This window comes from Dermacentor andersoni, chromosome 5 (assembly GCF_023375885.2).
Source record: "Dermacentor andersoni chromosome 5, qqDerAnde1_hic_scaffold, whole genome shotgun sequence".
Taxonomy (NCBI): Eukaryota; Metazoa; Arthropoda; class Arachnida; order Ixodida; family Ixodidae; genus Dermacentor; species Dermacentor andersoni.
In genome coordinates, this window is record NC_092818.1 from 48961769 (window position 1) to 49105947 (window position 144179).

General features: G+C 46.0%; 1 protein-coding gene across 1 annotated transcript; it reads left to right on the forward strand.

The window, feature by feature from the left end:
- The first annotated feature begins 10134 nt into the window (after nt 1–10134).
- On the forward strand, nt 10135–95918 carry LOC126530359 (kinesin-like protein KIF28). The gene is made up of 25 exons (XM_055070255.2): nt 10135–10305; nt 10950–11082; nt 13352–13431; nt 25199–25313; nt 25532–25643; nt 26499–26606; nt 28964–29094; nt 30946–31016; nt 49359–49419; nt 64448–64603; nt 64997–65121; nt 66358–66518; nt 68148–68279; nt 68627–68781; nt 68964–69140; nt 69535–69551; nt 70740–70874; nt 70970–71053; nt 71136–71198; nt 71959–72105; nt 79628–79753; nt 80553–80726; nt 84454–84534; nt 91317–91446; nt 93374–95918. Exons 1-25 carry the CDS (start codon nt 10135–10137, stop codon nt 93424–93426), a joined length of 2898 nt encoding a protein of 965 aa, XP_054926230.2. The 3' UTR covers nt 93427–95918.
- Nucleotides 95919–144179: the final 48261 nt, after the last annotated feature.

A 144179-nucleotide genomic window follows, 5' to 3' on the forward strand; every position in this document is an offset into this window, starting at 1 on the left:
GAGCCATCCTGGCCACCTAAGGTGATGGCACGGTGAGGGGGTCGTGGTACGACTTCAGGCGGCTTACGGGAACCGTCTCGCGGCCACGGCGGCGATTGTCCGAAGATGGCGTAACCAGTTTGACCCCATAGCTCACAGGCGATGTACACTCTGCGATCCGATACGAAACCCGATATTTTGAAGGAAGCTTTGGGTTAAGGCCTGGATATTCGAAGGGCAGCTGAAGTCAGACCTGAGAGTCCACGGCGAAGGGTTGTGTATGGCTGAACGTTGTCGTGGCGATATTTTTGGATGCCTTGGTTATCCGAAGTGGTTGAGAGAGCCAGCTGACGGCACTCTTCAGCATGGCGAGCAACTTCGGAAAGAGGGGTGAATTCAGAGGCATCCGGATGATATGGTCGTATGGTGTCGAGGGTAGAGGATGGTTCACGCTCATAAAGAAGAAAAAATGGTAAGAAGCCCATGGTAGCTTGAGTGGCGGTATTATACGCGTACGTCACAAAAGGGAGGACGTCGTCCCAGTAAGAACGATCAGGCACAACATACACTGTGAGCAAGTCACCAAGAGTGCGGTTGAATTCTTGCGTTAGATCGTTAGTCTGTGGGTGATACGTCGTAGTGGTGCGATGAATAGTGCTGCACGCGGCTAGTAACTCATTAATAACTTCGGCAAGAATACACATCCCGGTCACTGAGCAGTTCTCGTGTTGCGCCAGGCCGTAAGATGAACTTCCGTAAGATGAATGCGGCAACGTCGCGAGCAGCTGCCGAAGCAAGTGCAGCAGTTCCGGCGTATTTTGTTAGATGGTTTACTGAGACACATATCTAACGATTTCCGTTAGCAATGCAGGGAAGATGCCATTAAAGGTCAATGCCAACCCGGTCAAAAGGACGTGCAGGACATGGTAAACGTTGCAGAGGGCCCGTCGTATGAAAAGATGTGTTGTGTCGCTGACGGGCTGCACATGACTGAATGTCTTTGCGGACATAAGAATACATGCCGCGCCCGTAGTACCGGTGGCGGAGCCGCTCGTAGGTTTTCAGGAAGCCAGCATCAGCTTGTCGTGGGTCGGCGTGGAAATACGTGCGTACGTCAGAACGCAAATGGCGAGGGATGACGAAAGCAATTGGCGACCGCCCGGCTGATAGTATCGGCGGTATAGGATGGCGTCCCGTAACACGAAATGAGTGGCTTGGCGACTAAGGGGTCGAGGGCATGTAGCCGTTGAATAACTGGTTGGAATGTCAATGGGAGACGCAATCGACGGATCCTTTCTCTATTCAGGCGGCAAGCCAGTAACAGCAAGCGTAGCAACCGGGCACTCCATGGATAAGGGTGGCGTTTCGTCGGATCGCACGGGTTATCGGGAGAGCGCATCTGCGTCAGAATTTTGACGCGCGGAGCGATAGATGACACGAATGTGAAATTCTTGAAGTCGAAGAGTTCAACGTCCAAGCGACAGGTCTTTCAGTGACGCAAGCCAGCACAGCCCGTGGTGGTCTGTCACAACGTCGAACGGATGGCCATACAAGAAAGGGCGAAATTTGTTTCAGGCCCATACTATAGCCAAACATTCTTTTCCTGTGACAGAATAATTGGTTTCTGCCTTCGCGACGGCATGACTCCCATATGTACCCACATATTCTGGGAAGCAAAGCTTGCGTTGCGCAAGTACGGCTCCAAGACCAACGTCGCTGGCGTACGTATGAACTTAGGTCGGAGCACTCCGGTCGTAGTGGCGTAGAACAGGTGGCGTGTTAAGGAGACGACGCAAAGTGGTGAATGCTTGGTCGCATGCCGGAGTCCAATTGCGAAGGTCACCAAGGCCAGACAGGAGCTTCGTCAGGGGTGCGATGATAGAAGCAAAATTGCGCACAAAGCGACAAAAATAAGAGCAAAGACGGACAAAACTTCGGAGCTTTTATATTGTAGTCGGCCGCGGAAATTCTGCGACATCACGAAGCTTGTCAGGATGGGGAAGCACGCCGTCTTTGGAAAGGACGTCGCGAAGTATGGTCAGCTGGCGGGCTCCGAAGCGGCACTTTTTTCAAGTTAAGTTGAAGGCTGGTGGTGGCAAAGCAAGTAAGAATTTCACGTAGACGAGAGAGGTGAGTGGAGATATCAGGGGAGAAAACTACCACGTCGTCTAAATAACACAAACACGTCTTCTATTTGAGGCCTCACAGAATATTATCCATCATCCTTTCGAATGTCACGGGCGCATTGCATAGCCCGAATGACATTCGCGTAAGCTCATACAGCGCGTCAGGCGAAATGAAAGCTGTCTTGGAGGGTCGGACTCATCCATCGGGCCTTGGCGATAGCCCGATCACAAGTCCAAAGAAGAAAAGAATTCGGCACCATGTACCTCCTCGCACCCCACGTGCATAGGGAGGAGTCCTGGCGTCACAGGCGAGTAAAAGCTCGGAACAGCCGGCGCGGCGACACACCTCTCGCCTCCTCTACTCCATGCGTACGTGCTGCTGCCGCGGGAAGACTGAAGAAAGTCCGTACGCCCGAAGAAGCGGCTTACCAGGAAGCGAGAAGCCAAGCGAGAAGTCATGCAGTTCCGCGGCGGAGCTGATGCGGAACACCTCGCCGAAGCTGCAGCTGAGAAGACGCGACGCCAAGTCGAGGATCCCGAGTTTCAGTCCAGGAAACACGAGAGTCGGCACCAGAACGCTCGACGTCGCCGAAAAGGCGATCCCTGCCTGCGACTGCTGGAAAACTTCCAGTGTCAAGCCCGCCCAGACACGAGGGGCGCGAAGGCCAGACTCCAGAGCGAATTTTTGGGCATAGAGTTTAGGCACAGCTGTCTCGTCTGTGACGCACAAGGAAGCTCGGCGCACAGCTCAGCGGGGCGACGATCGACGAAGGAGAGCCGATCCTGCCCATCGAGCTGAGGCCACCGCCGACAAACGCCATTGCCGAGCCGAGAATCCCGAGTTTCGGGCCAGAGACAATGAAAGCTGCTGACTGAATGCTCGGAGCCACCGGGAACCGGTTGCGGGCCTACGCGTCACCGAGAACATGCAACACTAAGCCCGAAAATTCGGGGGAGGTTCGAAAGGCCGATTTCAGCACTAATTCCTCGGCATAGAGTTCGGGCAAAGCTGCGGCGTCTCTGACCGGCTCCGGTTCGACGTGAATCTCTACACGGTGAGCTCGGTGAGGAACTTTGAGCAGAATAGCTCTGCCTTGCAAATGCTTCACGAAGCCTTCCCCGGCGCCACCGACTACGACGACGACCACGACGACGGTCAGACGTCGAGCACGAGGGCCGGATCTACGATGATGTCGAATGGTACTGAACCACTGTACACAATAAATTGTGATGCACGTACTGTGACTTGTATGCGTGTGGCTTGCTGGGGCTTGTGTGGCCTACCAGCCTGGCCGTTCTTGAGCTCGCAAGAACTTGGCGAAACTTAGCAAATCTTAGCGACACTTGGTATGAGCCTAGCAAAGCCATGCATAACATCGCAAAACTTAGCAAAACATAGCAACACTTAGTATGAATCTACTCGAGCCATGTATAATGTCACAAAACTTTGCAAAACCAAGCAATACCCAACCTTGCACCACTAGAGCTAACTGCCCGCATTTTTTCTGACTCCTTGAATGAGCTCGCTAAGCAATAACTAAGAAATAGGCTTGCAGCCCATATATTATACTTGTTCGGCGCTACTCAGTTTCCCACCCATAAACATTGACTACAGCCCTAATGGTAAGCATTGCTAAGTCATGACGGGCTCCCCACCACAATCCTGCAAAAAAAAAGAGTGTAAAATCATTCGTGTGAGAGCTATACGGGGCAGAAACTTGGTTTAACAAAGAAGATTGCCAGCAAGTCAAGGATTGCACAAGCGATGGAATGAAAAATGATAGACGCAAGATTAAGAGACAGGAAGACAGTGGTGTTGATATGAGAGCAAATGGACGTGGAAAATATTCGAGTGGGCAGGGAAAGGAAGAAATTACGCCATTGCGTAGGGCACATAACCGGTGGCCTAGTAGAGTTACAGAATGGGCGCGAAGGGAAGGAAATCGCACTCGAGGACGAGGACATGAAACGAGGACATGAAACGAGGACATTTGGAGGCAAAATAAGGTGACAGCGAGCGTGTAACAAAAATATTGCGAGCTGCTTGGAGATGCCACACTTCAGTCATTTCACATGAATATGACCATGATCATGGCGACGATGATCACCGTCTGATCATTAGAACTATTAGAGCTGCACTAAGTCATAGTCTATAGAAAGAACACGTGAGCAGCATGATCCTTGTGCGTCGTGATCTGGCGCTGCTCAGTTTTTTTTTTTTCGGAGGTGCACAAAATCGTTCCTTAATGCTTCCAATGTCCTGTCATCTCAATCCAGAAAATATGTTCGCCAGCAGAAATAAAACAAATAATTCAATAACACGAATAAATAACGCCAAATCCGAAATAATGGAATTCCTGATGATCATCAAACAAGCCCAAATCGCTACCCTCGAGGTAGGCGATGGTGTCTAGCAGGACAAATTAGTAATACGGTTTTGCCCCAGCCAGCGCAGCACAAATTACGGTTTCCTTTGGGTACCCCGTCGTACTCTAACCTCATGCTGTATCGAAATGTCCCCTTGTATCCGACTGAACTGTTTCGCATCTACACGGGTCAGACACCGCCGAAAGGTGAGCATCCTGGTCTAAAAAACCTGTACACACTAGTCATCTCCTTTTCCTCCGAACAAAATTGCCAGGAGGAGAATAAGCTGCCGGGTCCAGATACGTCTGTAATTTACGCTAGTTGTATTGGGAACAGCGATCACTTCCACAACGAACCTACTAACATTATGTAGCATCCCGAGCTGTATATAAATTCCGAAGCAGATACGGTCTTTTCAGCATTTTTTTATTACTGTCTTGCTTCCAATGTTATACAGCGTGTACCAACTATCATGCACCGAGATATAAAAATATGGAAATGCAACGTAGATAGACAGACCCAATTAGTGCTGTTTGCCGTAAAAACAACATAACAAACCAACATAAATAACTCCCGATACAGGTTTCTCTTGCTCAATATATGCTAGATAAAAGTGTTTTTCTGAGCATGAAAGATGCACGCGAACACGCGAGAAATTTCCACGCGAGTGGTGCTCGAGACACTTTGCATGTATTCGCGGGCTTCTTTCCCGCTCGGAAAAACAATTTTATGTAGTACGCATTCAGCAACAGAAAGCTCTATCTGAAGCAGATCATTTTGATCGACAAGTTTCTCATTTACACTTTCAATGAAACTATGTTATTCGAGAACAAGATTAATTATTTATGTCTAATTATGCATTTAGGCGGAACGTAAGAAAATGAACTGAATATCTGCAAGCGACGGAAAATAACATTACCTTGTTTTTTTCTAGCTACGTGGCCTATGCATATTTTCAGGTCTTGGTGCATGCAAGTTGGACAACGCTGTATATCCTTATGCTACAGGAAGCAGCCTCTTTTGGATATTGTTTATTTTCGCGTTTCTGTCGCCTAGCAGAATTAATAATTATCTTCTTTATCTGTGCCACGCAGTACTTAAAGCGTGACTTCTAAGTACTTTCAACTGTAACGTTAACTGTACGCCAACAATTAATTAGGCTGGAACGGTCCCCGAGTCATCTATAAATAACCAACGCGTCTGACCCGCAGATCAGCTTTTGTGCACGCAGTTTCGCCCAATAAGAAGTTACTTCCGTGAATCACAGTTTCGATACTGTGTTATTCCCAATCACTAATACGGGGCAATACGTTTGTTCAGTGGCTGCATTCCTTTGTTGAAACCTTGTTCTCTATGTTTCGCGCGCTCCATGATAGGGTTTCGCACGTTTTTCTCCTGTAAAGACGCGTTCCTCCTACTTAGAGACGAAACTCAAACTAATATATCGTACGACAACGAGAGGCTAGTCCCAGCACAGACATCAAAGGAGCCTTCGACAACGTTTCTTACACCGCAATACTCGAGGAACTCGAACTCGTGGGTTGTGACGGGCGCACACACATTTACGGCGGTGCGTTTCTTTCCAACCGCGAGGTGGGCACCTTAGTATCGGCCGAATCACATCATAGATATGCAGAATGCCTAGCAAAGTAACACCTCAAGGAGTGATAATGTGTCCTCTCCTCTTCAACGTGGCGATGTGCCACCTCCCGCTTGATGTGGATGGGATACCCGACATTGGTAACATACTCTAAGTGGATGACATCACGCTGTAGGGGAGCAGAGGTTCTCTAAGGGATAAAGAATATATGCTGGAAAACGCAGCATTAGCAGAGGATAAGTTTACCCGAGGAAGCAAGCTGAAGTGAGCACCCGAAAAATTGAAGGTCATCGGGGTACACGCGAAAGGCTACAATTCCACAGTTGCGAGCCAAACGGTTCGAGAGGTAACCACGATACGAGTCCTCGTTTTGTGGCTTCGGAGCGACGGGAGAACAGCACAGACACTCAAAACCCTCAAATTCGCCACCCACAACGTAGCCCAAATGGTACGTCGTGTGACGTATCGAAGGGTGGGCATGCGAGGAGACGATACCTTAAGGCTCATACAGGCCTTAGTAATTAGTCGAATCGCGTATGGGTTACCTTACCAAATCCTGAAAAAGGAAGAAGAAAGGCTGGCCAACACAATAATTCGAACCGCTTTTAAGGCAGCTCTGGGCCTGCTTAAATGTACCTCCACGGAGCGCATGCTTGCTGTGGGAGCATACATAATACTTTCGATGAAGTCACAGGCCACTCTGATACGACAGAAGGAAAGCCGCAGCTTCACAAATACTGGTGCGGCAATATGGGCTCGACTCAATATCCCAGCATACACCATCTATCTCGCCGAACAGGCCGTGCCTCTCCTTCCACCGGTGAGATGCAAAATTGCAGTAGCTGCAACTGCAATGAATGTGCATCCCGAGTGCAACAAGCAAAGGTGTAAAGTACGCGCGCAACACTTTCAATCGACTTACTCGAATAACCCTAGTTGCAATACGTGCTACATGGACGCAGCTGGGTATTCAGAGGTGACTGCACAGCACTGCCAAAGGAGTTACGCCCTAGTAGGCGTAAACCCGATCTGCCAGCAGCAAATGACGCGGTCGGTCACGGCGGGATACCCCACCTCGGCCGAATGTTAGCAGTGGTGATCGCCCTCGCTCACGCAGTGCGTTCGCAAAGGCACTCGGTCGTGGTCACGGACTCCCGGGAGACACGTCGCGTGCTTCTCAAGGGGCACGTGACTGCGGTAAGCCTCGCCATAATCTCCAAATCTTTCGACCACCGTCATCGCCTACTCTGGTTTCCGGGACACGCTAGGGTACAGGTGCGTGTGTGTGTGTATTTGTGTGTTACCTGGGTTTACTTGCCCGTCCACTCTACAATTCTTCACTGTCAACCTTGGATGTACAATAAATAAATAAATAAATAAATAAATAAATAAATAAGGCTCCTCTTTGGAAGACGAAACTCCGTTTCATCTATCGTTATAGTCCTGACAGTGCGGGATGTTTGGCTAATGTGCATTTTGTTCTTGGCGAATTATTATGTTAAAGGACACGATTATTAAATACATTATGACTGTCCTTGCGACAGATGACACAAGATTGCGTGAAATGACCCTGAACAGCTGTCAGTAAAAGAAAATATGTGAACAACTGCTGTTCCGGAAGAAGCAAGTACCCCGACATTTTCTGTGGATAACAACTTAGAGCACAGCGACGTAGCAGTTGTACTTCTGGTTGCAAGATCGCACCTGTTGCGGCACTCCCGCTCGCCTTTTAACGCCGTCAGTTAGGCGTTCAGGGCACGCCAGTCAGGTGACCATCGATTCTTGAGGTTTATACTAAATGCCAAGGTCACGAGTCGGCGCCTCTAAGCAGCAGTTAGAAACAACAGTCTTCGAGTTGCCTTTGGCTTCTGGTATCCATAGTTACCTGGGCCGGGTCAGAGTCAGCACAGGAAAAACAGTTCCTGCGATCAATATTTTACTCACAATCTCGAATGCGATGAAATGCCGCTTTCTTATAGCCCTTATTTCCGAATTGCGCTGTTGCTACGCACGCCAGTTGCGCGATTGAAAAAAAAAAAACAATTATTACTACTGACCGTGCATGTACACGCGAAGCAGCCGCATAGGAAATTTCAGTAGGCGCACTTGCAATTGCTTAACATGGCGGCGCACGACAATTTGACTTTGTCTGAGAGGTCGTTACCATCACTGAATTTTATTTGTCCAGACTTTTATATATCGGCAAGTAGGATATCGACCAACCCGTGAAATGTTTCCGAGTCCGCAAAAAAGGCAATAATATATGCAAAAGAACAGCTTTGGTGTTTTTTTATTTATTGGTATGAATAAATCGCGAGACGTTGACACTGAAATAAAGTGCCTGCAACTGTCACATGAATGACATGCGTCAGATATTATATAATAATTTGCCATGATATTATATATCGCAAAAGTAGAAAAAGGGCTGTTGCCAAGTGCTTTTTATGATCGATTTGCTTTCCAACGCTTTCACGAATGTTCGAGTTACCATATTCATTCATTTAGGGGTAATAAAGTTTACTCGCCATCCGGGCCGCGCGGAAGTGGATGTCCAGCCCGAAGCTTTCGAAAGCCACCGGTATAACTTCTGAGGCATTGCAATGCTTTATTGCTTTAAAGTAATTGTACTGATGGTAACTTATAGTAAAGGTAGTAATTGTAATATATAGTAAAGGTAGTAATAAGGGTAACCACAATTTTGACATCATGCCCCAGCCAGTAGCGGTGCTGCAACAAGAATGTAATCAGTTGCTAGGCAGGTTCTTTTATATAAGCGTACGGAAGGCTACGGACGTCACCACGTCACCAGCTGCCGTCGCCGCGGCAGCTTGTGCAACAGTAATCTTTACCGGGAAACACATCTCGGGAGCTGTACGTGCTTCGCATTGTTAACAGGAGAGATTTATCATCAATAATGTGGTTCAGATTATTGTTTTATGCTTGTTCTTTATTGAAAGGTATGCAGTTCGGTATGTTGTATGTGGGATTCCAAAGAATGTATGCACTGTTCGCTTCACTTTGCTGGACTGCTTGAAGCCTCTGCTTTACGGGGGTACGAGCCGCCGCTCCTGGCCCCGCACTACCACCGAGATCGGCACAAATTTTTGCGGACGGGCGCGGACAGGTTCAATGCCGAACAACTAGAGGCCAACAGCTTGGCCGTAAAACGCACCAATAGAAGAACCTTACACTACAACCACAAACACAGTAGCATTTTCCTCTCTTCCTGCCATTATCAGGAGCTAATAAAAAGCTGCACGTCGCTAGAAATTGTTGTTTAATTTATGAGCAGGGAGCCGACCTGGCCCAGGAACATTGGGTTTAATAAACACCAATATTTTCTTTAGAGATGAGAACCAAAGAATAACTATGTCCAACCAGACATGTAATTTGGTTCAAATTTTCAGCTTTCAAAAACATAGAGTATGTCTGTCAACAAAAACTCCTGTTCTACTCAGGCGTCTAAAGTGCTTGAAAACCTTGGACGTCACATACGTCAAGATTTCTGGGTTTTGTATCGTGGTGCTCTCGTTAATCAGAAATTCAGATGAAGGAAAATACTCGTCGCTACTTCTGCTTCATTCGTTCAGATGCAGCTAGAGAACTATTCAAAAGTACCGTATACACTCCTGTAAGGGCCGCACCCGTGTAAGAGCTCCACACCCAACTTGGCAGCCCAAACTTTGAAAAAAAAAGTTCCGACGGAGAAGCGATTGTGTTCGTTTCCCCGATGTCGGACAAGCGCTTCGGCGAATTTTCGCACGCTGCGTACTTCCCCGTGCCGCTACTAGATGGCGAGAGCTGTGCATTGACCCCTGATGCAATGGAAGTCGCCGGCGGTGCCGGCACCATTTTCACCAAATTCTTTGGTATCGTCGAAGGGCCGCACCTAGTCAAAATTGTGAAAACATAGTGCCGCCCTTCCACGAGTCTATACGGTAAACGAATACAGTATCGCTTGAAGTGCAATGCCGTCCACTTTCCAGCATGTGTTGGATTCCTTAACATTGCTGCCCGCACAGCGAGCGCGAGCGACAGCGACGATGCCGATGCCTGGTGCGCATGCGCGGACAGGAGACGCAGCTCTGGAGCCCAGGACAGAGCTTCGCCTCCGAACCGCGCAAATTCACCTTCGACCACTGCTTCTGGTCACACGACGGGTTCATGCGGCTGGATGACGGCTACTGTGCACCCGATCCCGAGCACGAGCGCGGAGCCCACTACGCCGACCAGGTAATTTGCGCTATATAAAGGAGCCGAAGGCAAGGCATGTCGTCGCGGATTCCCGCTGTCAGCAACACCTCTGAGATATACAACGCAAAAAGAGAGAATCGCGAGCACTGACAAGAACTCAGAACTTGTTGAAAGAGCCTTAAATATATACGAGTATTCAGTGCCTTCGCTTCCTAGCTAAGACTGGCGCAGTCAGCGTTGGAGTGCTTTCGGGGCAAAGAGTTTATTCATTTGTCTTTGTAGCTGTTGTGGTTGTTTCAGCTCAAATTTTCCTTTCCTTCCGTAGAATGCTTGTGGTATTGAATGATGGGAAGCATAAGCAGAAAGGAAACGTTGTAAAAGTGGGATAAATTATCGCTCTTAATTAGAACACCCCGACTACTGATGGATGCTTACAAGTTTCCACCGCGAAATGGCAAAACTGATGTCTTGCTTTAGCATAGATACAACCAGGCAATGAGACAACTTCTTTGGAGCAATAGCAACGAACAAACAATATATAGAGAAAAACATTATAGAGCAAGAACAAAATCAGGACGAGCACTGAACTCACGAATAATCGTAATTTGCAGCGACGTCATGGCGTATATGTAGATGCTGACATACGGGCTCGCTTTCTCGTTTTCGTGTGTTTTGTCTCGCAGGAACGCGTGTACAAAGACCTGGGCCGAGAAGTCGTGCGCAGTGCCTGGCAAGGCTACAACGCAGCTCTTTTAGCCTACGGCCAGTCTGGCTCGGGGAAGTCATACTCCATGGTGGGCTACGGAGCCAACACAGGTTCGCTTTACCCGCATGCACGCAATTAATACGCATCTTGAATATATATAGCCTAGCACATAGCATCTTACAGCATGGGCTAACTGCTGTGTCATTTCGACTTCGTCCTATCGTAGCGCTGTTTTCTAACCATAATAAAACATCACCCAATTCCATGAGCACCCCGTCAATGACGGTAACGAGAACGATGCGTCAGCATATGTCTGCACGGTCATGTTTTAAAACATCGACTATATCGTTTACAAGGAAGAATGAGATGCTTCCCAGTGCTACAAATTGCCGTTTCAAGTTTTGCCTTAACTTTTTTTCAACGGGAGAAAAAAGCCACAGCAAGCTTCGTTGTAGACATCTTCAAACTCAAGAAAGTGGCAAAGCGCATCTTCTGCGGGGTCACTGGTGAAATTTAGCTAAGTGTACGCTTTGCATATTTGAAATGGACTCGCTTTGTCTCCGGCACAGCCACAGTGTCTCCCATAATGGATGGTCCATTGTAAAAACGAAATACTTCAAATATAGTTGTGATTAAGCATACAAGCTTCTGAACAGGAAAAGAAAGGTCAATGCGCCTGCTATTCCAGTTCTTTTCCTGGGATTCATGTGTAAAACATTACCCGCATTCAAATCACATCTTGAAACAGCTCTTCCCTACCTACCATTGCGTTAGATGAGCACAGCGCCTGATGTCATGAGATAAATGCCGGGCGCTTTAATGTCGTTTTTCGGCCATCCGAATATGAGCAGGAGTTGCCTAAGAGAATAAGCCTATATCCGGAGGCTCGAGTAGTCACTCAAAATACATTGTTGGCATGATTTTTTGCTCAGGAATAACCTGAACGTTGTTATTGCAATAGTAACCACGAAGCAGAGAGACGGTGCTCGAACGCAGGGTTTGAATGTCGAGAGTTCAAACGCTATAGATTGGAGGAATTAGTCGGCGAATAATAGTATGTAATAAGTAAGTGGCCATCGGTCGCCCTATGAAGTGCAGACAGGACTTTAAGGGCTCAGTGCAGCAGAAACCCTCGCCTTAAGAAGAAGCTTTAGCTCGGTGGCTCATAGGTAAGTACATGAAAATAAAAAAAAATGTTTTTTCTCGGAAATAACTGCAGTGATTGTGACTTATTCTTTACAATTCTGCTGACTCCAGTGGACGTCATTGCAGAGTGGGTAGCAAACGATTAATGCATCATGGCAAGTCTCGCAAACAGAAAGCAGTAAGAAGGAAAAAGGAAAGCGCACCCCGATTACAAATTTGTAATATGTACACATAAAAAAAGAAGAGAGAATGCGTACAATGACCGATCAGGTGGTAAGGAATTTTTCAGAACTTTTGATGTTTTCCGTTTCAAGTAGAAGTGCTTTGATAGACTTGAAAGTAAGAAATAAAGTTGTCTGACTCTGTCAAATGCATTTTTTGTATAGTCCGTTACTTGTTTTACAAAAATCGTAGAACATCGCAAAATTTATCAAATCGAAGTATCACGTTTGGAAAAATTCAACCAACCACGCAGCTGAAAAAGATATCAATTTTCTAAACCGCACCTAATATTACATATTAAGCGGAGAAAACGAAAGCATTATAAACCGCTCTACTATTTATACCACTTGATTGTGAGGACGTTTGCATAAGCGTCGTATACACAACAGTACTTTCATATAAGATATAAATTTCTGTTACATTTTTAGCTTGAGATATTTCACTATACGCGGTTTACATATTGTGATAACCATTCTGGGACAAGATTCAGGCTTCGAAACGTCACACTTCATGTTTCTTAAATATATAAATATTTCAAATTTTTGTAAAACCTTGTAGGTCCTAAAATAAAATTCTGCTCCCCAGAATCACTAGAATATAACTCCATCTCTCAACTGCAGCAAACCTTATTTAACTCTGCCAGCGGTTGTTTCATCGAATCGTTTCTGGGCTTTACATGTGTTTTAACAGAAAAATCTTTCTTGGTTTCGAGCTCAGGCATCCCATTTGCTTTTATACCTCCAGTACATGGTGGTTCAATTGCCCTCCCCCTACTACTGGCATAAATCGAAAAAAGAACGTACAAAGCATTTACAGATACGCTTATCACATTGTGCCAGACGACGATATTGAATAAGTTCTGCCCTCTCGCTCCTATTAGTTCTTGCACACTTCTTTGTAGTTTGAGATTAGGATACAGTGCGCATTTCGAAGACCTCGTGCGTTCTGGGAAAAACTGAGATTTGTTAAGGGAAACTCAACCTCATCTTTCTTCGATATTTTGTTCCGCAGGTATGGTGCCACGGCTGTGCGAGGATCTTTTTCAGGAACTGGAGAAGAAGCGAAGCGTCGGTAAACATATGGAATTTGAGGTACAACATTTTTTTTTTTTCTAATATTCAAGTTAAGCAATACTGAAACGGGTTTCGCAGCGCTATCAGACGAGGTACAAGACGAGAAGGCGATAAAAACGGGTTCTGACAAGAGAGCAGGCCGAATACGCGAGATGTATCAGGGAAAAAAAAAAACATAATCAGCAAATGGTATTCAAATAGTAGCCAACAACGACTCAGCGTCAAGATTTCGTAGCATGAGAGGAAAAATGTAATACGCATATTAACTACAATGAAGGTGCTTTGGTCTCTTGTACAATAGCTTTTTACGGCGTACTTAAAAATTGTCTTAACTTATTTACATATTTTATATTGTGTAGTCTGTACTATAAGAGCATATTGCAGATCGCCTGTCTTATTTTGTTAGTGAGTGAATTATCATATGCTGCTTTTGGTAATTAAACTAGCCAAATCGCATTAGAGAGAACACTCTAATGCGATTTCGCTAGATTTCGCTAGACGAAAGAACTGATAAAATCCTGTCTGTAACGCGCTTTCAAAAGTTTAATATGGACCACTTCCTCGCCTAAGCTCACGCCCTGTTGTTTTTTGTGGACGTACGTTTCACCAATGTGCAAACAGCGTCACGTTTTGGCATTTGTTATACGTGCGTGAATAATTTATTTACAAGATGTTACGGGGTCTTTCCTCATAAAATGTGCTTTTTCAAGTTGCATGTTCACGTTGTTTACTATGCCCACCTGCTGTGGTTTCGATGTGTAGACTCGCAGTATCAAAAAAAATTATCCAACGTGAGGAAGAGTACTCACTGAAGTTCCGGAAAGGGCTTCAAAGAAAGGCTTCCGAGTTTTCACATGACAATCCAAAAACTGGAGAAGCACAATGTAACTCCATCTGGTGACCGGCGCAAATGAACGAGTCGCTTGACGAGAGAGGGCAGCACACACGAGCCCTGTAGCAGGCTTGCTCTTCTCTCGCTTGCGCTGGTAATGCTACGTTCACAGCTGTGATGTTTAGGATCGTCACGTTGCAAGGCGTGTGACGCGAGGAAGATGGAGGAGACGGTGCATGATTAGAAACACACGACAATTATATTAGACGGCACGTAAATATGAATATCTTCAACTAGACCCACACATACAAAGTTCGTAAACAGCAAAAAATTGCAGTCTGACGAGGTTGCAGTTGAAGTCCGGAGTATTGTGAGACGTAGAGTCCTTGAGGTGGAACACTCGCTCGTAGAGTGATGACCGGCGTGGAAGAGCAGACGCAGCAGCACGGGGTCGCAAAAGGTGGACGCATCCCACAGCTCCGTAGACGGGAATAGTCCACTCCAAAGTCTCGAGGAAGAAGACGGTCCAAGGCGCTCGTTTCGATGACGGACGCCCGGTCACCCGAACCTCGCGCGTAGAAGCGGGTTCCAAGATGTCAGCAGGCCGACCTGAGGCCTCATGCAAGGCGACGACCCGAGGCACTCCTCGTCTCGATGATGGACGCTTCCTCTCCCGAACCTCGCACGTAGACGCGAGTTCGAGGCTGCAGCAGGCCGCTCCGAAGTCTCGTGTCGTGCAACGACCAGAGGAGTTCCCTGTCCCGTAGACGGACGCCCGGGAAAGTGAACCTCACCGGCAGATGTGGGTTCCGTAGGCCCGGCGGCCCTAGTCAAGCCGGCGTTCCAACGATCTCCGTTGCGCGAGCCCCTTCTCATTCGCTGCACGAGCTTCCCTTGTCTATCTTTCCTCTTGTTGAGGACGGCCGCAATATCATCTGCTCTTGCACTCCGTACTTTGTGGGTACTTCACAACAGGACAGGCTGAATAGCAGATTGAGGTCGCAAACTAGAGGCAAACGGCTGATGTACTATTACGCCGCCAGCAGCTAGTCAGCGATTCCCTTGTGTGCAGCGTGATTAAGTGGCACCGGGCCTTGTAAGTAGTGTAACACATACTAACACACGCAGACGCACACGCGTACACAGAGAGAGGGAAGCATAGCCAGTGAATGGAACATTAGGTCTCTTGTACAACTGTATTTTCCACTTGCTTGTCCTGCCCGTACTTGCCCCTCCTTTCAAACAATTATGTCAGTATGCGACCTACCTAGTCTAGCACTCCTCCACCATCACCGATCCCGTCCCCAGCCAGGTGCATAGGCACCCTTACCCTGCCCTCCCCCCTCCCCGTAAAAAATTTCTGGCTAGGCCATTGCCCACATACAGGAAACGCGCCTCACACACACACACACACACACACACACACACACACACACACACACACAACACACACACACACACACACACACACACACACACACACACACACACACACACACACACACACACACACACACACACACACACACACACACACACGCACGCACGCACACACACACACACACACACACACACACACACACGCGCACACACACACACACACACATACACAGAGCACCAAACATACGCACAAACACGCATGCACACACGGCGAGGAACACAAATGGTGAGAAAGAACATAACGAAATTTGCAAACCCCTTACACGAAGCGAATAGTGACACGATTGAAACTCTCTCGATAACCACGTTTGCTTCTAGAGAGAAGGCAAAATGTGGTCTCGTTGGCGAAGCATGAGCAAGCATTTCGTCACAAAAGGGCGAACACCGTGCCTGATGTTGATGTGAATGTAATAGTCTGAGATAGAAGTGCACCTTGGTTAAATGTACTTTAAGGAAGTGCGCAACGACGTTGTATGTGGGCAACGTTGAATATAGATAAGTGAGGCGCTGGCGTGTTAGTTTGTGGTTTTTTTACAGGCAGGTGAATTACTTAACGAAGTGTATAAAGCTCCATCGGGCTTACGGGTAACTAATCCAGTTTGTATTCTTAAAGGTGTGGCAGGTTGATAAGGAGAAAGCTCTCCCGCAACCACATTCCGCGAAGCTCAACACTATAACTTAAAAATACTGTGATTAGGAGACATACCGAGCCGCTTATCACGGATGCACACCTTCCCGTCATCAGAAGCTTAAGGTGAAATTCTGAGCAAGCAAGAGGGAGAATTTACGTGCCGTAGTGCACTTCGACGGCAATTAGGTCTATCGCGGCTGAGTGCTTTCTATTCTAACGCAAGGGACGTTTGGTATTGGCTCTATACTCGCGGAGAACTTTCTGTGGCTATGAAGGGAAAGCTAAGGAGGCGAAGTGAGAGCGCTTCTGAAAAGAGTCCCGCGTTTTTATTCACGTTAGCTTGAGCTGGGTAAGAATAAACTTAAACACCTTATTAGAAACAGTTAAATAAGACAAAACACACCACCGAATGTAAAAGATGACTTCCTCACGCGTCCGGGCAAACGTGAAACCGTCGCATGGAAGCTGCGACGGTTCAGCGTCTGTTCCGAGCAACCAAACGCACTGTCAAAAGCTGGCGGACTACTTGCCGCGGTAACACATGCGCAGAAGCTCCGCCCGCGTAGCTTTCCTTTCATAACTGCAGAAATTTGCCCGCGAGCTTAGTCTAACGCTAGTTATAAGCTTAGAGCAGATAACGCAGCGTACACAAAAATCGGCCTTCGAAACGTCGAAACAAAGAAAACTAATTGGTCAAAAACTGAAACGATTTTCAATCTGTATTTAATATTACTACCGGAGAACATCATGGCTTTATCATTTCTTTAATTCAATTAGAAGTACAAGTTTCTTGCCCTATGTTTTCATTGGTGTCTTTGTTTGTTGGTTTCTCATGATATGATTTATTCAATAAAAGTCTGCGCCCTCGGTTAAGCCCCTTTCTTCTCATTCTTACATAGCGAGGGTATCGAAACTGGCAAAATTGAGGCCTCGCGGTAGCAAGTACGAGTTTATTGACCAGTTGCTTTCACTCAGAAAGATCGCGTACTCGTGACGCCTGCGGCAGAAAGGATGTTCCGCATCTGCCGCCTAGGTTTGTGAGTGGTGACGCTTGCTAACACTCCCAAGGTTAGTTCTAGTAGTAACACATAAACACCCAAGAAAGTGGATGGGGAAAACACGCCGCGGAAGCTCAATTGGTTAGCGCATCGCACGCGTAATGCGAAGACTTGGGATCGTTCCCCACCTGCGGCAAGTTGTTTTTTCACTAATTGTCATTCATTTATCATTTCTTTAACTCAGTTATTAAGTACAAGTAATTTCCCCCTATGTTCTCTTTGGTGTCTTTGTTTGTTGGCTTCTCATGACAAGATTAATAAAAATAGGGGCCCTGGGTTAACCTCCCAACCCCCTTTCTTCTCGTTCTAGCAGAGAAGCAATCCGACAAGCTCCAGTGGTGGCATAGTGGTAGCATCTATGATTAGGGCGGTGTGCTCTCCGGATACCATGGCCCTTTTTTATTTATACTTGGGTATTTTTTTTTTTGTGGCACTTAGCAAAAGCCTTTTCGCCTCTTAGATCTGGCAATGGCGAATGACAACAAGTAGCGCCAGCTCACTGCCACTCGACAACCACTTCTATTGCACGCTGTTTCTATACATTTCTTCCGCTGTTTTTACATCTCGTTTTTTAGACATGCAGAATCAGTGTTTCGATTCCGTTCTTGTGGCATCTGCACTTTAACTCATATAAATTGACAAGGCAAATGCTATGTCTAAATCTAAAGGCAAATGCTATGTCGACTTGGACTATTAAAATACCAATCCAGAAACCTCGCAGCGTTTGTTTCGGGCCAATACTCAGTTTAGGAAAAAATTGCGTCTTTAGCGCAATTCAAATCAACCGCCCGCGAGCGGAGAGTGGTGACGTCGTGTACGCCATCACCAATCTTTAGACCGGCCGGCGAGTAGAACGGCGCCCGACAGACGGCGCTACGGTTCTCAGCACAAAACGCAAACGCGCGGCCCTGGTGGAACAAGCCAAGACAGCGTCGGCGATTCGCCGCTGGAGCTAGTCTTTGTCAAGTGGTGTGGACCGTTCGGGTATCACGCGACATAACATGGACGTGGCATTCCCTGCCACTTTCAGTTTTTGTGAGTTTCGCGCACGGCAAGACCAGCGCAGCATTGTGCGATAACGAAACTACTGAAACGCGAAACCACGGGTTGCGCAGAGTGACGAAAGCGAAGCTTGTCGACCTCCCGCGTCGTTCTCAAGACTAACGTGAATAGGTCTTCTTTTCTAAAAATGAAATAGAACTGGACAAGTATCATTTACTTCCGTCGTATAACGCAATAGAATTGTCTTTCTATTAGTAGTGGTTGAGTACAGTGACGGAAGGAGTGCCTTCGTCATCCGGCTAGTACTTGAATGTTCGGAGGGAGTCTCTATTCGCGTCCTGAATTTACCTCAGTTTCTCGATTACTCAAGCTCTGACGTAATAGTTTTGCGGAAACCCGCAAGGGGCAGGGAAGTAATTAATAAAGGGAAATTCCGACATCTACTCGTTCGTAGCAATTGCGACAAAGGAAACCCATACGGGTTCCTCAGAAGAAAAACCTCGCAGTTGAAGAAAAATTGATCCTGCTCTGGTACTCGAACCTGCGACCACTATCTTTACGGGGCAGCCGCTCGACCATCTGAGCTAACCAGGCGTGTAGCAGATGGCAAGGCGAATTCGAATTTGTCGACAACTCGAAGACAACTGAAGCTCGACAACTAAAGCTCTGTTTACGACAGTATGCTGCATTAGACGTTCTCGAGAACTAATCTATCACTTTAGCTTCACCTAATATTTGCCTTTGGGGACCTTTTAAGAACAGCCGGTCGTGATGGCGCTGTGTCTTTGGCTTTACGCTGCTTAGCACCAGGGAACGGCATCGAATGGTAGCCGTGGCGGCCGCATTTCGATGCAGAATAAATGCAAGCGCGCCTGTGTCCTGAGCATTGTGCGTGCGGTAAAGAGCCCCAGCTGGAGAAAATTTATCCGGAGTTCCCCACTGCGACGCGCCTCCCAATCATAGTGAGGTTTTGACACGTAAAACCCTACAATTTTTTCTTAGAACAGTGCTAAAAGCCTTAACGCGTGGCCGATGGATTTGGCTGTCCCGCCACAGTCCCGCCTCCCACCTTTACTTCCGAGTCTGGTATCTGCTGCGGTTGTCGGCCTCTTGCGCGCTTTTTTAGCACCAAGAGCTCTGAATTTTCTGGTGCGCACGTCAGTCCACATGCTTCCAGGTACTTTTCCGTTGTGTAAACAGCTTCTTGCAGAGCGTCTTGCTGTTTACCTGTCGGCGCTCCCGTAGTTCAGATGGTGAGGTCGTCAGCATATATTGTGTGACCGATTCCTTCTAGTTGCTTCAGTTGTTTGGGTAGCGAGCTCATCGCCAGATTGAATGGTATCGCAAAATGACGGAGCCTTGTGGCGTTCCCTATCGCGGTATGTCGAATTTCTCAGAGCGTAAGTTGCCTATCCCCACTGTGGCTGTTCGTTCTTTCAGAAAAGCTTTGGTGTAATTATATATATTTGCCCGCAGTTATATACGTTGAGGTGTTGCAGTATGGCTTCGTGTGACACGTTGTCGAAAGCCCCTTTCACCTCAAGTGCGAGGATGGCTCTTTTGCTGTGCGTGTTCAGTTTGTCGATGAGTTTTTCCTTGATCCGCAGTAACACGTCTTGCGTGGACAGGCGAGCTCTAAATCCGAACATGGTGTTTGGGACATGTCCGTTGTCTTCGAGATGTTCGATCATGCGGTTGTGCACCATGTGCTCGTAGAGTTTTCCAGAACACGAGGTGACGGATATAGGTCGAAGGTTCTGCACGCTGATGGGCTTGTTGGGTTTAGGTATCATGGTTACCTCGGCATGTTTCCATTCCTGTGGTACCTTACCGTGTTCCCAGCACTCGTTGATGTATTTTAAGAGCGCGTCTACAGAGGGTCCGTCAAGGTTCCGGAGTGTCTTGTTCATTCTGTCGTACCCCGGCGCCGTGTTGCGGGTGAGCTTGCTCAAGGCCCTTTTGATTTCTGCTTTTGTGAAGGGCCCATCCAGTTCTATGTTTGGGTTGCCTCGATACTCGTCGAAGTGCGGATCTACAGTTATGTTTCGCTCCGTACCGAGGAACTTCTCCTTCACTTCTTTGATAATGTCTTCCTCTTTCCCCGGGCGGTTGTGTATGAGTCTCTACACTTTCTGTTTTGCGGCGTTCCTGTTCTCCTTCTTTGATAGGATAGTCTTGAGTACCGCTCAAGTGCGCTTGCTGCTTAAGGTTCCTTGAAGCTTGATACATGTTTCGCGCCAGTTATCTTTTTCAAGTTGTTCAGAGTACTTTTGCGTTTTCTTGATCAGCTTGGAGATTCAAATTTTGATTTTCCGGTTGCACTTGTTATATTGCCAGCGTTTCGCGAGTCCCCTTCGCGCCTTCCACAGGTGGAGTAAGTGGGGGTCGACCACGGGGGTTTCTTGCGACAATTGGATTGTCCTCGTATGCCTCTCGGCTCTTTCCGCGGCTCCTCTGATCCATATTTCTATGTCGTCTATCGTCGCATTAGTGGCGCTCTCGTCTTTGCGAAAGGCCTGCCACTCCGTGATCTTGGCTTTTCCGATCTTCATCGTCGCTTTGTGGTGCGGGATGATCGTTTGCACTATATAATGGTCGCTACCCATATTCTCGTCCATGCAGCTCCAGTCATGCTGTTTGAGTCCGTGTACGAATGTGAGATCGGGGCTGGTGTTTCTGGATACACTGTTGCCGATGCGCGTGGGTGTCTGCGGCTCGTTGAGTAGCGTGAGGAAGTGTTGCTGGTCTACGTTGTGCACATCTTCTCCTTTCTTCTTTGAGGCCCATATATCAAGGCTATATGGGGAGGATTAAAATAACCAACGACTATCAGTCCGTTACCCTTGCTCAGCTTCTTCACTTCTCGCATTAGCTTGTCTACATCCTTTAGGTGGTCCTTTGGCGGGGTGAATACGTTTAACACAAAGAGGTTTTGCTGCTGTTTTTTCTCGGGTACGATTTCGACGAGTGTGGGTTCGATGCTGTGTTGGATGTCGTGTCGTTGAGCGTTGATGTCCTTCTTGGTCAGGATTGCTGTCCTCGTCTTACTGTCGGTGACGTGAGTGAGGTAACCACTGACCTTGAAGTCTTCAGCTTCGGTTTATTGTAAGGCTATAATATCTGGGTTAAACTGCGTGCAGAATTGTACAAGGTTGCTTCTCTTACTTCTGATAGAATGACAGTTCCATTGCCAAATTTTGAGTCGTTTGTGTTGCTTGTACTTCTTTCTCTTTAGTTAGCCTCGCAATCTTGTGCACTTAGGGTCTGGATGATCTTAGCTTCTCTCGCAGGGTACTTAGGCTTCTTGAGAGCATTATCTCTTTCTTCTAGCATGTGGATGCGTTGACTGAAACTTTCTCCCGATTGGGTCTTTTCGTTCTGTAGGGCCTGAATCTGGTTCTCCATTTCGCTCTTGAGAGATTGGAACCCAGTCAGTATCATCTGGGCGACCGTGTTTTGCATAACCTGTGGTACCGTGGACATTGTGATTTTCATCATGACGGTCCGAGGAAAAGAAATTTCCGCCACATTAGGTAAATTGCCGCAGACGAAGAAAAAAGAAAGTAAAGAAAAAGATTATTTCACTGGCATCAAAACGAGGTACGCGGTGCAGCATTCTGATATTTATGCAGCGCATCGTTATCAAAACGGCCAACTGACGATCGTTTCTCTACTTGTACTTTTTAACCACCGACAGCAAACTATTCAAAAATTCCCCCGCATGATTTTTCTTGATTTCGGCGTTTCTGATGGTCAATTTTTATGTAATTCACGTGTTTCTTTCAAGGTACCTACAGCGTACTGAATATGTAGAGCCACTTCCAAACGTTTCTTCTGTTAGAAAAGCGAGGCCTCAGCCTCGATTGCAGTGATTACCAGCAAAGTGAGCTGCTGCATGTAGATTCTCACTCACGTTTGCGCAGAACCCCACGTTAGACAATGTAAGTAGACGTATTTTAAGAATTTAAGTCTACTACCTCAAGTATAGACGAAACAGCATCAAAATATAAGTGTGCATGTACATGGCCGGGAATGCGCTTAAACATTTGAAGAAGGACGACCTATCACAAGGCGCCCTAACTCGTGCTACATATTTACGCATTTTTATTAGTGGGATGTATAGTGACGTCAACGAAGCAGTCCCCAGAATAAGCGCCAAGAAACAACTGTTTTTGATTGACAAAGCAAACAGCACCACGAAGGTCCCTTGCAGGGCCTGTTCGCCAAGGAAAACCATAGGCGACTCGAAGAGCGGTCTGTGGGGCTAACTTCGTAAAAAAATGACGTTTCTGAGCTGATCGCAGCTTCCACTTGGACCTCTTCGTGATTGCCAAGTGCTGCAACACGAACGCATTTCCACCATTCACATAGGTAAATTGGTCGCAGCATGCCTGCATAATTTATCTGTTTCCGTGAACCCGCCGCTGTAGCTTTGTGGCTATGGTGTCGGGCTGCTATGCACGAGGTCGCGGGATCGGATCCCGGTCAAGGCGGCCGCAATTGGATGCGGAAAAAATGCGAAAATGCCCGCGTGCTTAGATTTACGTGCAGGTTTGAGATCCCCAAGTGGCCCAAATCTCCGGAGTTCCCCACTAGGACGTGCCTCATAATCAGAAAGTGGTGTTAGCACGTAAAGCCTCATAATTAAATAATTAATATTCACATATACATTACAACACCACTTCCTACCGCTCTATAGCGTACGCGGTTTGTTTGTGCTCGTTTCTCTCTCTCTCTCTCTTTATCCAGCCCTATTTCTTTGTGAACAGACATGAAAAGCACTTACTTCTGACAGAATTTTATTTGTCAGAGGAAGCATCTTCATAGTCCAGAGAGAAAGGAAGCCCATAGTCAACATCACACTCAAATATGTCTTTTTCTCGTTGAGAGAAAGGCTATAAACGCTGATCGTTGGTAAATCGGCATGTTTGGTTGGTTGGATGGTTTTCTTTTCTAAATAAATATTGTTCATGTTGCTCTGTGGGATTGTACAAAGCTCAGAATCAAAACGATAATCAGTGAAATATACGCGGTGATCATTTTTCAAGTTTAATGGAATTTAAAAAAAAAAAATGCGTGCTATTGATGTTACGTGGTACTTGGCTGAGCGAATGATACTTTTGGTACGCTGATACTTTTTCTGCCTTGTCAAATAACGCCTATCTTACGTTCACGTAACCGAACTTCCCCCATATCCAATGCCTTCCTTAATGCATTTAATATATTCATAAATAAATTTATTAAAAGTAAATCAATGATTGAAATAACCTTGCCGTAAGTAACACGCGGAACAGCGACTAGTATTTTTCTGCTCAATGTAATTGCCAATTCCTTTATTACCATTTAGAGTTATGGTAATGAGTGCTTGGGTAGCACCTGCATGTACTAGTATGCGAGCATATAATTGCATAATTTACTATTTCACGCTTCGTGCACAATTTCTCGCTCCATCGAACCCCGAAATTGCGGCACGCAGCACGAAATAGCATGAAAACTCACGCAGCACAACACATGGAGTTTGCTTAATCCTTAAGGAAGTTTTCTTTAATGTTGCTGCACCTTAGCTGAAAGATTCTTTGTACGTTTGAGCATTTCTGTGAGATTCACTTTGAATATTCGCCCTTAGACTTGCATACATAATCCGGCGGGTTAGGATTGTCCGTTTGCTAAAAAAATAGTCATACCTAAATACATAGACAACAATAAAATTGTTGCTTTCTGTACTCTCACATAATTATTCTTCAATTTGTCCATGTTAGCTGATGCATGTCAATACGCACAACACTGTTTCCTGTTAGTAAACAGTGTTTAAAATTTCAGAATCAACGGCAACGTGAACCTCATTACAGAGCTGATGATTTAGCACAGCGTAGAATTACTGTGACGATCGCGGAACGAGAAAAGTAAGTAAGAAAAGAAAAAAAGAAAGCACCAAGCAGAGCCAAGAGAAGAGATAAGATATATAACTTCTGGAGTGTGCGTGCCAGAAACACGGTATAATTACGAGGCACGCCATAGTGGTGGAGTCCGAAATAATTTTTACCACCTGGCGCTCTCTAAGGAGCACCTGAATAAATGTAAGAACACGAGCAATTCCAGCAAGCTTCTGTGCGCGCATCATGCTATTAGGCCTTGATTCAGGCAACATCACGACGGAGAAATGCACAGACCGAAGCAAGCGCCGCAACTATCAACTGACTCGTTCAAACTTTCGAAACCAGCTCACGAAATCATAAACACACTTGTACTCCGCAAATTTCGAAGTTTAGTGCGTTGCCGGCACGGGGCTAACTGCTGCAGAAAATGAATAGCCGTCAGTATTCACACTTCGCCACTCGTAGACTGACAGTCGTCATTTCAAGATCATTAAGTGATCACATAGTAGCGCAAAACATCTTTCTTTCTTTCTCGCCTCATCCAAAGCGCACCAACAGTACAGGAGCGCTGAAAGGCTCCCCGACGAATGCAAAGCCCTCGGTTGCGAGCGCCTTCTTGCAGACAAGGAGCCAGCAATGCCCACTAATGAACTTGCACTCTCACTGTGCAAATCGGAGAGCCGAAGCAAAACCTGCCATGGGGCAGCGAGCCGAGCGCGCGAGACGTGGGTGACGCAGCGCCCTACAAACCGAAGAAGTTATTTCAGTGCTGTACGGACCATTGCGGCTGTCGTGAATTTTCTTGTTTACCGCACTCCTATTACCGACGTGATTTATTGCATGTTGAAGAATGCCGCTTTGATTCTGAACGCAAAAGAAATACACTGCAATTATCATGACTAATGTAGCAGGTATGTACAGTACATTTTTGCTGTATGCATTTCAGGTGGAACTGAGCATGATGGAAATATATAACGAGAGTGTTTTCGACCTGCTGGTGGCGAACAAAGGACAGCGAAAGGGGCTGAAGGTTCGGGAACATCCTAAGAAGGGCTTCTTTGGTGAGTGTTGCCGTCTCGCTGTTACCAAGAGATGAATAACACCGAGTGTAATTCGTAAGTGCGTACTTTATATATATATATATATATATATATATATATATATATATATATATATATATATATATATATATATATATATATATATATATATATATATATATATATATCGAGTGCCGAAGTTGCAACAAATTTTCTTCTCTGTTTCATTTGGCATCAAGCCGAAGGTCTTTCAAAGTGCCTAGTGACCAACTTTCGTGATGTTCTGTCACGAATAGAAGAAGGAACGACAAATAGAAGCATAGCAGCCACCAACACCAATGAAACCAGCAGGTAAGACACATTATGATGATGACTGTACTCAACAAAAAAACAATATAAATGTACTGTGAGTGACAGGTAAATACTTGCCGATAAAGCACAGTAGCCAACGTCAACTAAGTCAACGAACATTTATTCTGGACGTAGTTGTCTTCTTTTTTTCTCACCTGACAGAAGAAATTGTTTAGAAGTTTGCCGTATAACAAATGGACACACAACACATCCCTGTGTTACCACATGGGGCAACATGAATCGTGTAACTCAACGTAAGGCCAGGAATTGTTTATGTTACACAAATATCAGCTTGACGTAAACAACGAGATGATGGCGCAGCGACCATGGCCTCTTCATTACGACGACGACATTAAAAACATTGATTCCCCCAGTGCGTGTGGTTTCAATAAGACATGTTAGTAGTATTACTGTTCAAAATTCATGATAGGGTGTTTTGGCACTCATTTTCTCCCGTAAAAGTTACGCATTTGCGTTTATTTTAATATATGTAGAGCTTCGAAGGCAGGCCTAATAAGTATAAAATAATTTTGCGTTCCTCTTTTGCGTCCGTTTATGTGTGTTTCTGTCGCGTGAATTAAAAAAAATACGTGTTTGCCTACTTTGCCTGACAGTAAAATCTAACCGCCTTTAAATAAACCGGACAGTGATCAATGCAAAAAAAAGGAAAATAAACATTATATGATCATGGTTTGGAATTGCTCCGAATTCACCTTAGGTATTTGAGAATCCAATGTTTCCATCCTGGGCATTGTAAGACATTACCGATCACCAGAATATTTTGTCCTTGGTCACGGGAGGCGCATGTAAAATTGTTGCTGATGTTTTCTTGCCTTTCTATTTTTTCGTTCCCAGCCGAGCTCATACGCTAGTAACTTTGATGCTCATCCAAAGGACAAAAAGGCCTCCTGGTCCAGAAACCACAAAGACCTCCATAGTTCATCTTGTAGATCTAGCAGGAAGGCAAGTGGTCTTTATCACTTTCTTACTATATTTCGGCAGGTACTTTAGAACTTTAGAACTCTGAGAATGGAATCATAGACGTATAGAACATCTGATTAAATGCAAGAAATCTGCTCTTCTTTCATGATTATATTGCGCTTAGTGTTACACTGACGATATAAGTGATGGACAGGACGTGGACGAACGTAGCGCAATCTTCTTTGTTTCAAGTTATTGCTCGGGAGACCCGGGCATAATAACGCAATTCAACATGATATCGTAAAGGACAATTCGTTTATTTTTCTGGACAGGCTGGCGATAATTGACAGCATTTGCTCATGGCGAACAACCATCTTGAACTTGTGCCTTGTGACATTGGTCGAGCTTATGGCATTTAATATACGCAGTATTTGATTGATTGATTGATTCTTTATTGGTTTATCACATATACATGTGATGGGAGGCGAAGGGAAAAGCCATTCAAGGATGGCTTGAGGGAGTCCTTCGCCCCCACGCTGGCAAAGACAACAGCAGAGGCACACACGTCCTGTTCACATGGTCGTACAGTTTTGCAAAACCATCATATTAAGCACAACATTGCCACAAACCTTGACAAAACCATAAAATTAAACACATTAGTTACTGTCCTACGTAGGGCAACATGCGTTAACATACTTTACTTCACCTCAGCATCGAATGACAGCACATTTCATAACAATGTACGGTTAGTAATAGTGACATTGAAACAATATAATTAAATAGCAATCGTAAACAGCTCTAGTGGTCAATGTTAGGCTAGAAAGAATGTGTACAAGTTAGATAATGTTGCTTCGCGAATATCGATTTGTTTTTTATTAAACTCATTTAGTAGACGTGGAAGTTTGTTTTGGAGCATTTGCCGACCATAGCCAGTGTGACAATATGGAACATTCCATATTTCTGTTGTTCTAGTGGCATATGATGCTTTCTTCAAATGGAGATTCACCAAACCCATGAAGATAGAATTATGACAATCATAGTTAAGTTACAGTTATGACAATCATAAATTTCATGTGTCGCTCAAGCTTTTATAGAGCACTTTTCTTTAGTCAACCTCGTATACTTTCATGTATTTAGAGGAGTATGTAGTGACACTCGCTTAATATGGACCGCTTAAACAAAATGCTGTAGCGAAGACATAAGCTTGTGGTATATAAATTATTGATTGCGCTCAAGTTTAGCAGAGATAATGCGAAAATGCATGCAGACTTTCGTTTTTTTGACTGGGACATCCACCACTCCTTGAAAGTGAACTGCATCAAATCCATTGTTAACAATAGAACTTATGCGTGAAATCCATCCTCTATAATATCGTACCACGAGGCGTATAAACACCACCGTTATTCGTACAGGCTTTTGGTCTCATATGCTGAATGCTGACACCGTTGATAGACGGAACAAAATATAGACGCAGTAGTAGAATAAACTACGCAAGTGCGTGAAATTTCGAATGGTACGAAACTCTACGAGGATGTATTGATTCATTTTGGAAAAGCTGTGTGTAACATGCGACAAGGCGAAGAAGAAAGACAGGACACATTTCTTCCTTCTTGACCTTGCCAGTAGTTATTACGCTCTTTTTTCAAAACTAAATTGGGGTCGATTCAAGTAAGTTCAGGAGAACACGCTGACGAGGTAGTTGCTATGGTAACATGTCGAGTGGAGCGCAAGCAAACCACTGGTGACGACAGAAAGACGAGGTGCTGGCGATAATTGACAGCATTTGCTCATGGCGAAGAACCATCTTGAGCTTGTGCCTTGGGACACTGGTCGAGTTTATGGCATTTATTATACGCAGTACTTAAACTTCATGTGTCGCTGAAGCTTTTATAGAGCACTTTTCCTTAGTCAACCTCGTATACTTTCATGTATTTAGAGGAGTATGTAGTGACACTCGCTTAATATGGACCGCTTGGTCCATATTAAGCGGTCCATATTACGCGGATGGCACGTAGAGTGTATGCGAAAGTTGCTTAACCCTTCAATTGCTGTGATAAACTTGAATCTTTAAAAAATCTGGTCAAATGTGCAGGTTATTTTTAGAGATGCATGATGATACCAGGAATTCCTTGAAAAGTTAGATGAAATTGCGAAAAGTGTATTACAAGTTAACTCATACCGTCACACACTGCTCACACTGTCATTACAAGCAGGCTAGATGACAATTTGTTTCCGCCCCCTTTGAAAGGAAATGTGAATAAACATTACCGTCATCATTAGTTACATTGTTATTAGGAAGTAATGAGTTAAATTACCGCTCCCAATGGAGGTGCTGCACATACTCTGAGTGGTCTGTAGTTGTGCGAGGGCTCCAACGAGAACGCTATCTTTGATTTCAGTGAGCGCCAGTCTGCAGCACAAACGTCTGGTGACCGCCTCCGCGAAGGCATCACAATCAACCAATCACTCTCCTGCTTGGGAAACTGTATCCGTGCTCTCGCCGAGAAAGCAAAGGGAACAAACCTCAAAGGTGTGTGATCTCATCTCGCTTTGCTATGACCAAACAGTGTCTGTAGTTGATAGGACAAAATATTCGTTATTCTGTTGTTATACCTAGACATATTCTTTTTTCATTTAACCGGGCACCTTCATACTATATTATACTTTCACATAGTAGCCTTAGTATATATGTTGCAACAGCGTGCTCTAGAAATTGTCAAAATGGTACGTAATCGAAATGTGACACTACTAACCAGTCATTTATTTTCTTAGGTACTGGCTCTATGTGGTGATTTTAAACAACAGAGCATGTACTGCTAGCTCATGAAAACAGCAGCCAATTGGCCAGCATGTGGATAATCCGAGGACACCAAATAATTTCTTATGGGTTGTGAATTTCAAAGCGTTAATGTCCCATTTAAACGCCGCTAAGCGGTCCTTTAATTTATGAACTCCTCGCGGGCAAGCTAGCACGTTGTGACTCTTGGTGTGTTTTCATTTGGCTTTACTGAAGCGCAAGTAGAGCTTCGGCGAGAGCCTGCGTGGATTAGGGACCCGCCGCTAAAACAGGCTTGCGCGAGCGAGGGTGACGTGGCATCTCCGCGATGTCATCTTCCCTCACGCAATACCGTGGCAGCAGGTGTTTCCTTTTGCCCGCTTTGCTCCGTCGAGGCCCGTGCCAGCAGGCGCGACCAAGCGTCACGAGCGCGTCAGGCGGGCTTGTGACGTGGCGTCGCAGCTAATGGGAAGTTTCGCTGCTGCAGACACCGCCAGCTTCTCCCCTTGTTGGGTCATTTGACGCTTTCGCATCAATATATACTTCGCCAAACTAGGATTCATAAGAGGTAAAATTAAATTAAAATAAACTGTGGGTTTTGATGTGCCAAAACCGCGATCTGATTGAGGCATGCCGTAGTGGGGGACTCCGGCAATTTGGAGCACCTGGGGTTCGTTAAACAACCCCTAAATCTAAGTACACGGGTGTTTAGGCATTTCGCCACCATTGGGATGCGGCTCCTATGAACGGGATTCGATCCCGCGACCTCGTGCTTAGCAGCCCAACACCATAGCCACTAAGCAACCACGGCGGGTTTCATGAAAGTCATGAGAATCAACCTCATTGCAGTTTTTATTAATTTGGTGAAATAACTAAACATGAAGCAAACTATTTTTTCTAGCTCCTTTTTTGCATCCCATCTGCTCGGGACCCGTCCTCATTTGGGCTGTTAAGGAATGCTATGACTGACTCCTCCGCAGACTTTCGCATGGAACTTCCATCATCACACGCCATTTATTGCTTGATGTCTTGCGCAGAATTGCGTCAAGTAACATATTAGGTTCGCCAAAATTTTCTAATCACATAATAACATAACCAGTCTTTTCCATCGTAAACCGATATCCTGAAGTTTAAGAGCTTACCCGTGCCAACCACTTTGTTTAGTTTAAGTGAGCGTGCCATTAATTATTCTACTAAGACGCTATATTGGCACTTAATTAAGGTGCTTGAAACCTTTTTACGTTTCTGAGAATTTACACTTTACTCTAAAGACTGTCCTTGTCTTCACTATTATCGTCCGATTCTTTCCCGCTTGCCCATAAAGACTAGTCAAAATTAGCGAAACAACCAAGAGGCTATATTATATTAAAGGAACGGTTCTCAAAGCCTAATCCGGTTTTGAGGAATGTAACTTCTAAACGTACTATAGTGAATTCGGTGAGTCGTCACACCAAATTACCCATCTTCGAGCATTCACGATGTCGCGGTAACGCGTTGTCTGGTACTTAATAGTGTTCTACACTATTACAAGTTTAATATGCTTACAGCAAAATGCGCGCGATTACATGTGTTTAACTGATCTGTTTGTGTATGTTGCTTTTGCAGTGCCTTACAGAGAATCTACGCTCACTCGCTTGCTTATGACGGCGCTGGGTGGGAACAGCAAAACAATCATGGTGAGCATGGCTTAGAAACTTCTTTTGCAGCAGTTAAATTATTATGTGGGTGGCCGGTAGCTTGCTGGACGACTGCCACTTGCTCTCCTTTAAGCAGACAATATTAACGAAACTCTCAAACATATATACCCAAATGCTCGTAGAGCGATTGATCATATGCCGATGTCGACGGTAATTTCGCGGTACTATCATTCTTATCATGTTGCCTACGGCGCAGATAAGGCGTATACTATACCGGAACATTCGTGAACAACGTTATCGCTTCGACAGCAAGACCAACCAATTGTAATCGGCGATCAAGCTGTTCACAATGGCAGATTCTCGCCAGTCGTCGTGCTAGTGACATAATTACTGAAGGCACGCTATGAATGGCAAACACTGTTTAGGAACTAAACATTTTGTGCATTCGGCCTAAGATGGTACCCATATTACGAACACATTCTAGGACTGAAACAAACTGATTTCTCTAGAATGGGTAACATGACGTATGTACATATTGTCACGTTGCAGTGACAGTGAAGATACACAGTAGTAAAAACTTTGAATCACAGAAGTAAGCATTAATAGGCGAACGTTTACCCAGAAAAAAACATAACCAACAGTTATGCACAACGATAGCGGCGAGCAGAGTCGGCTATTGTCGAAAGTCTGACTTCTGTGGGTGAAGCGCGCCGGCTTTTATACATCGATGGTGAAAGGTTCCAAAGTAATCGCTGGTGCCTGCGCGCATTCCAGAAAGTACTGTAAATTTCTATTGCGCATATAACCTGATTACGCAATGTTCGGGGAGAACGCACACTACAAATAGCATCAGCAATAACATTCGAGTAGGTTCCAAATCACGCAGGCGCGTCTTGCGCTGATCGATAGCTAAGTTAACGGATGAAATGCAGTCTCCGATAAAATGCAAACTACACATAACAACGGCCCCTCTGAAATAGCATTTTCCAGACACTTCAAACACCAGATCAAAAAACTAAGAAGGCCTATTAAAAAATAGCACACAAACAGATAAACAAAGTCCGAGAGTTCGTTAGCAGTGGTTGAAGGGCTTAAGTCGCACAACATGGAGTACTTCAGGTCGCGAGCGCTGACGCTGTGGTTGTGTCATGCCATCTGGCGCGACATCATAGTCCAGCGGGCCAAAACAGCGAATGGTCTTTTACCGTCCCAAATAATATCGCAAATGATCATCACTAAGTCGTCATCGAAGTATCCGAGTCCAAACCTAAACAGGGTCGCCTGACTGATATTCCACATATCGTCGTCAAAGGTTGTATTGTCGGCAGTCCAACTTTTGCTGGTTCTTGATGCGCAGGCTGGTGAGTTGTCGTGCTTCTTCGGCGCACTGAGGATAGGCGGCGACATCGAGATGCTCTTCGTTGGTGACGCGCAGCAGCATGGCTTCGAGAGTCGTCGTCGGGTTCCTTCCGTGAACCAGCTTGGACGGCATGATCTGTGTTATTTCTTGCACAGCCCTGTTGGAAGTGAAGGTTACGCACGGAAGGATGGCATCCCAAATCTTTTGTTTGATGTCGACCTACATCGCTAACATATCGGCGTGCGTCTTGTTCAGACGTTCCGTTAGACCATTCGTCTGCCGCCGGATGTGGTGACTTGTCGGGCTACACGGCAGCATGGTTTGAGTAACTTCAGCTGTAAAACCCTCCTTTGGTTCATAATGAGGACCTCTGACGCAACACGTCGCCAGCAAGATGTTCTCAGCGAAGAATTTCGCTACTTCCGCCGCACTAACTTTGGGTACGCCTTCTAATTCAGCGTCGCGGGTAAGGTCAACTCCACTTAGCACAATGCCTGTTAACACCTATTCATGACGTCATACAACCTGGTCTAGAATTTTTATTGCCAAGGCTGGCGTGACGAAAGCTGTGACGTCAAAATCACTACGGCTTATTCGGGAACATCCCCATTAGATTCTGTGGCAGTCGGGCCAGGTAGCAAGATGTCATGGATCGGGGTGAGCAAGCCTTGTGCTATCTAGGTGATGTTGGTATGGCAGTCGGTGCCCATGACGATCCACTTGTTTCCGGATTATGACGTAGGAAAGGGACCCAGCAAATCTATCGTCTGCTGAAGCGGTCGGAAAGAAGGCTTGATTGGCTGTAGCAATCCCACTGGCCTTGTCGTGGTGTCTTGCGCTGCTGACAGTCTTGACACGTCTTGACTAGTGGGTGACGTCGGCGTTCAGGCATTGGCAGTAATACTTCTCCTGAATCATCGCGTGCGTACGAGAAAATCCAAGATAGCCTGCCATTGCGTCATCATGAAGGGCGTGTGCAATCTGTGGCCGTAGTGCTGAAAGCCCAGCGAGAAGGTAGTCGGCGCGAACTATCGGATCGGATGGGAAAACATTTATTGGGCTCTAGAAAAGAGATCTTCGCGGCTTCAGACGGCCTCTTCCATCTTCTGATGGATTCTTCTGTCTGCAATCACAGGGTTGGTGCCCTAGTCCAAGGCTCCGCTGAGTATGGCCAACCCGCGAGCTCGCTCTACTAGGCGCTTTTGGCCGTTCAAGGTTACACTGGAAAGCATACTCTCCCACTGTTCCGCACTCGGGTTTTTAATTTTATAGATAGTTGGGGACTCTATATTTTGACAGGCCCATGATATGTGGTATAGATCTGGTTTCTCTCCGCACCATGGGCACTTAGCCTCATACTGTGTAGGGAAAATTTTACTAAGAAGGTTTAGATTCGGGAAAGTACCCGTCTGCAGTTGTCGCCATGCAACAGCATCCTCTATGCTTAGATCCTTATCTGGGGGTGGGTACTTCAGTCTGACCCCTTTATAATAACTTAGGATATCTGAGTAGCCCATGGGTACTGACTCGGGTTCCTCAAGGCTGGATGTGTCGGACGCCCGGTTGCTATGCCCTCGAGCTATCCTATCCGCCTCTTGGTTCCCTATTATGCCAGTGTGCCCTGGTACCCAGATTATGGTATGCTGAACTTTGTTTCCCGGGTCGCATGAGCAGAGTATGTGGCTTGCTATGCGCCCAATTCTGCTGTTTGTATAATTACGGCATGCTGCTTGAGAGTCTGTTATTCTTGTTAGGGACCTGCCAGATCGATAGCCCTCCAGTGCTGCCAGAGCCACAGCTGCCTCTTCGGCCTCGACTACCGTGCAGTCCTGTAGTGATGCGCTGGTGATCTCCTTGAGGTCCGAATTAACCACCGACGCCACTGCTCTGCTGTTTTGTCTTCCGTCTTTGACGAACGTTGCCGCGTCCGTATACCTTGTGTTGTCCTTGTTCGCCAAGGTTCTCTGCACCTACTCCGCTCTTGCTTCTCTACGCGCCTTGTGCAAGTTGCGGTCCATATTCTTGGGTATCGGTGCGACTCGCAGTGTACTGCGATACTTGTCCGGAATGACCTCGGTACGTTCGATCTCTTGGATCACGTTGCCGCCACCGTATCCTCGCAGGAGCACCCTTCCCGTGGGGGTCTGCATCAACCTACGTGCCTGAGAGCATAATACTGCTTCTCTTAGTTCACTGAAGATATTGTGCAGTCACAGGGCCAGCAGTTTCAGCGAGAGGCTTTAAAGTTCAGGTCTTAGGCGCCCGTTCCTGCGTCGAGCGTCAGCCTGCTTTGGCACCGTTTCTCGGCGTAACTGAGTGAACGAGTACAGCGAAAGATGAAAGTGAACGCGGAGTGCAGCGGGGAGATGAAAGCGAGCGCGAAGAGAAAAGTGCAAGAGGAGGCTACAGTGAAAGTAGAGCAGACTTTCGACGACTGTCGATTTGGCTCGCCGCTATCGTTGTGGCTGAGTGTTACTTGTTTCCTAACGCTTCGCTCCGTTTGCGACGTGCCACACGAGACAGATTGTCCGCGCCAGCCAATATATCAAGAAATTGAAACACGTATAGAGCTGCACTCAAGTTTTACATAAGGCGGTATTGTAAACGACCGCGAATTTTTTTTTTCACTGCGAAGACGCTGTTTTGCAATGAAAACGAGGACAATTTGCGCCTAAATACACTTGGTATAAAGTCGGTCTTCCATTGCAAGAAGTCGACAAGGTCAGCTCGCTGTTTGGCGAAATCGTCACTTATTGTCCATAGGAAAGCGTCGTGGACATGGTCGTCTTGCAGTGACAGCTCGAAAGAAGCGCGGGAAAGGCAATCGGCATCACAATGTCTTTGACCGGACTTGTATATCACGGCGATATCAAATTCTTTCAGTTGGAGGCTACACCGTGCTAGGCGTTCTTAAGGATTCTTCAAGTTTGCTAGCCAACACATAGCGTGCTAGTCACTTTCGACTTTGAACTGCCTGCCGTATAACTAAGGGCCAACTTTCGTGGACGCCCAAATCATGGCAAAGCATTTGTTTTCCGCTATTGAATAATTAGCTTCCATTTCCAACAAGGAGCCGCTAGCATAAGGTCATCACCGTCATCAGCCTATTTTAATTTCGACTGCAGGACGAAGACTTCTCCCTGCGATCTCCAATTACCCTTGCGTTCCGCTAGCTGATTCAAGCTCGCACCTGCGAAATTTGTTAATTTCATCACCCCTCCTGGTTTTCTGCTATCCTCGACTACGCTTCCTTTCCCTTGGCACCCATTCTCTTACGCTAGTGGTCCATCGGTTATCTATCCTACGCGTTACATGGCCTGCCAAGCTGCACTCTTTTTCTACTATACTAAACATGAATATCGGGCATACCTATTTACTTTCTGGTCCAGGCCACTCTCTTGTGGTCCCCCTAACATTAAGCATAGCATTTTTCCTTCCCTTAATGTTTGCGCAGTCCTTAACTTGTAGCTCCCTTGTCAACCTCCAAGTTTCTGACCCATACGTTAACATCAGTAGTGTGGAATCATTGTAAACTTTTCTTGTCATCAACAGTGTTAGCTTCCAGTCAGGATGTGGCAATGGGCTATTTGCACAGAAACTTCTCATCCTCACCATCGTCACTGCAACTAACCCTCTACAAAACATTAGTTCGCTCCAAACTAGAATACGCATGCGCCATTTGGGACCCGGCTAAAATTACACTCATAAACACTCATTACGCGTTTCATCTTATCAAACTACTCCCGACATGCTAGCGTTACCTCAATGAAAACGACACTGAACTTGCCAGAACTTTCTTTCCGTCATAGATGCTTCCGCCTTTCGCTATTCCATAAAACCTACTACCACAACCCTTTTTTGAAAGAACAGCTTATCACCCAAGCGTCATACATATCATCTCGCTCTGACCACAGTTTCAAAGTTGGTGTGCCGTCTTCGCGTACAAAAGTTTGTAGTAATGCATTCATCCCTAACGCAAGCCAAGATTGGAACCACCTTCCCGCCACCGTTGCAGCCATCCTGGATACCAACACCTTCAAAACCAGCATTCATGAAACGCCACGTTGAATATGTCTTTGTATCCTGCACAATTTTCTTGTTACGTTCACCCAGTCCTTTCTGTAGTGCCTTCGGCCCTTGAACGTATGTTAAATAAATAAATAAATAAATAAATAAATAAATAAATAAATAAATAAATAAATAAATAAATAAATAAATGTCTTCCGTATGCACTCCAACGCAGTTTTATTCCTCTTAAGTTTCTCTCTTGTGATCAGGGTCCCCTTGGAGTAATCGACTTACGTAAGCGTACTCCTGCACAGGCTCTACAGGCTGGCTGGCGATCCTGAATTCTTGTTCCCGTGACAGGCTATTTAATATTATCTTTCTCTTTATATAAATATAATGCTTTTAAGCTCGCGTTTCCTCTTGACTTGTACACCACCGAGGCCTACGCTATTTGGCCACTTGCGTCGGTAGGCATTTTGCTATAGGCGTCTTCGTCGAAGCGGGCGAGTATTGGTGGTGACTGCAGGCGTCATTTTAGTTCTTCAAATGCCTCGAGTTGTGGTGTTTTCCATGTAAACGAGGTCTGATTTCATGAGAACTCAGAGGCGCCGCGATGCGAGACAAGTTCTTGACAAAGCACCTATAGTAGGCATTCAGATTAAAAAAACTGCGCAGTGATTTCTTGTGGACACGATTGCGGAAAGTTTGCAATTCCAATTGTTTTCTGCGGACCAGGAGGAACTCGTGACGGGCTGATGACGTGGCGCAGGAATAGAAGTTCTTCGTAAGCAAACTGACATTTGTCCGGCTTCAAAGCCTGCCAGATGACTTGATGACCTCTAGTACTGTTGCAAGGCGCTTAAGGTGATCGTCGAAGCTTGAGGCAAAGAACATGACGTCAGCTGGGTAGACTAAAGAGGTCTGCGAGCAGGTTCCAAATCAAGCAGGCAACTGTCGCGCCGAGAGATAACCTTATGTTTGTTGTTCAGGTGTGAAATGCAGTCCTCGAGAAAAGGATAAATACGTACAGTGTCAAAATGGTAGACAATTCTTCAGCAGCAGGATTGAATTCGTCGAATGCTGACCGTTCTAGCCGCTTTCGTTGTAACTCAAATTGTTTTGCCTCATGTACACACGTTCACAAATTAAACGTCACACATGCTGGTAAGCGCTCTTAACCATTGGACAGCCGGCCTCGGTAGTAACATGTCTTATATCAAAACTAGCTGGCCCTGCTGTTGTTAACAATCGCAGAGCTAGAAAGTTTTGTGATTATACGGGCTCTGCTGCTTATCCACTAAGTGGCTGAGCAGCAGAGCCGCCTCGCTAGGCTCCGAACCGCAGAGTAGGCCTCGCTAGAGACATGTCTCATATCACAATTACCTGGCCTTGCTGTTGTTGGCAATCACAGAGCTAGAAACTTTTGTGATTATACGGGCTCTGCTGCTCAGCCACTAAATCGGCTAGTAGTTGATTGATTGATGATTGATGTTTAATGGCGCAAGGGCATCTAAGGCCAAAGAGCGCCAGGACATGTGTTATGGTTTAGTAAAATTGTGAGATTAGGACTATGATTTAATATAAATGCTGTACAGAGGCCTAAACGTAAGATATATCTTTAAATACTAGTGGATGAATTCTAAAATAATTACTAAGATAAATATAGGGCTTTAAATGCATTTGCTACAGGCACACATGTTAAATTATTCTGGATTTCCCAAGTCCCTTGGTGTACAATTCTTGCTTACGCAAGAAGCACAGGAGCTCAGACATACTTTTGTGCATCAGACTGTGCCTCACCTGTGAGGCGCAATCTGAAGGTTAGGATGGTATGAGATGATGTCGAGAAAGTTAACTTGCGCAAGATAATTAAGCACTCTTTTATAGATAAAAAGTGTATCCTCTGATAAGAACATCGAGGGATGGGGCGGTATATGGTGTGAGTAGAGTTCTCTAAAATGAGTCAATCGGTGACGGTGAAGTTCGGGACATTGAATGAGGACATGTAGGACGGTTAAGTTCTCACCGCAGCGGGTGCACGTCGTTGGGTCAGTTGCAGTCAAGAGGTATTTGTGTGTGCCGTAAGTGTGTCCTATTCTGAGTCGTGCCAGTGTGACTTCAGTGTGTCTATGAAGCTTCAATGGGAAAGACTTGGTTAACTGCGGTTTAAGCAGGTGGAGCTTATTTTCAACTGCCTTGTCCCATTCAGCTTGCCAATGATTACGGAGCGCCTTTCGTACCACAGGTTTCATGTCCACACCACGTATCCAGCTTACATCAACGGTATTCCGATGAGCCACTTGTCCAGCATTATTGTCTGCCATTTCATTGCCTGTGATCCCAGAGTGGCCTGGCACCCAGCATACAACAAGAGCAAGGTTTTGTTTATTCGCTACGTGGATCTGTTTAAGGAGCTGGTTAATTACAGGGTTTCGGCTTGGTTTGCCACAGGACAGGGCTGTGACAACGCTTAAGGAATCTGTGTATATTATAGACTTTTCTATCTTGTGTTGTATTATATACTCAATAGTGATCAGAATACCGTACGCTTGCGCTGTAAAGATGCTGCTATGTTTATGTAAGGTTTTAGAGTTGGAGAAGTTTGGGCCATGGGCTGCACATGATACCGAAGTTGCAGACTTCGAAGCATCAGTGAAAAATGCCATAGATTTATACTTGTCTTCGAGGGCCAAGAAATGTTGCTGAATGAGGGCATTTGGACAACTCTCTTTGTTAAGTTCTGTAAAGGACAAGTCACAGGTGACTGTACATTCATCCCAAGGTGGGATGGGTTCAACGTAGTCGCTTTCCTGCAGATCTATGAAATGTACTCCGAGTTTTTCTGCAACGGATTTTACTGCTAACGGGAACGGCGGTGCGTGTGAAGGCCTGTTTGAATACAACTGACATGTGGACTGATCACTTATGAGTGCTTTGCATGGATGTTGTTTAAGCGACATGATTCTTATTGCGTAGGTGACTCCGAGGTATGTACGCTGATAATCCAGTAGTTCTACGCTCATATTACCACTACTCCATGACGATATCCAACTTGCATGTAATGCAAGTTATACGCAAGACCAGCGTTTTTCCTCCTCCTCCAAACATTGACTTAAAACACCATTTACTGCGACGTTGCTAATGCGGTTAGAATCACTAAACAAGGTAATATGTCAGTTTTCACAAGTATGTGGCAAAACTGAACACCTGACAAAGTTTATATTTTGAAGAAATTTTCGGGAAATAGCCAGGCAACGGTAAAAGTGTTTGTGTCCGATAGGGCCTAAAAACTGTTAAACTCTTACTTATGAGTCGCTTAGAAGCGTAATAAAAATGCCTAAGAGTTTTCTATTTTTCTTGGGAGGCTCATGAAAGTCACAGATGTATTATTTAGAGAATATAGGTGTAACTTTATGCGCGATCTCGACTGAGAGTTTGATAAGTCTAGGGCAATATTATTCTTTGAAAATAGGCCCTTATTGTTCATCGTCTTCCAATTTTATGTTTGTACGCAGCACGTTGTTGTTGTTCCCCGGTTTTCTTGGTGAACTATGTGAGGCGCGCTGTTCATACGCCCTTGAACAGTGGGACACCTACATTTTCTATAATTTCCGCCAACTTTCGTAGCATCCTCCACAAGCGAGATCAGCTTACTTCCCTCATTCACGCTTGTAATGCAGATGTTATAATCAGAACGGAAACGTGGTTAACTCCTGAAGTTAACGATTCTGAGTTACAAATTTCAAATTTATTCACGGTTTTTCGTAAACAATCGTGTGGATAGAAAAGGAGGCGGTGCCATAATACCCATAAGAAAGCACATAAAGGTCAAAGCCATTCCTACTGACAGCATTCTTGAAGCTATTTGGGTTGCATGCTATTTTCCAGCAGTAACTTTGGTTATTCGAGCGTCCTATAGGCCACATGACATTCTACAAGATTTTTCTAAGGAACTGCAGTCTGCATTAGGCTCCGTCCAATCCAAATATAATAACTCTCCCATAATTTTGGTCGGCGATTTTAACTTTCCAGGTATAGAATGGTCTCCTTTATTATTCCTTGACACGCGCCAGACACGGGGTTGTGCAGATGTTGTTGACCTTTTAGAATATTTTCAATTGCCTCAACTTATCGAAACGCCTATGCGGCACAATGATATCCTTGATCGGCTTCTAACAACACATCCCGAACGTGCTTCCGTGGATGTACTAGAGTATATCGGCGGCCATCGTTTCATACATTGTACCTTTAAAACGCAAACTGAAGAAACCGCGACAAAAAAAAAAAAGATGTTTTATGACGATTCGAAAGCGGATCCCGAGCGCTTCAACTCTAAGCTTTTTGAATGTTACCTGTCATTCATGCAAACGTATGAAAACTGCTCGTTGCAAGATTACTGGATTCGTTTTCGTGACGAGTTGTTAAGACTGCGGGAGAAATGCATTCCAAAAGAATGGATCTGGGAAACAACAGACAAGCCATGGTTTACCCGAGAGATTAAGCGATATTTGAATAAAAAGAAACGTTTGTTTCCGAAAGCAACCAGCGCAAAATCTGTTGGAGCTAAGTCAGAATATTTATGGTTTTCAAAAGAATGTGCATTGCATATAGAGGCTGCCACATATAAGTTTTTGAACCAGGACATTTCGTAATTTCTAAAAACAGATACAAAAACATTTTGGATATTTCTCCCGCACCCACGAAAGAGTTACCTGGTTTTGACACCGAGTCTGGTGCTGCAGTGGATGTCATGGATGTTGCTGATCGGTTTAATTTATTATTTTGTAGTGTATTTAATTACGAAAAGCCTCCAGATATGTAAACATAGTTTTCTGATAGTTCTCCATTTATGGAATGTATTACTCTGACTAGTGACGGTATTGTGAAAGATATTGAGCGTTTCCCATCGTTTTCTAGTCCTGGTTCTGATACTATTTGTACTAAGCTACTAAAATGACAAAGCGCAATTCTGCTCTTATACTTACACTATTGCTTCAACAGTATTGTTTGGACGGAATCCAAGAATGAAACAACGTTTATTCAGGAAAACACCCAGGGTATATGTAGTCGTCGGCATTCACAGGCACGTGTTGCCATTATCTTCGTGTTGTCAGTCAGTTCATGCTGATACGTGCGACGCGTGCGTAGTCTGCACGATACATCTTGCTCTGTTTAATAGTTGAATAAAGCCAAGATACACAATTCACTTGATTGAAATTGTGGTCGTACTGCAGCTGTCTTGGCTGACGAGTTATCCGCCTAGACCGTCTTGGAATCGGTGTTGTAAGTAGAGTCGGGTTTGCTTGCACTCCAGTTGGGGATGTTACCTGCTCGTCGTCCTCGCTTTCCGGCGCATCGCTGTCGAGGCCATCGTGCCGAAATGGCTCACGCGTTGGTATCAGGTGTCTCCGATTCCAACGAAGTACTTGGTCATTTTCCGTAACAATGCGATAGGACCTCGGCGCTGCTGGTCCCACGACCTGCACTCTGCGGGTCCATGCTTTATCTCGGATCCTCACCACCTCCCCTTTTCGGAGTACTGGTAGGTTCTTTTTGTGGGCACCAAGTTGTCTATGCTTAGACACAAAATTTTTAGGATGCGAGCTGAAGTCTGGAAGCCTGGTTCGTAGTCGCCTGCCTTGCAACAGCTCACCCGGGGAACGACCGTGCTCCAGTGGTGTAGATCGGTAGCTGAGCAGGCCCAGCCAGAAGTCGTCGTGATTTTCTTGTGTTTTTTTCATGATCCGTTTCACTATCTGCACGTCTTTCTCCGCTAGTCAATTGGACTGGAAAGCCAGGACTAGATGTCACGTGCTTGAAATCGTTCCTGGACGCAAAGGTGGCAAACTCGTGAGACGCGAACTGGGGGCCGTTGTCACTGCATACTTCGACTGGGATTCCATATCGCGCAAAAATGCAGCTCAGTTTGGCAATGATCGTGCTCGACGTGGTGTCACCGAGTTTTCCCACTTCCGGGAAGTTGGACTGCGCATCGAACACGCACAAGTACGAGCTTCCCCCATGCTGAGAGGTGTCAACGCCGACTCTGAACCAAGCGTAACCCGGCGTTGGTCTGAGAATAAAGGCTCGCTTGGTTGGTTGCCTGTATGCGTACTTTCGGCAGACGGCGCAACTTATCAACGTAGTTTCAAGATCTGCATTAATTCTGTGCCAAAACACCAATCGTCGGGCTCGTGCTTTGCATTTGTTTATGCCCAAGTGCCCTTCGTGTATACGTTGAAGTATTTCGTCCCACATCGACTTTGGAACAACTACTTTGGTTCCTTTTAGTACCACTCCCTCTATTAGTGACAGTTCAGTAGCAAAAGGTTTCATGCAGCCATCACGATTGCCGCGGCCGCTGATGTAGCGCATCACTTTTTGTAACTCCGGGTGACTTGCAGTTGCGGCAATTAAGGGGTCAAGAGTTTTTCTGCTTGCCAGGTCCGAGACTGCCCCAATTGCGTGAACCTCTATTTCTTCTGTCACGCCACTTGTGTCCCCTGGGTGGTTCATGGGCGTTGACCTTGAGAGCATGTCGGCCAGCAGCAGTTGCTTCCCTGGTACAAATTCAAGCACATAGTCGTAGTTCAGTAAGCGCTTCAAGAAATGCTGAAGACACGGCGGTATGTCACCGATTCCTTTGGATGCAATGGCTAGCAGTGGTCGGTGGTTGGTCTCTTATAATTATCTTACGCCCGTATGCGAAGTGGTGAAATTTTTCACACCCGAAAGTCATGCCCATTGCCTCTTTCGATTTGCGAATATCGTTGCTCAGTCTCATTCATCACGCGTGATGCATACGCAACAGGCCGCCAGCTGTCACCGTGAAGCTGTAGAAGTGCAGCGCCTAGTCCACTTTTGGAAGCGTCAGAAGAAATTTTAGTTTCTGTGGCAGCATCGAAAACAGCCAACACAGGTGCGCTGCTGAGCCATGTGCAGATGGCTGTCCATTCATTTGGTGTGGTTGGCCGACCATTCAAACTTGGTGTCCTTTTTGATGAGACTGCGCAAAAGTTGTGTCTTTTCTGCCAGATTCGGAATGTATTTCCCAAAGTAAGTGGCAACACCTAACATTCTGTGCACTGCAGCTTTGTCCGTTGGTTGCGACATTTCTTTAAGGCACATGCTCAGTGTGGCATTTGGCCTTATTCCGTCTCGGCGGATGACATCACCCAAAAAGTCAACTTCAGTAAGCCCGAACTTGCACTTGCTTGCGCTAAAAGTTAAACCAGCGTTTTTTGCTAGTTGCACTACATTTCGAAGGCGTGTGTCATGTTCTTCTTTAGTGACGTCCCAGAGAAGAACGTCATCTACGTATACACACACCCCCGGAGCCCTCTAAAAAATTTCGCTCAAAGTTTTTTGAAAGACTTCAGGAGCCGAGGCGATATCAAAGGGCAGCCTCAGAAAGCGGTAGCGACTGAAGGGCGTGCCGAATGTGCATATTTTTGATGTGGAGTCATCCAAAGGAATTTGGTGGAAACCTGCATTCGCATCGACGCGGGAAAAATATTGGTCGCCGGCGAGCTCAGCCTCAATGTCTTCACGTTTAGGCATGTGATAGTGCTCATGATTCAGGCATTCATTGATATGCCTAGGATCAATGCATACACGTAGCGTGCCGTCCTTTTTACGTACAATAACAAGCGGGCTCACCCAGTCCATTGGTTCTGTCACTTTCGTGATGATGGCGCCCCGTTCCATGCGGTCCAGCTCCTCCCACAGTGGTTCTTCTAATGCCAAGGGTACGCGCCGCGCTGGCTGGACTACAGGTATCGAACCAGTGCGTAATACCATCCGATACTGGCTGGCAACACAGCCTGTTCCTTGAAAGAGTTGAAGAAATTCCTGCAGAATTTCGTCGGCAGCGCTAGTGTTGACGGCATCCACCGACCTCGCTACCAGTCCAAGCGCCTCACTTGCAGATAGTCCGAGTATTGCCTGGTTGCCTTTTTTGACTATGAAGAAGTCGAAACTCCCAGCCTGATCTCTTATGGTGACTGGTAACGACGCAACACCGAAGTGTCTGATGGCGTCCCCGCTGTAAGACCGCAGAATGGAACTGCTCGGCTTCAAACTTTGCATCCCTTTGCGCTTCCGATAGACCAAGCAAGGCAGCAAGTTAGCTTGGGAGCCTGTGTCTACTTTCAAGAAGGCATCCTGGCCGGCCACTTTAACGTTTACCGTCCAGTCCTTCGAGTTTCTCACACTGCATGTTTTTACATCAAGGATGTTGAAAGTGTCCTGCACGTTGGCCACTTCGCCTACTGCAGACCCTTTCTTGCAACACGCTGCAAAATGATTGGCGCCACCACATACAAAACAAGTCTTCCCGAACTCCGGACACCTACTACGTTCGTGCGAGCGGTTGCATTTCATGCATTTAAACGGACGCTTCTTTATCGACGCGACCTGCTTTTCCGCCCGAGTCCATGCCTCGTTCTGCTGGCTGGACAGTTCATCAGCCTTGCAGATTTGTTCTGTCTTGGCTAGCGTCAGGTCTTTTACTTCGATGAGCTTCACCCTCAACTTGGGGTTATGTACACCGAATGCAACCTGGTCGCGGATCATTGACTCGGTTAATTCAGCGAAGTTGCAGCTTCGGAACAGCTTTCGCAAGCCGCGCAGGAAATGTTCAAAGGTTCTTGACCGGAAAATGTACCTCTCATAGACTTCGTTTTGCTGTTCTTCACAGTACTCTTTAAACTTCCGCACGACCGCGGTGTAATCATTCTTGCGTTCCGCCTCCAGAAAGGTGAATTTGTTAAAAAACCTCAAGTGCATCGTAGCCAGCAACACTCAGCAGCAGCGCAGCCTTGACAGCTTCTGACCTTGGTTCTTTCGTAGGTGCTGTCGCTTGTAGGAATAGTTCGAACTTCTGGATGAACAGGTTCCAATTCTTCGCGATGTTGTCGGATGATCCGGAAAGTTGCAGATGCTCCGGTGGCTTGACTAGATCCATTGTTCTGAATGGGTACGTTCATCCAGCGGCCCTACTTCTGACACCATGTATCGTTTGGACGGAATCCAAGAATGAAAGAACGTTTATTCAGGAAAACACCCAGGGTATATGTAGTCGTCGGCATTCACAGGCACGTGTTGCCGTAATCTTCGTGCTGTCAGTCAGCTCAGGCCAATACGTGCGACGCATGCGTAGTCTGCACGATACGAACAGTCTCTCGGCACCGCCGAAATTCCAGACGACTGGAAATTGGTACATGTGATACCAATATATAAAACTGGCGACAAAAACAAGCTAACAAACTATAGGCCTAAATCCCTTACATCTGTTGTATGCAAACTACTTGAACACGTCTTATCTTCTAAAAAATGCAGTACATGGCTAGCAACCACATTCTATTTGCAAACCAGCATCGTTTTCAGCGAGGCCGGTCATGTAAATCCCAGCTTCTTGAACTAAGTACAGACCTTCACCTCAACCTTCACGAACATACATAAAATGACGCCATATTTATAGATTTTGCTAAAAGATTTGACCGTGGCGGCTCATAACAGCCCGATATATAAAATAAAGCTGATTAAAGTTGACGCAAAAGTAATAAACTGCTTTAAAGAATATTTAAGTAACAGACGACAAGCATCGTAACTAATAATGTCCGTTCGTCATTTCAACCTGTTAAGTCCGGTATGCCTCAAGGTGCCGTTTTAGGACCCACTGTATTTTTAATTTACACACTTATAGAATTATAGAATTTATAGGTATAGACTCGGAAATCCGGTTATATGCCGACGACTGCGTTTTCTATTGGCCGTTAAAATGTAAGGCTGACTGTGTTGACTTGAACAGGATTGAAAGATGGTGCTCAGACTGGCAAATGAGCGTAAATAGATCAAAAACTGAGCTTGAGATTCACTACTTTCAGTGAAATTACGAAACACACATACTTTCTTAATGGTGAAGCTCTAGAAACTGCAAAATCATTTAAATATTAGGTTTCATCTTTCTTCGACTTTATCTTGGCATAATCATGTGCGTTGTATTGTTTCCGCTGCACGTAAATCTCTTGGCTTCATTTGTCATACGCTTCGTCAGGCTAATAGTGATGCCAAGTTTCTTGCATATACTACCGTACATCGTTCAAAGCTTGAGTATGCCGCGTTTATATGTAACCCGAACCGAACACTTTTTATTAACAAATTGGAATCCTTTCAGAACAAGGCCACGCGATTTATTACAGGTAACTATTCAAAACATTCAAGCATCACCAAAATAAAACATGACGTAGGACTTATCCCATTGCAGACAAGAAGAAAGGTATCTCCGTTAACTTTCTTCCATCAGTTGGGCTGCTGAGCACGAGGTCGCGGGATCGAATCCCGGCCACGGCGGCCGCATTTCGATAGGGGCGAAATACGAAAACACCCGTGTACTTAGATTTAGGTGCACGTTAAAGAACCCCAGGTGGTCGAAATTTCCGGAGTCCCCCACTACGGCGTGCCTCATAATCAGAAAGTGGTTTTGGCACGTTAAACCCCATAATTTAAAAAAAAAGCTTTCTTTCATCAGCTTTTTCATCACCCAAATATTTCTCTCAGGCACACATCTTACCAGCCAAAAGGAAATTCCCACGATTTCATCACGAATTTAAGGTCGAACAACCATTTTCACGTATAGTTGCATTTTGCAGTTTTCATGTCTGCATTAGCCATTTCAGAATGGAATCAACTGCCAAGTACTATAGACGAAATAACTGACTATATTATATTAAAATAAACACCTAATGAAACATTTGGAAATTAGAAACATTAACATTTCTTACATTTCTTCAGATGTCAAAGGATGCAAGATTATTGCTTGTATAATGCAAGAATTATTGGCGTACGATATTGTCGAATGAGAAGAGATATAAAGATTGCTTAGCATGTAGGACTTCATATAAGGATATTCAACTTACATGCATGTTGCCTTATACTTTTGTATATCAATTGTTATTCTCCCACCCCTATGTAATGTCCAAGCTGGGCCTTTATGGTAAATAAATGAATAAAGTAGGAAGGATGTCGTGCATGATAAGTAATAAATGTTTCATTCCCGCAGCTTAATCATAGCCGCTGTAGATAGTTACTTATTAGAGCGTTCCAGAGTGTCATACTGCAGTTATTCGTTGTATTTCTAAAGCTTCTGAAACGTATGCACAGAACACCAATTTCAATTCAGTGAAAAAAGTTGGAATAGGAAGTGTAATCAATGGTGAAACGTTCCTTTTCCAGGAATAAATAGAAACATGGTCAATATTTATTAAACCCACTTTTTTTTCTTATTTTCATGTGTTATATCAGGTATATGATTGGTTTCTCCGGTTTTCTCAGTAAGCTAGACAAGGCATCTTGTCTATATTTCGTGAAAATAAGGCGTAGTTTATGATTATTGTGTACGGAAAGTTCGAAGCACCTGGGCTGATGGTGGCATTTGCAATGATCGAATTACACATGGAACTGTTCCGCAGTGTTTTGAGTTTGTTTTACGAGCGGTGCGAAATTGTGCAGGCAGCCGTGGCATAACCAAAAATGCCACACATCAATGGGCGACCACTATGGCAAATTCATGTGAGAAGTTAAATTTGTGGGGATCAAATGCAGCTCTTCGAAAACGTTTCTGGACCAAGTGTTTTTTAGGGTCACGCTGCCGTTATCAGCTACGTTTGGCGACGCCTGCAAAGAACTCTACATTCCACAGTTTTTACATATAACATAAATAAAGTGCATCTTGAGTGCATTGTTTGTCTGAACTTTTCATATTACTGGCCTAATTAGGAGTTTTACCAATAATTATTGAACCCTTACCTTTTCCGTATTTTGGTGCATCATACGACGCCCATATGGTGTTCTCAGTGAACTAAACGAGGCATCTTCTTTATGTATAATGAAAGTAAGGGTCAAGTAATAGGTGATGTGCAGGCAAAGTTCGAAATGGGTTTGATTATCGTGGCTTTTGGAATAAATTACATACGCGAACGCTCCTTGGCGTTATTAGCGCTTTATTGCGAGCAGAATCTACTCCGCTTTCCTGGCAGAACAATATATCTCAAGAATAAATTGACCAAAAATGAGGGAAGGGCTGTGGCAAATCTGTGTGCGAACTTAAATTTATTTAAAGAAAACTGCCTTTGCAAACAGTTTACGCAAAAGTTGGAAAGTACGCTACCGGCTTTATCAGCTGTGCTTTCCAATACGTAGATAAATTATTGCTAGTGGATAGGGGGTGAAATTCACTGCAATGTTTGACGAAATTTTAAACTTACATTGCTGATTTCCAGCGTTTCAAATAGTTACAGGACCCTGCCTTATTTTTTTCTTTATACTAGATTGATAGTTAATTTATCTGGTGTACTGGATGAACTACAAAAACGTCTTGTCTATACATATGCTTTTAATTGCGATGAAGATCGTAATTAGTCTGTAAAGAAGATGCAAAGTAGGTGGACTAAGTAAGGTCTCACTAGTAAATAATCTGGTTACTAATAATTAACTAGTCTAGTGCACAGACAATCCGACAGGTTAAAACTGTTCTTTAGAAATGAGACAGCATATAAGCTTACGCCTTGGTGGTCTGTAAACGCCAGCAAGATCACACTTAGTGAAGATGGGAGAAACATTAGGGCCAATGTTCTCGCAAAGCAATACACGCATGGGTTAGTTACTGCATTTATCAAATTTCTTTACCAAAGGCCCGAAGACGTTATATGCTGGCAAGGTTTCAAATGTACAAGTCCAATAAAAAGAACGTTTCAAAGTGCGTGATTTGATTACAGGCAAGGAACATTTTTATTCGGATTGCTTGAAGGAAACAACTTTGGTAGAAATGTGATTCTGCAAGGTCAAACAAGTCGGCTGCCTTTTTTTTTACTGTGACAACGCCAGCTGTTGGCGCACGTAGCTCCGCAGGTTAATGTTTTAAAAGGTGCATTAAGCTGAAATTAGAAATACAATAGCCTAATTTCTTGCCGATTATTTTCCTCTCTTTAATCTCAACTTTTGTTTTTTTTCAGCTAGCCACCATCAGTCCTTCGGATGTGAACTATGAAGAAACCCTCTCAACACTGCGTTATGGTTCGTGAACTTCTTTTCACATCAGCGAATGATTTTATCTACTACTTACTACTTCTGGAGAGAAAGCTTGAGCCATATCAATAATTGTTCTTTTTTTAAGTTTGCAGTACTAAGTCAATTAGTGCTTTGTGCACGATAATGCGTGTATATTGTGTTTTCAGAACAATTTCGTTAATTGTATTGAAAGTACCAATGGCTGTCCATTTTCTACATTGTAATAATAAAGCTTTACAAAAGGACATTCTCGGAAACTCTGATTGCCTAGTAAGGTTTGCCTGCTTCGACGTTGCAGCAGCGTGTCGTGCGTGATATAAGTGGGTGCATACCTATACCTCTCATATCCCTCTCTCCTCACCAGCTACCTGCTATCCTCCATTTTCTGAATAAATGAATCCAATCAAAAAGAAACTTCCCTAACTGTGTTTGAAGTACAAATTCCTGTGGGAACGTTTCTTGCACAAATTCTCTGTGGTCCTTATTATACTAGCGTACAATAATATTGCACTCACAAATTGTATATTAAACAAGCTAAATTATCTTTTTTCAAGTCCCAAATAACACATGTATTTAGGGAGGCAGCGATATTCGAAACTTGAAGAAGTTGAGGCAGGCACACTATAATTTCTTTGTGATGCATGTCTCTCATTTTATTCATTCGGACGTTTTTCAGCCATATCGCAGCTTTGTAATTCTCACGTGGTAACCACAATGCAAACACACGCGTTGGAGAGATGTATCTCTTTTAGTAGTTGCAACTAGTTACACGAGAATTAAAACTGAATTAGAGGTGGTCGAATCGTGACTTTTGTGACCGAATCGAATACAGATTGAATAGTTCCAGAAGCGAATAGAATCTAATCAAATATCCAATAATTTTGAAATAATGAAGGGCCGTTATCCCAATTAAGTTAAAATAATGTTCACAGCTTCGTATTCTTAAGGTTACTAAGTATATCTCATTACACAGTACGTTACGAAGCGTTTATTAAAAAAACAAAGGGAGCATCAGGTAATGGACGCAGCTTCTTCGCAAGCACATATGGTACTTCACAGAGAGCGAATGATCGCTGTAGAGCATGTAACGTATGGCTACCTAAGTTACGTACCCTGCTGCACTAGGCAAGTTCTCGTGTTTTATGCCTTTGCTATGCCCGCAGGGCTGGAAATTAACTGTACTTTTGCTCCAATACTATGTTTAATTGGGCGCAGTAGACGTTTTGAAATATTGGAAAAGTATTGGAGAAATATTCGCACTTAAAAATAGTGAGCACTCAATTTACAGACCGAATCGAATACGACACTATTTCATTCGGTTTTTGAAGGTTTCGAATATTTGCACACCACTAGAATTGGCAGTTCCACTGTGCTTTTAGGCTAGTACGCAGCCAGGGACAACTTAGATAGCTCCTCAGCGTATTTTACACCGGCATTCACGCATAAGGGTGCGAAACCCAGTAACAAACTTGGGGGTTGATGTTCAGAACACTAATGAAAAAAAGAAAGCCGCAGTTTTGCACTAAAGGGGAAACATCGCTTGCGATAGCATATTAGTTGAAAACTATAAGAAGCGCGGATAATAGTTGGATCGGGCGTTTAAACTCGTAAACATTCGTTTGCTAACTAAATTCACAAGCAGGATGTCACGCGGGCGCGGGCAAACAGAAACACGTCTTCCTCAATCAGCGCGGACACTCACAGACAAAACGCAGGCGTGACGTAGAGCGGCAGCATCAGCGAGCGAATTGACCCTCGTGGGGCCTGCCGCGTTAACGCGAACGAAGCAACAAGAACACAGCCCACATGAAGCTACGAGCCCTTGGAGCATCGGAGACCGCTTTCAAGTTAGAGCTCGCGCCAACGCCTTCAGCGATGTCGTACGTAGCCGCTGCCGGAGTAAACCACCTCCTCCATCGCACCCCCCCCCCCCCCTCGGTGCTTTGTGCGCGGTGGAAGCAGGCATGCTTCCTTCCCGTCTTGCTCCCTTACGCGCGCGAAATCAAGCTTCCGTCGAGGCTCACCCTCGCACACTTTTACTCGCGCATACAGCACATGACGCCTGACCACCGTGTTATCGCACTTGTGCTTTATGCCGTACATCACGGCGACCGCGACGGTGGATATGCGCCTGGAGTGTCCATATGATTTGCATCGCAATAATAACTAGGATAAACACGATTGAAGTCGAACGCGTTGACGCACCACCTGATCGTCACATAAGGGCACGCGGTAAGTTTTAGTGCTCCTGTTCTTCGGCCAGAAACATGCCAGGGCAAGCTGACAAATGCGAATCGATTAAAAGCTACCGGGAACCAGCACTCTCGACTAATACGTGAGTTGCAGAGGTCACGTGTCGGACCAACTTCTCAAGAGAAAACGCTAAGGGTGTCCCGAAAAGTTGGTTTGACGAGGCTGGCTGTGTGATGTAATGCTCTCGCCTGTAGTTTATTTCTCTTCTCCATGACTTTCAAGCACTCTCGCTTCTGAGGCCCCCTACCCTCGGCGACATATATGATAATGCTTAATCTTTTATGTCGTATAGCTGAAGCTGTATTATACAGCAGCGTTAGGACGTCTTTCGCCTGCAGCCCTCGAAACTGACGCAGAATTCCAGACATTTGTTTGTATTTATTTTTGATATTCTAATGTTCGCAAATTCACTGGGTGTTTGCGATAGATATTTACCTGTAGGAAACACAAGATAACTGAACGCTTAACTGCAAGGAAACAATGTATCACGGAGGAGAGATCAATGCAGTCCAGTCTGTAGCGACCATCCGTCGAGGCATTGCCCCCGCTTCTCGGATAGCCGGTTGACGTCGTCTTGGGGGTTATTAGCCCCTGCTCTCTCTTGGAACCAAAGGAGTTCCCCCATGTGGGACGCCTACATTGCCACTCGGCAAACGTGCTTTTGCTATTGAATAAAGCTAGTCGACTCTCCTTTCTCAAGCTGTGAAAGGGTGTATTACTTGCCTCAGCCAAACCGAGCTCCCAACAAGTCCTTTCCCTCACATCACCTTCAGATAAAGGGCTGTAAGGTGACTCGGCAGCTGTAAATTCCTCTGTAAATTCACTGTGTGGTGCCTGTTATTCGTCTCACGCAGTTAGTGCCAGTCCTGAATGAGCAGTCAATTGGTTTGGCTTAATACAAAGTGTGACATGATTGTCACTCAGGCACTTGTGCCTTTAGCCATGTCCACCAAGAAGGTTTATGCAAACTGGCTTAAATACACACCCCAATAGCCTCCCTGGAGAGCGTTGAGGCGCACATACTTATTCAATTCCTTTAACTCTCAGCCTGTCATGTACCGGAAAACGTGGCGCTTTTCGGGTGGGCACAGGACACTACAAATTTGCCTTTCAAGTTAACTTGCAGATAATACCCTCAAGCAAATCAGATGAAAATACTACCAAGAGCCTCGTTTACAAGACGAACCTTACAATTTTCCCGGTCCGACGCATGGGCAATATGAATTGAGTGCGCAGCTGAAGAAAAGTTAGATCTGGTCTGAGAGGTATTTTTCTTTAGCTGCGAGGCTTCTTTTTTTCGAGGAACGCGTATGGGTTTTATCTGTAGCCCTTATCTAGGTTTAGGTTGATGTCTCATTTTCCCGGTATCAATCAAGAGGAGTTCCCCGGGAATCTGTCTTTTCTCCTATTTTGTTTAATGTTTGCTCAATTCCATTGTGCGATACCGTACAAGTATATGTCTATGCAGATGACATAGCATTTCTTGTGTCTGCGAGTGAGATTCACTCATTACGAAGAACATTGCAGTCATACTTAGGAACACGTTAAGGTTGGTTTGCCGATATTGGAATGTCGCTTAATGCCAACAAACGTTTCCTGATTGTGTTTCCATTGAATATACCGCTTAATATCTCTACAACACCGTCAGGATATAATTCTACAGGTTGACTTTATCAAATACCATATTATACGACGCAAAACCGAGCAGGTGAAATTATTTTGATCATGTTAAATCTAGGGCAGCACGTGGTCTTGGCATGATAAGCAAAGTTGGTCGACATCACACTGGGCTACGTAGGGAAACTCTAATAATGATTTATCGCATGTACGTTCGACTGATACCGGGATTTGGGCGCGTGCTATTATTCTCTGGTGGGCCAGCATACAGAATTACCCCCCGGTTCTTCTAGAGCGGGAGGCTCTACGGAACTGTCTTGGTTTATCAAAATTTGAAACTAACCATGTTTTATATCTAGAAGCACGACTGCCTACTCTTCCCTACCGATTCCATTTTCTAACAGCAACGACCTATTTAAACATTTATGAATCTTCGTTGAGACGATCACAATTTGTATTTATTAGTGAAATGAGGGCATTTTTCTATGAGTATTCCTCCCGCTTATATAGACCTTACGTTTTGTTGTACAAGCTGAGCTAAATCCGCTAAATGTTAATAGACATGAGATCATTTGCTTAGACAAGCCCTTGCCTAATATAAAGATTGAATCTTATGATATATTTCTATCAAATGCCAAACTCCTGCCCGCTGCACATTTAAATGGCATGCTAGAAGATCATTTAACGCAATTGGGAATAGATGATGCGATCACGACTGATGCGTTATTGAATGAGGCGAAAGAGGGTGCGGGTATTTTCTCGGAGTCTCTATCCTGGTTATATGCATTACGTCTTCCGGATTTCACACCCATATTTCTAGCTTAACTATTGGCCCTTATCTTAGCTCTTCGAAAAGTTCCTTCAAATTATTCAGCAGCAGTTATAGTGACTCATTCACTGTCAGTATGTGCATCACTCACTCCATTTTCGGACACTTCAGTAACCAATAAATTTAAATCATTAATCCCCTAATATTAGGTATGGTGCGGTTGGTATGGGCTCCAGGTCATCGATGTATATTCCTAGATGAAATGGCAGAAAAACTTCCGTGGATGTCCCTTGATGGACCAGCTATGTCTGTTATTACTACATCGGCTTATGTCACTGCGACTAGTTGTTAAAAAAATTCTCTTTTTCAAGGTTCTACAAAAGTGAAAATCTAAATGTCGGATTTTATTCATTTCTCCTTTTCATGGGACAAAAAATGGAGTCCCACACGTAAATGAGACTTATCCATAACAAAATTAGGACGCCGCATCCTTCCGATAAATTTCTACCTAAACAGGTCTGGTCTGGCACCCTCCAATCTGTATCCTACCTGACAGGAACTCGAAAACATTGATCGCTTTCTAATAGCGTGCCGTCGATTTAGAACTTAGAGGTAGAAATAAGAATTGTCATTCCGAAAATTTGATGTTTCTTTAACTACACAAAATATCCTCTTTCAGGGCTTCTTCGTTGGGCTTTAGCAACAGGAACATCTACGTATTCATATGCGACTATCTCTGACACAAGAAGGCTACCATGTTAATTATCAAAAGCAATAATTAGATAGATCATTATATTGCTGATTGTGTCTTCAAAATTATTCTAATACCACTCAAAAGCAAACACAATAATTGATGTTTATATATAGTTGCAAACAATTTTAATTCTGTATCTGCCACATAAATCCATTTCTTAATGAACATGAACATTATACTTCACCTTCATTTACTTTTCCGTTTAGGTGTTTCTCTCTGCCCTTCCCTTTAACATTTAGCTGTCGGCGTCTTGGCCAGTGAATGAGTACGAACTTTATTTAGGTCCTGAGGAGAAATAATTAAATCAATCCAGCTGCTCCGCCCACGTCGGCGCCGGTAGACAGTCCTTCGGCGACGGCCCGGGCTCTCTGGCCAGCCTTTAGCTGAGCGATGAGCTCTGTGCTTCTGAGCCCTGAGTCCCAGAAGGGCTGGTCGGTAAAGTCTGTGCTCGCGTTGGCAGGGCACAGCTAGAGCATGTGTTCGAAGTTGTTGCATTTGTGGCCGCAGTGTGGGCATTCAGTAGAAAGGTCTGGATTGATCCGGCTTAGTGTCGTCGGTGTGATGTATGTTCCAGTCTGAAACCGTCTGTAAGTGACGCCCTGTGCATTTTTGAGCTTTGGTTGAGAAGGAGGAAAAATTCTTCCCTAGCCTGTGATTTGAAGTGATTTCCTGGTATTACACGAGCGGGTCTTTGTTGTCTAGGTCTCTCCAGGCTGGGTCGAAGCGAGGGGGTGGACCGCAGACGCTGAATGCGAGTTCTCGCGTTAGTTGGTGTGCGTGCTCGTCCGGATAACAGTCAGGACGTGCAGAAATGATTCCCATGTGGGCCGGGAACCATGTGATGTGTGGGGACATCAGATTGTAATCTCACGCTTCCTGGTAGAAAATTTTGTTAACTTTGTTTAGCTTTGTTTGTTTTGCTTAGCTTTGTTTGTTTGTTTGCTGTTTTTTGTTTAGCTGCTTTCCAAGAGCCGAGGGCCGCCGAAGAGGTACTGATGGCTGTTCTTGAGTCCGAATAAATGATGCCGGCTCCTTTGCAGCTTCGAAGGGCCACCGCGATGGTCATTTCCTCTGCTTCATGGGTGAAGTGGTCACTACCGCGGCTGCGTTGACGAGCGAGCCATGAGCGTCCACCTCGGAGACCGCGTACGCGCCTCGATTCCAATATCTAGCCGCGTCAACAAAGATGACTTGCGTTTCGTTACGTTTAATGTTGTCGTTACGTTTCATGTGTTACGTTTGAGGAGCTTTCCCTTTTCTCTGTCTTTCGTTGTTGGTCGGGTGTATGCTTCTTGGGTGTGGATCAACTGTTATTGCCCTCTTGGCGTTTGTGCATAGTTGCGACTTCCCTGATGGCATGAAGAGGGGCTGTATGCCTGGTTCTAGTAAGATTTCGGTGCCCGTCCTTTTGAGTGACAGCCAACTAATTTGGGCGTTTCGCTATGCCTCAAACAGTTCAGTTGCCGTGCTGTGTAGCCCCAGTTGGAGGAGTCGCTCAGTTCTAGTGTTTCTAGGGACGCTTAGGACCTTTTCTAATCCTGTTCTGATTAGTGTGTCGATATTGTTCAGCTCAGTCTTCTTTTAGTTGAGGAAGGGGCGGCGTAGGTTACGTGGCTGATGAGGAAGGGGTGAAATGCTGTCATGAGGTTGTGCTTTTTCAGTCCGTTCCTTGTGCTGTAGAGCCGCGATAAGACCCTGGCGAAGGTCAGGGTTCTCGTTTCGATGCGTTTTAGTGTCTGCGCGTTGTCATAGCTGTAAGCCCCAATGATCATGCCCAGGACCTTGATTGTGCTACAGCTGGGGATGTTTCGTCCGTCCCTGGTATATTGGTGAGCGGGGAGGGAGCTAAGGGGCTGTTCTGATTTGCTGGGGGAGAGCTTCAGTCCCCTGTTTGTTAGGAAAGCTTCCGTGGTGTCGAGCGCTTGCTGTACGTTCTACTCCAGAGTGCCCAGCGGGCCGCTCGCGGACCAAATGGTGATGTCGTCTGCTTAAATCGCGTGCCCTGCTCACGAGACTTTCGATAGTTTGTTGGAGAGATCGTTCATTGAGATGTTGAAAAGAAGCAGCGAAAACACTGATCCTTGCGGGGTCCCGATGTTGCCTAACTTGTGCGTTCTGCTTCTTATCTGTCCGACGTTTATGGTGGTCGTTCGGTCAGCCAAAAACGATCTTTCACAGTCGTGGAAATTTACTCCGAGATTTAAAGTGGAGATTTCGTTGAGGATGTGTTCATGGCTGACCGAGTCGAAGGCCATCGGGAAGTCGAGCGCCAGGATTCCTCTTACATCCCTGGATTTGTTGTCTATGATGGCGCTCCTGATGAGTAGTATGGCGCCTTGCGTGGATAGTGACTTTCTGAAGCCTATGAGATAGTGGCGGAATAGGCCGTTTTCTTCATTGTTCTCTCCAATTCTATTGTGGATGGCATGTTGCGCGACTTTCCCGAGACACGATGTAAGGGAGATGGGTCTCAGATTCTCTGCATGGAGCGGTATTCCGGGTTTAGAGATGAGGACTACATTGGTAGTTCGCCATTCGTCCGGCACCAGGCCTTCAGCCCATACTTCGTTAATTTTGCTCGTAATGATTTGTATGGCTTTGTCATCTAGATTTCTGAGTAGTTTGTTTGTGAGTCCATCTGGGCCAGGGGCCGAGCGTTCGTTTAGGTCATGAAGGGCGTGCGCAATCTCCGAGACTTCGAATTGACGATCCAGCGAGAGTTTGCGCTCTACCTGAATCCCCCGTAGTGGGTAAGCGCGACAAGTGAGGATCATGCGAGCAAGAAAGCTGCTTCACCTCCTGCCATCGGTACGAATGGTTCTCAGGCCTTTCGCTCGCTGACTAACACATTGTTGTAGTGGTCCTAATTTCGGTCTTTACAACGTGGTGACCCGGGCGTGAGTGCACGGCGAGCACGACATCATGAACCAGGCCACAAACGAGAGACCGAGGACCCGAGGACCAGCGCTGAGCGCATCGCCACAGTGCAAATTCCCTCGCCGTCCTTTTGACCATAAAATCTTGCAGCCTGGTTTACTCAGGTGGAGGCCATCTTCGACCTTCGGCGCATTACCTCGCAGCGCGCGAGGTTCCTCTACGATGTCTCGGCACTCCTACAGAGGTGGTCGAGGAGTTCCACCAGGCTGTCTCGGCACTCTCTACAGCGGTGGTTTAGGAGTTCCAAGATATTGTGGACGCACCCCACGACACCAACCCCAATGATCAGTTCAAAACGATGGTGCTACAATGCAAATTTTTGTCTGTGCGCCGGCGCCTACAGTAGCTCCTCAACGACGAGGAGCTCGGCGAGAGTCGACCGTCCAAACTTCTAAGTCGCACGCGGCGGCTCCTTAGTGACTCTAGGCTTGACGCAAACAACCCACTGCTACGTGAACTGCTCCTTAAGCGCCTGCCGCAGAATCTTAAAAGTGGCTTGTTGGGCTAATTGGCACATGGTCAGACAATGATAATGAATGCCAGCAAATTTTAAAAAGATAAAAACGAGAAGCATACAGAAACAAAGCGGCAGGAAGATTGCTGGTGGTCGCCTTGGCTACCACGCCAGAAAACATGCCCCTCGACAATCTTGCAGAACTGGCCGACCGCATCGCTCCATATTCAGCAAGAGGTACTGTCACAACAACGACCGTTCAGCTGTCACACATCGAATGTTGGCAGTCTCGCCTTGAGCAAATGATTCGCCAACTTGCCGAGACCATTACTGCACTACGGTCATTGCACAACCGTCGTCAGTGCGACCGCGATAGCCATCCCAGATTCCCTTCTTGGTCTGGCTGCCATTCTGGGCCTCGTCGCGGCACGTATTGCTCGCATAAAAAGAAATTCGGTGCCAGGGCACGGCAGTGGCGTTGCCCTTGCAGCTGGCGGGGGACATGCTGCAGATTAACTGATGGAGGCAGGTGTCTCTTGCCGTACGACAAGCCGCGTGTTCTACGTAAATAACATGAATGCCAGACAACGGTTTCGCGTGGACACGGGGAAAGAGGTCAGCGTCGTTCCTGCCGCGCGACTAGACCGACAGAGTGCCAAAACAACCACGCCGCTTCAAGTAGCCAAAAGCTCTTCTATCCACACATCTAACCAGGGCTCTCCCCCTATCGGCTCGGGTTTCCAACGCGCCTTCCGATAGTTCATTGTTGCAGACCTACGCATGACCATATTAGGTGCGAACTTTGTGACCTAGCTCGCCCTTAGTCTTGACCTCTGCGCTTGTCGCCTCGTGGACACGAAGACTAGGATATCCATACAATATATGCTAGCACCTATGACATCATGCACTAGAATGGTAGCCCAGATACCATCATCTGCGTTCGTCTTAACTCTGTCAGACTTCCAAGCCATCACAATTCCTTCCCTCTTGAGCTGCTAGTAAATCACAGCGTCACGCATCGTGTTATCACCCCAGGCCTCCCAGTCAGTATTCTGCCGACCCAGAAGTCTCGCTGTTGACCGCCTTGCCATCGCAAGGAGGGAATTCGACCACATGCTGCAAGTGGATATCATCCGTCCTACGTCGAGAAGTTGTTATTCTGCTCTCCACATGGTACCAAAGCATCACCCAGGAGATTGGCGCCACTGAAGCGACCACCGTGGGCTCAACACGCGCATCGTCTCTTATCAGTGTCGCGTAAGTATATTCAGTGAAGGCCTACCATAATATCCCGGTCGAACCAGTGGACATCCTAAAGATTGCAACTGCTACACCATTCGGGTCTTTCGAGTACGTGTGTGCACGCTTCAGGATGAGAAACACTGCTCATACATTCCAAAGGTTTATCAACGAGATCACTCTGGGACTGCCGTTTGTCTCTGTACACTTCTATGGCTTCCTGGAGGCTAGTATTTACCCCGAGCAGCATAGCAACCACTTGCGCCTGCTATTTTCTCGGCTCCAGGATCACGGCCTTTTCATCAACGCCGTAAAGTGTGTCTTTGGTGTCCCCTACATTGAGTGCCTCGGACACCGCGTGATTCCCGAAGGAATCAGAGCGTTAGAAAAGAAAGTTCAAGCCTCGCGCGAGTTTTCTCGTCCAATGCCACTGCGAAAGCTACATGAGTTCCTTGGGCTGCTCAACTTCAACCACCGTTTTCTTCCTAACATCGCCCGAATTGTTATACCACTGACCGAGCTTCTCAACACTACTAAAGCTCCGTCCGCTCCATTGCCGTCCACTTAGGATGCCGAATAGTCCTTCCATGTTGACAGAAACGTATTGGCAGATGCGACCCTGCTGGCGCATCTTCTACGTGTTGACCAATGCGTCTTAGCACCGAAGCATTTAGTTGTGCTGTTGGCGCCGTTCTACAGTAGTTCCAGCGCAACTCTTAGTGGCCAGTCTAGCTTTTCTCACAGAAGCGGAAGCCTGCAGAAACGCGCTACAGCAGGATCGGTCGCGAGTTACTTGCGGTATACTCAGGTGTCCGAGATTTCGAACACATGCTGGGAGGAACAAGCATTCACGTCTGCCTGGAACAAAAGAGTTTCACGTTCGCTTTTCACGGCAACCACGCCACTTTTAGCGCACGAGACATACGGCACCTCGATTTCATCTCCGTGTTCACCGTGTGGAAAGACGATGCATTGAACGCCCAGTCTTCTCAGCCGCAGATCTCTTCTCCCGCACTGACGCAATGTCCATGACCACACTTGACATTGAAGAAATTGCCACGGCGTAGCGTTCAGACGTCGAGCTTCGGACCCTCCGGTCCTCGGCTACCTTATTGGCGCTGTGCGACGTTCCCCTTCCATTTTCTACAGTCACCATCACTTGCGACGTGTCAAAGGGTTGAACACGCCCGTTCTTTCCTGTCCGACTCCACCATCAAATATTTGATGAACTACACGGCGCAAGTCAACTTGGAGTTTGTGCCTCCCAGCGTCTAATTACTTCCTGCGTTCTGTGTCCCAGTGTGAATTCTGGCTTGCGCAGTAAGAGTTGTGGGTGAGTTGGTTCATAATTGAAGGAAATAAATGTAATGCGCAGAATTCAAGACAAGGACATAGTAAGGCACACGGACAAGCACCAACTTTCGACTAATTTTATTCTTCGTCGCTCCTCAATATATGTCTTTTGTTGCGCATGTGAGAAACCTGTAATCACACTGTCACTACCACAGATTATAGCAAGCCGCGCAATAAACACTTCTCAGTATTCATTAACGAAATAGATGTGTCGCTTACGCAAGCCATCCGTCTACGAGGTAAATAGAAGGCGTTCATCAGATCCCGGGTAGTGGTATCTTACCTTTTACACAAAATCTTTACTTTTTCAGGCATCTAGAACACACAAGCAAGCTTGAAAAAGCGCACTCGAATGCGCATTACCTTATAGTTTAGTTGAAAGTTTATGTTCATTCACAGCGAGTGCCTTCACTGTCAACGCTCCAAGACGACGCGACACACGAAGTCGCCAATTCCTTCCTTTCGTTGACCTGACGTCCGGTTCGATCACATTCACATCGACATCGACAGCGAGCACCATACCGAGGTGCTCGCTGCATACTCACTTGCGTAGACTGTAATACCCACCGGCTTGAAGCCTTTCCTCTCACTGACATAGCGGCACTTGCAGAGGCTTCCGTGTTGGTCGGTGGCTGGTTCTTGTGCTTCAGAGGTCCCTGCTTTGTTACGATCAATCGAAGCTGGCACTTCGCATGAGATCTCTTCCGCAAACTCGCGTGCCTGCTTGGCGTTCGCGTTTATGCGCACTGCCGTGTAAAACTCATCATTAAATAGAATGGTTGAAGGCCTTCACTGGCAACTTAAAACCACCTTGATGGCCTGTCAGGCTTGCTCTCCTAGTCCTGCAGTCTTTCCTCTCGTCCTGCTAGTTGTGTACTCCTCTTTCAAGGAAAACCTCGGCTGTAAACTGTGGTGTTGGCCTATAAAATAACGATGTGGTTGCTCGGTGACTTTTTTAGCCCCGCTAGTGTTACCACGCCAGACCCAGACTGCTATGTTAAGCACCTCTGCTTCCTGATTGCACGCATGCGTCCTTGCCCTAGAAGGGTTCCATCATTAAGTAATGTTTCTGTCAGCAAAGACATGTCTACAGCGAGCCACATTTTCGTACGGCGTGAAGGCATCCGAACGCCTCATACGTCTCCCTATTACAGCCATTTGAAGCTACTCAACCAACAACAACAAAAAAAAACGGTTGCCATCAACCTCAACGGACGTAAAGAACTCGTTTTGATAGATAAGGTCAAACCAGCCTACCTAGTGGCCTCTTCATCAACACACGCTTTCAACAATTTTACGACCGCTGAACCGACAGATCTACCCGATTGACCGGCATCAAAGGCTCTTTTTGGGCACCGTTTTATTTTATTTTTTTGAGCAGCTGCGCCGCTGCTCTTCTTCTAGAAAGGTGCGGTGGGGACCCGTGGAGCAGCCATCGTCATATTCCTCGGCCGCATTTTATATGGCGTGCTGCGATGCGTGTGTCTGGTGGCTCGTGCTCCAAGCTGCGAGGTCAGAAGAAGACCAATAAAAAAAGAGCTGATTCGGCACTTGCCATCGGTCCGAATGGTTCTCAGGCCTTTCGCTCGCTGACTCACACATTGTTGTAGTGGACCTAAGGTCGATCCATATTTTGCTATTCGCTTCACTCCGCTACTTCCCTTAGCTTGGAGGAGATCTTTACGAGTCCGCCAGCCTTTTATTTATATTTTTTTTTCGTCCACTAATATTTTTCTTGGTACTATGCACTGCTGGAGGCAGTTTCTTAATGCCACTGCAGTTTAAGCTGACATGTGAAATTGCGATTGGCGTGCCAACGCATAGAAAAATATGAGGTGTTACTATTCCTAAGTTTCCGTCTATTCCTTATGTACATTGCTCCTTACGCTGTAAAACAATGTGTACACAATGTGCAATTTTTGTACACATTTTGATGTAGTTATCGTATTACTCTTTCTTTTGTGGCTCCGACATGAATTCTCCTGTTTGCTTTTCAAATGATTCTCTTTGCTTTTATCTAAACCGTAATAATTGTTGTGAAGATGAAGGGTAGATGGAAACCTGATTTGCTGCTGCAGAAACTCCTGTAGATCCGCCCTCGCCGATGTGTTTTATATCGCTTGCACAACAACAAAACCAACGTCAACCACCCACATTGATCAGGGAGTCGAAACATCTCTCATGACTTACTAATTTCTCTCTCCTTACACACCATTCGACATTGGCCCTTCGAGAAGCAGTTCTCCCATTTCCGTCGTAGCTGCTGCGGCTGACCCAAGCTCCGCGGTCGTAGCGGCCTCCCGCTTAATCGCTCTCCCCCTGCTTGCTCCTGGCGATTCACAGCATTCCGGCTATAAGCACAAGCAACGCAAGACCCGTAAGGCAAAATAGCAGAATTAGCCCACACTGCCTGCCTACCAAACGGGTGCCGCTACCTGCCGACTAAACACAGAAGCAGAAGTTCCACCCGCGACCGCTCTTCGTGAGCGCCCTTATGGTTGCCTAATGCAGGGGTGCTGCCATCTGCCGAAGGAAGCCTGAAAGAGCTCTTCGACCAGTGACGGCTTTTTCTTCTCAGCGAAATTCGCTTTATTGTTTTTTACTTCGAGCCGTCAGATGTTGACTCCCGAGAGCTAGGTGCCGGGAGGTTTCCTAGCGTGGTCATCTCACGAAAAAGATAAACTGTGCTTCTTGATATCTCTATCAAAAAAAAAAAAAAAAAACTGAACTCCTCCACCAGTATGACAACCTTCCTTGATGTTGCCGATGAAGTTTAAGTGTCGGCATTTTTGTCTTGTATGGTGATGTAGCCTACCACATTCACAACGTAATGTTGTAGCAGTCTGGTTCAATAACCTGTAAGTACGTAAAAATGCCACTTAGAATGAACAACTGTTTCTGTCAATGAGCCGAGTTTACAAATCTTGCTTAGATACGGTGCAAAGATTTGATGGAGCGATTATCTTTCCATATCGAATAGCACGACCAAATTCATATGGAAACAATTTCAAAGAAACTTGTTCCCCTTTGTAAAAAAAATACAAAAAAATACGTGAGACGAAATAGTGCAAAGTTCAACTCAACAACAAATCTTGACATGTACTGTAATAATCCTGCAGCTACGGATGTGCCACAAGCGATTTGGTGCACGCAATTATGTCCTTCGAGGGACACCCGTCGGCATTCATGAGTCGCCTGCTTACTTAAAGCGTCTGGGCGCTTCTAATACCATTTGAATCATTTTTATACCTATAAAGTTGACGCTTTCTTTGCTTCCGGTATTTTTACCTGGATACATTTTCATTTTTCTCATTACTCCAGCGTTCAAGTAAGGTTCACGTAGACAGAAATACAGGAAGAAGTTACTTTAAATGACGCATACTTTTATTTGAGTTTTCTCCCGTAAATGTGATGTGAATGTTGTGCCTCTAAAAAACCTTTACGAAGGGTCTATGCAGGTAAATCAAATACCATTACAGATATTATGATAAATAACCACAGCAGTCTGGTTTTCCAATTCCCTGCAATCGAAGAACGTGTATTGCACTTTGCCAATGCTAGCGGGTGCTTTGCATCAGTAGCAGTGTTGCTGTAATATTTACCATATGCATTATTATGAGGGTGATTTATTCGTTCTGAACGAGTGACTCGCTTACAGCGGAGCGCACGAAGGAAATAAAGAACCTAGTGCGCATAAATGAGGATCCCACGGACAAATTGATTCGGGAGCTGAGGCAGGAGAACGAAGCCCTGAAGAAAAAACTTGCGAAAGGAAACGTCGACAACGTCCTGAGCGCCGGCCTGACCGACGAGGGTGAGCTTTACTCCGCTGCGTTTATTGTCCAATGAAAGTTATGTAGAATATTATATAAAAGAAATACATTCCACATTCTTGCACTTCCTTCAGCATGGGCAATTTGTAAGTAAAGTCCAAAGCTCTCTCTTGCTGTGCATTTCATGTGTAGCTCAAACCAGTGTTTTTGCTAATAAACCAAGAAAAGCAGGCTTGTCGGAAAAAACCTGCTCAACCAAGTCTAGTTCATTTGCACAGAAAAACGTAGTCATGTGTGTTGTTATAGGCCATGTTAGATGGCCTCATTTCAGCCACTTTCTTTTCTCTTAGACCGCACATTTGTGCATAGCTTTGCATAAGCTACCCATGAATGGCACGTCATCGTCTGCTTCGATTACACTTTTATCTGCACAGAATTGAACCAAATGAAACGGAAATGGGAGGAGGACATGCAAGCCGTCATCAAGGAGAACGAGGCCCAGATGCTCATCATGAAGCAGTCGTACGAAGAGAAACTCAAGAGCTCTGCAAGAAAAGAGGTCAGTAGCCTTGTGGCGCTATTTTCTGCGACATTGTTCTTTAACACAATGACTACAGCCCTTGCGATTTAACGTAGTGGGGGGATTTTCCAAGCCAGAAATCCCAAGTACCGCATTTCATACTTACGTGTACTTCCTGTTTCCTTGTGGCCAGTGTGTTGTTCAACTTGAGGCATTCGTAGGCAATATAAAAAAGTGCAACTTAATTGTATCTCGATCTGTGACGTGCCAAGACACGTTATGTCCACTAATGGTAGAATTCGACTACCGGCAGTGGTGCTTGTCGATGGTGATAATATTAATGCCGCCCAACGGAAGCTATAGAAAGCTCTCTCTCAGGAAGTATCTTTTTGTTACAGAAACTGAGCAGAGATTACAGTATAATGCAATGAACTGCTAAAGAAGTTATATTCTAAGCTGCGTCGTGTGGAGCTGCTGGTAATGCTTGAATTTTAACAGCTTCGATTGTTTCATGTTTGACATAGCGGCGTATTACAGAACTTTGTTAGATAAGAGGTAGCAGTCACACAATAAATTACAATAAAGACCTGCGCACAAAACACCTGCGCATAAATTGGTCGAGATGGCTGCTTCGCTCTTTTACGAACATATAAAGCAAAGCTTTCTTTGCCTCTTCCTCCAATTTGAGGGCGCTGGTTGCTGTCTCGAATGATTGGCCCGTGCCAGACAAAGTGCAAGCCGACGCCGGATAAAGTGCAAATCGAGGCATTCTAGGGCAAAACGTCAAGTACGTAAGCGTTTACGAGAGCTTTACGAGAGCATGGGTTGGCTATCATTTCGACGTAATCCCGCCGCCGTCTTCACACCGTCATCATCACTTTGTCATCATCATGCCATCGTCTTTGTTGAGCTGTCGTCCTACAGTTGTCGTCATGCTTCTGTAACCACAACGTCGCCGTCATGCCGTTGTGTTCGTAGCATCATCTTCATTTTATTTTTGTCTTTTCATTGTGGCCATGCTGTTGTTACCATACAGTCTTCGTCATTATGGCGTCGTCACACCATTGTCGCCATGCTGTCGCCTTCACACCGTCGGCGGCGATGGAATGTCCTGGACGGTATGAAGAAAGTTCACGAAAGGCAAACGCTTGAAATGTATTCGATACGTATGAATAGGGTCGGTTTGCGCAATCGACAGTTAATAAAGGACAGTGACAATTTAGTGTGCCATTAGGACACGTACGTAACGTCATCGCTTTTCTTATCGTGGTGCAGGACACACAAAAGCTGATAACGGAGGAGGAGAAGAAAGCACTGCCGCACCTCAGCAATCTGAACCTGGACCCACTACTTTCGGGACGAATCGTGCACATTCTTCAGAAAGGAACATCGACTGTTGGAAAAGCTGACGCAGACATCGTTATGCTAGGTGTAGGGTATGCACACACTTTGTATTGAAGTTTCAAGGCAGTTTTATTGACACTTATACTTAAAGTAATTCAGATATTGTTGGACCGTGCTACATCCTGGCCCAATATAAGATAAACTTTACTTAGCCTAGAAAAACAAAAACTTATAGTACTTGCGCATTGCAGTATCAATAATGACGCATCACTTAGGAACGAAAAATTAGGTTACCTGTGACAGCGACGCATCTTCGTGGTCGCTGCAAGAAGCACATGGCATTTGAAAGTTTTCCTAGTTATTAAGTGTAGCATTAATCGTGCTGGAGTGTATGACAAATGCCGAAGGTTGAGTCTACACGTGATACTTCTTAGCTAACGTAATGACGTTTTCTTAACACACAAGTGTTTTATTCCGGGGCTTCACAGAAAATCGGCGCGCTACAGGTGCGTCGCGCTATCATCATCACGCCAATTTCCTGGCATCCCTACGAGCTGGCGCCGCTTCGCGGTTTTGTAAGACGGTGGCATCTCGAAGAGGGCCATTCGAACAAACGTTCACAGGATGACGAGAGGGAGGCGCCGCCGGGGAAGGGGGTAGAGGTGATCGCTAGGAGCGGTTGTAAAGACGAGGCCGGTCGCCCGCTTTTCATCGCAAACTCCTTTTGAGCCCATAGAGCGACCAACTTTGAATAAATTTATCGACGCTCGCGCGCAATTCGGCCGGAGCTCGAACGAGTAGTTCCGCCGAATACGCGTTGAGCGTGACGTCGGATAAACCTTTGGTGCCTAGCAGTCTCTCAAGTTTTGCTTACGCTTCGCAGCAGCACATTCCTCGCGCGCTTGCTTTCGATGTCATTACTTCCCCTTTTGCAATTGTATTTAAGGAAAGGCTTTGCATAATTAGGAACCTGAAGTTCTAAACGGGCCAGAAAGCTGCCACTCTTCCCCAGAATACGCGTGTCTCTTTCGTGTCATGACCGATTCCACTGAAAAAGTGGTAAGCCGATTTTTTTTTTGTAAACTGATAACATGCTTAAAATAATTTGACTGATATGGCAGGAGGTATATTTTTTTGCATTAGTTACTCCATCAAACAAATCTAACGCAGCTGCTTTCAACTGAATTTGACGCTTTTGTCGAAACGTAGGACTTCATTTTACAATAAAACAGTGCGAAAGTCGAAATGGAGGAATTACCATACACGAGCGCCCAGTGGCAAATGAAATATTATTTTGAATCATTAGTTGTTTTTGTTTTCTGCTTGCTATGCTAGGCAGTGATAGAGATTCGAAGACATCCTAAAGTGCACGGCATTGGAGTAAAGAAGGATATCCTGGACTGCAAGGAGCTACGTATGTGTGTCTGCGTATGTGGGTTTCCAGTTGAAATTTTATTTCACCGCCGCGCTGGGGTCCAGTGTATATGACACTTTGCTGCGAAGGGCACGAGGACGCGGGTTCGCTTCACTGTTGCGGCGGCATTCCATTCTGTGGGGGCGCAATACATAAACGTGGGCGTACTGCACTTAGGAGAGAACTGCTTTTGGAGCACCGCGGGCTCAGAAGTAGATCGCGTTGCTTCCAGCATTTGTGGAATGCTTCCATTTTTCAGAATGCGTTCGTGTACGAAATTTGCACCTTGTTTTTTGGGTGTCCTTAGGATTCAAGACAAACATGCCATTATTCAGAGGTCAGATTCTGAAGTTACTGTGGACAGGGCATGTCCCGAGGCAAAACTTCTCGTGAACGGCTCGCCTGTAACATCTTCAGTGACGCTTCGCCACAATGACAGGTCAGTTCCTTGTTTTGTCCGAATCGCATTATTGAATTATTTTGAATTACGAGTGTCCTTCCGTTGGAAATTCACTACAAAATGCGCATTTGATTGCTGTTGTTTCTTGAGCAGTGCTTCTTGCGTCATTTATAAATATTTCGAACACAGTAACAAGTTGGTCGTTTTCAAATAACTACGTATGGAAAAGCGCGAGCTTGCTTCTTTATGTTCGTGTTGCCACAAATGTTAAGACACGTACCCACGGCGGGTACACAGCCAGACTTTGAAGCTCATCTTTGAAGCTCACAAGTGTTTCATTGCCGTCGCCATGCTCATCTTTTTTTTTTTCTTTTCTCTCGGGGCAGGATAGTCTTCGGCCAAACTCAGCTGTTCCTCTTCGTCAATCCGAGGCAGCATGACAGGCACGACTTGTCGAAGTATCCAGAGGTCACTTACGAAATGGCGCAGGAAGAAATCGCTCTCAGGGCGGGCATTAAACTTCAAGATGACGACTCAATAGGTGAGGAGGAACAGGTTGATTTCACTGACTAAATAACAAGAGAAAGAGGGTATGATTGGTTACGCTTGAACTGCCATTCATGAAAACTTTTAACAGTAATTATCTTGTGAGTGCGGTATAACAGTACTCGTAGTGATTTGTTATAGAACTCTATGTGATAGAATATTGACTATGCTTTCCAGAAACGGCCCTACTGAATCGAGATATGATAGAAGTTCTGCCAAAAATTGACGAAGCCAATGCAATGAGCGCAGAACTTGACAGGGGCGTTCATTTTGAGATCTTGCTTGTGTCGCCCCAGCTACTGGGAAAGCAGCTTGGCCGCACAGAGGTAAGTGAAATACGTATGTATGCTTATGGTAGTGGTACTTAGATCCTTTCTCAATGACGGTGTTGACGATAGCGGCAGTTTTTAGTGTTCATGTTTTGTAGGAAAATTTCTCAGGACATATTGTGGGATAGTCTTACGTGCTCAACGACAAGCTTTGCTTGACTTAATCTGCAGTGCATTCGTTGACAAGTAAAAGCTACCTAATAAATTTGCACATTCCTCGTCACAACCTTAGCAAGTTAAGACATCAGGTGATCAGACGGCATGAAAAGATGTCGTGGGAAACTTAAAAAAAGCCAATTTCTCAGCAGCCCATTGTTCCATAAAATGAAATTCAGGAACTGTGTGAAAATGGTCGAAAAAAATAAAAATTGAAGTGAGCTTGTTAATATAAAAGCTAATAAGTATGCTTGGTGTTTCAGAGTTCCAGTCGGAAACGGTTATTGTATCATAATTATTCGTAAGGCTTGTTTTACCTTCAGAATGTGCGACCTAATTAATGTTGCTTACAATTTTTCAAACGCTCGGTACGTTGACATCTAACGTAAACGTTTCTTGGAATGCGTTAGGAAGTACCTTAAGTTCAAAAAAGTGATATGCGCTATTCTGGGTTACAAATTGTGCGCTTACTTTCCCAGCAGACAATGAAACAATAATATTACGCTTCTTTGTATGACTGACGTTAGAACTATTTGCTTTACCGCCTCACATGCAAAAGGATACATTAAATGCACAATAAGAGCAAGCAGGGGAGCAACATGTCTGTGCTGGTAACAAGAACGAAAAATGTAAACATAAAGATGTAAATTTAAGAGAAGATTGAGGAGAAAAAGCAAGAATGAATATTGCGTTACAAGACAGGTTAATTCATGCATTCAACATACAATAAAGAGAATCTGTTTTTACTAATCAAGTAGATGCACTAATGTCTTAAGGCTAAAGCATGTGCTGAACAAATGCGTGTTCAATTTCTTTTTTTATTTTTAGCTGTGTAACATTTGGGAGAGGCCTCCGTCCTGCAGTGGACATAAAATACGCTGATGATGATGAAGACTTGGATATTGCATATGGTTAAAGTATTTTAATTGCAGGATATGTCTCGTTACTGTGATAAAACATCTATAGACTTTGTTTTGGATTATTATACGTTCACTTGTGAACATATGTTACTAAATAGCCCGAGCAGCCTTCTTAATAAGCAAGCGAGAATTAAAGCGAGAATAGCTTCGTCACGCCCTCTCGTAGGCATTGATCGTACCGTTATGGTGCGGGAATCAAGGAGCTTGAGGTTAGTTTTGTTTATTTTTACGCCGAAAGGTTATGGACAGGGAAGCTTTCAATTTTAGAGTTGCTGCGGTCCCATACCTAGTGGCATCATCTTACTTTAAAAAGACTGTACAACTCATCTACAGCAAAGATCTATGTGCCAGAAGTAAACAAAACCGGTACGATAACCGAGTGTAATAGCTTTGCAAAAGGAATCCATAAGCCACGCTTTGCTAGATGGTATTAAAAATAAATTGCTATCATATTTTCCATAATGTAACATTATTGTTCCTCTTGTATACTTTCATATGGCTAAGGTCGTTCACGTGAAACTAATATTTTAATTTTTATGTGGTCCTAGGTATACGTAAAGGCCAGATACCTGAAAGCTGAACAAGAATTTGATTGGACAAAAGAGAAATTTCTGAGCCGCGTATTTGCCATGAAGGAAATGTACAGCAAGTACGAGAACGGTGAGCAGTGGGAAGTAGACGAGGTAGGCGACACAATACCGTCACCTATTCATTCACGTGTCCGAGCATTGCCTTCTAAAGCGCCTTGCAACTCTATGTATTAACTTCGCACCTGCAGGAACGAGACCCTTTTTTAGAGGATCCCAACACGGAAGTCAGGATAGGGACTGTGCAAGTTTACTTACAGCCGCTTGCCTACATGGTAGGTAATTGTATATTATAGTTCTGCATGTGCACTAAAAGAATCTCATTCTCCAGAACTAAATTATACTTATTTTGTACAGGTTGATCTGAGAGAACAACTGGAGATCATTAACTTCAAAGGAGAAGAAGTTGGAATTCTCAACGTAAGAAGAAAATTCACAATATATTTGCTATCCATATCTCGCTTTAGTAATTTCCTCTCAGCAGCATCTTTATTTTTCAGTGCGATGGTTGGGCAGGGATTTCGGAAACAGGAATATGATTGTTGAATAATTTTTTTGTAACTGTACAATCGGCAAGAGCACACTTGGCCAAGACAGCTAATCTTAATCTAGATTATGTTTATTTAAACGGCAGAACATATTCGTTGGGGAAGTTGGCAGTTTTCTTAAGAGGCACAAATTTAATGGAGAACAAGCTTACGCAGGTTTCTGAGAAATAGAGTTTCTCGGGAGCAGAAAATGTGTCTGGGTTAGGGGATTTAACTCGGTATAATATTGCAACGGACTGTTATTGTGTTACCATATGAGTAACAGAATATAAAGGGCGGCAAATTTGTTGAGACCCTGATACGTAAAAAACGTGTTAACCAAAAGGGTTGCGGTTATAAAATGAAGAACTAAAAAGGCACCTCAAAACAGGGCAGAATGCATTTATGGTTTTGTAAAATAATTTATCTGCGAGAAATTCTTCAGAATCATTTTCAGCCTTGCCAGCAAGGACCAAATGAAAGAAAAACAGCACACCGGCGGCCGTATTACAGCTTTAGTAGATATTGACATGTGTTATAGAAGACAGCAACGTTAAGCTGACGTAATAGGGCCTGTTTGCTAACCTGCCCTAAAGGAATAGTGTGGAGATGTTTAAATATTTAGCACCACTTCTATTCTTTTTTTTTTTCAGGTTGAGATGATACCATGCTCAGAGTCTGGCCGGGAATACACTGAACAAGACAACGTTTTCCTGGACAGCCCCGGAGAGCTCGTTGGCCGAGATCTCAACTTTGTTGTCCGCATCCTACACTGCCGTTCATTGCCGAAACGATTTACAGTAAGTGCAGTGTTCTACGAAGCATACGGCGCTACACGAACTAGTCTCTGATCAAACAGGCTGCTCATGCTTGCATTACACGAAATTCTTCCACACAGCGCAGTACTTATCTGTTTTTCCTTATTCTTTCCTCAGCAAAAGTGATTTGAACAATATTTCTAGTAGCTTTATCCTCAGAAAGTGGTTTCGCAAGGCAATAAAAACTTCAAAGTGCAGAAAATAATCAATGGCTGCAGAAAACAAATACATGTTCTGCTATATGGAGGTTTTATTTAAAGCTTCTACAATGCTACGCAGAATAACATGGTAGTAAGCCGATTTAAGTCGCCATCAAAGTGAAATTTATTTCACATAGCAAGGCCTAAATCAAAATGGTTTTGTTGTTGTTAGAGAACTGCTACTGAAGGGGAAGGTAGGCTAATCTACGAACATGTGCGCACACACGAGCATCTTTTAGTTCTCCTCGAACTAAAAGCAACTCAAGTAGATTTCGCAGGAACCTACTCGTCAAGACAAAGAGAGCGATGCAAAGGCAAAGAAAAAGCAGGCAGGCTAACCACATAGTATATCAGGCTGGCTAACCTTTACTTTGGTAGCGAAACGGGGTATACAAGATGAGGGAAAAAGGGGAAAGACTGAACATTATAGGCGTGTCTGCGGGGGCGTTGTCACACAATCTGTGAAGGCACGACATAGTCGTGTACCGTGTCGATCCCGCACCAACACAGAGACACAATACAGCAAAATGCCCAGTCACAGTTTCTCACACAATCTGGCATTCCTTAGGAATCAAGTGTAAGCGTACAAGTTAGGTCAAGAAGAAAATCACTGAGGATTGTCAAAACACATTTTTTGTTTAGCTGACGCTAACTACAAACCAAATATTTTGGTTGCAAAAAGATTACATTTGTCCACTTCAGTCAACTTCCTGCGCAACTTGACTTTCTGTTATGTTACGGACATTTCATGACAAATCATTTAAGAGAAAATTTTAGCTCAGGAGATCGTATGTAAATATATGAAACAAAAAAAGATCCTTTCTCTGGACAATCACTCAACCCATATTGATCGAGGTCTGTATCATTTAAAAGAACAAGTAAATATCTAGTGACTGAAGGAAGCAGACTGTTTACTTAAGCATACTTAAATATGGAACTAGAAAATTTTAATATTTAAATTTATCAAGTACAGTGCTCTGTAATTCAGCAATAAAAAAAATCTAGCAGCTCTTCAAATTGCCGCTAATATTACACCAAAAGCGACAAAACTTGATATATATTACGTCGCCTCTGACACATAGCACTAATTTCTCCGACTGTGACGCCAAAAGGACGGTCATGCCTATGGGTATCACGTGTCGGCATGGCCATTAGTGATGCTAGCTAACACTCCTCAGGTTACATGTACAAATGCATAAATTCCGAAGAATATGCTAGTGGGAACGGCGTCGCAGTAGCCCAATTGGTAGTGCAACGCACGAATAATGCACAGGTTGTGAATACGATGCCTAAAGGTGGAAAGCGCTTTCTTTTTCTTCTACAGCTTTATTTCCCCTCTAGCTCACCATTTCTACACTTCAAATAAAAGTACTAATACGTATTTTCTTCAATAAAGACCCAGACTGACGCTCTGAAATCCTTACTTTTGAAAATTATTCACTGGCAGTTTTATTCTTTTCTACATGCTCCCCAGTAAGTGAAATGCGCACGTCCCGTCTTTTCTACCAAGCTGAGATAACAGGACTCAAACCATTTATTCACACCTACTTCAACATCGCTTCTAATATGTTAAACATGCCATGCTTTATGTCAAATTAATGTCCCGTTTTTTCACCGCGAGGTACACCACGAGTGTCGCATCTGGGCTGGGTGTAAAACTGGTAAGTGGATGGCTCCGATGCTTCAGGCAACGGTGAAAAAAGACATTGCTTTGACACGGAACAGGATATGGAATCAAGCGCAGACATCCCTTGGACGTGATCTTCAAGTACATGCAGTAACTTAATAATCAAATGCAACATGCGCTTAAAATTGGAGCAATTAAATATGACTGATTTCTGATCCAGCCAAAAGTGCACGCAATTCAGAGTTGAACGATTTGGTTTTATTGACATTTTATTTGGTGACATGACTCGAAGCAAATGGAAATAGCGAACTTACATAACCAATTTTGATTCAATGCTTTATATTGTATATATGAAGCGAACATAGGTGCCAGGATGTCCCAATTACCACTTAATTTGTAGCTGTTCTCCAGTCTTTGAATGGAGAAGCTATTGAAAAAAAAAAGATTAATTATAGGGTTTTACGTGCCAACACAACTTTCTGATAATGAGGCACGCCGTAGTGGAGGACTCCGGAAATTTCGACCACCTGGGGTTCTTTAAAGGGCACCTAAATCTAAGTACACGGGTGTTTTCGCATTTCGGCCCCATGGAAATGCGGCCGCCGTGGTCGGGATTCAATCCCGCGACCTCGTGCTCAGCAGCCTAACACCATAGCCACTGATCAACCACGGCGGGTGAGAGAAGCTATCTGACAACCAGGAACTATCGCGAGAAGTTGCTCAATGTGTCTTTCTTCTGAGGCTTTCTACAGCGATCGGTGGTACAAAATTTCGAAAGAAAAGGGGTTACTTATATCTACATCGATCTCATATTAACGCACATGAAAACTCGACTAGTAATTAAGTTTGCGCACCATTTCATCTGCTGCTCTTAAAAGTCAATCAAACAGATCGATATCGCTTTTTTATCTATTTTAGTTCTGACAGTAAATATGGACAAAGCAAACTGTGATCACAACGCGTAACTCAAATTACACGAACTCAAGCCCACGTATCACTGCATGTATTTCATCGGTAGCACAAACACTAGTGGCATGAGGGATCAACCGAGTGGCTCTGCACACGTGTCACGCAGTCTCGCGCCGAAACTTAATGCCGCTTCAACACTCTGGCACTCATGCAAAACATGTGCTTGTTGAGAACATCAGAAAAAGACTTGTGCTTAGCTGCGTCATTAGTAAATGGGAAGAACTTCGCAGAACATGACATTGTGGTGTTTGAATGCCGCAGACCTCCACAGGTTCATCTTCTGGATGGTTGGCCTGCTTTTCTGTGTCTTCCGTTGTTTGACGCCTGTCAATGTGTCTTCCTCAGCTTCATAGTTAGCGCGACACCTGTCGCTGTGGTGTAGTGACTTTGGCGTTGCGCTGCTAAGCCCGAGGAAGTGGGATCGGATCCCTGACACCGCGCCCGCATTTAGATTGAGGTGAAATGCAAGAACTCCTGTATTGCGCTCACATTAGAGAATCCGAAGTTGTCGAAATTAACCCGGGTTCCCTTCACTTCTGCGTACCTCATAATGAAATTGTGGTTTCGGCACGTGAAACTAGATATTTCTTTTATAATTTGCCCTACGACCGAGGCAGTTGACCAGGCGCGCCGAGCTGCGGTATCGGTGAGCAAGCAGCGAGAGTGAGTTGAGGCAAGGGCGACGGACGCACACCGTCAGCCAACAGTCGCGCTGTGCCTGATTCGCAGTTCACGATAACAACAGTCAAAAAATTTGTATACGGAAACGAGTGGTCCTTCCCGTCTAGTCAATTTTACTTCTCTTTAAAACCTAGTGCTTGTCCTGAAGATGCGAAAAGCCACATCTATTTTATTAGGATGCCCGGCAAACGTTAGGAGCACGCATGTTTCCTGAAGCCCAATTTAGTGCCCACCTTCCAGGGGTTCTTAATACTACCCACCCAAGAACATATTGCGTGAATGTATATGCAAATGCTCTTGCACATGCGAAGAACGAACCCATTAATACCGAAGCCCCAATAACAATGTATTGGTGCGAGAATTGTATGTGCGCTCTCGATGGACAATCCTTCCCCCACTATTAGGCATAAAGTGATTTTAGCTCCCGTTGTCGGCGGCCTTCAAGTGACCTTGAGTCAAAAGCCGGAGCCATTATCCGTGCACTCAGACGAGAATATCAGGGCATCGTAGCTGACAAGGAAATTTATTGACGCGTAGGCACGCTTACAACTGTGGTATGAAAGAAAAGTACAATATAAAGTACATCACATGTAATACATCATACTTGATGTAAACAAAACAGATTAACAAATGAAATAATAAATGGTGTCTACTTGACACTGGCTTTGCCACACACAACTACAACAACAACAACAACAAAACTCATTACCGCATCCACGCAAAAGCATTATTGTCAGCCTCGAATTTATGAAAGGTACCCGGGGCACATACAGATACTGTCTGAACTCAGGCAACAGAATTGAGCATTATTCCGGCTGTAGAAAGACTTTGCCTCGGGAGACGGTTATGTACCGCATAGACCAGCGGCGAAGAAACTCGGCTTCACCGAGTTTGAACAACTGTTCTTCAAGATGACCCCATATTATCACCCGTAGTTTCCGCATTCTGGGGTACATTGCTCTATTTGACTGCCGAGATCGTTCTGCGATGTTACGGAAGCACCACAAAATGTAGCTAGCACTGTAGTAGACGAGACTCGCAAACCGATCTCGGCGCTGCGGTGGCCGCACGATGGATATTCCGAACATTCTTGCAACTAGCTTCCAGAAGGTGCGTGCTACAACGAAGTCCTTTACTACATGCGCGTTGGTCTCTGTTTGTGCGCAATATATGCATTTATCATTCGCTACCATATGCCAGCGTTTGAGCCTGTCTCTTGTAGGTAGAATGCCCCACTGATATTGCCAATGAAAATCCTTCACTTGAGAGGGCAAATCAGGTGAAAGCACAGCTGTCCAAGTTTGTCTAGTAGCTGTCCGTGGAGGTACAACTGTCTCACACAACATTTCACAAAGCCTGGAAACTGGTGTCGCACGCCACTTTTTAATTCTTAGTTGTACAAGCTAGCTTTGCAAGCGCGCAGCCGCCGCATACTGCGGTGCTGGCGTTACCGCCGTCGGAAGCAAGTTGCCTGTACTCTGCGGCACAAGCGTTCGACGGTAATGACCCAGCCAATAAAGGAGCAGTGGCCTACCAGGGCATCGTAGCGAGAACAAGACAAGATCATACAGGCAGCCCGTCAAAACATAACAAAATGCAGTCTCTCGCCTCCAATCCTTCGTACTGGACCGCACTACATACGCTAGTTACAGCCCAAAGAAGTTACAAAAAATATTGCTTCGGAGTTCTTCTTAAAGTTTCTTCCCAATATCACTCAAGCTGTAGCTTCTAGTACACTGAAGTTTTATTTGTTGTTGCCAATAGGGCGACATTCAAAGGCAGACACAGTGAATCATACATCTTGTCGTCTTTAAGCGCTGAGACAGGGCTGTCTGTGCTCTTTTCAACGCCAGCGGTCCGTGAGCTCCGCGGCGCGAGTTTTGCGATGCCTACTTCGAAAGCTGGCGCCAAGCTGCGTGACCAGGCCGGCAGTGTCCGGCACACCGGGGACGGTTCCGAGTAATCGTCGTAATTACTCCAAGCAATTTGCATTGCCGGTTGCCATTTAATGCTTACATCTACTCTCAATTACGGGAGAGCCAGCATATTTAGAGCGAAGCTGTTAAGATATAGTTCCCTCAGGATCGAGTCCGTGCCTAGACACAAAACTCCCCATACGTGGGCCGATCCCGAACATGGTGCAATGCCGGGCCGACCCGTGGTGGAGGTGACGCTGGTGTTAATGACTCCCCATACGTGGGCAGATCCCCAAGATAGCGCAATTCAGGACCGATGCAAAGCGGCGGTTCCATTCCCCATTAAGAGACCCACGTACACAGCTTCGCTGGTCATCCTTCTTCACAGCGTGGACGGGCACTGATTCTTTAAAAATAATGTTCCGTCTTTCCTTCGAACGCGTAATGCACTTCCAGCCGTCGTCGACAGCGAAAGAGCAACGCTAAGTAGCCTGTTTCACGATGTTTCACTGATTGCCCGTCTGGTTCAAGGCAAGAATTTCGCAAATGCTCGGCGTGCACGTATCGCACGCAGCCTCTGAAAGCGACTGAATATATAGGTCCACTGTTAATGGGAACACGCGAGCGCGTGGCTCATTCTTAGCGCTAAATTCATGCATGCAACGGCAAACGGGAGGCTCATGCCCCCCGTCATCTGCTACCAAACCGCCCCACACCCTTGCTCATGCGCGGCCAACCTGCTGTGCGATCACACGTCTAGGGTTCCGCGTTCCAAGGAGCAGCATTGAACTTCATTCTCTACCACCCGTGAGACATAGAATGCACATAACTACACTCACTTCTACTGCAAGGACGCAGAAAGTGAATAAGCAGCGCCGGAAGTATGTTTCGAAGAACGGTATTTTTGGACACGCCAAATAACGTCGCTGCGCTGCGTCTCGAGCGAGCATTCCACGGACGAAAACGTATTCACAACACCGTTGCCAACTGTAAATTATTCTGCCTCTGTTTGCTTATGTACGCTAGTACTGCTCCCTCATTGGAATTTAGAACAGTATACCCACCTGTGCATGACGATTTCACCCTTGTCAGTTAGCCGCGAAATCATTCCTTAACTTCACCTCTCCCTTATTGCACCTAATATCAAGAACCTAGAGTAAATGACCACGACCCACCCCGCCGCTTATACACTGACAATTTTGCTTTCATGGCTTTGTCAAGCAAGTCACTCCGAACATTCGATTGAAGCAATGACAGCTCAGTTCTCAGTTTGAGTAGCAGAAATAGTTCAGCTCGTGCCTTTCCCGTGAAGATATAGAGCATTGCACGGTACTTAGTCTACACCCTTTGCAGCATATCTTGTCCCACAACGATAGTCCACCTCGTCATCTAGAATGCTTGCGTTTCCTTTCTTGAAAGCTCAGTGCTCGCTACTTTCCTGTCGAGAACACTGATCGGCAATGTCGTTGGCAACGATGAAACACCCAAATCAATTGACGTCTACTTCGAAGTCTCCAGGGTCTCAATCAAACTGCTGGATCTTGTAGTACCAGGCGTAGCCGTCTTGAGTGTGTCTTGCAGGGTCCCGTGCTCATCGCCAATATATTATGGCGTCATGGATGTCAGTGGAGGTTAACGTGTTTCACAACATTCTTCCAGAACGGCTTTATTTTCTGAGCAGCAAGCTGGCAACATCAAAGCAACACTACCCACTTGACAACGTATGGCAGGAATATATATGCAAAAGAAACATTCTTGCACATGCGCAGAACGAACATTTCAATAGAATCATTGATAACCTTCTGTTGGCGCGAGCATTGTCTGCGCACTTTGATGCAACAAACATGTGAACAGCCGTCACGGTGGAAGCAGCTTGGAAGTCCTGGAGGTGTTTTTGAGGTCCGCAGGAATTATTATAGTGATGATGAGAGCGCGAAGGTGTCGCATATTTGTCCCAACCTTTCAGGAAGATTAGCTTGTAGCGGCGTTCTCGAAAAAGCGTCCTCCGTGATTTATCGCATCCTTCAGCCACCAAGATTTAAACAATACTATTCTAAAATATGAATTCATATTTAACGAAGTAATTTATTGTGTGATTTATTCCTTTTCAGGATATAAGGTGTAAATATCGTATGTTCAAAGACCAAGAGGACACAGCCACGGAGGCGGTCTCCGGTACTTCGGACCCAGATTTCAACCACACGAAAAACTTTACCTACCGGCCAGCTACTGTGGAGGTAAAAATAGGAACATTGCAAACCACGAGCCCATCTTTCTTTTTTCTCAGGGAATCTCTTAAGCGACTTTGTGTGCTGTTGCACTTGCTCTGCAGCGAATTGATATGAGCATTCAAGTTAGCAACACTTGTTTCATTAAAGAACCTCAAACTTTTGCAATTTTGAAATGTTTATTCAAGGAACTAGGCCCGTCGTTGGTCATCCAATGCAAGAAATAATAAAGCAGCTTGACACTACCTAGCCCCCAAATGCAAGGCAGTACAGTCAGATCCTTCACGCTCACATTTACTATGAGAGCTTCAATAGTGGCAACGTAGGCAAAAAAGAAACAGGTTAATCAACAGTAAATAAAACAGATATTGCAATATTCCTAATATGTAGTTGCATGGAACACTCCAGACAATAAATACTACGCTAATAAGAATAATTGCCCAAAACAGGAGAATGCACATAAATGATCATAGCGGCATTTCTTCCTAACAATTTGCTTATGTATGTTCAGTGAGAATACCATTGCAACCAAATGTTTTCTTATTGTAGACGTTTCAACTTTCTTAATTCTGTTGATAAGGTGAGGGCACACCAGAAAGAATAAAATAAATCCTTCATTCAGGCGGTAAAACCTTTACGACTCCTCGGAATACTGCTGAACAAAAACGATTATCTTGTAAATGGTGGCTCCTAGGCTACGTCACTCTGTCGGCGATATTGAATGCAAGAATAATTATTTCCCTGCCATTTGGTCACTCAGTAGCACTTCCCCTCTTTTTTTCATGCACTCTACCCTTGGCATGAACAGCTGGTGGAGTACCTCTCGGATTCGTACGTGGCCATTTCAATTTGGGGAATCCAGACGACACCGGTACCAGCTGAAGGCATCCGTCCCAAAGGAAGGGCACTCAAGAAGAACTTTCAAGAGGACCTCATCAACCAGACAAACGTGCTTATGAATGGGTTCCGCATCAACGGCAGGGTAAGCACGTCAAGTGAACAGACTCAAGAAATACGATTGTAGTACATGAGTCATCAAAAACAGGGGCTCCCTAACTCCTTAGGCTATATTCTAAATGCTTCTCATTCTAGAATTAAAAGTAAACTCAATAATTCTCCTAGCTCCGCGCCTAACTAGTGATCCTGTATAGTGGTGCGTTCGCAGCAAGACTTTCGCAGTTTGCTAAAAGATGAGTGAGTCGGAAAGGATTCTTTTTATAAAAAGGAGAAAAAATTTAAGCAAGGATGCAGCGAGGAGCTATGCACAAATATGAGTTGAGAGAGTTGTGCTCTATGTCATTGCCCTTTCTTGCTTCTATTCATTCGGCTTTTTGAATAAGTTCCACCCTTAGAATAGATGTTTACTGTGTTCAGCCTAGCTGCAAAACGGTTTTGCATTGAAGGACTCAGTTGCTGGAAGACCGCACACAAGCTTGCAGGCAAGAGGCGAACAGAAGTGAGGTCTACAAGGAGTGAACGGTTTACAGGAAGAATTCTGTTCAGCGCCGCTAAATGCAGCATCCTGCCAGGGCAGACCACTGCAGGAAATTATTACATCTCTTATACCGTTTACTATCCACTTCTCGGATTTGTTCAATGACCCACAATGCCAGCTGGCTTAACTTCTGGACGCTGTTGAAGAAAGCATTTGCAGTATCTGATTGTAACGGTAAAAAGCAAGACAAAGACTGGCGGGATTCCTAGCGCAATCGAGAACAGCTATCGCTTTAGCGACATTATACCTTCACTGCGCATAGAAACACGTATACAGACAGTGATTGACCCCGTGTGTGGCTGGCTGGCTGGCCACGCGTACTTGGTAACCCTTATGAAAATGGGACGGGTGGTGGGTGCCACCCAGCTCACTGTTTTCGCCGTTCCCCTAGGCCTCTCGTCACCCCTTCACATTCCTGTTCTGTTCAAAACCACCACTGAATCTACCATTAATAAATGATACTGTAAACCTGAGCGCCATATAGATACGAACGCGTAGCATGAATACACTGTGAAAAAAGAAGTAAATGAACAATGCCATCTTCGAAGAATAGAAGTCAACCACTTTCATTTCTAGTCACTGTACAAATTCTGCCAATAAATACATTATTAAATGAAATGCAATAGTTTTGGAAAAGCTAGGATTTACGTGTTAGGGGCAAACATAATTTCGTGTACACGTCGCAGAACTTTCTGAACACATCAGGCTAATATGACATAGTCAGGAAACTCCTTCCTTTCCTATCAGTAGTACTTCCAGGAACAATACTGTTCTGAAAAACTCATTTTTCACTTCAGATGGTTCAATATGCTTGGCTATGAGCTATGTGTAGATGTTCCATTTGTTGAGATTTTGAAATACTTGTGTTTGTAACCAAGAAAGTGCCCAATAATAATGAAGCAAGTATATTTCAGTCGCTAACTCCTAGTATGCAACTTTGCACCCAAAGTATGAGTCTTAAATAATTTTCCGTTAAGAGAATAACGCAGATTTCAGTCTGTGTCGGTCTTGTAAGTCAGCCCTCCTCCAGTGGCATTCTGCTTTTCTCTATCACACGTTGAATCTTTTTCTTCAATTTTCTTTACACGTGAATGACTTGGGTAGGACAACTATGCATTCATCTATCTACGCATAGTGACTGGAACGTGTTAATAAAATATGTATAGTGGTTTATAAGTTATATAAACACCCCATATGAATGAATAACAACAATGGCCGTATTTATTCGGAATAATTTGCTTCCTCAGATACCGTCTCCTAGATTTTAACAACAAAACCTGGCTATTTGTGGTAACCTAAGACATTGTTCTTTTTATTTCATTTTTTGATGATCAAATACAGTTTCCCAACTGGCTTCCTGCCCACACATCTGCCAAGTGCGCTCTTTCTCCGCCTTTCACTTTACATTGAAGAAACTTTTCTCTACCGCTGCCCACGCCATTAACATAATCCTCAAATAATAACTTCACACTCTTTCTAGGAACAACCCAATGTATCAACTATAAGCCAACCGCATTCTGCCCATGTATTTATTTGGAAGCTGTCTTTATGTTCCTGGACCCCTTGCCCCAGGGCCGAGTAGCCAAGCGGAACTATCACTTTCTATGCACCCCTTCTCTCTCTCTCTCTACCACTATGTGAAACTTACTCAATGAGCTATTCACAAACGTGTCTTGACGCAAACAGTTCGGCGACCCTTCTAAGTTGATGGTAGCTTTCTTCTAGACTGAAGTAAGTCCTGCCCTTTAAGAGTGCTCTAGAATTCCAGTGACACGTGGCTGCTCGAGTGGCGCGCCTCCAAACTCGTGACCAGGTCCTATAGGGATGCGCGCCATATGTGGTCGTACTGGTTGCGCCGGACGTTGAAACTTGCTCTGACGGTGGCTTTAGAGTGTCGTGCACTGCGCGTAACGTCTTCTACAAAAGATTCTTCCTGGGCTCGCTTGACTATGTTGCTTGGCGCTGCTGTAAGTGAGAAAAGCTTTAGCGTATGGTGGCTGTGGAGCATACGAGTATCCCAGCAACATGAAGGCCTCTATCAAGCGTCACATTTTTTTGCGAAAAGCAACGTATGAAGGCTAAATGATCTGCTTGCGTGGAACAATGCATCAGAAAAAATTGTAACATTATATAAGGTTCCTACGCTATGTAATCGTCTTGTAGGTAACACCAGTCGTAATATCGTCGCCTATAAGTACAGCACCTCAGATTACGTGTGCCAGACAGACAGAAATAACTTAGAGAAAAATCAGAGAGGTCGCACTTAGTGTGCTCTCAACTGATATTCTGCCAAGGCAGAAAAAGGCAAGGGGTCAACAAACTGATGCAAGACGATGGCAAGGACAGGAGCAAGGGATGCATATATACTATAAACCTTTAACGCAATGGTTTCTTTAAATTCTGGAGTCCAGTCCGGTTTTATTGGAATGCTTTAGAACAGCTCCTGAAGCTGTTGTTGCTACTTAGAGGCCACACATTGCGCAGAGAAGAATGCTTTCCGACAGTGCTTTCTTCTCAATGCCTGCTAGCGTAGAAGCCATGAACTTTCGCCGGGTCATGTAGAGAAGGCTGCAGCGAAACAGGTGTTCTACAGTCGCGGGAACTCAGCAGCGTTCAGCGTACAGGCTGTCCGCGCTGCCGACAGGATGTGCGTATCCTCGAGCGAAGGCGACATATACTTGCTTGGTTTCGCTTGACTTTAACCACGAGGCCAGAAGTCGTACCAAAATGTATTTCCCGCAAGCACCTCGACCACTTGCCTGCTTGAGCCCAGTAATATAGAATGCAGTATCACAAAAGCGAAGTCATAATACGAACTTTATGTCGAAGTTTATATCACTTCGCCAGTACGAGATCTTTAAGTCGCCAGCTTTAGAAACCGCACTACAGCTAACATCAGCTTCCTCACCAGCTAGCTTGTGGTAGGCGGAGTCTTAGGGTCCAGGTTTACATTGCAAAGTAATTGAGTGACCTTTCTACTGCGCAACATTGTTACCTGTGCAACGTCTAACGCTAACACCTAATAATGACCTCTTCTATAGATTGAGCGATTCAATGGCTCGCAGTGCTCATTTTGTGTCAGAGTGTGCAGGCCATGTATGTGGTGTCAGGTAGGAGTTAAAATGGCTTGTACAAGACATATAATTGTGAATAATGTTATTCACAGATGGGCCTGAAAGATTATTGTTTGTTGCATTTATTTTTCATTTCGCAGAATGTCGATCCAAACAAGCAAAGCATCATCGTTGAGTTGCTTCTCATGAAGAAGCAACAAGCCCGGCAAAACCAAAAACTGGTATGTGAAACATATTCTTACAAGATTCACTTGTGCGTTGTTTATCCGCTTATACATTCTGCAGTGAGAAATGTGAGCAAAATAAACTAGGATTATGGGTGTGATATAAGTAGCAAGAGCGTTAAATGAAGCCTTGGGCTCTACGCTTTGTGGGTTCAATTTCCCATCTCATACATAGCATCACCACAAGCGTTGGCTGTTAACCGGAACGCCAGTACAACGCGCGCACAATAGCATTCAGCCACTGTGGCTTGTTTAAGGTGCTCTTATAGATTTCTTCTGTGGTTCATCGGTATGCTACCATATTGGACTTTTATACCAACTATGTTTCCAAACTGTGTGCAGTGACGTCGTGATTACGGTCAGAATACATAAAATGCGTTTCGAGCAATTTCAGTTGCTTGCGCATTTACCATGCAGGACTAAGCATTGGTTGTTATAGTTATAAAGCGCGCATCACTACCGCAAAATACTGCTACTCGATGTGATGCAGACTGCTACGCTGTTTGTGGATCCGATTCACTACCGCGATTCACTATGTCTCGTTTAGCTACTCCTTAAAAGATGAGTTGAACAATTCATAAGTAGTATCCTATCCCGTCACTTCACCAACACGGCATCTATAATAGCCAAGTTGTGTCATTGGGAAACTGATCCGATAAATTACCATGACAACGAGCGTCCCTATCAACTTTTTATTGTGTTGCTTATGTTCTCAGGCATTCTGGAAAATGGCTGGAGAAAAGCATTAAACCGTAAAGACCTTGTGGTGCAGGTGAGCTTTGAACTACGCATCTCCATACATCCTTCCACATATGCACCCTAATTATAACAAAACTTCGGAAGGGACATACATTCAACATTTAAAGGTAACCGGCAGTCATTTTCCCACGTAATGCTAACAACAGCCTCGCTTAAGTGTTTAGGTTATTGAGGCAAAAGCCTTACACGGCTAATGGGACGAAAAATTCGATGTTCGCGTTACGCCATCCGGCGTTAGGGCACCAAAATTTATGGCAGCAAAATTCATACGGACTCGACCCGTCGACCTCTGGTGGCAGTTGGATCCACTACGTGTGGTGCTAATTAAGGCGAATTATTGACCCATGGCTTTTAGTGGAAGTCGAACCGTCGATTTTTGGTGGGAGTTGAATCCACGAGCTTTAGCGTTAATTAAGGTGAATCAGGCCATCAACCTATAAGAACTCGGGAAGCCGAAGCGAGAAAGCGTCAGCACAACTTGTGGTGTTAATTAAGGTAACCTTTATTCGGACACAGTTACTCAGGTTAGTAATAATTAAAGCACTCTAGCGCACGACCTTTGGGATTAGTTGAACCAACTTGGAGGTCCGCCCATATCTCTAAGTTGGATTCCAAATGCCATCGCCAAAGTCGAGAGTTGAACCCATGAGCTTTGGGGGGAGTAGAACCGACTTAGAGCTATGGGCGAAGCGGCAAAATTTGCAAGTTGGATTTTAAGTGACATCGTGAAGGTCGAGAGTCTAACCCAAGACATCTGGTGGGAGTCAAGCCCTCGACGTTTGGTTAGAGTCGAATCCACGACCTATAGGATGAATTAAGACAAAGGAAATTAAGGCACAGTTACTTAAGATATAGCTAATTAAGGCACTCGTATCCACGACCTCTGGTGGAAGTGAAACCATCACCCTTTTATGGGAGTCAACCCCCATGAAGATATAACAGGCCATATCTCCAAGATGTATTCTGATATACATCGTTAAGGTAAAAAATCAAGCCGACTACCTTTTGTGTTAATTAGGGCTAAGTAAATTAAGGTAGAAGTGAGATAGAGTTAGTTAAGGCACTCGAACCCATGGCCTTTGCTGGAAGTCAAGCCCTCTACCTTTCGTGGGAGTCGAACCCACTTGGAGATTTGGGCTCCAAGTTGTATTCCACTTGACACCATGAAGGTCGACAGTCAAACTCATAACCTTGGGAGGGAATCGAACTCTTGACCTCTGGTGGTAGTCCAATCCACTTCCTTAATTGTTAATTAAGGCGAAGTTGATTAAGGCACTCAAACCCACGACCAATCGTGGAGGTATGGGCGAACTGGCTATACCTTCGTGTTGGATCAATTGACCTGGTGAAGGACGATGGTCGAACTCACTACCTTTGTTGTTAATTAACCTGAAATTAATGAAGCATCGTCTAAATAAAATGTAGTTAATTAGGGCACTAGAACCCTAGATCATTTTTGGGAGTCGAACCTGCGTCCTTTGGTGTTAATTACGGCGAAGTTAATTAAGGCACGGCTACCTAATGCATACATTATTATATTCCATAAACCACGACGTATGCTTGGAGAAAGCAGTAATAGGACGTTACAACACATAAGAATGAAAATGCCAAGTAGTGTAGTGAATGTCTCGTGAACGTGCAGATTTTCGCCTTCATCCTGTTCAGCGTATGGTAAAGTGACTGTCAAGTTTTTTTTCTCCTGATAACTCAAGGCCTTTTAAGTCTCGGTACTTTCAATAATTATATAGCCTTAACATTAGCCTTAAGCATTGTGGTGCACAATGTGTAATATGTTGCCTGGCGAGCGGTTACTATTGTTCGTTGAGATGGCTGGTTTGATGTATACTAGGCAGCCATGAAATCAGAACAAACAATACACGCAAACATGGAAAGTTTACATTGCTCTCGGCATTATGTAAACGGAGATCGTTGGTACTTTGTTTGCCTTATTCCTCCGCAGAAGCTTTAGCGGCCCAATGTGCAGCGAAACCTCAACGCAATTTCAATGCCCTAGTTAGATTATCCTGTGTGCTCGTAAAATGTTTTCCGGTTAGTCTTTCCCACCCTTTAAAGCAGCGTACTGGCTTTAGAGGGCTTCAGACATGTGTACAGAGGCCGGTGTCTCTGCTTTTCATTCTTTGGATTCTTTGTGTACAGCCAGTCTGAGGCTGCCAAGAGCGCGGCAACACTGTGCACTGGCGCGCGTGCGCACCATCTAGCTTCGAATACAGTGCTTCGAGGCATAACGCGCATAGCGCATAGCTTCCGGACACGCGCTATCAAGCAGCCATCTCACCTCTGCTTACGCGTCTCTCTTTTTGTTACGCTCGGCAACAGCAGCTTACCTCTGTCCCGCCCCATGCGCCAAGGTAGTCTGATATCGACAGGTAAATAAACAAAGCGGGTTCTTTGTTATAGCGTCTTACAACAGCTGCTCGTTGCGTTCTTGTCTACAATGCATGAATAAGCAATGACCCTTGGTTGCTTTGCACGAATGACCAGATAATACGTGCAATGGCAAATTGTCCTTGGAGATTGAAAACGTTCATAACATGAGCAATACTGCCACTTCCACGGAGCGCATGTTATCTATCATTGTGTGGCGCTAAAAACGCGCTTGGTATACAGCTAAGAATCCACCTGGGCTAATCCACAAACTATTTCGGATAGGATGTAGATCTCAAACGTTACATAATATTAAGGGGTGTTATGCGCCAACTGTGAAGCTATTTAAGAGACGATTGAAACGGAAGCTTAAAAGTTTGAGCTGCTGCATGAAATTGAATACTTCCAGCACATTGGATAGCGGTACGATAGCTGGGCACATACTCTGGCTTGAAATACGTCTGGCAACGCTTGAGTCTGATTCACAGAGATTTCTGTTCGAAGTAATCGTGTTTAAAGGGCAGAATAGTCAATATATGTTAGTTTTTCATAGAAATTTACATGGGGACGCTTGCAACTTCTGGCAAAGTACTCATACATTGTCCCTTCGGAAATTTGCTCACAACAGGATGTGTTATGTTGGTGATGGTGCTGCTGACGCTTAATGAGGTGAAGTAAGCCTGGCATGCATCACCATGTCAGTTGTTCCACCTGAGTATCTTAGACATTGTTGAAACAGCCTTTCATGAAACGTGAATGAATTCGTTTTTTTTTAGAATAAGGCAATCATCAACCTTATCACAGCCGTTTATGAAACACTACGTCATGGAAGCTCCTGTGGAGGGATCGGGAGCAACCTCTTTTTCTTCTCACGAAACCTCTGGCAAATGCAGACTGTGTTACATGTCACGCATTTCATCTTATAAGGCGCAAATCGTTAAATCATTAAACCGTCTTTTTCTTTTGTTGTGTCTTAAGTTAGCGTACACGGCTATTACGAATGTTTATTAACGACGCTTGGGTAACTGCGGAACAACCTTGAAACTGTTGACAGTAGGTCAACCTCCCTGCGGCTATGTCCCTTGGGTTAACTTCTCTGCGACTCTGTTCCTTGAGAACACAAGGTACACATGGAGCCTTGTGTAGCTTTCGAAATCTGATCGAATTATAGGCGCTGGTAGTTCTTGCAAACACAGTAAGTTCACGCGAAGCTTAGGCGTATATAAAGTAATTCAGGCGCTTCAGTCAGAACGTCTTTTGATTGAGACTTCTGTTTACGATTGACGAACAGCCTTCGCAAATAATGGGACTTACAACATGACAGTCTGGCTGGCTGACGAAAGGATTCTGCGTAAGAAGGTTTTCACTTACAGCCAGCTCTGCAAAGTATGGATAACGTTCTGCTCTCCTTATTTATATAGATCAGCTAATGGCGCAGAAAGCTCTCATTTCCCCTTTATCGGGAGCACCGTAAACGTTTAACGTTAATAGAGAGTGTGAATGTTTTGTCGGATTTCATTAGGAGCAAATGCTTCGTCAAGCAGAACGCTTTGCTTTACCAGGCACGAGTGACCAACTGTTACGTCCGCTGAATTCAGCACTTTATAACGTGTGCAAACTTCGGCATTGGCCAACGTATGCAGGACTTAGTTTAGAAATAAACGCAGAAGACTGTTTACCGCAACTTGTAAACCAACATGCGTTAGTGGTAGTTCATAATTCAACGATTATTAACGCACTTCTAAAGTACACATGACAGCTTAAGAACGTATTGGATGTGCCTGCTGTCTGCATATTAGTGAGTGATGTAGAAGGTTCTACTACTCTCCAGCAGCTATAAAGTATAATCGGGTTCACAACTAGCAACAAGTTTAACGAATGCTTCGTCAAGGCCTGCCATAATATATTTAAGGAACACGACACACCACGTACAGCTGCGTACAGCTGCGTACAGCTGAGTACTGCATACAGCTGTACATCTGCGTACAGGTGCGACGACAAAGTAAATTGCCAGCGATGTAATAAGTGTGCCAACCGTAAGATTAGCGCATCTATTGCCAGGTAGAAAAACGAAATTGCGAAGGCTTGCCACCAAACAGGCGTCTCGTGCCATACAGCTCCACGTGCAGTATAATTCTAACACAGACGAAGTCGCAGGTCTTGGCTTGTAGTTGCTCACTAACACAAGCTAACGAGGAATTTGAGGGGACTTACTTCTCAAGAGATGATATATGGCATTTGTTCTTCTGTTTATATTCACAGATTATTGTGGTCATATTATAAAAGCCTGTATAGAGAATGAATGCATTTAGCCGAGAAAGTTTCCGGTTGTCCATTCTAGGCGAGGATAGGAAAGGAGCAAGTGCGAATAAAAACATAAGAGGAAAGAAGCGTCACTGCACACATATGAGTAATTGCCCACGCTTGATCTGTACCAATGCCCACTCTTTCAACCCCTATCTCCGACCGTTTTTCAACCGGACCGCTCTCTTCGGCTGGAATTTTTTTTCGGTGGGAGGCAATGCTCCTGCTTGACCTATGGCTCATAATCCCTTTTACTAAAGGCTTCTTCACTTCCATTGAAGGGGTTAAGTGAAGGGGTTAACAGTGCGGCATATGCTGTAGGTGTTCGTGTCGAGACAATAAATCACCCACAGTGTAACTTTCTACAGTTTTATGAACTTAGTCAATCAGTACATAGTTCAAGCAGGGTTTGACGATAGCGGTATACCTTCCAGTCTAGATGCTGGAACATGGACACCGTGGTTTGTCAAACTCAATTTACATGATCTGCCTAATTACGCAGAGAAGAATATCGTCACTGAGCCACAACCGATTGCGCAGCCAGCAGCTTATCGGTTTCGTTCTGTTTATGCGGCATGATTGGGCGGCACTGAGGTACCTCAGGGTCGTCCGCTGAATTTGTTCGTCGTGTGAATGCAGCTTTACCGCGCAAGGCCCGAAAGCGCTTTTGCGTTTTTATCAAGCTAGTGGTACTCGGTAATAAGTTCTTTGACATTTTGGCCGTATTCACTTTGTTCTTCATGCAACGTAATAGTGTTTATGCAGCCTCTTGGGGCAAAATTCGAGCAAGCCATTGTCCGAAAACTTTAATATTTGTGATTCGGCGAATGTCCGCAGTAACGGAGTGGGTTATTGACCATTCCGTAGAGAAACGATTGAAACTGAGGCTTTGAGACACTGTGCACTGTGCGATCCTGCACGTGTCTGCATCTGGCGCTGACACTGTGTGTACCTAAGGAGTACCAGCACACACTAGTACAGTACCTCCACAAATATTCTTATATTGGCCATTCTTTCCTTCTTTTTTTCTCTGCAATCTTTCACGTGCAATATCACTTTCCCCAGTACACGGTAGCGAAGCGGTACAAACCTCTCCTGAACCATCCTGTTTATTTTTTTACTTTTAATTCGTTCTGTTTATCTTATCACACCACGATGGCTTAATGGAAATGTTACAATATGTAGCGCTGCTGCTTCAATTGTTTTTGATATTTGTCTACCACACAGAGATATTAGAAAATCTTTGAAGTTAGGGACGAATGCAGTGGAAAATATGATTAACACAATTCAACACTGATGCCGTTATCCGAGTGACGCTTGTCCCCACGCAGGAAAACCTGAGGCGATTGGTTGAGTCAGCGGAATCGCAGCACCAGAAACGAGTTCCCGTCAGTGTTGTGAAAGATCTACTTCTGGTGTCTTCGGCAGAGGCGGCTGAACAGCTGCTGTCTAAGCTCGAAGGTGTGTAAAATTACCTTATTCTCACCTACAGTGCGCAGCTATATATTATAGATTGCTAGAATCCGTTCTCCGTTTTCTTGCTCTACAATGGAATTATTGTAAATCGCTTTCAACAACAGAAAAGTAATCTTCACGTCAGTTCTCTCAATCTTTATTCTGCCTGCGTTGTAAATGCTTTGCTAAAATATCGGAGAATGCATTCCGTTACTGCAAGACACGTAATTCCTGCTCCACGTATTACAGTAGTTCAAATGCTTCTTTATCTGCTCCATAAGCCATTTTATACAAAATGATCTTGACCACTTTAAATCTGCTATCAACAGCTGAATACTGCGTTCTCACTTCAGAGTTGAAGCTGCTACGTAAGTTTTTTGCTGAACATGAAGTCAGTGCGGTTTGTGCTACTTTGAAAGCTCTTCCCGTGCCCGATGCGCATTTCCAAAGTGGAAGTGCAATAATGGTCTACACAAATATGCCTCTTTTCTCAATAGCAAACAGATACATTCAACTGCCCCATTAAGGTATTATCTTTATTTATAATGTAACGGTAAATGTGTTGTTTAGTAGAATCATGTTGTCACTTATTAGCAGATAGATCATTTTACTTTTCGTTGTATTATGCTTCTTAGGGGATCCACCTGACAGTCTTGAATTTCGGCACCTCTTTCTGTATTAGTTTAGCGCTTAATAACGTAATGTCTAGCCCGACAGAAAAAAAGAAGAGACAATAAAGTAGTGCACCATGTATAAATTAGTCAGTCTAAGAAATTTTGTTGCGCCAAATGTTGAATGCATTTCATGTTTATAGGCATCTGGAACCACCGAGCAATAGACAGTGTCGAGCATGACAGAAACGCGTCAACGCGTAAATTGAAATCTTCAAAGGGGAAAAAGGATAATGAAAGGATTCGTGAAAGCGCTTGAGTAGATTTTGCGTTCAGCTTGTCTGTTTATATATTAATATTGTGGCGCATCCATCTTTTGCATGTAATTAGCCACTTTAATGCGAATGGAAATATTTCCTATGGCGGATGTGTAATTGGTGAGATGTTTTTATAGTATGAAGACGATTATAATTATGATAACAGCAATAACGAAAGCGAGAGCGTTGTGACATATATCTGTACACAGTGTGTCGTCAAAGAGCTCAACATATACGTGTTCTTCATGCAGCTCTTTACAGATTTTCTCTGTATATAGATCTATATACATATATATATATATACATATATATATATATATATATATATATATATATATATATATATATATATATATGTGTGTGTGTGTGTGTTTTTTTTGTTATCGATACACATATGTATACACGCACTTCAAAAAGAAGTGTCTATTGGTTTCACCGAGCAACGCAGAAGTTTTAAATGATTTTTCATAATAGAAGAGTGGCACATATTCAGTGACACCATCCTAGTGACCAAAGTTGGCACCAAATAGGCTCATTAACGGGCGGCAGGTATCTAGTGCCCATACCAAGTGACCCAAGTTGATCCGACGATTGGTTATGAAGTCGATTTCCTCAACACAAAGGTTCAATGCAGTGCGCATAGACCATGAACTACCAAGTGACTGAACTTGGCGTGGAAGAGGCTAAGCACACCGCAAACGGCGTGAAGTTCCCAAGAAATGGTAATCGCATTAAAGTATTAAAGTATAATCGCATAAACAGAGTAAAGTATTTGCCAGCTGGAATAGCTACAACGCTTGCTGATTTCTATAAAAATTTTTTTTCTTTGGAGGAACTTGCCCAGTGACATATGTGTATTTAAATAAAAGCGTCGAGGCCTTTCTCATGTGGAAACTGCAGTAGTGATGTAGCGAACCTGTGACAGTTGCATTTTTTTAGTTCTGTTAAGATTCATGTTTTGTTTACCAGAATATTTTTGTATTGACCTTATTTGCTGTTCTGCAGGTTTTGGTGACACTGAACGAGTCAAGGGATCGTCGACGTGCACACTTTCGTGACCTGTGCCCCAGTGCATTATCTGCACTCGGTAATTATTTGCAAAGCAGGACGCTCGTGTGCCTACGGTGGAAGTGGCGTTCCTTGCATCTGCGACAAAGAAGCCACGGAAGGAAGTCGGGACAACCATCGTCACTTTGGCGTTTTTATATTTGATTTTGAGAAAGTGCCGAAATTCTACGCAGGTACGGTATACAATGCTTCAACTCTTTCCCGCAACGACGTTCATATGAGAAAAAATGCGGAAGTTGGTCGTACATGCCGCAGGTAAAAAAAAGACAAACTCCTTTGTCTTCATAAGGAAACATTGAAATATATTGTCTCGATGAAAAAGAGAAAAAAATACTTCATCTTTTTCTTTTTTCAGCAGTCACAGCTAGAAAGGCCCAAGGCATTATTTCTGCTGGTTTCAGTGCATTTAGAATTGGCATCAGTTTAGGGTAAAGAAAGCAATACTACTGTGTTTTGCGCTTTTCTTGGTGAGGTTAGGGGTGGGGGAGTTATAACACACGCATACACGGAATTGATGAAAGTACCTTTACTGAAGAAAACCTTCTACTTCGCTAGCCGAACATCCCCATGACTTCAGTTCAAGTCAACTCCAAAACTTTGCAAGGTTGGCACTCGTACAATAGGTACTTTGTCGCCAGTGTGCGCTCTGTCATGAATTCGGATAGGTATGATTGGGTAGGCAGCATTCACGTGGTCCAGAGGTGGCGTCGGTCCCATATTTTTGCGCAGTGTAGGCACTGCCTCGGCCAAGCCAGGTAACGAGTACCTGCACATACCTACAGAAGGATGTAGAAATGTCGTGCCACTTGCTCGGCATGCAGCGTTGGCGCTGTAACGTAACGCTATTAAAATCTTTTCTATTCCAATTCTGCCAGTACCATAAGTACAAAATTTTCGAGCCACCCCACTTCACCTGTCAGTCACGAGAAGTCACAAAAACCGCCGCAGCTCCCCACTGATATGACGTGCGCACGTTTATTATGCATGATTAGGTCGAACAAAAGAAAAATTATTAATTTTGATTTGACTTTTTTTGCCATTGGACCTCTGCTATTGGTATCAAGTTTTGGGCTTCGCCTGCTTCGCCTGTCTTTCAGGCGATGTAACAAATCCGCGAAAACTCACCGCATCAAAACAATGTGCACTCGCTAAAGATGCATTAATACGCTGAACAAAACAGGATTTTTTTTTCTGAATAGCCAGAGACTGCCCCGTTCCGAAAGGAATAAAAGATGGCTGCCCGCGAATCGCTCGGGCACTGGCTACTCGCACCTGCCGGATAGCATATATTTATTTGGCTATCAGTAAACTTTTTGCGTGGCAGTATAACGTTGTAGAGTCCTTTCGGTACGTATCCGATATCGCTCTACTAATTCTTCTTTGCTGAGGATTGTTTTAGCGGCATTCTTAACCTTCCTTTGCACGCCGCCGGGATTTCCGACCATTCACCGCAAGCTAAGTAAGGGGTAGCGGTCCAATCGCATACGCCGGAGCCACCCTCCTGCTCCGGTTATCTGTGTTCGCTGCGGTGTCTCGTCCCCATGGAAACCCTCTCCACTTGAGCGTGCTCCTCGCCTCTTGTCAGCAAAATTTAATAAGAAAAACTGCTGAATGCAGGCGATGTTATTCGTTCTTAAAGCAAACGAAATTGATCTCTTATAAACGGGGAGAGCATTTGATTCAGCTGTTCAGGCAACGCTGCGGGTCACCTCCCAAAGTTGCGTTCGTTAACGTAAATTTTACGTCAGGAGATTGGATTCAAACGAAATAGAATAGTTTTACGTTATGGATCCTCATGTCTTCTAGTCGTTCTTCAAACGTTTGACCCTGTTTTTTTAGGCATTGCATATGACAAATTAATTGTATTTGTTGATTGAAGCACTGAGCTTAATAATGAGGAACGTTTGTCATACGTTTCTACATATTACCGTCGCCTTCTCTTTTATTCAAACAATTATCAGGGTATTTTTGGTCCCAGTCGCTGAATAATATGCCTGGTCTTTTTGATTTATTGGTTCCTTGGCGCCTCAAGCAGCCAACAGACACTGACAAGAGTAACCGTTTTGCTAGCAGGGGCCCTATAACCTACAGCGGTTCCAATGAGCTTTTATTCAAATCTCCAGGTGTCAAAGTTGCGCAACCACTGACGCAAGCATCGGGCGGTGACCCGTAGCGTTTCCTGAAGAGCCCAATCACACGCGCTCTTTGTTTATAGGAGGTCCCTTTCCTTTGCTGTTCGAAGAGAATAATATTGCCTAGATAGAGTGGTTTTTCGTTTATAATTGTCTGTCAGGAGGCGAGGAGCACGATCAAGTGGAAAGGGTTGCGATGTCACCGAGCCAACGCACTGAAAATAGATCATTGGATGAAGAGGGCGGTGCCAGCATCTGCGAGTGGTCCGCTTTCCGTTACTTAGCTTGTAGTGGCTGGTCGAAAATGGAGGTGGCGTGCAAAAGGAGGTTAAGAATTCCGTTAAAACGAATTCTCAGCAAGAAAGAGTTGACAAAGCGAGGTCGTAAACGTGCCGAAAGTGTTTGAAAACGTGACACGTCAACGAAGAAAGTTTTATTATAGGCAAATAAACTCATGCTCTCCGGCAAGTGCGAGTAGCCAGTGCCCGAACGATCGGCAGCAGCCATCTTTTATTTATTTCGAAACGGGGCAGTCTGCGGCTACTGAGAAAAAAAAATTCGGTATTGTTCGGCATATTAGCGCATCCTGAAGCGTGCACGTCACTTTGAAGCGGTGATTTTTCGTGGTTTTTTTACTTCGCGTGACAGGCAGGTGAAGTGGGCGAGCCTGATAACTTTTGACCAATAGCCGTGGGGCTGATGGTGAAAAGGCGTCGAATGAAAAATAACGATTTTTCTTTTGTTCCGTCCAATCATGCATAATCAGCTTGTAGGCGTGATATCAGATGGGGAGCTAACGAGGTTTTCGTTACGTCGAGTGACAAACCGGCGAAGTTAGGGAGTGAGGGTGGTCCAAAAAAATGTTTGACCAATCATGGAGGGCTGATTGCAAAACTGGAATCGAAAAGTTTGGAATAGCTTTACGTTATAACGCCCCAGCTTACTTCATTCATAGTAAATTGTGTATATGAGGGTAGGTTTACTTTTCTATCATGCTATTTTATTTTTCACAAAGCAATCGGCTTTGTATGGAAGATGGTATATTGTAGAATAGTGTGACACATGGTCTTCATGACAATTTGAGGAAAGACAAGGCGTCGGTAAAGCCTAAAGAAGAAATGAATTCGTTGAATGATTGAAGCAATATTTATGACTTCTTACGATACATTCTCTGGCTGCCACAACAAGCCAAACAGTGCCACAACTGTTAAGTTGCCAAGACATTTCGCGTGAATCCTCAAGGCATGCATCATTACCCAGAGTATTTTTTTAACCACCTGTTCCTAAACCTGGCCTCTAAACGCCAGACATACCTGTATATACATTGTTCTTGCATGGCACCTCCTATGATACGCACATTGCTTTTGGGCGTGACGCAGTACTTGGCTGAGTGATTTCGAAAGCTCCAGTGGTCTTGTATGTGTGTTGTCTTCACGTCCAACGCGCACTGTTTCAAATGCGTCCCTTCTGGTGAGCCTAAGGCGCTAAACCGGTTGTATCATAGGCCAGTGTTTTTACTTTTATATTCGGAGTACAAACTATGATCCTTTCTCTGTACGTTAAAATGAGTGAATGTAAGTTTGTTACAAATAAAAATTGGTCCTGCTTACACCCTGAGTATAGAGTGATTTGTGTCGCTTAATTTTCTCTAAAGCACATTGATCTTGTTTTCGTTCTCGCCATTTAATTTACATCTAGGTACAAATAAAAGAATGTCGAGTTAGTCTCAACTAGGGGTAACAAAAAAAGATCCTCAACACAGACGCATGCTTATTAAATCAGAAATACCAAACAGCAAAAGCCGAAAGTTGGTGTCTTCTTCTGGTTTTATTCCTAGCTGTCCATATGCCACTTGCATTAAACACGCCTTTTTCTACACTTTGTATCATTTGTAAGTCGCGTAAATCAATATTTCCCTGTCATTTGCCTGCGTTATATTTTTGTTACCATTATGGTTTCACTTATTTACTGCAATAATTACTATTTACGTATATTTACGCACAAAAGCGCTATTGTAGACACCTGCTTCTTCTGTTTTATGGTTATTGCTTTTTTTTCTGCACTGTTCAAATTTATATGAGATTGTTACATTGAGCATCGTATCATTTTGGCGGTGAATGTGAGTTTACGGGGGGCATACACTATGCCTGGCTTTGTCGCCCTTCCGCTGGTTTCCTAGGCGCCTGTTCAATTGAGGTTTCCTGAATAGCAGTAAATAGCGCGCAGAGGACGGGACAGTAAAAGTCACACACACACACACACAAAGCGTACGAGCGTTAACTTCGAACAAATTTTATTTTTCACATACATCACTTTTATGCCCCAGAAGAAGGACCTATCGCCTATACAACGGGCATCAGCGTCTTAGAAACGCTAGCACTTTTTCGCAGCGGAAAATAGAAGGTGTGCTCACACATGTGCGTTTTGCTCTGTTTATCTTTTCAGCTTCAATAATTTCTTGAGGTAACCTGTTTTTGCTCCTTCCTATGACAACATATTTTTCAAGGAACAGCTTGCACATTTTTGACTCGCAAGAGAGAATGCGATCAACAAGTGTTCCCCCTTGCCCATAGCTGATATTACGAGCATGTTCCATAAGGCGCTCGTTCCAGCACCCAGCGGTTTGTGCGACATAGTGGTTTCCGCATAACAAGGGAATACGGTACACAACACCTTCATCGCAAGTGACGTAAGGTTTCTGATGCCTGACCATGCATCCTCGCACTTTGTTGTTGTCAGCCTTTCCTATCTTGCGCAATTTGCCAAGTTTCTTCGGGGCCAAGAACACGACGGTTGCATTCGCCCGTTAATCAATTCTTTTAAGATTGTGGGAAATGTTACGCATGTAAGGCAATACAACAAAATGCTTCCGTTCACCAAGCAGCAGATTCGGATGACATTGTATTTCTAATTTTAGTTTCCTGAAAAGTTTCTAGGCTACAGACACCTGAACATGCGTGGAGTAACCAGCATTAGTCAGCCTCTTTGACTGCTGTTTAAAATTGTCACTCATCATGTGTGCGCACGATTTTCGGAGAAAATTTTGGAAACACGCGCGGACAATAGCGCTTGTATTGCAAGTTTTGAGTGCGCAGAATCACGTGGCCGCACAGGTCAGTTACTTCGTGGCTGGTAGGCCCAGCAAATGCGATTAACGTGAAAAGTGAAGTTAAGGTCTGAAAATTTGACGGAATCATTGATGGCCAATTCACTTGTTAGAACAAGCGCATTAAAACACTCATACATGATGGGTAAAATGCTTAGAGCCTTCGGCTTTAGCAAGGAACAAGCATTAAAAAGTCATCTACAAATCTAAAGACTTTGATTATGTCCATGTTCTCTAGGTGACTGGCAAAAATCTTGTCAAGTTTAGCTAAAAACAGGTTACTTAGAATTGGGGCAGTGCACGATTCAATACTCATTCCTTCCTTGTGGAGAGAAATATTTGCATTCCAGTTAATGAACGTTGAACGCAAGCCAATCGCTAAACTCTAAAAAATTGCTCGCTAGAACACTTGCTGCGTTCTGGAAAGCCACACATCCCAACTGATCAATCCACTCCTTTACGCAGCATAGTACTTTGTCAATCGGCAAGGAATAGTAGAGACCTTTAATATTTTCTGAAAAACCAACCATCCTTTCACCAGACTGGGTTCAGACAAATTCTAAGGAGGTATTTAGAGTTCATTAGACTAAAAGGATCGTCGAACTTAAAAAAGTTCAGCTTGTGTTGTAAGTATTTGGAAATAACTTTTTGCCATGTGCCAGTTTCCGATACAATAATCCAGAACGGTTGTTCCAGTTTATGGGTTTTGACGCTGAAAGAAACGTCCACAAAATCCTTTCTTGCGTTACCTATTTCGTCAGCCAACTTGCTAAGATTTAATTTGTTGCCTAGTTTCCTTGCTTTAGCTTTCTCTTTCGACATGTTCATTTTTTCCGGACATTCAAAAACATAGGCCACAGCTTCATGAGACTTGTATAGTTCAAAGAAGGACACAGCAAAACCACCATCCGTGGCCGCAGGAATTATCTTGTTCCTTGATGAAGATCTCTACGCGCTTGAGAAGCAGCCTGGAACATCCTGGCTTTGAGCCGTGCAACACGTCGACTCATTCTGATATGCAGTGGTCATTTTACAAATGGGTTACATGCTGCAACATTTTTCGTACCATCGAAAGCAGTTGAGGCGGTGACGGCTTCGGTTCCACAGCAAACTTCGGTGCCAACGAGAGAACCTGCGAAGCATCTTCCGATAGATCCAGAGGCTCTAAGGTGTGGACAGTGCTCCGCGATCTCTTAGGCTTCTTTGAAAGGTCGTCCCGTAGTTGTATGAGATGCTGAGTCCAAAATAATTCCGTACTTTGAGCCGAGGTCCACTTGTATTCGAGACGAGTACGCCAGGTGGCCTGACTTCCACCATTGGAGAGAATTTGCGCCTCGAGTCTGTAGAGCCGAGCCTGCCTGTACCATTCCGCCTTTGCGAGTTTGCACGCCCTCGTGCTGTTTCCAGCTGACGGGACGAATCCTCCAAACAACCTTCTTATTACGATTGCAGAACGACATTGAGCGAGGACAAATAGCAAGAGCAATCATTGCAACTGCAGCACTGGCATTCTGGCAAAAAATAATGAATGGGCCCGTTGTACTATAAATGCAATTCAGCAGGGTGCGTGTGTATCACCATTTCACTTTATTTATTGCTATTCGAACCACGCACCAACAAGCCCAAAAAGCTACGCTGCTGAATTTTCCTGGTTGCCTTAAACCTCAACTTGAACTTTAATACCTATCATTGTAAGTAGTCAGGTATTTGTCGATGAACGAAACCAATGTTGCATTCTATACAGTCCATAAAAGGTGGGGCACATTTGCCCGAAAGGCAGCGCATTTGGCCCACCGTGGTCGTTGAGTGGTTCCCCTGATAGGCTCGAGGTTGCGTGTTTCATTCCGGGCATGGCGCCCGCATTAAGATTGGGAGCAGAATGCGAAAATTGTGTGTAGGGGGGGGGGGGGGGGAGGGGGCAGAACTCATCTCCCGAATTGTTCGTTTCCGTTAACAAATAGGACATCGAAGCAAATGATTGACAAATCGAACGACCAATGCCAAAACGGGTATGTAGTCCAGCGCTTGCCTCTGCACACGCTGGACCCTTCAGTTGCGGCGCCGCAAAGTCCGCGCATGGCGCGGGTTGGAACTGAAAAATTTGCAAAGTATGTTCTTTAAAGCGATAGCATGTTAGGGTACTTGACGCACTGTCAGCGGGCCAACTCTCTATGCTTGTCTCTATGTATGTTTTTATCTAACCGATTTCCCACCTGCCTGGTCACTTCGTAATCCGTGGTCGAATCAGTAGTGCATCTGGCTGAGGGAACAGAATTGGAAACGAACTATCGGACTAACTTGCGTCACTCAGTATGCAACCATGTGTACATACGTGCCGGTCTTCACCAGACCTCTTTCACACAGACATGGGTCCCTGTGGATGACGGACAGGGTAGGTGTCGCTGTTCAAAGGAACTCTTTCAGGCATTACTTGGAGCACTGAGTATGTGCCGTTGGGTCTATGTTGGTCTTCAGTGAACATCTTTGATGCCAGCTTGGGTCACTGGGTATGTACAAGTTAGTGTACGCCACTCTTCAGCGAACGTCTTTGATGCCAACATGGGTAACTGTGTATGTGCCACTGGAAGTGTACTACGTTCCGATCACAAAATGATTCCTTAAATTTTTCCGATGCTGATCGGAACCGAACTCACGTCACAAGTGTTCCGCAAGCACAGCAACCCGACGCTTTAGGAGGCTGCGCCACAAAAATAACTATGTACCGCTTTTCAATGAACGCCTCTTACAGAACGCTTTTTGGAGGTGAGCAATGAATGCGCTGCGTGTGTGACCCTCCTCAATAAACCTTTCACAAAAATAGGTCACTAAGTGAGTGAGCGAAAACAAAGCAACAACTCTTAGCTTTCGCAAGCACCGGTGCGCATGCTTGTCGTCCCGGAAACCACACGTGGACTTCTCCACCGTGCTACTAGATGGCGCAGCTTGTCTAGAAAGAAACGCAAGAGGGAAGCCCAGTAGCCGTATGACGTGTCTTGTCAGCGTTCGCACCCACTGGCTTGCCATGAATCCCAGAGACAACGTGTAGGCTTCGCGGCGGCGGCGATAGATGGCTCTGAGTGTTCTCAGTGAAGCGCTAAAGAGGAATCTACCGAACACGCCTCATAGATAACTCATTTTGACAGTGGCATTGCGTTGTCTCGCTATATTGAAGGAAAGTTAAAGCACATTACCGTCGAAAGCCATCATGATATGGATTCGGCTGGATATATTGCAACTGAAGTGCAGCCCGTAGGCAGTGGCACATAACCAGTGCCACCTACTGTAGGAGTTGAGGAGGACGTCGGGATGAAAACTTGGGAGGTTTATTTAAATTATTTACAGTGAGAGTCAATTAACAGTCGTAGAGTCATTACGGGCCGGCAGCAACTCGGACACTGCGGCCCGTGGCAAGAAGCTCGAAAGAGATGAATCAGGGAATGCTCCAGGATTGCTCTATGAATGCTCTACTGCTGCTCCCGGTCTGCGTCTTTTAAGCCCTTCTGTGTCTAGAAGACACGTCACGTTCGGCCAATGGGAGAGCCCGCTCACGTGACGCCACCTTCGGCCAATCGGTAGGCGCGCGTGCGATGGAGTCACACCCGGCGAAGAGAGTCGCTGCTCGTGTGTTTGTCCGAGGGCTTTCTTCTTCCTGCGGTCTTGCCTTGCTGACTTGCAATGCGCCGTCACCATAGAGGGATAGGGGTGACGCCGCCAGGTTGTCACGGCGCATTACCTCCGTCAGGTTGTCACGGCGCATTACAGCTGTCTTGCTTCGGGACCCACTTTACCCGCCACAGTGCCAGGCTCTCGCTTTACTTTCGGGAAGAGCCAAGCAGTGAATAGCTCCACCGGCTGCACACGAAGTGGGGTCCGCCAACTTGTTTGCACGTGCCGTGCCTCAGGAATGTGGTATCCGTGCTTCTGCGCTCCTCAATTAGCTGTGGTGTGATTTGATGTGGTCTGGGGAACTCGAAGTAGACTCAGGAAACGGTCCCGTATCTAACACTACTTAGCGAAACAAGTTGGTGCGATAGCTGGTTTCGAACCCTGTTCTATCAGTACAGCTGCACGTACCAATTAGAATGAAGACTACGCACTCCCAGAGACCAATAGTGGTGGTGAATCAGTTAGCAGATAGATAGATAGATAGATAGATAGATAGATAGATAGATAGATAGATAGATAGATAGATAGATAGATAGATAGATAGATAGATAGATAGATAGATAGATAGATAGATAGATAGATAGATAGATAGATAGATAGATAGATAAAAACCCCGCGGAAACAGCGTTAAATATTCTAAGAAAACTAAACGCAATTAAACGATCGTGCACTACGTTATTTCTGAGTTCCCTCTACGCCATCTTGAAATCAAATGGCGGTTTTGTCATGTAAAACATAATAATGGTTTGTTACCACATTTAAAACATATCAATCAGAGTCTCGTGTGGTGCTGGTCAACACTGTGGCAACTACGTTCTGAAGGCCGCGATTCCACTCCATTGGCGCGGGCTCCAAATTTTATCGGGATAGCATTACGCGCCCCGTCTCGCAGAAAATCCGGCGTTGGTGTCTGTATAAGAAAAATCATCCTGAAGAACGTATTCTCATTCACACAGACCCTCCACGTGGCGCGTATGCAGAAGTGAATTGAATTTTTCAAAGTAATATGCGTCAGAAAATCCAGTAAATTACGGCTAACACGCAACCTATAGACATGATAGCGTCGCATTTCAGTAACAGTTTCAGTTTATTTCTTTATTAAAGGGAAGCTGAAAGGTTTCCAGAAAAGATGAGTGAAGAGCAGTACGCCGTGGTTTTCAACACTCTGAGTTCGAATATCGTATCGAAATTGAGTGAAAGAAAGCGCAAACATATTTTATTTCGACTAAAAGTGCAGCAGCAGACACGCCCAGCTCGCGCGCCTCGTTTCCGCCTGTGATTGGTCGGGCGCCTCGTGACGTCAACAATGGTCTTCGTCCGGACCGACTGCTGCCGCTACACACGAAGCAGGGTGCAAAGTAGTTTGGTGGTGTTTTGCTGAGACGGTCATGGAAATTTTAGAGAGCTTGCGTTTCCCTGAAGAGTTAGGCGTTAAGTCCAAACTCTACGTGAGCGATTTTGCGCGCGACGGTAACGGGCGACGGCTTCGAGCGACAAAACGGGCCGTCGCTTGAACAAATCGCTCGGTGTTGTCGCTCAATCGCTCGTTTCTAGAAATCTAGAACTCGTTGCTCGTCGCCCGGAAATGCTATGAGCGACTAGCCAATTGTGCGAAGCCGAAACTGGATGTACATAACTCAAATACTGCTGTTTGTCGCACGGAACGAGCAAACTATTGAATTTTTCACGTGCAAGAATAAGAACCTAGTGCAAGACCTTCAGAAATATTTTATGCTCCTTCTTCAGTAAAATACATCAACTTAAATTGATAAAGCATGCGTCACGCTAGTTTCGGCGCGTATATTGCTGCCCTCATTCCGGGAAGTCGTCGCTCAAAGCCGTCGCTCACGTGGAGTTCGGCTTGCAGACGTCGAGTGAACGCGACAGCCATCGCCTCGCTTGTAGCGCTGTCGCTGTCGCGTGCAAGATCACTTGTAAGGGGTTTATACTTGTACATACTACGCGTAGGTACATACTTGCACATACTACATGTGCAAGCCGATTGCGAAGAGCCGGCCTCTCCAAGAAGCGAAAAATGCTGGTGCAAGCACTGCTTTCCACGCGAACGAAGGCGAAGTGTTAGCATCCCCTTGGTGTTGGAAATGTTCTTTGGCGAGTATGTTTTTTGCTAAGCTGCATTCAGCGTTTCCGGGCAAACAACTGCAGTGTTATGTTCCTGCATGCCTCCTCGTAGAACGTAAGCGGTGATGCGATCTTCAGCATTTGGGCGCTGCCCCAAAGCTGCCGGCAATCTACAAAGACGGTTTAAACGCGGGAAAAGTTTACCGGCTGTTGTAGCACGTGTAGTATAGAACCTTCATCAGCGCGCCATCCGCACGCTACTCGTAACCGGCGAATTCCGTCGGCTACGTGAGATGGTCGGTTTCTTATGTGTGCGAGAGTAGGGAGAGTGCAGCGTCTTGGCGTGAGCAGGCTTTCCAACACATGCAAACTTTACGCTTGCACTGCGTTATGGTAGCTGCATGCAGGCTGTTTCACAACACACGTGCGAATAGAAAATTCGCGGCGCTTGGCGATGAAACCTGCGTCAAGGGTGGGCGATAAACATGCACCTTCCGTTCAGCGTGCTAACTATCTTTTTTTTTAGGAGAACCAAAGCACGCATTATTAATAAACTCCGGTAGTAATCGTCACGGAAGTGGTGAGAGCCCAACACTTGTTCTTGAGCGCTTGAAGTCGTTTCGCTTCACAGCAGCCTCCCACTTAGCTGAAAGCTTCTTGTCTTGCAGGAACTAATGGAACATCGGAACATCGTCGCGGCCGCCAGTGTTCGTGCAAGCGTAGGCTGCACAGAACGCCGGCATGATCGGCCTAAAAGTTCAATTGATGCTGCGCACGTCAACTACCACTCCTATATACACACAAATAAAGGAATGTGGGGTCGAGCGAAGCAGATTAGGACGGCACGCACGCTGAAATAAGGCCGGTCAGGCACGGTCGCGGAGGCTGCGAAGGAGCGGAACACCAGTGTTGACGTCACTACGCCGCCGTTTCCGGTCTGCGCTCGCATCGTCAGCGTCAGCAGCAGCGCGCGGCGCCAGACGGGGGGCGGAGCTACAGCGCAATTTTAACCGACGATGGCGTCGCTCCTAAGTGAAAAATCCCCCCCAAAATTTTACCTTCATGGTTTATAAGGTTCTCGTATCCGTATATGAGCGTCTTATTGAATTCGACAGACTCTTCAGCTTCCCTTTAAGTGGAAGCATTCTTACATAAGTGTACACAAGGAGGTCCCGGAGCATGTGGCTGAAGAAGGACGTCCTGTCCTAAAATATAAACATTAGCGCAAATATACAGCAATTAACAGCAAATATAGGAGTCAATAAGTGAAAGTGAATATGCGAGGAAACATAATTCTGATACTCTGAATCTCAGAAACCTCATTTCCAGCTGCCGTTTGAGGTCTGTCTTAGTAGGAGTGGCGCGCCCCACTCGGTTCTTGGAACACAATCCAGATGGCGCTCGCCACCGCGCATTGGCGGCAGTGGCAGCACCCGCCACTGGCTGGAAACAAACAAACAAAAACAAAAAGAACCGAAAAGCTCACCTACGTGCATAGCGTTGCCGCCAGCGTTACATAAGCTGTAGTTGCCGGGAAGTGTGAGGAGCAGTTAGATATCTTTGAATGCTATCACGTTCAACTTTTAAAGGCGAAGCCAGTGCTAATTTTCTTGCACTCATTCAAAGCTCGTAGAACACAAAATATCATCGTATTGCTTCAATAAGTGTCCATTAACTCCTGTGGCCACAAGTGGAAAACAGTTTCAGCGATCATGCCAAGTGCCTGGCAGATTATGGTTACCCGATGCGTATATACCTCACTCGGGTGCACACGAGCTGGAAGCATAAAAAAAATGCCTAAGGTTTAACTCGTGTAAACCTAGTTATCACCATCGAAAGATCTGTTATGCTTGGTTTTGCAAAGGCTATGCACAGAGTGTTTCGTTAAAGTTAGGGCAGAGTTTCTCTCACACGTTACACATGCTGCCGAAGGGCTTATCCTCGAAGTCCCGGTGAAACACCGGAGTTGCAGCCGAGCTTGCCGCCAGCCTAAGGGCGTGGTTTGTCAAGCGTTCTTTGTGGGTGCCGTTGCTTGTATCCACGGATTCTTCTCGTTGTTATTCGTGTTGCTGAACGATGGCGCTGGTTGTAGTAGCTTCCATCTCAGTACACTGCTGCGGTGGTAATCTTTTCAATAATGTGCTACGCTGGCCTCCCTTTGCTCCAGTGTTTCAGCAGGCAACGTTGCCGTTGCTCGAGATTCCGCAGCCTGCCGTCTAGCTACATCTACTGGATGATCAGATTCAACCTGTCGCTTCCGCTGAAGCGCACGCACAGACGGCCCAGCATGCGTCACAACCACGGGGAAACTGAGCTACCAAGCGCCGGGGAAGCAGCCGTTACGGGCTCGTTTTTCGTCCGACGTTTTCCGCACGCGGGCCAGGGTCGTTCGACTCCGGGCGCATCGGGGCGCATTTGCCGCTTCCGGTTAAGTTGGCTGCGCCAGTGGGTTGAACCATCGGTCGAACTATTGACGCTGCTGTTCTCGCCGACGTGATGTAACGCTCACGCGCGCTCACGCTACGTCGTACTATATTTAGCCCCTAGACCCTCGACTAGTCACGTGGTAAGGCACCGGCGAGTATCCGAGTGAGCGGAGGAGCGACATCCGCTAAACTCACCGCAACGGACCACGTGGCCTGACGTCATACCTTCCACACTTGTGCTCCAGCGGCTCAAGGTCATTGCGATGCGATGAATGGACTTGGTAGACATGGCGTAGTAGAGCTTTCGCTTTAAAAAGGCATTGAAGTGAAGCAGTAGCACTGCTAGAGCAAAGGAAGCTGGTGCGGTACTATACATTTATTGTATTTCCCATATGCTCAGAAGAATAGCGGCTAAGTCGGGGTTGCCCCAGAGCGTCTACAGAAGCTATGCAAACAGGTTAATTCAGAGAACAACAAAACGAACGCAGGTTCTACTCAATATCGCGAACAATTGGTAAGGTGCACTCATAATATTGTCTATGCCATTCCGCTTTCGTACTAAAGAACGCATGATGGTCAAACTGGCAGAGGCATCAATCAGAGCCTAAAAGAGCGTCAATATCACATCACTTGAGTAACCTCCCGCCATATGGGCATTCGTTGCCGAGGTTGTCCCGGCAAACCCATGTTTGAAAGTGTTTCTATTTTGTAGACGCCAAGCTAACACAAAAGAGGTATAATCTTTTTTACTCTTGGATATTTGGTCCTGACCGTCAAAGATTTAGATTGGAGAAGTCAACACACAAGTGAATTCAAGGAAGCTAGAAATTCTTCAAGGCGGATTTTAAAAGATGATTCAGATCACCCGTTCAAGAAGCCTAAAATTAATTCTCTTTTGTTGTAAATTTTCGCGGGAATGGAAGAACCTGGATTTTTGTTTTTAACCAAGGCGCGGGTGTTTGTATTGCACTGCAAGGTCAGCTGCTAGCTCTTTTTGTTCGTAATAAACGCAGCAGCAAAAAACAAGAAAAGTTACGCTGATCTTTCGGACCATCAGAAGAGGCGTCGAATTGATGACGAACTGATGGTATTTGCGAGCCCTGTTGCCACGAGTACAACTGTATACGTGTTATACATTCGTACGCACCTATGGCTAAGTTATGAATTGTGCGTGTTAAAACGACGATATCATTTGTACTGCGATGAACAGGTGTTAAAATATTATTAACTTGGTAGATAATTACGTTGGGTGAACGTCGCGCTGTTTCTAGCTAGCGTTAGGTGCTACGAGCAAAGTGCTGGGGAAAGTCGCCTGGTCCCGCAGATGGTGCAGTCTGATGCGGCTCCTCCAAGGGCGAGCTGCCACGAGGAAAGAAGACGAGAAAGCGGCACGGGGCGCATGCGCCGAGTGTTTCAGAGAGCTTGCTTCATTTAGAACCAGAGTACAATGCGTGCTTCAGCGATCATTAAAGGAGGACTTTCCACTATATTTTATGGCATAAGACTTCTGGCCGTTGGAAGCGACGATGGAGTACCACACGACTTGGTAATGCTGACTGACTGGCGTGCACTGTGCATGGGGCGCCCGCATGGCGGTGTTTCTGTGACCCGGGAGCGCGACACGACCGGCTGTTGCTCTGCGAGTGCATGACGCTTTCCGCAGGAATGCAAGGACTGCAAGGGTGCGTTTCTGAGTGGCTGTCGAGGTTACAGCTCTTGGCAGCGCTCGGAGAATTTTAAACGACACTGGCAGCCCAGCTGGACTGACGGTAGAAGCTGCAAATGGTTTGGAGTTTGGTGTGCAACTCTCGTTTTATCTTTTTGGTTCACCTTATGTTGACGAGTGTTACCTACAGGCAACATACTAAAAAATATTTTTTTTCTTGCCGAATTTTAGTGTTGTGCACGAAGTTTCTGGCTGTCTACAAAAAGTCACGTGCTCACAGAGACGCGCTCGTGCCACTGCTCGCGCGCTCGTCGTGATGGGTGGCATGATGCCACTCATCATGCCAGTGCTCTCATGCAGCCCCAGCCTCTGCAAGGCGCCGACGGCACTGGCGCACTGCCTGTTGGAGCGGTGATCTGGGTGAATTCTGTCGTGCGCTCCGATGGACGAATCTTGGACTTCTATTTCTCAGCCAGTAACTGCACCCGGCACATTTGGACGTCCACGCAAATCCGCGAGCGAGGCCAGGGCACGTGAAATATTCCAAGAAAACCTGAAAACAATACCATGACGTTTCGTAAACCGATTCATCGTTGACACCTGGAGCGGGATGAGTTTGGACCGTTGGCACCTTCATGCGGCGGCGCCACGAATCTAATAGCATGTGACGGCCGGGACGGGTTCGGCAGGCGCGGCCGCCACCTACGTTCATTTAATATGTTCCGTCGTTTTCTTTCTCTTTTGCATTGCCGAAATACCACGTGAAACGAAATCTTATCGAACATGTGGAGTTTTTTACGCGCACGAACACTTACTGAAACATGAGTGTAGTTGATGAGGTCATTCACTTGAATCGTTTTTAATTGCGGTCTCACCCGATGAAACAGCGGAAAAACTGTATGCGTGCGGTCCGTATGCAACAGTACGTACACTGCTCAGCAATTCAAACGCGATGCTTGAAGAGCATGGTAACCGACGCTTTTTGCACCGACTGTAAGCGCTGGGGACCCTGAGGTGATGCATCGTCGTATATAGTGATCGTCCCACGTCGATCACGTAGAGCTCACCTGTGGCGCACAAAAAAAGAAGGCAGTTGGACTTGCGCTATCTGAGTGTTGTGCTTCTTTCTATCACTGAGCACTGTACATTTCCGACGCTGCTTTGCTATGGTCTAGTAGCTCTAACATTAACAGAGAAGCCGTTTGTACACAAGAGGTTCGTGTCCCATTGGATTTGTCTGTCTTCGCCTCCGCCGTAGTAACCGCTCCGGAGCTTGAGCTACGAAAACGAAATCAGATTTGTAGTCGCTATTTTGCCGTCTAATCAGTCCACCAGTCTTCCTTTTAGGGTATATTTTCTTTCTTAGCGCTATATTTCTTTCTTTATTGGTTCCGTCCGGCACATCACTGTTTGGTGTGCACCGTCGGTGAAACAAACGCACCGGCGTGTTTACACTTGCCGCCGCCAACAACTTTTGTACCGCTCAGCAGCGTGAAATGGCGCATGACTGAATATTGGGCTAGCTTATAAGACATTAAAGCCTCATCCATATCGGCGACTGGCAGGGGTCGCGCGACCATTGCCAAGTTGTCTCAAATGGTCGCTTTTCCCGAAAAGCCACCATTTCGGGCCAGTCACTCGCTCCTCGAATATTCAGTCGGTCGACCGTTGTCGCAAAATCGGTAAACCTATCAACGGTGCGCCGAAAGTGACCTCATTTCTGTTTTAGTACACTCTGGTTGTGTTGTCACGTGTCTTCATCCGGCCTCCTCCTGCGCTGCGGGGGTATGAGCCATTGCGTTGCTGAATGAACGTGTTCCACGTCAGCTCTCTGAATTTTCACTAATTTCGCCGATTATTCAACTCGGATCTTCATGAAAGCGCAACGACCGGATGTATGAACCTACGTGGACCACCGGGATACCCAATTCCGAGGTAGGCGTCCATTTCTTCGGTAATTAGAGCCGATTTTGTGACCCACGAAGAGCGTCCACCGGCCTCGGCTTCGGCCGAGGGAAGCTGTAGGCCTACTCTCAGGCCGCATCGAGCCGCAGCCAATTACCGACCAATCGCTAATTTGGCAAGCGGACAGGGACCCAATATGTCGACCGCTATGAGAATTGAGGTCGATGGCGAAGAAATTTCGCCGGATCAGCTCACGAGAGCCGAGGGGTGGAAAACCGCCGGCGAGAAGTTGAAGCAAAGGAGCCACGCAAGCCAAGATGGCGCCGAATCCACAGTTGACGTCAGCAACAGACGTGGCGATGACATCTATGGCACCACCGACAAGAACCTTCGTCACAGGATGACGCGGGTAAACAAGGGCAAGCTGCTCAAGGGCGCGAGAATGCCAGACCTCCCGCGCGAAGACGTGAAGATTGTAATGCGGCCACGCGGCGGGCTTCAAGTGAGCGATGTGGCCCGGGTCGAAATCAGCCGAGCCATTATAGGGGCGCCCCAAGTCGATGCAATTGCAGCAAGAGAAGATAGTATTTGTCCAAACCATCAACAGAACATAATCGTCGTGAGTACCTCGAAGAGGGAGCACGCCGACAAGTACGCCATGGTGAAACGCATCGACATTCGAGGAACGGCCCACGAGGTGAGCACTTACGAATCGGCGCCTCACGGAACAGTTAAAGGAGTGATACGGGGCATCCCGCTAGAGCACACCGCCCAAGAAATTCAAGACCTAGTGGTGCACAAGCACAACCCGACGGCGTTGCAGGCGAAACGGATTGGCAAGACCAGGTCCGTGGTGATCGCCTTCGAGGGACCCAAGGTACCCAATTACGTGCGTTACGGGAACCTGCTCGTTGAATGTTCACTGCACCGCAAGCAGATCGACGTCTGCTACCAGTGCGGCCGCGTCGGACACCGAATGGACGTGTGCCCCAATCCCCAAAATCGCATCTGCCGGGGGTGCGGCATCGCCAACCCGGACAAAGAGCATCCGTGCGTGCGCAAGTGCGGCCTGTGCGGCGGCAAGCATCTCACCGCCGACCGGGCCTGTAAGGCAAAATTTAAGACGCCGTACGTGGTGCGGCGCCGGCGCTGCGAGCGGCGCCGGGCCATCGACGACAGCAGCCAAGAAAGAGGTCCTGCAGGCCGACCCCAACGCAGCACCTCTTCGCGGAGCCGTTCGAGAACGCCGGCCCGCAAGGGCAGCCACCAAAGCCGCCAACGATCGAGATCCCGTTCCCGGGATGGCCCGAACAGGGCCGACCAGGCGCCATCGGCCGGCTCCAAGGACGGCCGCCGCTGGGAGACGATGGGGAAACGAGGCAGTCGTAGCTCGAGCGCAAGACGCCGGGGGTCCCGTTCGAGGTCCCGGACCAGATCAAGAACCCGGGTCGAGTCCAACCAACGAGGGATACTCGCCGAGAAAAAGGTGGGCTGGACCAACAGGTCTTCCGTCACTCTAGGGAACGACAGAGAGTTCCCACCCCTCAACCCTCACCTACCTACCCCACCTCCCCCTCTAACCAAAACGCTGCAACACGCCAAGAATGCGGCAAATGTACAGAACTTATAAGACTAATCGAAAGGCAAAACGCCCAGATTCAGGAACAGAATGTGAAGATCAGAGCACTCATGAGTAAAATAGATGCGCTAGTTAGCGGCAACTCAGCAACTAAAATAACCAAAATGAGCACGGTGCCTGAGGACGCCAACGAGAAACGCAAGGTGCCGCGGAGGGACCACCTCTCACCCCACCAAGAGCGGAGAGTAGATGCGCAGCCCATGCAACAAGCATTGAATGTTCAAGAAGAGATGGACGCTGAAACCACCGCTGACTGCAAGACGGCCGCAGCGGCACCGCAGACGTCACATCAACAACAGCAACCACCGTAGGAGGGCAAACTGGCAGCGATACCGCAGCCATCAATCAAATTAAAGAGAATCTCGGCAATATGGATGCCAGGTTAGAGGCCTTCGAGGGTCAAATAAAGATCCTGTCAGTCAAGCACGAACGACTGGCGACGAAGACAGCGACAATAACCGTGAAGAAGAAGTTCGCAGCGCTAAGGAATGAACGCGCCAATAAAGTCAAGGAATCGATCGCGTACAGGCGCGGTCGCATCAAAACGTTAAAGGAAGATGGCGCCGACGCCGAACAGTAGAAAGCGAATCCGCGGGGTGGAAACAACGAACATTTACCAATGGAATTGCAGGGGCATCCGCACCAAGGAAGCCGAGTTACAACTTCACATAGATGGGCTCGACCAGAAACCGGATCTTATCGCGTTACAAGAGACACACGGCAGACCCAGACTCCCGGGTTACGTGACCTACACGGATCCGACGGAAGGCGGGACGGCGTTACTGGTGCGCACCAACATAGCAGCCACCCAGCACCTCACGGCGCAAAAGCGCTGCGAACACACGCTGGTCGAGGTTCACACAAGGACTATTGGCAGTGCCGGAAACCTGTTTGTGATGAGCGCATACTGCAGACCATCACAAAGGCAGTACGACTTCGAAACAACAGCAAGCCAGGCGAAGAGGTTGGCGGGGAACAGGCCGCTCCTGGTCCTAGGCGACTTCAACGCCCCTCACACTACATGGGGTTACAAATGCCAATCTAAACGAGGCAAGGCTGTAGCACTGGCAATGGAGGACCAAGAAATGGCGCTCCTTAATGAACCGGGTGTCGTCACCCGAAAGGGAAACAGCGTCAACAGGGACACCACCCCGGACCTGTCGTGGATGGCGGGCTCCCTAGAAGTGGCCTGGCGGAACGAAGACGTAGACCTGGGCTCCGACCACAGCATATCATAAGTGTAACAATCAAGGGACCAAGGTACCGGGCAGCCCTCGGCAAAGCCCGGATCACCGACTGGGACCGAATGCGCAAGCACGCGGACGAAGAAAACGAGACCTCCGGAGAAAACGAGGAGGAGGGCAGACATCAAACGTACGCAGAATGGGTGCGAGAACAAAAGATCGCGCTCGACAGATTTACTCAAGAAGTTGTAACAACGATGCAGACGCCCTTCGTCGACGCCAAACTAGCACACATGTGGGAGGCGCGGCACTCGCTCACGCGAAGATGGAAGCGTCAACGACGAAACAAGAAGCTCGTCAAACGCATCGCGCTCCTCAACAAACAGATGGCTGAATACGCAACCAAGCTGTGCCGAGAGAACTGGATGAGTGCGTGCGACGGGTTGCAGGGAAAGCTCTCGGCGCGCAAGACCTGGTGCCTGCTCAGACACCTGATCGACCCGTTGAGCAGCAAGACCGCAACCAACCGCAACCTCACCAAAGTTCTGAACGCTTACGATGGCAACGGCCAAAGGCTCATTGAAGACCTGAAGGCGATCTACCTCAAGACGGAGAGAGGGCGATTTCCGATACCGGAGGAGTACGGGGGACCGGAAAATCCGGTATTGGATGAACCGTTCACCATCACGGAGTTATTAACAGCCATAGACGAGTGTAATAAGACGAGCGCACCCGGAACCGGGTAGCCATTACATACAAGCTGCTCAATAACATGAGTGATGCGGCGGCACGCGGGCTCCTGGGTCACATCAACAGAACCTGGGAAAGCTCGAAGTTGCCCGCAGAATGGAAAGAGGCCGAGGTACGGTTCATACCTAAACCCGGCAAACCTCTGACGATCGAGAACATGCGCCCTATCTCGCCCACGCCCTGTGTGGGCAAGGTCATGGAATGCATGGTTCTCAGAAGACTTCAAGCACACCTGGACGAGACAAATCAGATGCCGGCGACCATGTATGGATTCCGCCAGCACCTGAGCACCCAAGACGTCCTGATCCAATTACACGAATTAGTGATTAAAAGAGCAACGAGGCACGCGCCCCGGGGTATACTGGCTTTGGACCTGAAAGGGGCCTTCGACAACGTGTCCCACGCCAGCATGTTCGAGAACCTGCGCAAGACGGGTTGTGGCCGCAAGACCTACGGCTATATTAAAGGTTTCCTAACCAATAGAACAGCAACTATCCGGATAGGAAATGAACGGTCAGAGCCTGTGGAGCTCGGAGACAGGGGTACCCCACAGGGGTCTGTCCTGTCGCCTCTGCTTTTCAACCTAGCACTCCTGCCCCTGCCCGAACTACTCAATCAGATCGAGGGCGTGTACCACGCGTTCTATGCGGACGATATAACGGTGTGGACGAACCGCGCGAGGTCCGACGCCTGGGCGGAGGAAGCCCTGCAGAGAGCGGCAACGACCGTCCACGAGTATGCCACGACTTGCGGCCTGAGCTGCGCTCCACAGAAATCGGAGCTGCTCATGGTACAGCCCGGAAGACCAAAGAAAGAGCCGCCGCCAAACATAATCATCACCATCGACGGCACAGTGATCAAACCAACGCAGCAGATCCGGATACTGGGCCTTCTGTTGCGCAGCGACGGCAAGGCGCACGCAGCCGTCAACAAAATCAAGACCACATCAGAGCAAGTCCTGAGCATGATCCGGAGAGTCACCAACCGGAACAGAGGAATCAAAGAAGAAGACGCACTGCGCCTGGTGCAGGCATTCGTCGTGTCACGCGTAACGTACTCCGCCCCGTACCTCCAGCTTGCGAAGGTGAACCGCGAGACGCTGAACACGACGATAAGAAAAGCAGTCAAACTCGCCATGGGCATCCCAGTCTACTCGTCAACGCAGAAGCTGCTGGAAATGGGTGCCCACAACACGGTGGAAGAGCTGGTGGAAGCACACCTATCCCACCAGAGAGTAAGGCTGAGCCGGACAGAGCACGGTCGGGCCGTCCTACGCAAGATAGGATGGAAAATTGAACAGCAATCGACAACGCAGCCGCTCCCCACAACGTGGAGAGACATCATTAAGAACAAGTCCCTCCCCCGGAACATGCAGCCGGGGAGGAACGACGAGAGACGCTCTGCGCGGGCCAAGGCAATGGCTCGACAGCTGGAAAAGGACCCAGAGGTTCTCTACGCGGACGCCTCGCTTCCCAAGCACGGAACCAGAGCAACGGCGGTCGTCACCACCATCGATAAACTGGTCACAGGCGCGTCGATACGGACGACGAATACAGCCGAAGCAGAAGAAGTGGCCGTGGCCCTCGCACTCGCACAACCGGGAGTGAGGACCGTGGTCACAGACTCCCAGATCGCCTACGCAAGCTACCGCAAGGGGAACATCTCTCCCGCGGCACTAGCGATCCTCACCAAATGCAAATCACCGGGACGGGCCGTTGAGCTCATGTGGGTCCCGGCTCACTCGCAAGTGGAAGGCAACGCACTCGCCGACCACTATGCCCGAGAACTGTCAATCCGGGCCGAGGACAAGCCAGAGCTACCGCACCCCGTGACAAGCTACAAAGAAATCACGCAAATGTACAGAAGCGGCAGATGTAGGCTTCCCCGTCCGCATCCGCAACTCAGCCGACAGCAGCAAACGATCTTGCGACGCACGCAAGCGGGGTCGCTAGCGCATCCCGTGCTCTTGCACAAGATCTTCCCAACAGAGCATGATACTTTATGCCCTTTTTGCAGACAGTCATAAGGCACTCTAGCACACATCCTTGCAGAGTGCACTAAGGTCAAGAACCCCCCCCCCCATCCTTACCCCCCACCCTCCCCAGCCCCAACCCCCCCGAGCGATGGGAGACCTTGTTGTCCAGCCCCGACCTACCGACCCAGCTCGCGCTGGCGGCTAGGGGCCAGGAACTGCTGGACGCATATGGGACCTGAGAATAAGGCTCCCCCCCATCTGGTGCCAGCACGCACCAACCCTCACTAAGGGCTCAGTTCAAAAGTTGATTCTCTCTCTCTCCCCCTGCGCTGCGCCACATACAAGGTACACGCCACCATGGCAGGATGCAGGCATTTAACTGGTTCCAGCACTGTCGAGTTCCAGCACTGTCGAGTTCCAGCACTGTCGAGTATACGCGACGCGCTATCGCAGAAACCTAAACAGCCAGCAAAAGAAACCACAAAAATTATGTGCAGATTCCCCAGCTACGCGAACTGGAAATTACAATTTACTCTCTATAACACTCCTCGACATGCGCACGAACTTCGGGCAGGAGACAGCCAGCGTGGCCGGCCACTTATCGGGAGCGGATGCATGGTCGCAAGTTCTAGCGTCACTTTTTCTTCCGAGGCTTCCGCGCTGCCACATCTGACACGAGGGCAGAGCACATCAGCTCAGAGACGACATCTTCTTTACGCTCGAACCACAATTCATGGATGTTTCCCGAACGCGAAACCAGAGTAGTGCGCCCGAACTGCATAGACCCCTATAGTTATCGCTGAGAAATAGGTCCCGCTAACTCGGGCTCTGTGATCATCGGTCGGCTTCAGTCGCTTTTTGGTCTCCAGTCGCAAATGTTCGCGCGACATCCTCAATCACCGGTGTATTCAACCTTAAAACGAAGAAGCATTCCAAAGATAAAAATAATGTCAGCGAACCGAGAACGCCAACTTACTGACACATGTGCAATCGTTTAAGCAGCTGAAGTCCATAATTTTAGAGCGCAGCTTTCAGGCTACCGTTCCTACGTTGAGCTTCGGAGTAACGAAGCGAACGAGTAGAGCGAAGGCTCAAAGAGCGAGAGTGGAGCGCAGCGGCGCATGAAAGACAGCGTTAGCAAAGAGAGCGCGAGGAGGAAAGTGGTGGAGGTGGGTGAAGCTCAACCATGAGGGGGAAAGCGGAGGAGGTAGGTATGGCGAAGGCGTGACAAGATAAGCGTCGTGTCGCACAAGACAGGCTCTGCGGCGATGACCGTTATTCGAGATGGCGCCAGGGTAGCGCACTGTCGTCTGTTTGCCGTTGGCATGCGGAGAGCCCGCCCGCCGGCACCTATTATAGAAACGAAGCTATGCATGAGCGGAGGTCTGTCTGCGGCGGCTTCTGCGAATCGCGTCCATGTTTCACACACGCGCTGCCTCTCGTAATCTTCCTAATAGCGAGGCAGTCGCGCCACACTTCGCTCCGTTTGCAATATGCCGCGCGAGACAAATTGTGCACGCCACTCAATATCTTGAGAAATGAAAACACATAATTCGCTTTAGGGAGTATCGTAATCGTCCGTGAATATTTTACTCCCGAAAGAAACGGTACAAGCACAGCCGAACCCGAAGGCGGTACAGTGATTCGCAGCGGCTTCGTAACGTCCTTCTACGAGGGAATGACTGGGGAATGAGGGCCGACCCCGAAGGTGGGGGTGCCGCTCAGCACACCGTCCCAAAGCGTTGGCTGCCTCAAGGCGAGAATTGGACAAACCGAAACGCTTACAATTGTGACGCATGGAAGAAAGTAATTAATTCAAGCGGCCGAATGGAGCTAGAGCGCAAACAAGTGATGTAGCCCTAGCTATGCGGGACATGACGTATGCATGTCCGCCTTTACAACGTTGTGCTTGGGGCCTCCGTAATGTCTGATTGTACAGGTCACTTAATTATAATGGTCACGCAGCGCACAGATCACGCAAAAAACAGGGACATAGTTATATCTTAGTTATGCATGTCATTTCGTTCTAGAGGCGTTCTTCGTACCGGTGCTCGCCTGCAGTTGGCGCCTGCATTAAAGAAGCATGCATACGGTTTCAACATCGCGCGGTGGCGCCTGGCGTTTCTGCAACGATGTATGCCTTGTGTGTTTACGAGACAATCTTGCGCATGGTATTGACCGCCATTGGAGCCGACAAACAACGTGCAAGCTTACGTGTTATCGCTCATAACCACTGCAGTCACTCCGGGAATCTGACAAATCCTTCTGACAAATCCTTCGTCATTATATGATTGACGGGGAAATCAGAACAGTTTGCTGAACCCCTTCGGAAGCAGCAAGAGCCTCTTAGCTCAAAATTTCCAATGCATAGCTCTTAAAGTGCACAAACGCGATGTTGAAGGTCATATTTGGCAAGAACGCGCTTTTTGAGCGTCGAAAAACCGCAACGTTCACGCACAACCTCACTTCCATGAAAAGTCGCATTACCATGTTGGAAGCAACAAAGGCGTTAGCATTTCTATGCCTACCCTACGAGTAAACCTGCCACTCACGAAAGGCTTAGCATTGTAAAGAAAATAATGTATAAGATACTGTTTCTATGAAGGGCCTGTTGGAAATTTTTGCGAAGGTGAAATAAAAGCCATCTCTAGAACCACATTGAGAGACATTTGGTGCATTGCAGAAATCAGGAAAATTCTGATATTGAGAAAATTTTTCGCAAACACGCCACTTCCCTGATGCGTTTCGGTGGTAGCGGGATGCGCCTACCCTTGGGGCGTTCCTTCACTGACCAAAATGTCACCGATCTGTGAGGGCTCATGCGCTTCACGTCGTGCAACCCAGACCGATGATTAGTCAATGACTTGATGAGGAGTGAGGATCGATCCCTGATGGGTCAGATCTAGTCCCACAATATTGATAATTACTGATGAGTGTTGATAAGCTTCACACTGGTCAGATCAAATTTCATAACATTAATAATGATACCGGGCTGCACGGAGATGAGCAAGTGGCACAATACTTACGCATACTTCATCAACACCCGGAGGAGTTTCTGCGTGATTTCAACACCCTGAGCAGTTTCTACGCGACAAAGTTACCTTGCACAGCAGAAAAAAACATCTGGAATATAAATGCTGGTTCCCCACGTCTTATAGCTTACCGGGGTGAGCTCTGCGGGCGAGGTTCACTTGCATCGCAATTTGCACAAATCTTGTATTTCGTATATTACTTGGTGCGACGAATGTGGCCTGCTTCGCACAAGTGGCGACAATTCTCAAAAGCAGGCACACGAAAATGCATCTTCTGGCACGTCAGGCCTTAAAACCCGCATTGCGAAATCACTGGAAGCACCATAAGGGCATTCGTCCCGCTGTTTGCTTCACATGCCAGTGCTCTGTCGTCTGCTATTCGCGACGCGGTTCGCCAGCACGTGATTGACTCGCCACTGGTGCCTTACGACGGCTACCCGTTGCCTATTGGGAAGACGTCGCAATTCTTTCGCCTTCATTCACGTAGGAATACCTAAGTGCCCTTGACTTTCTTTTCCTTTAAGCGAAGTAATACAGTATACCTACGTACGCGAAAGGGACAAGAATTAGGCAATAAGTAGTTTGACCCTAAGTTATTAGAACCTAATTTTATATGGTGGCGTTAGCATTGTGGAATTTGCAGTACCAGTATAGCATTACCTGCCCTTCAGGTACCGAGTGCGAAACCACACTGAATATTTTTCTATTTGCAATTACATTGCAGCAGCACCGCAGTTTACACCGTAAACTGATGCAGGCCGCAGCGTTCGCAGCGGCTAGTTGACAGAGCGAAGAGTGGCACCTCTTAGCTCGAGCTGCCGCAGTCTCAGCAGGCAAACGGAATCAGAAGCTTCTCTCCAGATTGCGGAAATTTCAACCGTTGCATTTACCGTTCCTTGTAGCTTTTTTTTTTTTTTTGTCAGGATCAGCCGTGGAATTTCTGACGCGTGTTTATCTATCATTTGCGGAGCGCAACCTGCCTTCCGGGTCCTTTTGCTCACGTAAGTAGTCCCCGCCACTTTAACCCCTCTCGTGTGTAATTATTTATAGCGCGTTTTAGGTCGCGAGTTCTGGTGGTAACTTCCGCAATGAAGGCAGTTTTATTTTAATCGCAGTCTCTTATATTTTTTAGAGGACATGTTTACGTCTGCGTACGTTTTTTTGTTGCTTGCGTATTGAGGTTTCCGAGAGCTGCCTATATTTCTGTGTGATGGTCCGTTGACTGGTGATCCTTAGGGTGAAATGTTGCCGCTGTCGAATAGAGCTTGAATCTGTTGAAGCTGTTGCATTGTTTCTCTTACTCCATTGTGCTGTTGTTGTTTATGAACTTGTAGCCACTTTCTTCCATGTGCATTATATCTGAATCATTTCCCGCGTGTTATACGTTTCAAAATTTAACTCTAGGAGAGAAATTGGTTCGCAAAACCTTGGTTGTGCACATCTGTCGGATGTGCTGATTGTCCGCTACTGCTAGCTACCTCGATCCTATCGTGCTGTGTGTTCGTCATTCGCTTCGAAGCCTCGAAGCCTGCGCGCCACACAGTTATAGTCCTATGATGTTAATTAAGAGGTTTTACGTGCCAAGACCACTTTCTGATTACAAGGCATGCCGCAGTGGAGGAATCCGGAAATTTGGACCACATGAGGCTCTTTAACGGGCATCTAAATCTAAGCGCACGGGTGTTTTCGAATTTTGATCCCATGGAAAATGCGGCCGCCGTGCCCAGGATTCGGCCCCGCGACCTCATGCCTGGAGATTTGAACAAACTGGCCATATCTTGACATTGGATTCCAAATATCACCGCAAACGTTGAGAGTTGAACCCACTTCCTTTGGGGGTAGTTGAACCCACCTGGAGATATGGGCGAACTGGCCATATCTTCAACTAGAATTCCAAATACCACCACACACGTCGAGAGTTGAACCCACGACCTTTGGGGGGAGTCGAACCCACCTGGAAAAATGGGCGAACTGCCGATATCTTCACGTTGGGCTCCAAATGCCACCGCAAGCGTCGAGAGCTTAAGCCACAGCCTTTGGGAGGAGTTGAACCCACATGGTTGAACCCATATGGGCGAACTGGGCATATGTTCAAGTTGGATTCCAAATGCCACCGCAAACGTTGCGAGTTCAACCCACGATCTTTGCTGGGAGTCAAACCGACTCAGACACAGTGGCGAACTGGCCATACTTTCAAGTTGCACTGCAAATGCCACCGCGAACGTCAAGATTTGAACCCACGATCTTTGGTGGGAGTCGAACTCACTTGGAGATATTTGCGAACCGGCTGAAATTTCTACAAGTTTGATTACATGGGGCATTGTGAAAGTCGAATATCGAACCCACATCTGGTCCGAGTCGAACCCCCAGCCTTTGGTTGGATTCAAACCCGCTACCTGTGGGCTTCATTAAGGGAAAGGATAATAAGGCACAGTTCCTTAAGATATAGCTAATTAAGGCACTTGTACCTACGACCTTTGGTGGGAGTCGAACTCCCTCGAAGATATCGGCGAAACGGCCATATTTCCAAGTTGGATTCCGATCGGCATCGTTAAGATCCAAAGTCCAGCCTACTACCTTTGGTGTTAATTAAGGCGAAGTGAATTAAGGTACAGCTGAGATAGAGTGAATTAAGGCGCTCGAACCTACGACCTTTGATGGCAGTCAACCTTCACCTTTGGGAGGAGCGGAACCCAATTGCAGATTTGGGCGAACCGGCGATATCTCCAATGCAAACAAAACACACAGCGCATACATAGACAGATGGAAAGAAAGAGTGCGTGAAAAAGACGAGAAAAAGTCGTTAAAATGGAGCTACACCAACTCGCCCAACTCTCACTTTTGAGGAACGAAAGAATTTGTTCGGTGGGGCTAAATAGCATTCGGCCATAGTGTAGCTTTGCAGCAATTAACTCTTTCTTTTATATCTTCTTACTGCCCTCTTCGCAGATTAAGCATGGGAATGTTTTTCCTTTACAACCGAAGATGCAGTTCGATGCTTCAGTTCATCACAATACCGGCAGTCGTAACCTCTGGGCGCTGTTGAAGAAAGAATTTGCAGTATGTGATAGTAACGGTCAAAAGAAAGACCAAAGGCAGGCCGGATTCCTAGCGCAATCAAGAACAGCTATCGCTTTAGCGACACAATCTCTTTACTGCGGATAGATACGCGTATAAAGAAAGTCGTGGACCCCGTTTGTGGCTGGCTGGCCACTGGTACTTAGTAACGCTTATGAAAAGGTTACTGGCGCCGGGTGCCACAGAGCTCGCTATTTCCATTGTTCGGCTAGGTCTATCGTAACCCCTAAACATTCCTGGCTTGTTCTCAACCGCCACTGAATCTTCCCTTTATTAAATAATACTCTCAATCTGAGGGCCGTTACAGGAACGAAACCTTCAAACGGGTACAAAGAAAAAAGCATAGAAAATTAATGAACAACGCCGTCTGCGAAGGTGAGAAATCAATCACTTCAATTTCTAAGCACTGTACAAATTCGGCCAATCAATCAATCAATCAATCAATCAATGAAACAAAATATAGACCTACACTTTTGGAATAGCTAGGAGTTAAGTATTAGTGGCAAAAACATTTCATGTACATTTTGCAAGAATTACTCAACACATGAGGCTAGCATGGCATGGTCAGGAAACGCACTCCAATCAGTAACACTTCTAGCAATAAAACTGCACCTTAAAAAGCAATTTTTGATTGGAGATGGCTGAATATACTGGCTATGAGCATTGTCTGGATATTTCATTTGTAGAGATATTGAAATACTTCTGTTTGTGAACAGGTGCCATACAATGATGAAGCAAGCATACTTCAGTCGCTCACACCTAGTATGCCAGGTTGCACACGAGGTATGAGTCTTAAAATAATTTTACTTTATTAGAATAATGTAGATTTCATTCTGTACCGGTATTCTTAGCCAGCCCTCCTCCGGTGGCCTTCTGCATTTCTCTATAACATGTTCAATCCTTTTCTTCAATTATCTTTAGACGTGAATGACTTGGGTAGGCCAAATACGCATGCTTAGGTACTGGAACGTGCTATTAAAACATGCATAGTGGTGTCTCTGTTATTTAAACACACCATATGAATGAATGTCAATAATCGTCAAATTATTCGGCAAAATTTGCTTCCTCAGACACAGCCAGCTGGATTTGAACAACACCCGACTATTTCTGCTATCGCAAAACATTTTTATTTTCATTTTTGAGGAGCACAAATAATTTTCTAAATGGCTTCCTCCCCACGTATCTGTCAAGTGCCCTCTTTCTCCTCCTCTCACTTTACATTGAAAAAACCTTTCTCCACGGCTGTTCCATTCCATTAACGTAATACTCACAAAACAACTTTTCACTCCCTTTCTAGGAGCAGACCAGTATATTGTTCAAAAGCCAAGGACATTCAGCCGATGTATTTATTTGGAAGTTGTCTTTTTGTTCCTCGGCACTTTGCCCCAGGGCCGAGTAGCCAACCGGAACTACCACTGGCTAACTCCTCTGTCTTTCTATACGCCCTTTCTCTCTCTCTACCACTATGTGAAACTTACTCAATGAGTTATTCACCAACGCGTCTTGACGCAAAGTAGTTCGGCGACTCTTCTGAGTTGAGGGCAGCTTTACCCTTGCACTGAAGTAGGTCCTGCCCTTTACCAGTCCTCTAGAAATCCGGTGACACGTGGTTGCTCGAGTGACGCGCCTCCAGTCTCGTGGCCAGGTCCTACAGGGATGCGCGCCACGTGTGGTCGTACAGGTCTCGCCGGACGTTGAAACTTGCACTGACGATGGCATTAGAGCATCGTGTACTGTGCGTAACCTCTTCCACAATAGATTTTTCCGGCGCTCGCTTGACTCTGTCGCTTGGCGCACTGTAAGTGACAAAAGCTTTAGCGTATGACGGCTGCAGAGGATACGAGTATCCCAGCAAAATGAAGGCGGCTATCAAGCGCCACCTTTCTTTGAGAAAAGTAATGTATGAAGACTACATTATCTACTTATGTGGAACAATGCATCAGGCAAAATTCTAGCATGATATACGGTTCCTACGCTATGTGTTCGTCTTGTAAGCAACACTACTTGAAACATTGTAGCCTAGAAGTACGGCACCTCAAGCTACGTGTGTCACAAAAAGAGAGAACTTGTTAGAGAAATATCAGCGAGGTCGCATTTAGCTAGTATGCGCTGACCTGATACTCTGGCCAGGCGGAAAGAGGCAAGGGGCCAAAATAGTGATGCGAGACGGTGATGAGAACAGGAGCAGGGGATGCATATATAAGGTAAAACTTTAGTGCAGTGGTTTCCTTAGAGGCTCGAGTCCAGTCCAGTTCTATTCTAATAGTTTAGAACAGCTCCTGTAGCTGTTGATACTGAGCGGCCACACATTGCGGACCAAAGAATGCTTTCCGAGGATGTTTGCCTGTCGACCCCTGCTAGCGGAGAAGCCAGGTGCTTCCACTGGCTCAAGTTGAAAGGGCTGCAACCAAACAGATCTTCTACAGTCTCAGGCACTCAGAAGCTTTAATTGTGCCGGCTGTCCGCACTGCCGAGATGTGCCTAGCCTTGAGCGAAGCGGACGCCCAAGCGTATCCCGTCCAGTATACTTGGTTGGCTTGACTTTCACCACAAGGCGAAAGTCCTGCCAAAGTCTATTTTCCGAGGCGCCTCTACCGATGGCCTAGTTGAGCCCATTAATTTACTATGCAGTATCACATAAGCGAAGTCATGATGCACACCGAATAGTTTAGATAACATCGCCTGTACGATATCTTTACGTCGACACCTTTCGAAACCGCGGTACCGCCAGCATCAGCTAGCTCTTGGTCGGCCTAGTCTTAGTGTTCGATTGCAATGTAATTGAGTGACCGTTCTTCTGCGCAAGATTGTATACCTGTGCAAAGTCTAACGCTAACACTTAATACTGGCCTCTTCTTTAGAATGAATGGGTGAATGGCTAGCAGTCCTGACTTTCCGTCAGAGAGTGTAGGCCATGTATATGGCGTTAGGCAGGAGTCAGAGTGGCTTGTACAAGATATATTATTGTGACGAATGTTGTTCGCTGAGGAACCTGAATTATTTTAATTATTCTTCGCATTTATTTTTCTTGATGTCGATCCAAACAAGCGAAGCATCATCGTCGAGTTGCTGCTTTTGCAGAATCAACAGGCCCGGCAAAAGCAAGAACGTGTACGTACAAAATAATTTTACACAAAGCATTTGGGCGATATTTATTTGCTGATATATTGGGGGGAGACGAACATGACTTGGACAAGATACACTAGGAATTTGGGTGTCATATACAGAGAAAGAGCTGTAAATTAGGCCTCAGGCTCTGTCCTTTGTGGATTCCGCTTCACATCTCCTAGGTAGAGGTTCTCCACGTCATGTCTCGGTAAGCGTAGGCTGTTTCCAGGAGTGCTAGTACAACGCGCGCACAATAGCATTCACCCACTGTCGCTTGTTTAAGGTGCTGGTATATGAGATTTTATTTTAGATTCATCAGCCTGCTACTACATCGGACTTACATACAAACTATTTTTCAGACTGTTTGCAGTGACGCCGTCCTCACACCCAGAATACACAAAATGCTTCTCAAACCATTTCAATTGCTTGCGGATTTACCATATAGTACCGAGCACTGGTTGTTATAATTAGAAAGCGCCCGTCACTACTACAAGAAACTGCTACTCGCGCTGATTTAGACTTTTTCGCTGCTTCTGGACCCGATTCACAACCGCGGTGGACGCACTTCGATGACGTTACACGCAAACGATCCCGATTGTCTCGTTTACGTATACGTTAAAAGATGAGTAGAACAATTCATAAGTAGCGTCTTAGCAGGTCGCTTCACCAACACGGCATCTTTAATAGCCAAAATGTTTCACGGGGAAATAATTCATAAATTACTATGACAAGAAGCACTCCTATAAACTTCTTATTCTGGTGCTTATGATCCCAGGCATACTGGAAAATGGCTGGAGAAAAGCATTAAACCGTAAATACCATATGGTGGAGGTAAGCTTTGAACTAGGTGTCTCCACATATACCATGGCAAAATTGTGGAAGATCCATATATTCACAATTTAAAAATAAGCTTTTGAAGAAAATGTGAACGAGAATGCACGAGAAACGTTGTACGCTATTATTGCTCCGAAGACTGTACGATTTCTCGTAGACGCAACGAGTTGTCGTCAAATGTACAATTTCTCATGGACTGAACGACTTCTCGTCGGCTGAGTGATTTCTTGTACTACACTTGCGTATGAGATTGCGTTCTTGCCAACGAACGAGATTCTCGTACATCATGAACGAGTTTGTGCGAGCTGAGTGCATAGAAGATGAAAGAACTTGTACGACCAGCAAGAGTGTCAACATTAAAAAATATTCGCACTTCCTTTATATGTTTAATATAATTGCAAATACAACTTTTTTAAGTGGTACTACTTGCATGATCACTTGTGCTGACCTTACTGCAGTGCGGTCTTGCTGTAATGGTGTGTTCGCAATTCTACGGTAAAGAGTAATTTTGAGGTGAAAATTTCAGATGAAGTAATGTTTTGTATTTGTAAATAAGAGTGAACTTAACGCAGCTTCTTTTGCACAGCGATTCAAGTTCTCATTATTAGTGATGTCCTCTGAATTTAAGCAACAGCATGACATTCATTTCAGAAGAATTGTTTATTGGACCATCTAATGCTACTTTGATGCACCAAGTTTGCTGACAGATGACCATTAGAATGTGTTGATTGATTGATAGCTTAAAGCACACTTAAACAGTAAAGAAAAGCCAACAATTTCTTTTCGTTTATCCAGTAAGATAACACATAGCCCAAAGCAGTTTTGCCTACACTTGCACAGGCTAGAATGCTCCTGCGTTCAGAACATATGGCATACTGAACAAAGTTTATTAAAAATAAGTGGTTTCCAGCAATGCTTATGACTCCTAAAGAAACATGTATTACTGTGGTAGAATTACCTGTCACCTTAACAGGCACTGAAACAAGTGTTATCACTGTAAAAGAAGAAAGACAAACACACTGTTTGATCAACAATACTTACTAGTATTGAAGCCACAGAAGAAACAAGCCTAAAATGTAATTTTAGAAAGCAGCACAAGCATGTCGAGCGTACTAAATTACTTGGAAACTACCCTCTGTCAGCAACGTAAAACCGCGGTGGCATAGTGGCTTTGACATTGCACTGCTAAGCCAAATGGTGCTAGTGCTCTCAACTAGTGCTGGCGCTAACCATGTGTCTTTGTGCACGTCGTACAAAATCGTGCGACGAAAAAAATAAAGCGAGGAGAAAAAAATAGTAAAGGCGGGGCCCGAGAAGTATGTGCCACGCGATCGTCGAGGTCAGGCATGGGAGAACGGTCAAAAGTAGCACTTCAATAATTAGTACAATAAATAAATATTCCAATAATACATATACCACATAAAAAGCAAGTCAATAGCAGTATTTATGCAATTAATACAGTACATGAATAGCACAGTGCATGAACAGGCTAAAATAAGCGAACACAAAAGATACATAAGAGCGAAATATTCTGCACATGGTCCAACCAATAATACGACTATAAATGCAATGTTAACAAAACGAGCTCATACACACACACACACCCCACCAAAAAAAAAAAAGGAAGAAGCGGCGAGCGCGTATACGTGCGTTTATTTCTTTCTATGTAGCTTTAAGTATTTCTGAAATTCTTCTGCACTGATGCTTTCTCGCGTTAAAGCCAGCAATTCATTTCATTCTTTAATGGTTATTGGGAAAAAGGAAAACGCGTAAGCGTTTATGTGCATCGGAGGTACTTGAAAAGTCTTACATTTGCTTTTCCATAGAGTTCTACCTTGGCGTGCTATCAAATACTGTTCACTATTGAAGGTAAATGTGTTATTATCGAGAAGAAAAAAGAACTTTAACCCAGCTACGCGCCTGCGTTCAGCGAGCGTAGGCAATTTCAGCAAGCCGAGAATTTCGGAGACAGAATCTGTGCGGAAGTAACGTGATAGACTAAACCTTGCTGCTCGACCGTTGAACTCTTTTCAATCTTTCAATTAATCCTGACTGATGAGGGTCCCAGATTATGCTGGCATATTCTAGCGAGGGTCGAACGTACATTAAATAAGCTGCTAGTCTTACTGACTGTGAGGCTTACTGCAATTTCCTTCGCAAGAACCAAAGCTTCTTTTCCGCAGTTTCGCATATCTTTATAATGTGGTTTGACCAGCTTAAATTCTCGGATATATGTATGCCTAAGTATTTCAGCACGTCAACCGTGGAAAGCACCGAAGAATTCATTGTGTAAATAAAATCGAAAATATGATTTATTTTGTTCGTTATGCGCAATACAACAGTTTCACTCTCATTTATTTTCATTTCCCATTTGTCGCACCATTTTTCTATAGCCCCAAGAGCATCACTGAGTTATTGCTGACCTTCCGTAACAACCACCAGGGTATAACGAAAATGTACTAGTTGGCCTGGTGAGGGACCCTTTGAAGATCACGTTGCTCGTACGACTGCAGTGCATACACAGCACACGCCATCTCGCACACCTCAAACATAAACTCGTTAGGTCTACGCAGCACATCGCGCACACCTCATACACGCTGTATGCATTACTATAGCACATCGCATAAATCTCCTGCAGTTCGTAAAAGTCTTCGCAGCACACAATACAGACCTGGCATATTTTCTGCGAGATCTCCTGCAATATGCATAGCATATCGTCCACTTCTCGTCAAATATGTGTGCACCCGCCATGGTTGCTCAGTGGCTATGGTGCTAGGCTGCTGAGCACGAGGTCGCGGGATCGAATCCCGGCCACGGCGGCCGCATTTCGATGGGGTCGAAATGCGAAAAGACCCGTGTGATTAGATTTAGGTGCACGTTAAAGAACCACAGGTGGTCGAAATTTCCGGAGTCCCCCACTACGGCGTGCCTCATAATCAGAAAGTGGTTTTGGCACGTAAAACCCCATTATTTAATTTTTTTTTCGTCAAATATGTGTTATATGCATGCACCTAATTCATTTATCGCGGAATTCTCATACACATTGTTCAATAGGGAACTGACAGTCTGTTTTCCGCGCAATGGTAACAACCGTCTGGCTTAAGTATGTCGGTTATTGAGACTAAAGCCATACACGGCTCATGGGGAGAAAATTTGGATGTCCGCGTTACGCCGTGTGGCTTTATGGTAACAAAATTCACGGCACCGTAATTCATAGAATCGAACCCTCAACCTTTGGTGTAAGTCTAATCCACTACGTGTGGTGTTAAATAAACCGAATTTACTAAAGACCCAAACCTTTGGCACTAATTACGGTGAATTAGGTCATCTATTTCTTTATAGGAACACGTGCCACCGTAGCGAAAGGGCGTCAGCACAACTTGTAGTGTTAATTAGGACAAAGTCTAATGTAATTAGGGCAGACCAATGCACGACCTTTGGGGGGAGTCGAACCTAGTTGGAGATATGGGCCAACTGGCCATATCTTCAAGTTGTATTGCATATGCCACCGAGGACGTCGAGAGATGACCCCACGACCTTTAGGAGTAGAACCCTCTTAGAGATATGGGCGATGGTCATATCTTCAAGTTGGATTCCAAATGCTATCGCGAACGTCGGGAGTTGAACTTGCGACCTTTGGAGAAGTCGAACCCACTTGGAGATATGGCGAACTGGCCTTATCTTCAAACTGGATTGGAAATGCCAACGCAAAAGTCGGGAGTTTAACCCACAGCCTTTGGAGGGAGTCGAACCCACATTGAGATATTGTCACATAAGCTTACAATTCCTCACGCCACGCCACAGCTGGCTACTCATCCTTCTATCTCCTCTTCGGCCGTGAGCCGACTTTGCCTTTCGCGACTTTCTACCACACTCGACTCGCCGTCAGAGTACACTCGGGATGCCATAGCCATAGCGATCCAAGCACGCCAGAGTGCTCGCATTCGTCTTTCTGCTTCACGAACACGCCAGAGGTGCCGCTACGACCAGCGCCATAACGACGTGAAATAAGAAGCAGGTGCTTTTGTGCTAGTTCGGTCTCCAACTCAGGGTCTCCAGGAGAAGTCTTTCGGAGGAGCTCCTCTCGCGATACTACGGTCCTTACCGCATCCTCCGCCAGATGACCCCAGTCACATGCCACCATGCCTTCACCTCTCTCTTACAACACCCGCATCAGCCGTATCAACCCGTTTCTTTCTTGGACCACTCAGCCGCACCAGTAAGGTGCTTTTTCCAATGGGGGCAATGTCACAGTCTGTAATGTGTGAAGAGGACGTCGATGGTGGCGTTGGAGACCACGAAGAAAAGATTAGGTTTTTTTCGAAGCGCTACGCATGTTGGCTCCGCCATTAAAAGCAATGTGTAAATAGACCTACGCTTCTTCCCTTCGTTCCTTTAAAAAAACATCTTGAAATAAGATTCTAAATGCAACGGCGAAAGTCGAGAATTCAATCCACGATCGTTCCTGGGAGTCGAACCAACTTAGAGATATTGGCGAACTGCCCATATATTGAAGTGGGACTCCGAACGCCGACGCGAACGTCGAGAGTTCAACCCACGATGTTGGCAGGGAGTCGAACCCGCTTAGAAATATTGGTGAACTGGCCATACCTTCAAGTGTTATTCCAAACGCCACCGCAAACATCGAGAGCTGAACCCACGATCTTTGGGGAGAAAGCTGAGCTAGTTGGTAAGGACTCATTATGTAAAAAAGGTGAGGCGCGTAGACAGGACACAAGAGAACAGAAGCGGACAACGCGAACGCCACCGTTAGTGTTGTCCACTTCACTTGTGTCCTGCCTGCACGCCTCATCTTTTTTACCTAATAATGTGAACCCCCTTGGAAATAATAGCGAACAAGCTAAAATTTCGGCAAGTACGATTCCAAGTGAAATTGTGAAGGTCGAGAGTTGAATCCACATCTGGTGGGAGTTTAACCCCCGACCTATAGTTGGAGTGGAACCGACGACCTGTAGGGTTAATTGAGTGAAAGGAAATTAAGGCACAGTTACTTAAAATATAGCTAATTATGGCACTCGTACCCACGACCTTTGGTGGGATTCAAACCCTAAAACTTTAATGATAGTCGAACACCCATGATGATTTTGGCGAAACAGCCAAGTTGGATTCCGATTGACATCCTTAAGATCGAAAGCGCAGCCTACTACCTTTGGTGTTAATTAAGGCAAATGATTTAACCCTAACTTGAAATACAGTCAGTTTGGGCGCTCGAACCCACGACCATTGATGGAATTCAAACGCTCGACCTTTGAGGGGAGTGAAACCCCCTTGGAGTTTTGGGCGAACCGGCAATATCTCCAATTGAAACACAGGGAACGAAAAAAGTTCTCCAATAGACAGAGAGAGCGAAAGAAGTTTTTTCGGTCCCTCTTTCTATGCACGCAAAGTCAGGAATGTTTGCAATCGAATACCAAAAAGCCCGCAACCAAACCCTGCTTCGATACCACCAAGTGGTATTCCATTTGAGATCGTGAAGGTTCAGAGTCGAACCCGCGACGTTTGCAGGGAGTCGAACTGTCGACCTCTAGCAGGAATCCGATCCACGCCCTTTACTGTAAATAAAGGCGAAGTTGTTTAGGGCATTCCAACGCTCCACCCAACATAGAGATACCAGTGAACTGGCTGCTGGATCAATTGACATCGTGAAGGACAAGAGTGGAGCCCACCACCATTGTTGTTGATTAAGGTGAAGAAAATTAAGTCACGGGAAATTAGGATACACCTAATTAGGCAACTCTAAACCACGGCTATTGTTGGCAGTCGAACGCGTGATCTTTGGTGTAAATTATGAACCGGTTTATTAGGACACGACTAATTAGCCTATAAACCATTGTTGTAAACCAATACTGGCTACCTAAGTTGGCGGAAAACTAGTAATAGAAAGCTACAACTCATTACAATGAAAATGTCAAGTAATATAATGCATGTCTCGTGATCGGGCAGGCTTTTGCCTTCACCCTGTTCAGCGTATGCTGAAGTACTGTCAGCATGTTTTTATCCTGATTACTCAAGGTCTTCTAAGTGTGATTACTTTCCATAATATTATGCCTCAACGTTAGTGCTAGGCGTCGTGGTGTTCAATGTGTAATATGGTGTCTGGCGAGCTGTAAGTACTATTCGTTGAGAAGGCGGGTACGAATAATACCAGCCTGTCAGGAAATCAGAAGAAGAAAAGAACGCAAACCTGGAAAGTTTACCTTTGTTCTTGGCATAATGCAAATGGAGATCATTGGGACTTCGTCTGCCTTAGTCAACTACAGAACGTTTAGCGGCCGAATATGCAGCGAAACCACAATGCAATTTCAATATGCGAGTTAGATTACCCTGCATGGTAGTAAAATGTTTTCTAGTTAACCTTTCCTGCACTTTAAAGCAGCGCACTGACTTCAGAGAGCTCCAGACATGAGTGCAGACGCAGATATGTCTGCTTTTCATTCTTTGGGTTTTATGTATACAGTCCGTCTCAGGCTGCCTAGAGCGCGGAAACACTGTGCACTGGCATGCGTGCGTCCCACCTGGTGTCGAAAACAGCGCTTCGAGGCATAGTACACCTTTTGCTTCAAGAAATGCGCTATAAAGTGGCAATATCACCTGTGATCGCGCGTCTCGCTTTTTGTTACGCTCTGCAGCCGCATCTCAGTCCCGCCCCATGCGGCAAAGTAGTCTGATAGCGCCGTTTACTCCCATAAGGCGCAAATTGTTAAATCAGGGTCTTAAATTTTACGAACAGGGAAACACGGGAGGCAGCACTTGTCGCATATTTGTTTCCTTTCTGTCTCCTATTTTAACGTACGCAGCTATTATGGACGTTTATTAACCCCACTTGGGTAACTGCGGAACAACCTTGAAAGTGATGTCAACAGGATAACCTCTCTGTAACTATATCCCTTAACTTCGCTGCGACTATTTCTCTTGCGTTGATGCAATTGATGCAATTCTTCGCGTTGGCTGTCCGTACAAACAAGCCAAGTTCACACGAAGCTTAGGCGCACATAAAGTATTACAGGCGCTTAATTTACAAAGTTTTTGATGTTGACTTGTTGTTAAGATTGACTAGCAACCTTCGCAAATAATGGGACTTATAACATGAGAGTGAAGTTATTTATTTTAATTAAATATGGGCTTTTACGTGCCAAAACCAGTTTCTGATTACGAGGCATGCCGTCGTGAAGGACTCCGGTGATTTAGACCATCTGGGGCTTTTTAACGTCCAAAGATGACAGTCTGGCTCGGTTACGAAAGGTTTTAGCGTGATAAGAATTCACAAGTACGGACCGCGCGTTACAGCCAGCCCTTCAATTTGTGAAAAACGCTCTGCTTTCCTTATTTTATGGATGAGCTAAGGGCGCACGAAATTTTCAGTTCCCTTTGTTCCGGAACTCCGTAAACGTTTCACTTTAATAGCGAATGCGGATGCTTTGTGGAATTTCACCAGCAGGAAACACTCTGTCAAGCAGCACGCTTTGCTTACCAGGAACGAGTGACTAACCATTATGACCGGAGAATTTAGCCCATTACAACGTGTGCAAACTTCTCCATAGGCCATCGTATGGAGGAATTAATTTATAAATAAAGCGCTGAAGAACGTTTACCGAGGTTTAAAACCAACATGCTTTAGTTGTACTTCTTAACGCACTTCTAAAGTACACATGAGAGCTCAAGAAGACTATACATATGCCTGCTGACTGCACCTTAGTTAGTGATGTAGGAGATTCAACGACATGCAGCAAATTTCACGGAATCTTGGTGGAGGCCGGCCGAAATATATTTCAGGAACGCGGCTCACCGCATACAGCTCCATACATTTAGGTGCGACGAGCGTGCCAACTATATGCTTGGCGCATCTATTGCGGGGTAGAACGACTTCACGAATGCTTGCCACCAAATGGACGTCTCGTGCCATAAAGCTTCACGTGCAGCATAATTCTACTAGCGACGCAGTGGCACGCACTGGCGATAGTTGGTCAATAGCACAAGCTAATGAGGAATTTGAGAGTGCTTCTAAAGAAATGAGACACGACATTTGTTGTTCTGCTTATATTCACAGATAATTGTGCTCACCATAGAAGAGAGAATATTGAGTACGAATGCATTTCACCGACAGAGCGTCCGGTTGTCTACCCTACGCGAGGATAGGAAGGAAGGAAGTGGCAATAAAAAGATGTGAGGGAAACAAATGTCGTTGCACATAGACGAGTAATTTCCCACGACTGTCCTGTACCAATGTGCACAACCCTCTCTCCAACCTCTTTCTACAACCAGACCGCAATAATCCTGAATGACCTGTGGCTCAGAATCCTGTTTACGGAAGGCTCCTCCACCTCCATTAGAGGGCTTAGCACTACGGCATGCGCTGACTGTGTTCGTGTCGAGACCATCAATCACCCACAGTGTAATTTTCCCGATTACTATGCACTTAGTCACACTGTACATAGTATTAGCGCGATTTTACGGCAGGTGTATACCTTATAGTCTAGATTCTGGAACACGGACATCGTGGATGGCTAAGCTGAGTTCACACGACCGACCTAATTCCACAGACGAGAATGACGTGACTGAGCCACAACCGATTGCACAGCCAGCAGATAATCTTCTGTTTCGTTCTGGTGTGCGCCCTGATTGGGTGGCACTGAGGTACCTAAGGGTTATCCGCGCAACTTGTTCGTCGTGTGAATACAGCTTTCGCGCGCAAGGCCCTGAAGTTAGGAATATTCGGTAATACTTTGTTTGACATCTTGGCTATATTCACTTTGTTCTTTCTGCAACGCAATAGCGCTTATACAGCCTCCCGGGGTGACATCCCGGCAGACCAGTGTCGAAGAACTTTAATGTTTTTGACTGGGCGATTGTCCGCAGTGCAGAGATGGTCATTCGCCATTCCGTAGAGAACGATTGAAAGTGAGGCTTTGGGACATTGCGCGCTGTGTGATATTGCACGTGTCTGCATCTGGCACGGACACCGTGTGTGCCTAAGACATCCCAGCACAAACTAGGACTGTACGCCCAGAAATCTTCTTACATTGCGCATTCTTCCCTTCTTTCTTTCTTCTCTGTGATCTTTCACAAGCATTATCAGTTTCCCGAGTACAGGGTAGTGAACCGCTACCATCTTGTTAACGTACCAATTTATACTTTTATCTCTTCCTGTTTATCTTGCCGCACCGATGATGCCTTCATGGCGATTTTACAATGTTTAGAGCTTTTTCTCCAGTTGCCGTTCATATTTGTCTACCATAAAACGATATTAGGAAACGTTTGAAAGTGGCGCCTCAGTCTTTGGCGGCGATTCAATATCAGTTAGGTCTCGTTAGGAATGACTTCTCAGATGCGTCAGACAGGCGGCAGGGACCATGAGGTGCTTGGGCTACCCCCGTAAATAGGCGACTAGTAAATTCTCTGGAAGCGCTGAAACATTTGGCTTTCCTCATTTTTTTTCCACACTAAATTTAAGTATTGTTCAAGTTCGCCGAAAATGTATCGTATATCTAGCAGCGTTCATGGCCGCATGCGTACGGGCGATTCCGAAACCACAATGTTAGAAACCATTGAGGAATACAATGTGAGCCACCTGCTCCTATCAGCAAATCCCCTATGGCGCGGACGATTCAAGAATTTTTTCAAGCATTTGAGATATACGAAACTTATTTATACTGACTCTGAAGCGATCGCATCGTGCACGATAGTATTATTTTTAACACGAGTCGGAGTCGACAGTATATTTTTTGACTAGCCGAATTCACGGCCGCCTGCGCATGTGTGATTGCGGAACTACGAGACCAGAACCCTTTAGAAATATCGAGTTACCCATCGCGATCAGAAAAGCACATCTACAGTGGACAAATCAAAGACGTTTTTAGGTATGTAGGGCGCTCTATCTTCTCGACGAGTAGGTAGCCTCACCACCTACGTGATTGCAATGTGACGCACGAGACAAATTGTGCGCGCCACTCAATATCTTGAGAAGTGAAAACACATATACAATTCCCATTAGGGAGTATCGTAATGGGGAGGAAGACGACGACGTTTCCACGCAGACGTGGGTTCCTTGTGTTCCTTGGAAATTGCTCGACAGCAAAGAAAACCTTGCCCTTATCCGAATACGAAGCTCATCGGAAGCCTATGGGGACCTCTGGACTCTGGTGAGGACTCTTCTTTGCCTTGTCCTACTGATCCTGCTCGTCTGATAGACTCAAAACAAGCACGGCTGGCGCTTAGGCTTAGTGCGGCCGAGCCGCCGCGCTCGCCCGACGAAGAAGAAGTGTTTGTGCCAGATGTGAGCTCCTCATCTGTACCTTCCACTGGACTGCTGCGCGTGACAACATCCATGCCAACTATGCAGCCGAAGTGTGCAACCGATAGCTCGAATACCCAAGATGCAACACCGAAGAACAGTCCACTTCGTGATGTGAATGTGAACCTATCCGCAGTCGTGCCGACGGACACTGGTGACCCTATGGACGTGCAGCCGTCTGGCGGTTCGACGAATGCAGCCAAGCGAGCTCCCCCTATCAATGTGCTTCAACAAGACGCCATCGCATCGGAGCAACCGGCAAGAAAGGTAAGGGCCACCCCAGACAATTCCTCCACGGCCTCCCCTACGCCCGCTCCCTCTCAGTCTTACCCAACGCCCACCCCTTCTCTATCATATCGAGTTCATATACGCCCCCTTTCATGCTACGACATAACTTCAGTAGCCACAAAATATGCCCAGAGGGTCATCGACCAATCTCTTGAGACCACTGGATACAAAGGGTTCGCAGCATATAAATCTACCAACTCGATCACTGTGCACTTGGCATCTCTCAGGGATGTGCTGAAAATGTGCACTTTAACATCTATCCCGCTTTCAGAAGATCAACACCTACCTGTGCAGTGCTACTTTGCATCGGGCCCTAATATACAGAGGTGTGTTGTCTATGGCATTGACCCGGAAGACACCCCTGAGATAATATGTCGTGAATTGACCTCCACGACACACAGGGTGCTCGCAGCTAGATTCATGGGCAAAAGCCTACATACTTAGTGGCGGTACAGGGCCCTCAATGTATCCCAGAACAATTTTATTACTATGGTTGCATATTGCGACCTAAACCCTACCTCCCTCGAGCAATATTCTGCTACCGCTGCTTTAAACGTGGACACATGCAGGCATTTTGCCCACAGCGTACTATTGATCCACAAAACCTCACACCAGAAGGCTAACCACGATATCGATGTGGCTTATGTAAATCTAATGAGCACGATATGACAAGCACAAATTGTCCGATTAAACAGAAGGCCACAATACGGATACGAGAGGCTATACCAAAAACGGCTATAGTAAGAACACGCAATCGTTATGAGGTTCTTGCAGAAGAGGCAGAGATGCTCTTGGCAGAAGAAGAAAAAGCCCCGGAAACACAACTGTATTCTTCTGTTCTTAAACGTGGCAAGCAGCCGCAGACAAAGAAACAGAAATTACCGGAACCTCTGCATCAGTCGGATGATGACCATGATGACATTGACGCTCGGATAGACGCACTGGCCAGAGAGATTGAGCGACCACGCAAACATAAAGAATTGGTAATTCTGCGTCGTCAGAAAATAGGACCAACACGTGACGCATCAACCACTGCGAATGCCACCGTTACGCCTGGATCCCGTCCGGCACCACAGGTCAACCAAGCTGTTTGGACAGCAGTTTTAGATCAACTTGCTCAACTAACGTTGCTCATTCAGAATTGCCTGCATCATGGCTAATTCTCTGCAGCAGCTGTCACAGGATGGAATTCTACAGTCGAATTGTCGGGGCCTAAACTCCAAGTTAGGAGAAATTAAAACCAAGCTTCAATACAATAAGCTACATGTATGGGCACTGCTTATTCAAGAGCATAATAAGCTATGCTCCCTATCCAATTTTAATGGGTATCATAACCCATCTATTAGAGATAGACGTGCTACTACAATGGCTTCAGCTCCGGGAAAAGCTGCAGTTTATATATCATCGCATATTGCTCGCACAGTGATTGACCTAGAGCCATGGTGTAGTGGTAATCAAGAAGTCGTCGGGGTCCTGACACGACCAGTGAAGACTCCTGTCATTCTAGTGTCATTCTACGCCAGACCGCAGCGCACACGTTTGAACTTGGGGTGGATAGCCCATCTCCGGTCCACGTACCCGGGAATTCCTATTCTCGTGGGTGGAGACTTCAATGCCCCACATACAGAATGGGGGTACAAGTACAACTCCCGAAGAGGATACCAAGTTAAAAACATCATGAGCGATGCCACTTTTACACTGCTGAACCATCATGCTGTGGCTACCTGTGCTGTACCCGCAGTATCTAGAACAAACGCGCCAGACCTCACGTGGTGGTTGGGTCCTGGAATGCCGCAGTGGCGGGTGGAACCAGATACATGGGGCAGTGATCATATGCCAATAATGATTGGTTTGCGCAGAACGTGCATAAAGAAAATTCGACGACGAGTAACAGTCACGCATTGGGATAAGTTTCGGGAATCATCGATTGATAAAGTACCCTCAGAGCCCTCAGAAATTCTTCCCGCTTTGCAAGAACTTCTACGGAGGAACACCACTCTAAGCACAGTTGACGAGGAACAACCTCAACCGCACCTCACCCTTTTGCAACTTCGGGCAAAGCGGCGTCAGGCAGAATTGTATGCGTCGAGGAATCCCAATGCACCAGGTAGCCGTGCACGTGCTAACCACATAGCGGCGAAGGCGCGTCAGCACGAAAAGCAACTTTCTCGACGACGATGGTATGAGTGGTGCTAGAATCTTGGATCGGGCATTGGAAACAGAGCACTTTGGCGTACGTTCCGGTCAATGGAACACGGTCATAAGCAGCCTGACCCTGCAGCGAGCGTTAGGTTAGTGATGCAGAGTTCGCCACTTCAATTTGCAGAACACGCTGCTAGAGCGTTTTTCCCGAAATACGATCAAGCGTCACCTATAAACTGCCCCGAAATTGATGAGTTTGACACAACCTCCAAATCCGAAATATCCAGCCCTTTCAGCATGGCCGAACTAATAGCGGCGATTGAAACTTCGAAGCAACGAACAACACCTGGTCTCGATGGTATTCCTTATGAGGTTTTCAAGAACATGGAAGGAGCAGCTCTCGACGCACTTCTTCAGGCTATTAATAAAGTATGGGAGACTGGAAACGTTCCACCTGATTGGAAGCATTCAATTGTTGTCGCGATTCCGAAACCAGGAAAGTCTCCAAATAGCCTGCAGTCTTTACGCCCAATTTCACTAACCTCAACTGTCTGCAAACTCGCTGAAAAGATGCTGGCCACACGAGTTTCCTGGTGGCTTGAACGCCACGATAAATATCATCCTGCTCAAATTGGATTCCGTTCTTACTTGGGAACTGAAGACGGACTTGCTATGTTATCAGAGGATGTTTTACAGGTTTCTCCACACAGTCACGCTGTGCGCACGGTAGTAGCAACAGACATAACGAAAGCTTATGACAATATAGACCATGAAATCATTATATCCAACCTCATCGACCTGGGACTTCCATCGCGGGTGATAAGATTCATCTGCTCATTTCTTCAGAATCGCACATTTGCGATTAGAGTAGATGGAAGGCAAGAAGGATACTTCACATCGAACAGAGGAGTCCCACAAGGTTCGGTTCTGGCTCCTCTTCTCTTCAACGTTGCTCTAATACCTCTAGCCTGGCAACTACATCGGATTCCAGATGTGAGGTTCTTAATCTATGCGGATGACGTCACTTTGTGGTCCGTGCATAAAGATATATCTAGACAAACTCAACAGCTTCAAGAAGCCCTTGATGTGCTGAACAACTACGCTCGGAAAGCAGGGTTGGACATTTCCGCCCAAAAATCAAGCTATGTTGTGGTGGCCAACAAGAAAGGACGCACAAGAATCACACAGCACCCCTTTACATTTAGACTCGGCGCAGTGACAATCCCTGAGGCTTCTGAGGTCCGCATACTGGGTCTCCATATTCACCAATCCGGCAGTGGTGCACACTGGCTCCGTAAAACACTTCGACAAAAACACTTCACCTCATTCGTCGATATTGCAGCAAAAGCAGCTGGAGCTCGTACTGACGTAGCTCGACGGTTGGTGCGTGCAGTCTTGCAGCCACGAATTTTATATCAAGCACAATTTCAACGGCTGACTTTGGCACAGCTGGCACAGTTGGAGACGATTAATCGCGATGCTATGCGCACAGTCACAGCACTGCCCCGCATCACACCGATACCAACCTTACAGGAACATGCCCAGCTCAACACAATTGCAGAGCTAATTTTGCAACGTGAAAAAGCACGTGAAATAAAAAAGCAACTTATTCCGGCTGTCGCTGCATTGCATGCTCATTTTCACCGCGGCTCTCGGATTGACAATCAGCCCTATCCAATGCCTTCCTGGGAATTCACCAGCGTCACAACTAATAAGCCAACGAAGTTATGACGCAGCGATACAACAGGTATTATTGACAAACACAATATCGTCGATGCATCATGCGTTAACACCTGCAAAGTCTATACGGATGCTGCCATTCTCCCAGACGGCGGAAGGACACCATTCCTGAGTACTACGCATAATTTCATTAGCGGCCACCAGCGCTATTTATCTACGGAAGCCAGCGCTCTAGTAATGGAACTTCAAGCCATCCACGACGCTGTGCAATATGCGACATCTAAGCTGCCTACCATCAAGCAATCAGATATCTTCACTGATTCTTTAGCGGCTATTCAGGAACTCAAGAAGGTTGATAAGGCGATGTAAATCTGCGAGACAATACACACTATGAATAGTAAGACAGCTACTTGCGTCAAGGTACACTGGATTCAAGGCCATTCAGCGAACCCTCACAACATTGCTGCTGACCAGCAGGCACACTGCCCTCCTAATTCTGACCTTCCGCCTATTCCCCTCTCACCTCAACCCCTTAACTCGCTCCGAGCCCGTAAAAACTTTCTCCGGCAGGACACACGCGCTCTTATCCCACCGTGTGTCTGCTCCCTCCCCCTTCACCTTACTAGGGCGGAGGAAGTTGTGCTTAGAAGGCTTCGGGCTGGGGTGGCCCTTACACCGGCTGTTATCTCAAGGTGGAACTGGTCGCATTTACCACTGGGTGCTACGTGTCCATACTGCTCCGTTCCTGTGATGGAAGCAGATGCATACCACCTAATATGGGCATGTACTGGTTTAAAATCGGAACGCTCGCGTCTCCTACTGCAAGCCGGCCTCCGCTACAGTGTGACAACCAGCTATGACCGCTGGATACATGGCAACAGATTCCACAAAACACTGCTTCAATTCATACACAACACAGGCCTCACAGCACACATATAATACACATATACGCATCAAGAATTATGCCTTAAGGGCAAGTCTTTATCGCAATCAAAAAAAAAGAGTATCGTAATCGTCTGTGAATATTTTACTCCCGAAAGAAACGGTACAAGCTCAGCCGAACCCGAAGGCGCTACAGTCTCTCGCAGCGTCTTCGTAGCGTCCTTCTACGAGGGAATGACTGAGGAATGAGGGCCGACCCCGAAGGTGGGGGTTCAGCTCAGCTCACCGTCCCAAACCATTGGCTGCCTCAAGGCGAGAATGGGACAAACCGACACGCTCCCACTCGTGACACAAGGAAGAAAGTAATTAATTCAACTGGCCGAACTAAAGCTAGAGCGAACACAAGCCATGTACCTCTAGCTATGCCGGACGTGACGTATGCATGTCGGCCTTTACAACGGTGTGCTTGGGGCCTCCGTAATCTTTCATTATACAGATGAGATCACGCAAAAACAGGGACATAGTAATTGCTTAGCTATGCATGTCATTCCGTTCTAGAGGCGTTCGTTGTACAGGTGCTTCACTGTAGTTGGCGTCTGCATTAATGACGCATGCATACGGTTTCAGCATCGTGCTGCGGCGCCAAGGGATTGTGTAACAGTGCATGCTTCTGTGGTTTAAAAAATTTGGACGACGCTTAAACTTCGCCTTTAAGAATGGAACGCGAGAGTGTTCAAAGACCCCTTACTGCTTTTCGTACTTCCCGGCAAACGCTGGCTGCTAACACTGTGCACTGAGGCGAGCTTTCTGGTAGAAACGCGCCCTCTTGCGTGGGTCGATGCCCTATTATTGTTTCACCCTTTAAATACTTCACTCTGAGAAGAGCTAACATAAATGACATACGCTGTCGGTGTTCTTTTCCATTACATTTGTTTGTTGGCTGCCGTACTCGAAATTCCCAGGAATAACATTGGAAAGAATGGAGGACAAGGTATGAGCAACTTTGACGGTAGAGAAGTGGTTGGGTATGCGTGGTTCGGAATTTCGTTTGAACCTTAAAGTTTGACATTATTTTGATGAGGCACGCAGCAAGAAGAAGAAGAGCAAGGAAGAAGAAGAAGAAGAGCACGGAACAAGCGCTTCTACCGACGCCCCTGCGTGCTCCACGTCGGGGACGTCCACCTCTCACGGCATGGCGCCTACAGCGTCATGGACTCCCTCGAAGGCCCACGTCTTCGATGTTGTTGTCCCTACGGGGAATGGTCCCGAGACCGTCGTCGACGCGACGGCCTCAATAGTTGGCCTCTCTGAGGTCTACTGCGTTCAGCACATGGGAGGCCTCAACTTCCAAGTCACCGTCAAGAGCATGGCTTCCATGACTCTAATCGTCGATGCTGGCTGCCTCGTCATCGGTGGCGAGCGTTGTCCCGTCGGCCCGCAGGTAACCAACGTAACCTGCCTCTTTTTGCCGTCCTTCGTCCCGAACGAAGTCCTCGTCCAGGCACTATCACCATACGGCAAGGTTCTGTCTGTCAACGCTGGTCTTATGAGCGGACGACGTGGCGTGCTCACGGGCACACGCTTCGTGCGTATGGAAATGAGCACCACAACCCCGGTCCCAAATTATCTGCGAGTCTCTGGTCATCGTGTGACGTTCGACTAACCGCGGCTTGCAACGCGTGTGTCGTCGGTGCGGTTCCAGCGACCACTACCGTGCACAGTGCACCGCCGCGTTCTGTGGCCGTTGTGGCGTCCATGGCCACGAAAGCGACGGGTGTGACCGTCCTTGTCGGCGTTGCGGGGATAGTCACCCCACGGTCGCGTGCCCTGTGCGGCGTTCATACTCAGACGCTGCTGCTGGAGCCTTTCCCCCCTTACCGCCGGCGTCAACTGCGGTTGCGACTGCGCGTGACGCCGTAACCAAAAAATCGCAGTGACACCGCAAGAACCAGCGTCAAGAAATGAAAAAGAAGAGGCATGCAGCTCGGGAAGTCACAACGCGCCATCTTCGCCGGCCTCCTCTACTGAGAAAGAAGACCATGACGTGACGGATCGCAACACGCCATGTTCGCTGGCCTTCCAAGCAGCGAAGGACACGCGTGCTGTGGCCGAAAGCGCCTCCACTTCGGCTGCTACCATCAGTCCTCCTGATCGCAGCAACGTTTTAAATGCAGATAAAACACCTGACCCTGCAATCACTACAGTCGATATACCCACGAAATCTTCTGTGGCTTCATCCGCCTCAATTACATCTCCTACAACGGCGCAACCATTACATCTGAACGAGCCCCCAGCTGCCGAAGTTGTCGGCGACGATGAAACCAATCCCGTCGCCCTACCGCTACCGACATCATCCTCATCAGAAAACAGCTTCAGCCTCGGAGTTGATAGCAGCGTTGGACTCTCGCCAAGCCTGGATGAACTCGACATAGAAATGGCGGCCCCACGAGACGTAAAGCGCGCTCATGCGTCAGCCTCTGGCTCGGACGGCGGCCCCGATCGCCGTGCCGAGTTACAGCGGCCCAAAAAACCTCGGCCTTCTTCGAGAGGGTCGAAGAAGTGACGCGTGCACTGCTTAACCCCTGCACTTGTCCCCAGGGCGCCGACTTGAACAACACGACCAGGTCAGTTTGGTGATACATTTAATTAATTATGGCTGACACCCTGAAGATTATTTCATTAAATGCACAAGGGTTCCGAAGCCCTGTAAAACAAGCCGAAATTATCAGCGTGGCCCGCGCAAAAAAATTGTGACATACTGTGTTTACAAGAAACAAAATTTTTCGCCATTGGACATGTCCTTACTTTCAAACGCACTTTTAACCTAGACTTTCTTCTCTTTCGCGATATCACGAT

Bases quoted from the DNA above. Each gene is read 5' to 3' on its own strand.
- LOC126530359 (XM_055070255.2), top strand. From the start codon at position 10,135: ATGCGCGGACAGGAGACGCAGCTCTGGAGCCCAGGACAGAGCTTCGCC. The intron at 49,420-64,447 runs GTTCGTGAACTT...ACTCGCTTACAG, and splicing joins CCTCTCAACACTGCGTTATG to CGGAGCGCACGAAGGAAATA. The intron at 91,447-93,373 runs GTGTGTAAAATT...GCTGTTCTGCAG, and splicing joins GCTGCTGTCTAAGCTCGAAG to GTTTTGGTGACACTGAACGA.